The sequence below is a fragment of the Diadema setosum genome, chromosome 20 (assembly GCF_964275005.1).
Source record: "Diadema setosum chromosome 20, eeDiaSeto1, whole genome shotgun sequence".
In the NCBI taxonomy this organism is placed as follows: Eukaryota; Metazoa; Echinodermata; class Echinoidea; order Diadematoida; family Diadematidae; genus Diadema; species Diadema setosum.
The window spans coordinates 17,521,738-17,627,416 of NC_092704.1; the positions used below are offsets into that span (position 1 = coordinate 17,521,738).

General features: G+C 38.6%; 1 protein-coding gene across 1 annotated transcript; it reads left to right on the forward strand.

Annotated features, from left to right (window-relative positions):
- Positions 1-24,525: 24,525 nt before the first annotated feature.
- On the forward strand, positions 24,526-95,466 carry LOC140243316 (protein FAM117B-like). The gene is made up of 8 exons (XM_072322989.1): positions 24,526-24,989; positions 43,513-43,679; positions 57,822-57,875; positions 71,918-72,160; positions 73,345-73,521; positions 78,713-78,923; positions 81,940-82,069; positions 92,155-95,466. The coding sequence occupies exons 1-8, from the start codon at positions 24,725-24,727 to the stop codon at positions 92,414-92,416; spliced, it is 1,509 nt and encodes a 502-aa protein (XP_072179090.1). The 5' UTR covers positions 24,526-24,724; the 3' UTR covers positions 92,417-95,466.
- The last annotated feature ends 10,213 nt before the right edge of the window (positions 95,467-105,679 follow it).

Genomic DNA, 105,679 nt, shown 5'->3' on the forward strand with positions numbered 1-105,679 from the left:
GCTCAAACTGGATGATCACCAAAATTTGACTAACATGCAGCTTGCCAGTCATAAGTTCAGCTAGGAATATCCAATTGTAGAAAGAATTTGGGAGGAGAAGATGCAATGCATCCATGAAATGACAGGAGTATCAGGGTTAAAAGGTTGTGTACCTTGGAAATTGGCCTAAGAAAGAGAAATGCTGGATTTTGGTTGTGGATATATGAGTGAATGGGTCAGTAAAAAATAAGGTTTAAGTATTTTGTTATTATTTTGTTTGCATGTGTGTTGTGTCTAACAAAGCTAAAATCTATTTGTGGCTATTTCGTAATTCCAAACAAATCTCATTTCAGTCAAGTGCATTCATGATTGTTAACTAAATGAAGTAAAAGTAGAGCCACTTTACATTAGAAGATAGAAGACAGCTCCCTCTCTACTGTTCGTTCTTCCTGCCCACTGTATATATCAAGAAAGATGACATAATTGATATTTGTGACCGCTCCTCAATACCCACAAAAAGTTGCATATCGAAATTCTCTGTGATGGGCCAAAATATGACATCTGGATCTTTCTTTTTTTTTGTGGAAAGGCCTTGCTTTCACTGGGAAATAGAACATAGTTTTGTTTTTAGCTCACCTGAGCCAAAGGCTCAAGTGAGCCATTGCGATCGCCCTTCGTCCGGCGTCCGGCGTGCGTCGTCCGTCGTGCGTAAACTTTTTACATTTTCATCTTCTTCTTGAAAACCCCAAGACCGATTTTCATCAAACTTGGCAGGTAGCATCCCTAGGGGGTTAGGAACTCAATTTGTTAAAATGGGCACCATGCCCCACCCAGGGGGCCCCCAGGGGGGCCCAAACCCCCCAAAATTAAGGAATCTGTAAAAATCTTCTTCTCTAGAACCAGAAGTGATAGAGCTAAGTTAATACTATGAGTTAGTATATTGATGACTGTAGTTTCAAGTTTGTTCATGGCAGAATCAGGGGTGCCCCCCTTGGGACCCAGGGGAGGGGTCCTAATAGGGCCTAAATTGTACATTTTCATCTTCTTCTTGAGAACCCCATGACCCATTTTCACCAAACTTGGCAGGTAGCATCCCTAGGGGGTTAGGATCTCATTTTGTTAAAATGGGCACCATGCTCCACCCAGAGGGGCCGGGGGGGGGGGGGGGGCCAAACCCCCCAAAATGAAGGAATCTTTAAAAATCTTCTCTAGAATCAGAAGTTATGGAGTTAAGATAATACTATGAGTGAGTACATTAATGACTGTAGTTTCAAGTTTGTTCATAGCAGATCCAGGGGTGCCCCTCTTGGGGACCGGGGGGGGGGGGGGGGGGGGGGGTTGGGAAGGTCCAAATGGGGGCCTGAATTGTACATTTTCATCTTCTTCCTGAAAACCTCATGATGGATTTTCGTCAAACTTGGCAGGTATCATCCCTAGGGGATCAGGATCTCAATTTATCAAAGTGGGCACCATGCCCCACGCAGTGGGCCCCAGGGGGCCCCAATCCCCCCACATTAAGGAATCTTTAACAATTTGGGCCCTTATTGTACATTTTCATCTTCTACTTGAGAATGCCTGGTCAAATTTTAGTAGAGCTATGAATAATTTACATTAGCGACTGCGTGAAAGGTGAACTTGCGATACTCAGGTGAGCGCTAGACCCGCGGGTCTCTTGTTTGTTTTTTCACTTATGCACAGCATGCCTATTGACCCTCGTCTTTACATCCTCTTTTCTCCCTTTTCAATAAAACTGTGCCTCCCAACATGCATCTTATTTCAATCATTTTTTTAAAGGGGTTAGGATGGTCCAATTTTGACAAGTTATATACAATTTTAAAGCTTAGAGCTCAAAGGAAATTTATTTTGGCCTACTTTCTGTGGGTTTTGAGCTGGGCGATCACTTTCGTGGTTTGTGAAGGATGAGATAGGGAGGTGAGGGGAGGGTTGCATGGTAAATATATATCTTGAGCGATCCTGAACCAACGTTTCATGCAAGTTTTCACAAATGCTTTTAGTTTATTGTGCATCATGCATATTTCATCATCCATCATGTTTTTTTTGTGTGTGTTTTTTTTTTTAGATTCTCACCCAAAGTCAAATTGTTACCAAACTTGGTTGGAATTGTTTAAACCAGAGATACAAAGTTGTTCAAACTTTGCAAGTGGACCTTGCATGTGTCCAGGTACAGAGCCTCCAAGTGCCTAAATTGCAAATTTCAAATATATTCTTCTCCAGATCCAGAAGTAGCACAGCCAGGTGTATTGTGTAAACACATTCACAGAGGAGGTAAAGATTGTAAGTCTTTGTAATACAGTAGCAGTTGTGGCCCAAAAGGGGAACATGTTTAGACTTGACTGGGCCCAGTGGTTTAACATTTTCGTCTTCTTTAATGTCTTTGAACGTGCATGATGAGATTATGAACTAATTTGGTAGAAGTTATTCGTAGGTTCCCTACCTGATAGGGTAAGGCTCCAGGACCAAAACTGAAATTTGGACATCATCTCTCCAGATCCAGAGATACACAGCCATGTTGTGCTGTATTGAATATGAATATGAGTTGTTCTTAACTGTATCAGTAGCAGGTATCACATCAGGGAGGAAGCAACATGTTACCCAGAATTGAAAACTGTGTCACTTTAGATATTAAATGGCATGATCAGAGTTTATATCAATGCTGTGAAAGGATTATTTGCAAATGCAGGAAGAAACAAATTAACATTCAAGCTCTACATTTATACCCCAAATATGCAAAACACTGATACTGTAATAAAAGCTGAAGCATAAGTTGAAATAGTATACTCTGTATATGTAGTACCCAGTGTTTCTGTGTTTACATTATCATTACAAGGGACAGGTAGCATGGTTCATGGCTGTTCAAGGGATGACCCAATTGGGCATCTTAGCAGAAAACATCCTTGTCATAATTTGTCTAAATGAATCACCAAAGTTAGCAGAAAATATGAAGGGGCTCCATACCAGGGCCCCGTTTCATAAAAGATGTTAGGATGGCAACTCTTGCTGGAATGGCAACTTCCAATAGCAACAGCCAATCAGGAAGCTTGATTCTCATTGTTACCATGATGATTGCTATTCTAGCAAGAGTTGCTATCATATCAACTTTTTTATGAAACGGGGGCCCAGGTTTTACGAATATCAAATACAGTACATGGTATTTCAGCATGCACAGGATTAGAGAAAATCTGTCAACTTATACAAATGTTGACTTACAAAATAGTTAACAAAATAACAAAAGCAAAATTCAGGACTTTTTCATAACATCATTTACAATGGAGAGAGTGCTCAAGTCTGCAAGTGTGTATGTGATTATTGAAGAAGATATTATGATATACTTTTTGGAAAGTCTGTGAGCCAACAAACATTGTATGCAGCATCTTTTGGATAACTATTGGCCTCTACAGATATGTGTCATGTTAGTTCATGACAGAAGATATATTGGTGACACCATGAAATGAGTTATAAACTGGGCAACACTTTCTCCAGAGCTTGATAATAGAATGGTTTATCTTATACACGTGTATTTCTAGATGTTTTGATACTGGATATCTTGTACAGACAGACTTGATGATAGCGTGTACATTACATTTACTACTCAAATGATGATGGAGGGGTGAATGTTTCATCCAGTAGTGATTTTCCGCAACCAAATCTGTTATCCCCCTTTGGAAGCTGGAATCTAAATATCTTTTACGAGCTCATCATGAAGCATTTCTGTTGTGTAATTGAATCAAACCCAAAATTCCAAGTTTGTGAAATATCGTCAGGACAAGTGGATAGTTTTTGTCAAGCCCAGCGGAGGTGTGGGGAGACTAAGGGATCACCAGGGCCCTGTTTCATAAAGCTGTTTGTAAAGTTACAAACAACTTACGAGCGACTGGTGATCAGTTCTGATGTGCTATACTTATCAGAATTTCCATAATTCAGCACAAGAACTGATCACCAGTCGCTCGTAAGTCATTCGTAACTTTACGAACAGCTTTATGAAACACCTCCCAGGTCCTGTGATGTCCGTCCGTCCGTCGTCCATCCGTAACGCTACAAAAATTTGAATAACTCTCTACTGAGGACTTCAATTTCAATCAAACTTGGAGGGAAGAGTGGTTATGCAAAGTTACACATTTAACCAAACATGAAGGTCACCTCAAGGTCAAAGGTCACAGGCAGGGGTCAATGGGGGCCCAATGTTAAGTTTTTACAGCACGTTTCGATTATGGCTCATAACTTTTGATGTATATGTCCATTTGCGATTAAACTTGGATGGTAGATGTCCCTTGGGAAGTTGAAGGTCACCACAAGGTCAAAGGTCACAGTTAGGGGTTGACGAACTTTTAGTGCTCAATGTTATGTTTTTACGGCGCATTTTGATTATGACTCCAGACATGATCCATAAGTCTGTTTGTGACCAAACTTGGATGGTAGATGTCCCTTGGGGATTTGAAGGTCACCACAAGGTCAAAGGTCACAGACAGGGTTCAATGAACTTTGAGGGCCCGATGTTAAGTTTTTACGGCGCGTTTCGATTATGGCTCATAACTTGTAATCCCTCAGTCCGTTTGTGACCAAACTTGTATGGTAGATGTCCCTTGGGGAGTTAGAGTGCATCACTAGGTCAAAGGTCACGGACAGGGGTCAACAAACTTTTAGGGCCCAATGTTACTTTTTACGGCGCATTTCTATTATGGTTCATAACTTTTGATCCATATGTCCGTTTGTGACAAAACCTGGCTGGTAAATGTCCCTTGGGGAGTTGAAGGTCACCACAAGGTCAAAGCTCAGAAGCGGGGTCAATGAACTTCCGGGAGCTAGAAAAATATTAATTTCTTCTACGCGAATGGGCGAGACACAGTTTGGCACTTGCCTTTTTTTTCTTCTTCTTCTTTTGAGATTGAAATTCATGTCCACATCCCACAAGAGCCAAATCTGAATATCACAGAGATATTATGCGAATTAAGATGTGACAACTAAAAGAGAGTTTTGTAACAAAAAGAGAGAGGGTTGAATGGTTTACAAATATGGACATATGGTATTTTAGTGGACAGTCAAAATTTGAAATGAAGAACTCAGCAAGATTTACAGATTAGTCAACAACTGTTAATCTTTTATGGTATATACACCAATTTAAACACCAAGTCCAGCATCATTTTCATAACACTTGCATAGCAACAAAAATCTTACTCTTCTGAGTTTTATTATTATTTTTTGTTTGTTCATGCAAGACAAATATTCAATTATGTTATTGAAAGTTTGTCCTATTTGTAATAGAACTCTAAAAACATGACAGTCTTTGTCCATAATATGTGTCTTGTTTGTGAGCTAAAGCATGCATAGCAAAGTACTTATTAAAGATAGGAAATCAAGGTCATTGTCATGTAGCACAATGAATATAGAATGTACTTTTATTGTCATCTCCATGACTATGTGAGGAAAAAATTTGGTGCCTTTCACTTGACAAAATATAATTAATGTACATATGAATAAAACATATAGAAGCATTAAGGCTAGTGTGTGTTGTTGATATGTAAATGTCTGTAAGCTTTGATCCTGCATTAATTGAGTACTAGTAGTTGATGCATTTGACATACAGCACAAAAGATTGGGGTGATTTGAACTAGAAATATCAACCACAGTGTTGAGAGGTTGCAGTAGATGTGCAAAATGTGAAAGTTCTTAATTTCAGGTGGCAGTATGATTTGATACAATGAAGAAAAGTACTATACATGAATGAAATAGATGGGAAAAGTATATATATATATATATATAAACATGTTGCAAATTCACGTTTTGGCTCCAATCAGGGAGGTGACCACCTCCCTGCTCCAATATAGAGAAGAATCAAGAAATAAACTAGTAATGCATTATTTCGCCAATAAGAATGAGTTTATTGAACAACTCAAATTTTCGGTGGCCTCCACCTTCTTCAGGAGTCTCGACGGGGAATGTCAATACCAAAACATAAATTGAACATGAAGAGCGCGCACTCATACACAGAATTGGTTGCTATGAGAGTGCGTACCCTTTACAGTGATGTTGCCATGTAGACGCAATGTAGTATATATATATATATATATATATATATATATATATATATATATATAAAAATATACATACATATATATATATATATATATATATATATATATATATATATATATATATACTAGTATATGTAAAATACACATATAAATACAAATACATATATATGTACATGATATCAAGAGTAAAATCAGTTGTATAAACACCGCAGGAGCCAAAATATTGGATTGACGTTTCGGTCAAAGACCTTTATCAAAGTAAGTCTGAACATAAACAATAATAGTTTATGTTCAGGCTTACTTTGATAAAGGTCTTTGACCGAAACATCAGTCCAATTTTTTGGCTCCTGCAGTGTTTATAGGACTGATTGTACTCTTGATATGTATTTACTACACACCAACACAGAACTTTCATATTTTGAGATATATATATATATATATATATATACATATATGTATATAAGTACTAGTATATGTAAAATACACATATAAATACAAATATATATATATATATATATATATATATATATATATATATATATATATATATATATATATATATATATATATACATATACATATTCTGACATCAAGTAAAAGAGGGAGAGAGAGATTTAGTGGAATTCATTGCACAGGGCAAGTAAAAGGTGAGTTCACACACTTCATCACAGATTGCCAATTTGTGTTTGATCACAACTTCGGAAAAAAATAAATCATAGCTTTATCTATCTTGATCAACTTGCCATATTGTTTGTATGGGCATATGAACTTGACTGAAGCAAAACACACGCATGCACACACACACACACACACTCACACAAGATGAATGTATTATGCATATAGCTTGATGCATGCATGAGTGTATGAATCAAAGATAACTTTATCTACTCTTATAGTTCACTGGATTTGATTGATGATATCCCTCACAAATCATTTCTTGCCCTATGATTGGTCATGAGTACTGAAAGCAACAACGTATTCCTACCATGTAAATCCTTGTCCCGTCAGTCTTACTATTTTCTCTAGGGAAGTAGTAAAAACAAAAACAAAACTAGCAATGTATTTCCCCATGGCGACCGGTATATGAACCATACCTCTGCCATAATGCATGGTTCTCCCAATAAGTCTATAATACGTCTTGACAATGTGTGACGAAAGTTTCACTGTATGGAAAAAAAAATTAGGATGACATGTTTCTCACAAATATGTTCATTGTTCACTTTCCTTGAAGTAGGTTTAATTGCATCAATGGCAAAAACAATTGAAATCATATGTAGAATAAGACAACTTGTGCCTTTAGACAAATCTTACAATAACACCCTTATCCAAATTTATGAAGTTCTTCCGTCGAGATGTTTTCATTGCAACTGATTGACAAATTGCCCTACATCGACGTAAATAAGCACTGAATTGATCAGTGTTTTAGTAGTAGCCATGATAAAAAATCATGGGCGTACATACTCGAGCAGGATTCGAACCCACGACCTCCTGATCACCGGACAGGCGTCATCTCCACTAGACCACCGAGCTTTCGCCCGACAGCAAGTGTTGGTTCTAATCCTTATAGCATGCAGCGGGTACTGCTTTGTTATTCAAATTTATGAAGTTCTTCCGTCGAGATGTTTTCATTGCAACTGATTGACAAATTGCCCTACATCGACGTAAATAAGCACTGAATTGGTCAGTGTTTTAGTAGTAGCCATGATAAAAAATCATGGGCGTACATACTCGAGCAGGATTCGAACCCACGACCTCCTGATCACCGGACAGGCGTCATCTCCACTAGACCACCGAGCTTTCGCCCGACAGCAAGTGTTGGTTCTAATCCTTATAGCATGCAGCGGGTACTGCTTTGTTATTCAAATTTATGAAGTTCTTCCGTCGAGATGTTTTCATTGCAACTGATTGACAAATTGCCCTACATCGACGGTGATTTCCCGTCGGTGATTTCCCGTCGGTCGGTGATTTCCCGTCGGTCGCCTCTCAATTTTAAGTCAAAACTTTCCAAGCAGTCTCTGAGTGATGACCTGCCGGCAACTGGACGATCTCCCACCGGCCACCGACCGATTTTTAAGAAATCGCCCGGCGGCCTTCAGATCGCTGGGACACTTTTCGGTGTCCCGTAGACATACCGGCAGCGGCCCCCTGGTCTCTGCTGGAAATTTCTCACCAGCTATCTCGTTATAATATGCGTGACTGGGTCATCAACAACGACGTGGTCTACGATGCTCCCAATCAAGTTGTGCCTCAACGACCACGACAGCGAGGTTCACAAGCCTGGTACTTTTGTGACAGGACACGAATACATGAAAGTTTGTATGCAAATACATTGACAAATAGCTTCCCTTCAATCTTATTTTTTTCCAAGAATAGAAAGATAAAACTCGAAGTAATTAAATTTCAAACTATCAACCCCAAGGCTTTGTGACCAAATATAATTAACAGGTAGCAAATTAGGGAATCAAATAGAAAGGGAGGAGAACCCTAGATGGAAAAACAAAAACAAAACTGTTATTACTCCTAGATTAACCTGTTCCAAAATATCCATTCAAAATAGCAAAATCTAATATTAAGGCCTACTATGTCGACACAATAACCCCAACTTTTAGCTTTCATTTCATCTTCCCTGTCCCCCATGTTGCTAGCCGAGTCCCCTTCTGCATGGGCTACCTGAAGCTGCAGCTACCTGTTTCCTCTTTCAATGGGAGAAGTTGATGGGTTTCATTTCTTTTGTCCTTCCTAGCCTCCTTTGCCTCTTCCAGTGATAGCCCTGGCTCTTCTTCCCCCTCTAGTCCCTTGGTTTTCTTCTGTGCTTTTGTCATTTTTATTTTTACTATTTTTTTTTTCCTAAACCGCTCGACGGCGACAGCTCGATTAGGTCGTGCCCGATGGGCGGTTGCCGCTTGGACACAGAGTATATTTGGGACGGGTGCTGTTCGTTATTCCGAAGGTTCGTTAATCCGAAACACACAAATTCCCTATACTTAGAGGTTCGTAAATCCGAAAATGAAAAAGGGTTCGTTAATCCGAACATAATGTGGCGTTATTCCGAGGTTTTGTTAATCCGAAAATGAAATAGAGTTCGCAATTCCAAAGGCTCGTTTATCCGAAAATGAAATAGGGTTCGTTATTCCGAAGGTTCGTTGATCCGAAATGAAATAGGGTCCGTACCGAACCTTCGTAATAGCGAGCTTTGTTTCGATTTCGGATTAACGAACCTTCGGAATAACGAACCTTATTTCACTTTCAGATTAATGAACCTTCGGAATAACAAACCTTATCGCATTTTCGGAATAAAGAACCTTCGGAACAACGAACTGTAACCATTTGGGACACCGAAATTTTAACTGCGAGTTAAAACTTCAGCGGCGACGAGTGGCGAATGCTTACCAACGTTGCGAATTTTGGATTCACCAACTATTCTGAGGAATGTTGGTGAAAATCAGGGTTCGCCTCTGCTATTAGCGACATTTAGTGACTTTTAGCGATGTTTAGCAACAACAAGCAACATTTTAGCTAATGTTTCCGAAAGTGTTACGAAAGGTAGTTGGCGAATATTATCGACCGTAAGCAAAATGTTAGTTTTTGCGAAGATTAGCAACTATTTTGCCAATCCTTACTATTTGTGAATGTCTGGGAACTTTTGCTAACTCTTAGAGAAGTACCAGGCGAATATTTGGACCCAACTCTATAAAAAGGGAGCAAACCTTCCAGCATTCCGATTTCTTCTGACCGCAATCGAAGTATATGGATATTTTCAAGATTGATTTCCAGAATGGAAATGAATTTCGACCATACAGCAAGAGGAGCAACGTGGTGCTTTGACCAAGCTGCTTCTGCTACAATTATGATGCAAATTAAGAGAAAGAAGGAAGATGCAGAGAAGAAGAAAGGACAAAAAAAAACAAATAAAACGAGACATGAAACTCGTCACTTTAAAGACGAGTTAGGTGATACGCTTTGGGTCATCAGATATCGGTCACCAGTGATTGACAACGAAACAATTGAATATAGCGACTTTAAGTTATATTTCTGCAATAATATTTTAGCAAAGTCGATTTTTTTGGACCTTCATTATTCAGATCATATTGTTAGTAACAATGCAAACCACATGGAAAGTCCTGTACGTGTGTCTGCGTGTGCAAGTAGGCCCAAGTAGATTAACAGGTTTTCTTAGTACAGTGTATCTCTACGATGACGAACAAATATAAACACGAACAAATTGAAACACGTCAATACAGTGTTCTAAAGATCGTCTTGACTTTAATAGTGGTCTTTTAAAAATATGAACTCTAGCCCTTATTTCCATAACCAAAACTGCTATATCGAATCTTGTCATTAATATGATCAGTTTGGAGAGCTCTTAAAGCTACAAGCCTGTAAAATTTTCCAGCAATTAAGCAATGAATCATCCAATCCAAAACAAAGGAAAATACAGCGAGTGCGTGTCTTTACAGAATGGGATTTATACCCGGACGAAATATGGTGCTATATTGTACTAGTAACTACTTGCTGACTTATTTTAAGGGCTCTGCTGGTTGAGTATCCATGTTTAGCTAAATGAATTGTAATTTGGCGATAAACAAAAATTCCCACGAGCAACAGAAACACTCTAACCTCCGATATAAAATAAGGGAAATTGCGTGTTTGTGTTCGTGGGGATGTGTATACTTGAGGAAATAGTGAAACAAATGACATAGGAGTGAAGCTGAACTGCCTAAGAAAAAAAGGAAAAATAAAGAAAGCCCTTGCAGCTACAAGCCTGTGAAATTTTCCGGCAGAAAAAGCAATGAAACGTCCAAAAACAAAACAGAGGCAAATAGAGAGAGTGTGTGTTTGTTTACATGACAATATGATTTGTACCTAGACGAAAGCGGCATTACCTCAACTAAAATAAAGAAAGAGACATAGCTTCTAACCACGTAACTAAATGGTAAGTCTTTTCGAACCAAGAGTGTGGAACGTAAGATGAATCATGACGATCACCCGTGACCGACACATCTTCAAAGGGAACAGTTAGAAGTGGAAGGAGTGTCAAGCATATTGTCTCAACAAAGCAATGAGACAATGACATTTAGGCATTCCATAATTTCGCTCTAAAATCAATGGTATTAATCATGTAGGCCTACCATTGCTTGCATAGTCCATAAACTTTGCTTTACAAACTTTCAGTGAAACGTGTCATAACATAACTATGTAACTCCATTAGCAGTGACTACTAGATAAACAAAGATATATCAAAATGAACGCTTAGCACATATAACTCAGGGGATTATAACCTGATACTCTGCTCTTCACTGCTCAGATGGCAACAACACTCATCACCTACGGCTGCGTATAGAGAAACAGCCATTACTTAAATAACAGTTTTGCCTTTTATTTGGCAGATCGACACACAACCCCTTTAAACACACTGTAATTGGCACGGAGGGACATGAAAGAACTCTTCATTAATACTAAACAGCATATGCATTCCACTCATGTGGCGCAAGATACCTCTAAAGCAACATAAAGCCTGTCTACAACTCCGTTATTGGGTCAAACAATACAGTACGAAATATCACAGAGATGAGCGAGACGGTATACACCTGGCTTAGAGTAAATCAATTCAGTTCTTTTTCCCACTCAAGTTGAAGTATTTATATAAATGCATAAATCCCCACCTTCAGTATAACAAAACAAACGTAGCGAAAAGGGAAGAGAAGACGAGAGCAGGCAAAAATATACTGCACAACTGCAATTTATAACCTTTTGTGTGACAAGTGAAGCAAAATGTATTAGATGTTATAGCAGTTGTTTTTTTAGCATAAACAGACAAATAGAGGACATGAGACACATTCGTGAAGTCCTATTCTTTATACAGTCCCACATAATTCAGATGAAATTGTTTCTGTCATGCAACCATGTGAACATTTCATGCGTGTGTCGGCATGGGCAAGTAAGTCGATCAGACAGGATATGTAAATGAATATTTACCAATAGGTCTTTATACTGTTAAAAAACAGAAATCAAACATGGCGATAAGGTCTTTTAAGGGTCACCTTCACATTTACATGTGTATTTTCAAGTCGAAATTTCCAGTCGAAGCGCTTTGGTCTCCAACACAAAACAAAGGGATATTGTGTGTGTGTGCGTATAGGTGCGGTTACATGCGAACGTGATTTCTGCATAGGTGAAGGTGTAGTACTCCATTGAAGAAAAAAGTAAAAAAAAAAGTAAGTATTTTGTTTCGTGCTCTTGTGGGGTTCGAACCCGCAACCTCACGTCTCTGAAACGTCGCCTTTAACCACTCGGCCATACGTCTCGACGAGAAAACATGAGGAACGTAAAGTTATGTATGTCAAAGATGATTCAGTAATCGTCTGGTCGACATTCCATTCTCATTTTCAGTTTTAAACTGCAAAATTATCAACCTGATGAGATTTGCAAAAATAAAATGCGTGATTTCTGCAGCTTATTGTCTCAGCTACAACATACTATAGATTCAGAGGAAATAAAGCAAAATCAGCTGAGATAAAGGTGCTTAAACGTTGTCAAGGCAATGCATGGTTTAAAAAAAATCACCTCCCATTGACATAACACGTAAACTTGTCCGATTTTGCGTCTTTACCTTTAATCGCAATTTGAAGTGTGATGGTAAGTCTTCTCGAACTAAGAGTGTGGAACGTAAGCTTCTACGTGAAAGATGAATCATGACGATCACCCGTGACCGACAAATCTTCAAAGGGATCAGCTATTAGAAGTGGAAGCCCTCGTGCCAAGCATATTGTCTCACCAATTCCAAAGCAGTGATACTCTTACATTTAGGTATAACATAATTTCCCTCTGAAATCAATGGTATTATTTATGTACAATTGCTTGCCTTGTCCATAAACTTTGCTTTACAAACTTTCAGTGAAACGTGTCATAACATAATTCTGTAACTCCATTAGCAGTGATTGACTACATAAATAAAGATATATGGCATTGACCGCTTAGCGCGTATAACTAAGGGGGATTTTAGCCTGACGCTCTGTTCTTCACTGCTCAGATACCAACAACACTCACCACATACGGCTACGTATAGAGAAACAGCTATGGCGAAAATAAGGTTTTCCTTTTCTTTGGCAGATAGACGCACAACCCCTTTAAACACACTATAATTGACATGGAGGGACATGAAAAAGTTCATTACTACTACTGAGCAGTGATGCCTTGTACTCATGTGGCACAAGATACCTCTATAGCAACATAAAACCTGTCTACAATTCCGTTATTGGGTCAAACAATAACAACCTGGAATTTCAAAGAGATGAGCGAGACGCCGTTATACACCTGGCCTAGAGTTAATTCATTCAGTTGCCATTCCTGCTCCAGTTGAGTTATGTAAATTATTTTCCGACCTGTCTTGTGCAGTGTAACAGGAACAAACGTAGAGAAAAGGAAAGAGAAACGAAAGGTGGCAAGCGGGGCACTGTATACCAAGGGCAATTTACAACATTACGTATGATAAATAAAGCAAATACAACCTCCAGCCTCCGACAAAAAAAAAATGGAACTTGAGTGACTGTGTCTCGTGGGGTAGTTATATACTTGATAAGATAATACGATAAATGACATCGGAATAAAGCAGAACTGCCAAAAGAAAAACAAAGAAAGAGAGAGAAAAAAAAATAATAGCGTCCTGCGGGTCTCGAACATCTCGTCCTAAGGTAGTGCATAATGACAATGCAGCGGGCTAAGCGACTATAAAGCCACACGGCTGTCCCGAAGATTGGATGTGAAATTCATAACTTAATATCATTTACAACATGAAAAAGTTCATTACTACTACTAAACAGTGATGCCTTCCACTCATGTGGCATAAGATACCTCTATAGAAACATAAAACCTGTCTACAATTCCGTAATTGGGTCAAACAATAACAACCTGGAATTTCAAAGATATGAGCGAGGCGCCATACACCTGGACTAGAATTAATCAATTCAGCTCCCATTCCTGCCAGTTATCTAAACGTACATGTTCCTACCTATCCTGTTACAATATAACAATAACCAATGAAGAGAAAAGGAAAGAGCAAACGAAAGGTGGCAAGCGGGACACTGTAACAAGGGGCAATTTACAACATTAAGTGTGACAAAATTAATGAAGCAAACCCAATCTCCAAACTCCAATACAAAACAATTAAGGGAAATAGAGCAGCCGTGTTCACGGCTTACGTATACTTGATAAAATAATACGATAAATGACATCGAGTAAAGCTGAACAGCCGAAAAAAAAAAAGAAAAAAAAGGGAAAAGTCCTGCGGGAGTCGAACTTCTCGCCTTCCCGTATGGCGTTATGAACACCCAGCGCGCTAAGCGATTACGCCAAATGGCTGTCCTGAAGATCGTTTGCGAAACTTAAATTTTTAATTATACAATCGTGACTGTTGACGGAGATGGCGCTATTCAACTTCCCACAAGTGGCCGCGTGGATTCGACCAATATACAGTTGCAAACAACGATCGCCAATCGTTCCGTACAGATTGCATTCTCATTTTCAGTTTTTAACTACAAAATTGTCGACCTCATGAGGAGATTTTAAAATATAAAATGCATGATGACTGCAGCTTATTGTCTGAGCTACAACATACATAAGTTTCAGAGGAAATGGAGCAAAATCAGCTGAGATAAAGGTGCTTAAACGTTGTCAAGTCAATGCATGGTCTAAAAAAAAATCACCTCCCATAGACAATACACGTAAATTTGTCCGATTTTGAGTCTTTACCTTTAATCACAATTTAAGGTATGATGATGTCATCAAATTTCAAAACCATGACATGGACTTGAAAGGCAAATGTTCAAAGTAAAACATATCTGAATTTGGGATAATATTGAGCTTAAACAAGAGAGATACGAGCAAATGAATGTCAGAAACAGTACCTCAAAAAAATTAATTCCACTTTTTTGATTTCAGATGATGATATGATGACGTCATAATGTATTTCGGGAAATATTGATGCTTGAAATGTTATTTCCAATTCATATGCTTTTGTAATATGCAATAAAAACATAGGGTCACCCTGCGTTTTAAAGAGCTATGGCGAAATAAACAAAGACATGTTTTTCGCTATATTTGCACATAGACGCGCACACGAAATTTCAACTTTGACGCCAGCGCATTCCTTTGTTATAAGTCAAAATTGATCGGAAATCATTGGATATTGTTACTTAATGTATCAGGAATCCAAATCTGTCAAAACAATTGCATTTTCATGTTGCTTACGCGCACTGCGCGCGAAAATGCGCGGACGGACGCCTACGCGCGGAACGCTTAAAATTGTCTGAAACTTCGAGATTTCCCATTGGAAAGTTGTTTTGAGCCTTTTAAAAGTTTGATGCGCGCTTACGCGCGCGTAATGATGTCCTAGGTAATTAGCATTAACATGTAAGATAGAGCGTGACCTAAACTTAATGTCCACAGAAAATGATACAGAAATGACCTTTAGTTATGAAGTTATGATCGATCATGTAACATGGTCCGAAAATCACAAAATGGCGCCTAGATGACGTCATAGATATGTTACTGTCATGAAAACCTTATTGTGGCTAGATTTTGTCATGAGACATGTTCCCTGAAAATGTCATGTTATTCCGTAATGTCATTCTTGAGATATTGATGACACAAAATTGTCCAGAAAGAAAGAAGAATAAAAAGAAACTAGACTTGGAATTTGTCAACACTGACAAATTAGGTGATCCGATCTTTTCGAAAATCAATGATTTGAGTCCTGATCCCAATATAGGCATGACCATACAGGTTTCATCTGTGTTAAGGGACATTGGCCGTGTGATGTTTGGATTCTCATTTAGAAAAGGGAGTCAAGTCTGCCATCCTTGGTACTAAATTCTGTAGTATACACTAGATAACGAAGATACAGCAAGAAATACATATGACCTTTGACCCACCTTTACACTCCCAAGATGGCACCTGAGGAAAAAGTGGTTAATTTGTGAAATGATTCTTGCGACATCGTCTATAAGTGTGCAAAATATGGGAAAGTTAGGACAGGTTTTCACCAAGATACAAGATGAAACAGTTATGACCTTTGACCCTTATTTACATACCCAAGATGGCTTCTGATCAAGAAGTCGTTATTTTATGAAATAATGTAGGTGACATGAACTAAACATGTGCAAAATATGGTGGTGATAGAGCATGTTTTTCTTGAGTTTTTGCTAAGAAAATTGCGCAAAGAAAGAAATATTTCAATACATCGTTGATGAGCTTTAATTTCAACCAAATATTTTGACGTGATACCGACATCGTGTGGAAAAACAAGGGCACTTATATGATAGCACAAAGTTTCAGCTACAACATATTAAAATCTAGGAGAAATTCTCTCAATCATAAGTGAGATAGTGCCTGATAAAGATAGTCATGTCAATTTTCACATCTAGAAAAACTCCCTCCCATAGAGATAACACGTAATAGCGAAGATTGAGAAAGAAGTACATATGACCTTTGACCCCACTTTGCACACCCAAGATGGCATCTGAGCAAAAAGTGGTTATTTTGTGAAATGATCCTTGTAACATGGTCTTTACGTGTGCAAAATATGAGAAAGATAGAACATATATTTACCAAGATACAGGATGAAACATTTATGACCTTTGACCCTAATTTACATACCCAAGATGGCGTCTGATCAAGTAGTTGTTATTTTGTGAAATAATGTTCGTGACATGAACTAAACATATGCAAAATATGGTGGTGATAGGGTATGTTTTTCTTGAGTTATTACACAGAAAGTTGCAGAAAGAAAGAAATATTTCAATGCATCGAAGATAAGCTTTAATTTCAACCAAGTTTTTTCACGTGATCCCGACAACGTATGAAAAAATGAATGGCACACTTAAGATAGCCCTACGTCTCAGCTACAACATACTAAAATCTTAGAGAAATTCACTGAAGCATAAGTGAGCTAGTGCTCGATAAAGATAGTCATGTCAATTTTCATTTCCAGAAAAACTACACTCCCATAGAGATAACACGTAAACTGGTTAAATTTGACAAGATTACTTTCAATCCATTTTTACGAGGTGATACCGTCATCTAATCAAAATGTTGTTGTTACATTAATGAAAGAACATTTAATAAGCTACAACATACTGAAATCTGGGTAAAAATTGACAAAGGATAAGTGAGATACGCTCGAGTGAACTTGAAATTTGATGACGTAATTTTGAAAATTTACTTCTTTTATTTTATTAAGAAATTTGATATCTTTTAATCACTTTTCCAGCATCGCCAACCCATGAAATGATATGTACAACTCACCAGCTTTCAGAATATGTAACGAAAATGGTGGGTAACCGTCCATCCTGACGAGTAAAATCGGATTTAAAATTGGCGGTTTTTTGGCATAGTTGCACTGTATATCGCCATTGACGCGCGCGCGGAATTTCAACTTTGACGGGCCCGTATGACGTCATATTGAATCGGAGTGACTTGAAACTTGGTAGAAATATTCCTTGACATTTCAGGCATCCGATAAGAGTAAAAAAACGGGAAATTTCCATTGCATAAGAGCTGTGCGTGCGTATATGTGCGCGCGCGTACGCGCCCGTCCATTTTTTTCAATTTTTCAAAAAATGCTCCAAATTGTCTGAAACGTATGCAAAAAAAATTTCAGCTCGATTTGAGCATACAAATATTTCCACGCGCGCGTACGCGCACGCTTTAAGGATAAATATGAATTTTGAGAATATGAGTAGAATGCGCTTAACTTGAAATATATATGACGTAAATTTCATTGAAAAATTCCATTCCATTGATGAGATATGATTGAGAATGTGTTTTCATATAATGACGTCATAGTGACGTCACGGTCGACTGATCACTATGATTTTATTAGACCCGTCGTCCTTGGGACATGATACATATATGGTATAAGTTTGAAATTGATAGGAAGAAAACTTTCTGAGCTAACCGATACACAACTTTTGCGGAGAAAGAAGAAGAAAAAGAAGAAGAAGAACAAAGAATCAGTACAGATACAGAAGGTGATCCGAGAGGATACTCGGATCACCTAATAAAGAGAGATTTTGACAATCACAATAGGTGATACGCTGATAGCGTATCACCTAACAAGATTGTTTGGGTCAGAGAGTGATTGCTGCAGAGAACAGACTTCGGTCAAGAAAAGCCTCCATGGCCACCACAAGACAAATTTCCCTCTCAGAGTCGATTCTGTACAGTAACCATAATGGTCACGTGTCGGTAGCACCGGCGAAATAGAACTTCAGCGACCACCTTACAACCATTTTGCAAAGACTTACGATTGTTTTGCAAACGCTTGCAACTTGGTGTTTGGGGAAAAATAAATTCGCAGAGAAATCTTGAACATATTCAAAATTTATCTGCGATAAGAAAAAAAAAACTCTTTGCGACTAGGAAACTGTTTGCGAATTTTCTTGCAACCTTTAACGAACCTTTTGCAACCTTTTACGAACCCTGGCAAAATCCCAAATTCGCTATGTTCGTAAACATTCGCCGCTAAGTGAGATACCCCCCCCCCCCCCGCCCTCTACAAAGAAAAAAAAAAAAATCAGCGGTGCTCGGTAATCCGCGGTGCCCGGTCGGTCACCGGTCAATGAATCAACCGAAACTGGCTAAACACTCGCCGACCGAGCAGGTTGATTTTTTTTTTTTTTTTTTTGGGGGGGGGGGGAGGGGGGGGGGGTAGCTTACAAGCCCAAATCTTCTACGACTCGTCGAATGAAATTCTGTACCGGACAAGGGAGTATATATGTAAATCTTGAAGCATTGTCTCTTTCCCAGGCCCTCTTTCACTTTATAATAAAAGTCCGCAAAGAAATTCGTGAAGTTATGAAGTAACCTGCTGTAACATCATAAACCACACTGAGATTCGTTTTAAGTGACATAAGGAGTACTTGCATACTGTTTTTCATATCACACTCAAAGTTATGCTAATTGTGTACAATGTCACTGTACTGCGGGAAGGGCATTGAGTCTTTTCCCTCGTCAAACAAGCTATTACATTTTGATGGTATATAATCATATTAGTGTGCTGTAAATAGAATTATTCAATGTTAGAAGCAATAAAATTAAGTCCCAAATAACGCAATGCTAAATTATTTATAATCTCGTGAACCGTTGAATCAATGTGATTTCTAGGAAAATATTTTCCCCAGATATCCCTATTGACAATTTTATTTTTAAAGAGTGATTACGTCACCACAAACACACACATACACACACACACACACAAACAAACAACACCACCAGCTTTATTTTTTTTTTTCCCTTTCCGATGGGTTCACCTTCGATATCAAACGTCTCGATTAGAGTTGGATTCGTACATTTTCTCTCAGCATAACTGTGTGTGTGTGTTGTTTTTTTTTATTAAACAAGGTTGTTACACATTCATGTTCGATAGTTATAAGAGAGCTATAATCATCATCGTTGCGTGATGTTCATGGGAAATTTCTCTCCCAAATTCTCTCCCATTTGTGTTTGAGTCCATGTTCACTAAAAATAGATCTGTTCATCTTTATCCTACCCGGCAATCCAACTCATTTTATTTGCCATTGACTAGGATTATGTTTGCTAAATCTATATTTTCTTTTACTGGCCCTAAATTTTGGGATTCTCTCGATAATAGTATGAAACAAAGTTTAAACAAGGAGGTACTTTGCCTGGTACCTCCTTGGTTTAAACACATTTACATTCAAACTGAAAAAGTTGTTCATAAATTCCTATATAGCGGAATGAGTTACATTTTAATTTTGAGCTTTTTTCGTATTTGTCATACTCATTGTCTTCTTTTATCTATTCCTTTCCTACATTTATCTCGGTGGTCCATCGCATCTTATGCCTCGCGTGTGCTTGTATAGACCCTTCATCTCTTCTCCCTTCTCGCCTTTTTCCTGTCCTCATGTCTCCTTCTGTTTCTTCTTTCAAAATAATTTCCTCTATTTCCTCTTTTTCCTTCACTGTGTTCTTTTTTTTCTGTCTCTATCTTTCTCTTTACAAGAGAGGTTACTTGTGTTTGTTTGTCCGTCTGTTTGTTTGTATAGATCTGTATGTGTTGTGCACCTTGATTATTATATCTAATAGTCCAAGAGTATTAGTTTTAACCTGGACATTTTTGGTAACAAGCTGATTTTTTTCAGGATAAGTCCAGAAAAATGTCTAGAATAACATACTAAAAGTCCTCATAAATCCTCCTTGAGCGTTTTCCGCAATCCAAGATGGCGTCCAAAATGGCCGACATTTCCAGAAATTCTTGTAAGTTTTCAACCAGAGAACCCAAATACAAAATTTAAATGTCTAAATATATGTTTTAAATCATGAAGAACTCAATAAAATACAGATCAAGAGATTTTGATGCATGCAAGTACCGAAATCCAAGATGGCGTCCAAAATGGCCGCCATTTTCTGAAATTCTTATAGCTTTTCAGTCAGGTAACCCAAATACGAAATTTAAATGTCTAAATATATGTTTTGAAGCATGAAGAACTCATTGAAACACATATCAAGAGATTTTGATGCACGCAAGTACCGTAATCCAAGATGGCGTCCAAAATGGCTGCCATTTTCTGAAATTCTTATAACTTTTCAGCCAGGTAGCCTAAATACAAAATTTAAATGTCTAGATATATGTTCTGAAGGATGAAGAAATCAATAAAGAACGAATTAAGAGTTGTTGAAGCTCACAAGTACCGTAATCCAAGATGGCGTCCAAAATGGCCGCCATTTTCTGATTTTTTTTTTTCATAATTTTGCAAGTAGATGTCAACTATACACACTTGGAATGTCGAAATATACGTTTTGAGTCTCAAGGAACCAAATTCAGAGATTTTGAAACACAAATAAAGCACTTGAGCACTTCCAGAAATCCAAAGTGGTGTCCAAAATGGCTGCCATTTCCTGTTTTTCTCATAACCCTGCAACTACGTAATTGCGATACGCACTTAAATGTATAAATATATATTTTAAGACATAAGGAACCCAACGAAATACTTATTTAGAGATCATGAAGCACATGAGTACAAATGAAACCACGTGAGTTCTTCCCGAAAACCAAATGTTGCCCAAAATGGCCGCCGTTTGTTCATCAAAATTTGCTGTTTTTAGCCTGTTTCAAGAGACAAAGAAATTCAACATAATGTTCGAGATTCAACAACTCAGAAGGTCCAATGGAATCTTTCCCTTAAATGTGCACAAAACGGGTATAGGTTGGGTTGGATGCATCCCCCCCCCCCCCCTTCTCCGTGGGGAAGGTGGTGGCCTGTACAATTATTATTTTCCAAATATTCAACCTGAAGTATTTGCACTTTGTCATTCAGTTGCAATCATAAAGATGCTAAACGTCCCTCGCTCGGCCCCTTTTTATAGACTTTGTACACTTTTGAGATTAACAAATTTCCGAATCTGTCATCAAAAAGTGTGCACTAGATCTTCCACTTACAAAATGCAAAAGTTAGTTCCCTCATATTGAAGGGTAATTTGCCCTAACTCTTCAACTGCTCACTTCCCCCAATATATATTAAATTCCCCTTTTGATTAACAATTCCAAAATATTCCATCAAATGTGTGTAAATGATATAATTAATTCATTTCTATTCAAGTGTAAAAGCTCCCTCTTTTCGATGGGGGATGGCGATAATGAGACTATTATTATCTACTCTTCGAGAATGGATAATTTTCTCCATATAACACCAAGGGTGCATTAGGCCGTTTAATGACGATCATCGAAACGCAAAACTCCCTCCAGTCGAAAGTGACCCCCCCCCCCCCCCCATCATCTACTAGTTCATTGCCTTGAATATACTAGTCTTTATTCTACTTACACTTTTTAATAGAAACAAAAATCTAGTATTTCATCAACAGAGCGCACCATAAAACTCGTAACCTGAAAAAAAAAAAACAAATCTCCATTTTGTGGGAAGGTGCATCACCTCATACGCCTCCCCCGCATATTTCCATAAGTATTATTTTCTTACTTTTAGGACAAAAACAAATCTCAGATATTTCACCAAAGAGTGCGCTAAATCTCTGAATTTCAAATTGGAAAATACAAAAATTTCTGAGGTATGGAAAGGAGTATTCTCCTTTCACACTTCTCCCTCCCCGACACTTTCCTGAATATATATTTTTCCTCACGTTTTCAAATAGAAAACAAATATCGGGTATTTCACCAAATGGATGCAACAGCTCTGTGAAAATACGAAAATTTCCCTCGTGTGGGAGCAGGCAACCCTATAACCGCGCACTTCCATGATTGTATATCTTTTTGTTCCTTTTTTGATGGAAACAAAAATCTAATATTTCACCAATAGGGTGCATCAGGATGTCTGAATATCAGGTCTGAAAATGCAAAATCTCCCTCATTTTTTTTTTTTTGGGGGGGGGGAGGGGGAGGGGACCCCCCCCCCCCACACCCTTCCCTAATCATATTGCCCATTTCCCTGAATACTACTTTATATCCAATTTCCTACTCTTTGATGGAAATAATTCAATATCTTACCAAACGCTTGCACTATGTATTTCACTTTCGAGTAAAAAAAAAAAAGAAAGAAAAAAAGTCCCTCGTGTGGTGGAGAAGTATCCCCCTCCATGCTCAAATAACTTTACTTTTCAAAGAATTGTTTTTACTTCTCAAGTGATAACTGACAGTTTCAACTGGAACTCACCTCATGATAGACATCAAATGCATTGGTAATAAAAAGGGGCTAGCACTAAATTTTCATCTCATGTGCTTAAGTGACGAAAATAGACCATGTGGTAAACGGATATTGCCTTCTAGTAGGCTTTCTGTTTAGCAACAAATCTGTTGGTGAAACATTTCTCTCGTAACAAGGACACACTCCTTGACGTTAACATGCAAATGCTTTTATTTGTATACTTTACACATAAGAACTATATTTTAAATAAAATTTTTCTTATAAAATATATTGACATTTATTTACATAATTGTGAGATAAAATTGGGACATTTTGCACCCCATTTTCCATATAAGGAAGAGCTCGAGCGTTAAAATCAGCACATTCGTGCGTCTAAATCTCTTAATATGTATTTTATTGAGTTATTCATGTTTCGAAACGTGTAAAGACGCTTAAATTTTGTATTGGGTTCTCTAGTTGAAAGGTTATGAAAATTTCAGGAAATGGCGGCCATTTTGGTTGCCATATTGGATTACGGTACTTGTGTGCGTCAACATCTCTTAATATGTATTTCATTGAGTTCTTCATCCTTCAAAACATATATCTAGACACTTAAATTTTGTATTTAGGCTACCTGGCTGAAAAGCTATAACAATTTCAGAAAATGGCAGCCATTTTGGACGCCATCTTGGATTTCGGTACTTGCGTGCAACAGAGTCTCTTGATATGTATTTCAATGAGTTCTTCATGCTTCAAAACATATATTTAGACATATAAATTTCGTATTTGGGTTACCTGACTGAAAAGCTATAAGAATTTCAGAAAATGGCGGCCATTTTGGACGCCATCTTGGATTTTGGTACTTGCGTGCATCAACATCTCTTGATATGTGTTTTGTTGAGTTCTTCATGCTTCAAAACATATATTTAGACATTTAAATTTTGTATTTGGGTTCTCTGGTTGAAAAGTAACAAGAATTTCTGGAAATGGCGGCCATTTTGGACGCCATCTTGGATTGCGGAAAACGCTCAAGGAGGATTCATGAGGACTTTTAGTATGTTATTCTAGACATTTTTCTGGACCTATCCTGAAAAAATCAGCTTGTTACCAAAAATGTCCAGGTTTAGGCCTTTTTGACGTAATGCTCTTGGACTATAATGTTAGTAACTTGCTTCCTTGATGTTATTTAGTCTTTTTGTCCACGAGGAGACTGCAAAATACAAGCTAAGCTTTTTAGCATGTCTCCTCCATTTCCTGCAACTTTGATTTTATTTCAATATTCATTTGCTTTTGTGATGCGCAGTATTGTTAACTTCACGTATTTTTCTGTTACTGCATTGTATTGATATGTCCTTATTTTGTGTATGAAAATGTTTTGCATTGTTGGAAATGAAATAAACGAAATGAAATGAAATGAAATGAAATGAAGGTCAATGATGACAACTGACAACCAACCAATCAGAACCCGACTTTTTCCCCAGTCTCGTATGTAGAGTTTTTTTATCATCCTCGTTCACCGATGTTATGGATATAATTTCATTCATTCGTTTCCGCGGTGTGTAAAAAGGCTACTACGAAAATAGCGCATCACACGCTTCAAAAGAGTCTACGACCGACCAAGCTAGAGCTGCGTGGGAGCACTCACTAGGGGTCGGGGGTGATCAAGGTTTGATGTAGACATCTCTATGATGTTGATGGCACGAACGTACACTGCCGCACTGGTTGCGATGCGATATCCGATGCATATCCCGCATGCATGCATGAGACTCGCTACTTACACAGCTTGCTAGCTAGTATTACAACTTGCGGCAGCCTGCGCCTAGCTAGCCTACACACATTTGGAGTCCAAACAATCAATCGTGTAGATGTCTCTTTGCAGGAAGGTACTAGGGAGTACCTATGACTGTCTTCGGAATAAGGTGTGGATCATGTTTTGATTCTAGTTCTCTAGAATCGTCTAGTCCACTTCTCGGGGTTGTGGTTCTTTTTGAACAGGACGCTGTCTGTTTGCAGATTCTGCAGAATACTCGTAGCTGGTGAAGAATGTCCACGCAGGCCCATTCGAGGCTGCGTCGAAATGCTTCTCCAAGAGGTGGCCCGCAGCCGATCAGGGCAACGCATCCATTTACGTTACGACAAGGAAGCCCAACGCGTAGTAGCAACGGTCGTCGATCAAGCCCGGGGCCAGCTTCGTCACCTACAGCCACGCAACCATGGCCATCGTCGTCCGACACTCACAAAACCAAGCACAGGTCATCCGATCACAGAACATCACCTGAGAGAAGTCCTAGTTCTCCGGGCTTCAAGGGTAACTTTGTTTAAACTTTAACAGTTAGACACGTTTTTTATGTAACGTTAATGTTTAACGATAGAGTCTCTATAACGTTAGAATCTAAACAGGTTAAAACTTAACCATAAAAGTGGATATTTTCGTGCAACTGATTTTTCGCGCTTGGCAATGTATAAGAAGAATTCCGCGTGTTTTTAGTCCCGCGGAATCAAGACATCACTCACAGGAACATATACATTCTATGGCAAGCAAAAATATTCGCGTGCTTTTATTTTTGCACTAACGGTTGGGGTCTAGAAAGTTTCTGGTTGCGTGAAATGCGCGCAAATTTCAACAATGCAAAAATTTCCACTTTTACAGTAGATTCTAGTCTTCTGTAAAACTAACTTTAAACTAACGTTAGGCCCTAGATGTCTAACGTTACTCTTTAGAATCTTAGTTTGTTAATGCTATAAACTGCAAACACGCTAACGTTAGATTTGTTACAATGTAGGTGTTTTGCTAGTAGTACAACAAGTAATTGATTACGTCAATTAAGTTTCCAAATTGTTGATTAAATGCCTAAATTTTAATGTTAATTTTAGCAATTCTTGGGTGGGAACAGTCAGAGAACAAGAAAGGACAAAGTGACACTAATTCTAACTGTGAGAATATTTCATTGATTTTTGTAAGCGCACTGAACAAAAAATTATGCCCGGGACTGTGTTCAGTATCCCTTAAAAAACTTAAAACTTGGCAGGGTTACCACAAACAAGCAAAGTGTGGTGAAGAACAAGCAGTTTTTCGCGAAAATTTGAAAATTTGAAAATTTGGAATACGTGTTATAAGTATCATCACAGTCACCCGCACGCATCTTTTACGTGCTTGTCTATGGGAGCATCACGGTCACCCGCACACGTCTTTTACGTGCTTTGTCTATGGGAGTGCGCGCAACTTTTTCGCATCGTTCGCGTTTGAGGACGATAGCTGCAAATTTCCGGTATCAAACAGTGAATTTGTGGTTCCATTGGAATCTTCAGCATTTTTCCAGTGTGTACAGCTGTAAATGGGATTTCATAGAATTTCAGTGACGAAATGTGATTCAAATATGCATAAACATGAACTATGGCGAGGTGCGGGTCACCCAGGTGTACATCAAAAGGGTCTTTCAAGAATCTTGTTTGGCTGTAGCCCGACCAGACGCTGTGCTTCGCATGGCGTCTCCGTGCACCAGCTTGTGTACAGCGACAGGGCTGTATAAATCAAATTATATAGATCTATTGAGTTTGGCTGATGCAATTTGCTAGGATGATAATAGACGTAATGAGTTGTTATGGAGTATTTTCAGATCAAAAGTTTCAAAAAATTTCAAGTTGGGTATCTAGAATCTCTAACGTTACAACCTTTTTTTGCTGAAGCGCCCCCCCCCCCCCCCCCCCCCAGTCCAGGAAACCCACTCATGAGGAGGGGGAGCTCCTGCTCATTAAGGATCCCTCGTCCTTATGAGCATGGCCAGGGTGCTTATGAGGCTCATTGTTCACTTATACAGTGTCTGATAATAATCATAATAGTGGCTATTGTATAGCGCACAGATCCACCTTTCAGTGCTCATGGTGCTTCAAAAAAATGAAAAGATAGATATACCCGCGGTACATGTTCAATTATCGTTCATATTTTTGATGCTTTTTTGTGCGGCTCGCACCTCTCCATGCACAGATCAGTCCCATGAAAGTGAAGTCTGACATCATTTTACAAATATTTGTAAAGAGAAAAATAAAATCAGAACTCACCTGGTCATGTGCATATAGATTCCAAATTACTACGAGTATTCCATACTGATCATGAGGGGGGCTCCTGCTCATAAGCTGCGTGGGATTTTCAGAGCCAACTTGTGCATGCACAGGAGGAGATTTCTGTAAATAATAGCGTTTTATTGCATGGCTTGCACGCTGTCTGCGGTGGATGCAGCGGGACGCAAGCACGAAAAGCGCCCAAAGGATAGTAGACAGCGAAATTAGTGAAGAAAGTGAACAAGTAATACCTACAAAGTGATTAGTTTGCTGACTAATTCAAGTACCCGCCTACTCTATCAGTATGGAATACTACACTGCAACCTGTAGTACAGTAATTTGGAATGTATGCACAAGATCAGATTAGTTCTGGGAGGTGTTTCATCAACGTTTGTCAGCGCTGACAAGTTGTCATCGCTGACAATCACCATAGTAACAGTCAGTGACCAGACATCTCAGCCAATCAAAACCAAGGATTTTGCTGAAATTGTCAGCGATGACACTTGTCAGCGCTGACAAACGTTGATGAAACACCCCCCTGATTTTATTTTTCTCTTTAACCTGATATGAAGCTAGACTCTACTTTCATCGGGCTGATTCATGCATGGAGAGGTGAGAACCACAGAAAAAAAAGCACCAAAAATTTTGAGTCCGATCGGGGGCCCATTTCATAAAACTTGTCATCAGTGACAACTGCCACATATGACAAATTTGCTCTCAGCCAATCAGATGCAAGGATTTCAGTAGCTTGTCACATCTATGACAACTTGTCACTAAGTTGTCACTGATGACAAGTTTTATGAAATGGGCCCCAGGCTGATAGGTGCGGCAATCCTGCATTGAGTGAACTCGCTGGAACTCGTGTTTTGGTGGGTCGCTACACATCGGTTGATTAAAATTCAATTTTTATCGAAAAGGGCAGACAGAATTTTTTCTTCTTTTTCATCATGGAGAGTGGACATGTATGTGAATAGCAAAAAATCACTGTGCAAACTTGCAACAATTTATATGTCCTTTATGAGATGGATGATAAGTGAACATGGGGCCTCTTGAGCATCTCACCCCGAGGGCCTCATGACCACCCGGACATGCTCATGAGGAGGATGGATCCTTATAAGCAGGAGTGCCCCCCCCCCCCCCATGAGCAGGGTTTCCTAGACTGAATCAGTAGTGGATACTCCGGTAGGTATAATGGTGATCAATTGTGCCCTAGCAATCCTATTTACCAACAAGCTGCATGCGATTCACTCTATTAGCTGAAGATCTGTGTATACTGATGTGACCCACTTTGTCGATTATAGATACGGTAATGGATTATGACAAAAATAACAACCGCAATTGGGTATGCTCGTGCAGCTAGACCTTTATAGAACCAGCACAGCTGCACTCCGACTCGGGAGGCAATAGCTACCAGTATCGTAAAGGCACATCATACATGTGCATAGGGTGTCTGGAGTATTTTTCTAACTTTGGAAATTCCTTGAAAAACCAGTTTTATTATATCGTTAAGACATATTTCAAATTTCATGGTGAGATGATGTTTCTATGTTGAGAAATTAAGCTTTCAAATCACGGCAATATTACAACTTTTTCTCACCGAGAACAAGCAAAAGGTGTCCAAATCATGTTTGCGAATGATGCTGAAAAGCTACATGAGCTTTGCGGATCTCCAGTGACTGTTAATGGGCATACAGTGGTAAGCTAAATCGAGTAACCAGAGCGGTATGCTAAAACGAGTAACCAGCAGAGAAGCCACTCCCCCAATTGTTGTGTCAACATACTGTGTGCGCTGTGAGCGTACATATGTGCTCACTATTTGTTTACATTCAATTCGTAGACCTATGAGCGCCATTCCATGCCTCGTTCGACTGCAAGTTTCACCTCCACTACCATAACACCATATCGTAATCCTCGGTAAAATGTGGGGAGCGGAGAGCATGCATCGCATTTGTCAGCCAGGGCAGCAAGCATAGCGAGCATGCTCCACAGAAAATACAGTCGATTGTCGAGAGCAGTTGTCCGCAGCGTGCGTGCACTGTACAGGCTACAATCTTGGAATTGATGCCACATTACCACCGTTCCTACATTCATAAATGGCAAAGGGGTCGTCCGAAATAAGTATTCGTAACACTCATACCACTTTCAGTAATCCTATTTACAATCGACTTCTCAGTGGTGTTATGCTATGCAGTGACTCATGCTTTGCGAGTGCACATTTTAAATGATAAGTAGTTTCATGGTCATTACCAATCCGCATGTAAACTATTAGTAGTTCTCCATTTTCAAACCGATTAGCCAAGCACATGGTTTGCGAGCGTGACTGTATCCACATAGTGAATGAGATGGGAATCTTACATGTGTTGTAGAGCTATCACAAGCGACAACTCGGTTTTCTGTCATGAGTGCAGTGGCACAGATACGCATGTGTGTACACACACACACAGAGCTAGCTAGCTATGTTGCTCGCTGCATGCTCATGTGATCCTGCCTCTTGCCGCATATGCTATGTGACAGCGATAATGTTAAATTATATGCATGAGCCCCTTTGCTCGCACATTTCTATGGATTCTTTCTTACGAGCCATGCCTAAAACATTCGCTGTGACAAAAAAAAATTACTGCAGGGGGTGTCTTTCATGTCAATATCCTCATTGCAATTCAAGTAGCGAAGCAGATGCTGAGATGTCTTTCATAGGATACCAAATTTGTTAGGATTCAGTATTACTATTAGCGGCATGGACTGGGGATTTTGCAATAAAGGCGAAATTTGGCACAAATTGAGGGGTCATGAGACTCCATTGTGTCATGGCACTTGCATGTTACGTAGTACGAGATTGGGGCACATTTTCGTCCAAAGGTTGGCAGTGTACGATCAGACACCCTAGTATTAAAGGAAAAGTTCACCTTCATATACATCATTGAGAGAATGTGCGGCAAAATTATTAGAACACATCAGTGAAAGTTATTGGGCAATCCCTTCAAATGTTATGAATATTTGAAGTTTCAGTGTCACCATTGCTGGATGAGAAGACTACTGTAGCTTGTGATGTCATATGTAGAACAATATAAAGAAAATAAAAATAAAATTAAACATAGTTTCACTTCTCTTGCATGATAAAAGAGCACTTGGCATGCCTCTTTCAGAAGGCAGGGAGAATGATATTACCCTTGACATGAGATACGTCAGTGTGAAGTTGATGGATTTTTTTTTTTTTTTTTTTTTTTTTTTTACGAAAGTTTGTGAAATTCTCTTTGTATTTTCCTTCTGAGCATATGACATCATAAGCTGTACTTCTTCACATCCAGCAGTGACTGTGCAGACATTTCCAGAATTCATAACTTTTGAATGGATTGTCTGATTTTCTTCAAATTCTCACTAATGTGTTCTATTAATATTGCTGCATTCACTCAATCCACCGTGTAGATGTATATAATGAAGGTGAACTTGTCCGTTAACTTTAGATATCATCTCTTTGGTCTATGTTTAGTGTGACTAGGGGCATGGGCCATGTTCAAGTGCTTAAAAATTAACCAAACCAAATTGTATCCTACTGTGCCGGATTTGGAACATTCGAGTGCTCGGTTTCCACTGAATTACTGTCCAAAATTATAGTAACATTACATAGATGATGACTGGCGTGGGAGGGAATATACCGAATGTTCCACCCGAAGGGTTTGAAATGCTAATTGCTATTGAGGGAGGTTGTAAGTCCCAAGACGAAGTCGAGGGACTTATAGCCTCCCGAAATAGCATTTCAAACCCTGAGGGTGGAACGTTTGGTACATGTTCCCGACAACAAAAGTAATTATCTGTTATATTATATGGGTTAGTCAAATACGTCAAATACGTCAACGTCAACCACCAGCACAACACACTCGATCGCTCGCTCGCGCAGAGCCAAATTCACTGTGCGCGCGCGGTCCTAGGCCTTCTGTCATTTGTTACGTGAAAATGTTTTCCCATGGGAGAACATTACAAAAATGTTCGCCCATGGGCGAACATAACGAATGTTCCTCCATCACGTGACTATGTTTAGCCAATCACTAACCGGTATTTGACTAACCCATAAATTTAATATTTTTAGATGTCATAATATGAATGAATTAGCACTGGGATCATTGCTGCTTGCTAAGATTTGGCTGTGAGTAGCTAGTGTCCAACGTTGTACACATGGTGCTGCAAAATGTACACAAAGCTTTATCTGGGGTAAGGCGATACCCCAGGTTTAATATGCAGTAATACTACGTGCTGATTCAACACCATGTAGAATGTTGTATACATTGAGTGATTTTGTGTGTGATCTGCTTCCTTGTAGTGTAGACTCCTACTGACTACCCAGTACAGTCTACATGTATATCACTCTTCAGATGTTGGAACTTTGAGGCAGCAAGCAATTCCAGCAGATCTCATTTGAGTTTGAGTAGAAAGTGTGATGACAGTGATGAGCATGTTAGATTGTGCTCACTTACTGTATACTGTAAAAGTGGAAATTTTCATGGTGTTGAAATATGCATTTCACGCGACCAGAAGCCAGTGCAGAAATAAAAACACACAAATAATTTTGCATGTCATATGTTCCAATAATACATGTCGTGATTCCGCAGAATTAAAAACAAGAGAAACTCATCTTACCCAGCAGATCACGAAAAATTACTCACGCGAAAATAACCACTTTTACAGTATCATGTTTGATGAGATCACTAATTTTATTTTATCTATGTTGTATTTTGAAATTTCTGGACAGGGTGACCCTATTGCAGACAATTGCACTATACATGTAGTGCATGTCAATGTTGTTACAGACTGCACAATATCTGTAGTCTGTATGTAAATGTACCCGTACATACAATGTATGTATGTCTGTTCTTCATGTTTGTTATTCTGCCTCTGACAAAGATTCTGCCATGATCGAAAGCCAGGAACCCAAGGTTTTCATGCAAGAAAATTTTAATGTACTATGGCAAAGAGAATGAGAATCCATGTGTATCTCATACATGGATTTAAAAAAAAAAAAAAAATCAAGCGCTCTATGACGAAAGAGCTAAACACACTACGTGTATATTGTATGAAATCAATTCGATTTGTTTCTTCATTAAAGAAACAAAAATCCCTTATTGCATTTATTACAATGCCTTGCCATGCTACTTGAAGTGTAGTTGCATTGTTAAACCATCGACCATGAACATGATTTTGGTGATTCCTATTTCTTCATGGAAAAAAAAAAAATCCCAGATTGCATTCTTACTAAGCCTAGCCATGCTACTTGAAGTGATGTGGCACTGCTAAACCATCAACCATGAACATGATTTTGATGATATCGTTGTGTACAAACCAAATGAAGTCGTGACATGATGGCATTGTTGCCTTGTCCAGTTTGCATGTTACACAGTCCCATAACTTCTTCATGTTAATATATGGGATTTTGACGTAATTGCTATCATTCTGTTAATCTTATTTTGCTCTCGAAGTCAAGGTGAATGGAACATAGTGTGGAATTTCACTTTGATAGTGCAGCACAGACTTGTGTACTTAAAGGTGCAGTGCCATCAATCATATCATGCAATATATTTATTTTACAAATTAGAACTTGTAAGACAATTTTGTAAGTGGTCAAATTCATAATCAAAAACTAAATGTATGTCAGGGACAGATGATCCACATGCATTATGATCATTGACCATCTGGCATTGGGCTGTCGTGCATTTAAACATAAATTTTCAGCTTTTTCTTGAAAACCTGACGAATTTTCACCAAAGTTGTGGCAGGTAGTACCCCTATGGTGACAGCGCTGTCTTTTATTCGAATGGGGGGGGGGGGGGTGCAGTAGCCCCAGATAAAGGAATTTTAAATAATATTCTTTTTTAGAAGTGATAGAGCTTTAATAGTGCTACATTGTAGACTAAGAACACTAGTGGTGGATTGGGGTTACTCTCTTTAAATGGGGTGGGGGGGGGGACCAAATATGGGGCCCAATTTTCACATATTGTATGTGCTGTTTTAAATGTACCCTGGAGTACTGAATAGAAGTCTGCCATGTTATTGAATTATATAGATTTTTATTGTCAGCACTTTACTGTGGTTATCAAAAAATGAATGAAAGTCCTTAGTGCTGTATGGAAGAAAAGTTTTGTTGCAACAGTGAGCTCAGCAGTCCAGCAGCATCAAAACATCAATGCTCTTCATATGCACTACACCAGTAATCTCAGTGTTACAAACAGACAGAGCACTCTACTATGCATTACCAGTCCACGAAAGATGTACAAGTAATCACAGGACAAGTTCCTGGCTTGAAAGGATCTCATTCTGGATTTCTTTTCAAAATTGTAATAACATGTTAAAAAAATATATATTTAAACATACTATTATTATCATTATTGTAATTTTGAAGAAAAAAATGTCATAACATAGCTGAATTAGCATTGGTATCATTTGCGATTGCTGACTGCTAAAATTTTGGCTCTGTGATGGCAGCATGTAACTGTACATCTTATGACCATGAGATGGCGCTATAACCCAGGTATGATGTTACCCTAGGGTATGACGCATCATTTTCAGGTTCTTCCTGAAAACCTCATGACAGATTTTCACCAACTTGGCAGGTAGCATCCCTAGGGTGATAGGATTTAAATTTGTTTGAATCGGTTCATGTCCCCTCCACTCCCCTGAGGACCTCTAGGTGACCCAAAAGACCCCAAATGAAGGAACCTAAAAAATAATGAGAAGTAATAGAACTTTGTGCTGTGAGCTAGTTCATTAGTAGCTGCAGTTTCAAGTTTGCTCACAGTGGATCTGGAGGTGCCTTCCCGGGGGGGGGGGGGGGGGGGGGGGGGGGGGGGTACAAAATTCAGCCTAATTTACACATTTTCAGCAGCTTCTTGAAAACTTAATGACATATTTTCACCAAGCTTGTCAGGTAACATCCCTAGGGAGATAGGATCTCAATCTGTTCAAAAGGATGCCATGTCCCACTTTTGGGCCCCAGGGGGCCCAGAACCCTCGTAATAGAGAATCTTTCAAAAATATTCTGATGAAAAAATAGAAATACTTTGAGTAAATGCAATGTTCATCAGTGAATACTTTCAGGTTTGTGTAGATGACAGGTCCAGGAGTGGCCCCTTTGGGGCTGGGACCAAATTAGAAGCAAGTGTTCAATTAACCTTATTTTTGAAGACACATGGTCAAATTCTCTACAAACATGGCAGGTATTATGCCAATGTGCTGAATGCAAATTATGGATACCTTGCCTTCCAGAATGTCTCTCAAAGCTCCTCATGTTTTCAATTTCTTCTTGGGTAAAGTCTGCAGGAATGTGGCAAAGGCAAACTTCATTTTTATCAAGCCCATCGGAGGTGCGGGAAGACTAGGGATCGCCTGTGGCGTCTGTCTGTCCGTCGTCCGTCCGTCCATAACACTATAGAAACTTGAATAACTCTCTATTGGGGACTTCAATTTCCATCAAACTTACGGGGAAGAGTGATTATACAAAGTTACACATTTTACCAAACATGAAGGTCTACTCAAGGTCAAAGGTCACAGGTAGGGGTCAATGAACTTTAGGGCCCAATGTTAAGTTTTTATGGCGTGTTTTGATTATAGCTCATAACTTTTGATGTATATGTCCATTTGTTCAAACTTGGGTGGTAGATGTCCCTTGGGGAGTTGAAGGTCACCACAAGATCAGAGGTCACAGACAGGGGTCAACGAACTTTTAGGGCCCAATGTTAAAGGTGCATGGTCCCGGTGTTTTAGTCAAATGCGTACGCGGGCGCACGGGGCAAGTTTCCTATAGAGACCTACGCTATCGACTTCTCTTTGGCGCTTACGCTTTGGCCCACTTTCCCGAGTCCGAAGAAGTCCGATTCAGTGTAGTCAGTGGTCCGATCACAGTTCGGCTCATGAATCGGCTAAGGGGGATGACAGCTTTAGCAAACTTCTTTTGTGATGTCACAATAACAAGCACATATGCATGCACCCTGGCATTACTACAGACTGCGCGATGCGCAAAGAAGACAACAAAGGCAACATTACTTAGCAACACCTACGCACTTTACTCTTGATGACAGCTCAACTTCGGTAATCTTCGTATCAATGCTAACGATGATCGGCAGTATCATCAACAGCGCCATCTACACTACCGGGACTATGCCCCTTTAAGTTTTTACGGCGCGTTTCAATTATGGCTCATAACTTTTGGTCCGTATGTCCGTTTGTGAGCAAACTTGGCTGGTAGATGCCCCTTGGGGAGTTGAAGGTCACCACAAGGTCAAAGGTCGTAGGCGGGTTCAATGAACTTCGGGATTTACAAAAACATTGATTTCTTCCACGCGAATGGGTGAGACACATTTTGGCACTTGCCTTGTTCTTGAAAAGTACACACTTCATCAACTTGTTAGCTCACCCGAGCCAAAGGCTCAAGTGAGCTATTGCGATTACTCAGCATCCAGTGTGTGTAAACTTTTTTTGTTGAAAACCACAAGACTGATTTTCACCAAACTTGGCAGGTAGCATCCCTAGGGGGATAGGATCTTGATTTTTTTTTTCAAATGGGCACCTTGCCCCACAATGGGGGTCCAAACCCCACAAAATTGAGGAATCATTAAAAAAAAAAAAAAAAAAATCTTCTCTAGAACCAGAAGTGACAGAGCTATGTTAATACTATGAGTTAGTACATCGATGACTGTAGTTTCAAGTTTGTTCATGGTGGAATCAGGGGTGCCACCCTTTGGACCCAGGGGAGGGGGGGTTGGAGGGATCCTAATGGGGGCCTAAATTGTACATTTTCATTTTTAAGTCACCTGAGCTGAAGGCTCAAGTGAGCTATTGCGATTGCTCTTCATCCGGCGTCCGTCATGCGTTGTGCATAAACTTTTTACGTTTAGCTTTATTTCACTTCAAAATTTTTAATGAAATACTCAAATTGATTTAGAATAGTTTAGGAAAGAATTCAACATTATTAACATGTAGTTTCTAGTTTCTTCGTAATTCGCAAATCGAAAGGAAATGAAAATTAGGCCCTCTTCAAAACCTAATTTTTTTTCTATAATGCGCACATTTCCGCATGTTAATTTTCTATCTTTTAATAAGGGATATTTTGATCTTTCAAATAAAGTACTCCGTTAAAGCGTGTTTTTAAACTATTTGCTGTTAAAATTGTGAGTTTTACACTGCATTTTGATTCGCTGCTCCAATTCAAGGTACACAAATTCATTGTTGCCATCACATTGAAAGAGAGAGCGAATTGCAGTAGGAGCAAACATTTCTAGATGTGAGAGCGCTAGTTCCGATTATTGATGTTCTCTTTTGTCAAAGCACATGGGTAACACCTGTAGTTGAACGCATAACTTCTCGGCGGTGCCGCGCATGACTTCAAAGGAGAGCTTTAGTTGCCTCTCCTTCTGTAGCACGTCCCTGATCCAAAAATGCCCCAAACATGTTGAGGTTCATGATTCTGCCTCAGAAAAATTTTCGATAAACACACCCAAAAATATACATGTTATCATCATGGGGGGTTTTAAAGCAAGGTTGTTGTGGACTGAAACTCTGTGAATTTCAATTGTTGTCTTTCTGTCTGGTAGACCATGTAAATAGCATTGTAGTGTATGTGTACACTGTAGATACCATTATAGGTGAAGATATATTGCTCATAATGTTTTTGAGGCCCCTGGAAGAGATATAAAAAGAATTAGAATGCAGTGAACGATGCACCCTTACGGGCCACCGAAGGGAAGTTGTATGCATCAAGGTCAGATTTGTGTTGGTGCTCAGGTGAGCGTCAAGCCCTTAGGGGCATTCATATACTGGTAGTAGCTCCATGGTATATCATTGTCCATGCCTAAGTACACATGAATGGCATTTAATAATAAATACTGTTTCAAGCTGCACATAATATTGAAAAATAAATCATAAGCTTTCCTCAGCAAACTGTTATAGCAAAAATAACATCGGTAACATCCTTTTCTTCCAGTCTAATACAACTTCTTAGTATCCATTGTCCCAAAATGCCTCAAATGCATGTAGGATTTTGTTAGAAGTTGAACTCAACTTCTCCATGCAGTGTTGGAATCATTGTAGAGATCATTTTCAAGTCATTGCTCAAATCAACAATCAAGTTATTGTACATAAAGAGTGCAAATTGAATGACAACATTGCATACAGTTAAACCTAATTCTATGCCAATATGATGTGGTTATTGAAACTGACATTATGAAATAGAAATGACTTGGTTTCTGCTGTCCTCTCATTTTATGGGAAATTTTGCCAATATAGAGAATCTTTGTATTGTGAAATTTACAAAGTCATGTAGTGCCCATAAGTACATGCATGTAGTTTTGAACAGTCTGAACACATGATCCTATGAGAAAAGAAAGATGTCACATGTCTACATTTTTACATACAAAGTGTTATGAAGCATGCATGGCATGAGTTGGACCACAGTAAGGCAAAAAAAAAAAAAATTGTTGCATTGGCGTAACATGAGATTTTCAAATAGGGTCGGTCGGGCGGATTTTTTTTTTTTTTTTTTTTGCTACCTGCATTTTACGTGTGAAACTCGTGCTCAGCTCAGTAAACAGTTACAACTGCTGCACCGAATGTGCTGTGTTCATCTATTCTACAAATCATTTATGAGGCTGATATTACTGGAATTATACCCCTTCACAGAATTCAAAGATGTTGAAATCCCTATCCTGAATGTTTTCACTTCATATTTTACTATTTTGACTTAGATAAGATAGATGCAAATTGACCCATATGTACGATCTTTTCATCGCACACGGCGATCTCTATTACAGTCCCACATATACAGATTCGTGTAAGTTCTCCACACAAGAAACCTATGGCAAAACTGTGCACAATACATCGCAGTCTGAATGCTACGTATACACTGAATAAATCTTGTTAGAGTACATGTCCGTGTTGGAAACAGATGACGTACTGATCAAGGAAGGCTTATGCGAGGCGCTAGATCTCTCCCTCATACATCCGATATCCCCAGGGTTCCGGGTTTGTGCGATCGCGATCGCAATCAACAAGATATTTGATATCGATAGCAAAAAAAAATAATAAAAAAACATGGGGTCGGCGGAATTTTTAGGGTCGGGCGGGTTACGCCAATGCAACAATTTTTTTTTTTTTGGCCTAATCTAAATTCATGATTGAAACTAGAGAAGCACTCTGAGAACACAGACCTCTGCCAAACAGCTCATTTCCACCAATGATCTTGTTCTTCCATAGAGATCATTGATTTCCACCCGTATGTATGCATGCTGAAAATCAACCGATTTCCCAATATATAGAAGCTTTTTGTTTCGTCATCAAATTCCAGCTGCGCGGCGTGCTTCGCCCTAGCAGAAACTAGAGCATGCACTTTGGTTTGCATATATAACAACCTCAAAAATGCGTAGCTTGAACTCCCACGTTCATTGACCCTACCTGCCAAAATATTGAAATTCCTCCATAAAATCCATAAAATTTCTGGATCACTACCAAAATTTAATCATCTGTTGCTAGCGTCATTCTCAACCTTCATGCAAGTTTCATCCAAATCTGTTCACAACTTTTTGAGTTATTTTGCACACGGACAAACAAACCAACGGTAATGAAAACATAACCTTCTCCATGGCGGAGGTAAAAATCTTGACCCCACCCCTGTTAAAGACATTGTTTATCATGTGCAGATTAAACATTTACAGATATGTATGCTTCAAAATAGTTCTACAATATGTTGGGATAAAAGCAACCAATGTAAAAATTTGAATCAGCATGATGAATGATAAGTATTGTAAAATATACAAAATGTGAACCATAGTTAGAATAGAAATGTTTCTAGACTATAAAACCATCTACAGTTAACGTTTTTGAGGAATAGCAATGATATCTCATTATATTGTAGGCTTTGTTGCCAAATTTTTGTATCAATGGTAGGATGCTTGTGATACAACTGACCTATACATATCTCGAACATAGCCCCAAGTATCTCCATTTCTTCCCAATATCATTCAATTAGATAGCACTGCTGTGATCCTGTAGTGGCAGTCTGTCCTATGATATCTCTTGCACTGTTGAGGTTGGTTTACCACACACAACTTGTACATGTACAATGTATGTGACACTGACAGTGTGTACTGCCTCTCAGCCAGACAGATTGCAGCAAGCCATGGTCAGAGAGAGCTGGTACATGAAACATGGCTCCTGCTGCTCCAGTGTTTTTTTTCCAGCACAGAAATCAGTGACAATTAGGTGATTTTGATTTGATTTTTCATTGATTGATTAATATGCTTTTCAGAAAAAAAAAAGAAGAAGATGGACAATTGTAACCTGACTCTATAAAGTAATTTTAGAGTGCATATAATGTTTCCTCACAAATAAAGCTACACTCACTCTGGTTCATGCATTTGTCACCAGCCGGATAGACTCCTGCAACAGCTTGTTGTATGGCCTTCCTTCTACCAACATTCACCACATTCAGATGCTGCAGAACATCGCAGCCAGGCTTGTCACACAAACTCCTCGTCAACAAAATATAACCCATACCCTCAAAAAATTACACTGGCTACCTGTTGACAAACCCATAATGTTCAAACTCATATTGCTGACCTACAAGGCACAACATACATGTGTAGTTCTTCCCCAACATATCTGGCAGATTTGCTCAAGCAGTATCCAGTCGCAGCGGACGGGTGCAATTAACTCGCTGTTTTCATTTTGACGTGACCTCGCCTTCCTCTTGAATGAACACATTTCGCACGAAAACTGCTAGGAAAGTGTCACAACAAAACTGCTGTAACTTTACTATTAATTCATATTTTTTGATAATTTCAAATGTTTATGAAAAGTAAGAACTTCATTTTAACCTGCCATTTTGTTACCTTGTTTAAATAACGACGATAAAATATTTCAAAATGGAGCAGAACTTCACTTTCAAAATGGAAAATAATTGTCAGAAATCATTGCTAAAATTTCACATTTTGACTTCATGAACAACAAAAAACTTACAAGTATGTAACTATAAAGTATGTATTTCTTTATGGAACTCTGAAATATCACAATCGAGAAGTCATGTATCCGGATATGTCTGGAAATAATCGAAAGAGTTGCACTTTCTACCGTGCTCCAAGCACGAAATTTCATAGTCTTTCCCACACGGGAAGACGGGTAAAGTCCTATGTACCCACATCTTTGTGGCGCTCACATCACCTGTACTCTGATCGTAACTCGTACCGAGAACTCGTAGTTGTATTGTTAGCGCAGTAAAATCTGCGTAAAGTCCGAATGATCCAATGTCGTGAATTTACAAGTGGTATGATCATAGCTGGTAGATATTCACATTTTTGTTTCTTTCTTTAGGCCAATTCTGATAAAGTTAGTGCTTGATTATGAGGTGGCGAAGTCCTCAGCAGTGCTTCTTGTCGACACTCCGCGGCCCACTCTCATGTATACAGTGTTACTACATTGTAGGCATCTGCAGCAGCCACTGGCATCGCACAATAACAGTACGCATCGACCAGTCAGCCCGCTGGATCGGTGCAGTGTGGGAAAGTCCATTCATTGTGCAAGCGCAAAATCAGTTTTTCTTAGAATATGACGTCATTATTCTCGTTTGCTGCTCCCAAACAATTTGAGATTTCTGACAAAACACCTCATTTATTTGCACTTGTAACTTCAAAAAATAGGTCTTCAGCAAAGCGAACAGCACTCCGCTAACGTCCGTACATGTCTTATGAATATGTATGTTAAGTTTCATGAATATTTAGTGGTGCGACCAGATGTGTCTGGAAATGATCGGAGGGTAGTTTTCCGAGACAACGAAACATGAAATGTTGAATAACTTAAAAAATATTTTAATCGTTTCTCGTGATTTTTCGTATGTGGATAGAAATCATCATTTTACATTAATTCTGAAAGTTTGAGCGATTTTGTTCAGTGTATAGCGGAGATATGAGAAGGTGAAATTTTGGTGAAAGTGAGAATGCCCGATTCAGATTGCCTCGTTGATGGTTGAAAATTCAAAATGTTTCGTGGGTTTCGGGAGAGTTAATTATAGTCGTCCACTGTGACTATATCACCCTCCTTGCAACCTTCGCTAAAGCACCCAAGCGCTTCTTCACACACCCAGAACCAACACGTCATATTACGGGGCCAGATCTTTTGCAGTTGCTGGGCCTAATCTTTGGAACGATCTTCCACAAAACATTCAACGTGCACCCAATTTTGCAAATTTCATATCCAGTCTTAAAACTCATCTGTTCCACTCACTTTCTTGATTAAGATAAACATTCATTACCCCTTTTGTTAATTATTGTATTTATTATGTTGATTGTTATATTTGTTAGTCATTTGTTTGTATGTTGTATCTATAGCTTTGTCTTTATTGTACAGCACATAGAGAAGCATGTGCTTATTATGCGCTTTGTAAATGTATTATTATTGTTGTTATTATTATTATGTACTGTGGGAAAAGACCCAACTGTAATTTAATGTGGCCAGCTTCGAAGCGCCCACTCAATACCTATTGCATAGGAATGCCTATTGTATAACAGAATTTTAATGCGTGCTTTTGCAGTGTTATGGGGAAAGAGAGAGTTTTTAGCTCACCTGAGCCGAAGTGAGCTATTGCGATCGCTCTTCATCATGAGTCCAGCACGTGTCGTGCGTAAACTTTTTACATTTTCATCTTCTTCTTGAAAACCCCATGACAGATTTTCACCAAACTTGGTAGGTGTAGCATTGGGGGGTAGAATCTCAAAATTTAAAATGGGCACCATGCCCCCCTCCCCTTAAGGAATCTTTAAAAATTTTCTGTAGAACCAGGAGTAATAGAACTAAGTTGATACTATGAGCTAGTGTATTGATGACTGTTCTTTCAAGTTTGATCATGGCGGAATCAGGGGTCCCCCCTCCACCACCCAACAAAAGAGGGGTGGGGGAAGGTCCAAATGGGGACTTAAATTGTACATGTTCATCTTCTTCTTGAAAACCCCATGATGAATTTTCACCAAACATGGCAGGTAGCATGCTTGGGGGGGGGGGGGGAAGGGGGTAGTAGGACCTCAATTTGTTCAACTGGGCACCATGCTCCCCTTGGGGACCCCCAGAGGGCCCAAACCCCCCAAATTAAGGAATATAACAAATTTTCTTGTCCAGAGCCAGAAGTGATTATGCAAAGATAATACAGTATTCATCGCATAATCGGGCATCTGATAATTGGGAACCTCGCTTAAATGACATACGCTTGCCAGAACATTTCCAATGCACGTTATTTTCACTGGATAATCGGGCGGGGACCTCTGATAAACGGGACAATTTTTCTTTAAGCGACCTTTGATTTTGTTGATATTTTACACAAAAAATCTACCAAAATACCACAACAATATTTCAAAGATTCCCTGTCAGTTGTCGTTTACGTCAAACTTACAAAGCAAGGTTCGGACTGGTGTGTTTTGACCTCCGTCCATCCAGTACACGTACATTTCAGCTCGCTGCCTGCCTTCGCTTTTCTGTACATGTGTATATATGGCGAGCTAGATCGCTACAACACATGTACAGTGCGTGATCGCGGCAAGTAAACAATCAAGCCGTGATGATTGAATGATTGTAGGACTTTTCATTGACGTTCCCACATCAGTTCTGGGTAATCATTTCCCATGGTTGTGGATATGTATTTATACAGAACGCCCTACGTGTCCAAGAATTCTACGAATGTTTAAGAAAGTGTTAGCTTTTAATCCACATATTTTGTGTTCGAAGAGAGGTGACAGAAGAAGAACCCGGTTGCAATGACTACGTCATTGCGAGAATACAGGGACAGCTAGAGGGTCGCGCCGAGGGGTAGCGTGGTTGTGTATTCATGTACATGTACAGTACGTCAGTATGCATGTGTGTGCACTACATAATGTACATGTCGTATGCCGTTAGTGTATGGTGAGTGCTCATCGCGAAATCGGGCACCCCGCTTAAAGGGGCCGTGTTTGCTACTCCCAACCTGTCCCGATTATGCGATGAATACTATACTACGAATTAGAACAGAGAAGACTGTAATTTCAAGTTTGTTCATTGCAGATGCAGTGGTGAGGGAACTTCAAGTTTAATTCTTTTTTTTTTTAACTGCAAAGTCAAACTTTCTGCCTTTGTAAGTACAGTGTACTTGGTAGGTATCTTTACCGGTGTGATGGAAAAAGCAAATGGGACAGCATGCCAAAAACCCCCCCCCAAGTTTGCAATGTTCTGAGGTAAGAGTCTGCAAGACTGCGTGGAAGGTGAACTTGTGATACTCAGATCACTGCGAGACCCCCAGGTCTCTTGCTGTTATGAGAATCATTCAAATACCATAAGATTTACATGTAGCTAATTTCCTCAGTTTTTGAGCTTTGACTTGAGATTTGGCACATGTGACCAATATAAATTTTAGATGTTCAAATCTCTAGTCATTGTTAAACAATATGCTGTCATGGTAACATACATTTTTCAATATAAAACACTAATGAAAAATATTGTTGATTGAGATACTCAAGTTAGCTAATGCCAGAGTCTCTTTATAGTTTCATTGTTCGAAACAGCTTTCTGTGCTGGACAAAGTCCCTCTTTTACGCATATTCTTCTTGTTGAGGAGTACAATTGAATTATTCTTGTTGATATTGAAAAGTACGCAATCAATTTTTTTTTTTTTTTTTAAGACAGGGCAGGATGCACATGCCTTGTGCATTCATCTCTTACCATTTGTTTCTTATTCAAATAAGAAAACAAACTCTCTTTCCTTCTTGGTGTTTTGTCTCCAGTTGAGAAGCCAAAGGCAGTTAGAGCAAGCCCAGCACCACAGATTCGCAGGACCAGCTCACTGGACACCATAGCGGTACCCTACCTCGCTGGCCATTGGCCACGTTCTGAAACATTTACCTCCTATACTGGACTGTACGGACCCAATCAGAAACACCAGTCCACACAGGTAAGGCACATTATCATTACATATAAAATTGAGTGTAATAAGCTTAAGACATCATTTCCATGTAAAAAAGACTTCACAACTGTTCAGAAAAGTAAGAGGGATGAAGAAACGATTCAGTTTTCATATGAAAAATTGATAGCAATGCAGGCCATCAGTCAGGCTGAGGCTTAGTCATGGAGACTAGAACTTATGGTGTAACTGCTGTATCTGCCATAGTAGACACCTATCTTTGTGTGTGAGTGTGGGGCGGAAGGAGAGTGCATAGCTCTGTGTGCCCACCCCAGAATCAATACTTGCGTTCTGCACTATACTCAATTACCACATTGATTGATGTATTATATCAGTGTGGATTTTACATACAATTTATACTTTGCAAATTGAGACGTGTATTAAAGACAATTTAGGGCTCAGTGCGTGGAATGACTTGATTTAGAAAAACCATCAATTAGGTAAGTTGCTAGCACAGTAGGACAGGTGGTGGCTGCTTTCCCTGCCACTCAGTATGGGCCTTTGTGGTATACATAGATCACTGAAAAGGGACAAATCTTTGATCCTTTGTTTGAGTCATGGGCATTAAGTGTAGAGCGATGAGAGTTTCAATTGCTGCCTTAGAAGAATTGAGATGGCACGTGGCCAATATCCAGTCATGTTTAAAGAAAGTCTTTGTTGTAAATACTGAGTTCAGTTTGCACAGTGATGTGAGCAGCAACGGCTTACGTGCAACAAACTTCAAGGCACATCCTGTGGAGGAAGGTGGAACACTTGTGAAGGCAGTTTATGTGAGAAATTTTGGATCAATCATATGAACTGCTTGTAGCTTTCTCTGCTCTCAAATCATATTGCAATACATGCAGAGACACATGTGAGAATGCAAATTGATGATAGGACAGAAGTGGCATATATTCTAAAAATGTTGAAGGATCCAGATCAAGCCATGTAATCAGTCAGTAAAAAGTATTTACATCTGGTGTGTGCAATGCAATATCTGGTTATCAAATATCAGCCTCAGATACACCAAAACAGCTCAATTATGAAGCAGACTAGTACAGTTGCCATGCAAGTTCAGTTATAGAATTGGAAAAAAAAAAAGTACAAAGACACTTGGAAAGTGTGGATATTGATCTATTTGCATCCAGATTATATAGACAAGCACCATGATATATGTGTTTAGATACAGCACCCAGATCCAGGGACTAAAGCTACTGATGCATTCAGTGAATTTTAGTCTTGATTGGGGAAAGGAGAGATTGTGATCATTCCCTCCATTATGTTTGATTGGAAAGGTGCTTACAGAATATTATCCATGATAAGGCTCATGGCATTCTAGTAGCACCAAATTGGAGTACATATGGCACGTAGCTCTTGTATGCCTTTCCTACATGTACATAATACTAGTAGCACCCCTGAGTATGTGAAGGAGAATGCTGAATAGCTGTTGCAACCAGTATCCAGTGAAGAGCACCCACTTAATGACAAAATCAATTCATAAATTTGCTGGGTCAGTGGAGACCATTTGCAGACAAGGGATTCCCAAGCCGGATAGACATGCGTGCTGCATGGAGAGCGGGTACAAAAAGACAATGCATTATGTTCTTGACATAATGGGTGAATAAAGTTTTGCAGAAAAGGAAACTGTGAAGAACACTCTCCAGGAATTTAGAAAGTTTGGGGATATCTTCCATTTAGCCTTCTTTCTGTTTTTGTTCTATAACAAATAGAATACTGCAGTTAGGTATCAGTAGGTAAGTATCGAGACTGCAAGAACTGCATTATCAGTGTGTGTGTTTTTTGCGGATAGAAAGCTCACACCATGGTCACACCCAGGTCACACAGGTATCTCAGAAAATTGTCACCAGCTCAGGGCTTTAGTTTGAAACAACTGACTTGTAAAGTTTGCTCTGCCGATTGCACTGACATCAGGACAAGTTCAAACACACACTCAGAATGGATTGGTCACATGTTGATAAATAGGCTACTAGCAAGTGAAGTGGTTTGTTGTTTATTGCAGTGTTGTTGTTGTTTTTTCCATCATTCATGGGATTGGGGCCAGGGTGGGGAAATATCAGAGGGGCCAGGGAGAGGGGAATCGAAAGAAGGAATCATCTGCTCAGGCAAGTTGTCTTTTACACCAGTAAATTATCACTATCGCTATTAAAGCAAATCATTTGATTTGGTCATTTGTCTGACATTCATAGACACAAGCACAACTACCATCAAAAACACCACAGCAAACAAACAACAAACACAAAGTAGTGTTCTACCAACCCTCTCTTGTAGCTATGGTTGCAAGTCAACACGTTACTACATATAATTGATTGCGCAGCAGTGGGACTAGACAATCTTTCCCCAAAATATTGCTGCAAAACAGACAAATTGCCAATATCAAAATAGCATACTTTGAAGAACTACTTTCCTTCAAAATGTAAAGGGAGTGGATAAATTTACATAAAAAGAAAAAATTTGTAGCAAAAGAGATGTAACAAATGACTGAAGTGAAAGTTTGGAGCATTATACAGCCCTGTAATGAATACATGGGACCATACCTTGAACACTTCTCACCCGCCAAATCACGACACAAATCGTGGAACATAATGAACAGAAACTCGCTTCTTAAATGCAGCAAAATTACACAATGATGCTAAAAAAAAATAAAAAAAAATGACACTCTCAGAAGTATGTTCGTACTTAAAAAGCAGAGGATTGAAAGGAAAGGAGAGAAAAAGGGCAGAAAATAAACAACAGGACTATTCATGTGCTGACTCAAAATTGTATTTTTGTTACACACACAGCTGGTCAGTGCATACAGTATGAGCAATTCACGGGTGCACACACACACGAACTCACAGCAACGCAAGTACACATGAACTAGTAGTATCGCAATCAGTGCACAATACATCTAAAGCGTTCATCAGTCTGACAACCAAGACCCTGTTTACAGTGAGGGGCTGGGCCGAGCCGCGGCCAAGCCTGGCCTCAATTGCGGGGCTGAGCCCCGCAATTCTGTCTGTTTACAGTGCCGGGCTCAGCCCGGGCGTTTAATTCAAACCTTTCAATTTTTTGTCATAGTGACACTCTGCTTGTAAACAAACACAATTTGGTATAGTCTGGTTTCCAGACCCTTTACCAACTGGATTCCGTGGCGACAAAGTTGCCGTTCGGCAAAGGCCTTTGCAAAGAATCCTTTGCAGGACAAAACCAACTTAAACTATACTAGTTTTCGACGTTGGGGGGTTAATATCCTGAATAGCAAAATAGTACGGGCAGAGGCTCTGGAAGCCAGACTAAATTTGGTACCACATTTGGCCCAGTTTGCGTTTACACTGAGAAAAAGCCGGGCTGGGCCACGGCCAAGCCGCGGCCGAGACCACCTCCAGAGCATGGCCAAATGCACAGCCAATTTTGGCTCCGCATTTGGCCTTTTCGCTCACTGTAAACGGGGTCAGAGATGCTGCGCGATTTTTATATGAATACTTATTAGTTTAGCAATAAACTTGTACCCCTGGAAGGTAGAATAACCAATTAGAAGCATTCTGAAATACTGTACGAGCTGAAATTTTCACGTACAGATATTTTTGCGAATTGCTACTAGGAGAACATTTTCACGTGTTGTTAATTTCGCGGTTGCGAGGTCTAACTGTGCTTATCTGTTCGCACGTTGTTTTTTTTTCGCGTGTTGTTATTTTCGCGGTTCAAAGGCGATTCGCGAAATTCACGAAAATAAAACCACCACGAAAATTTCAGCTCGTACAGTAGGTAATGTGGAAAAAAAAAATCTGAAACCCAATAAAGGACTCTTTGATTGGCTAGATGATTTCTCCAGGTGCAAGTGGAGTCTAGAGTCATGGGGTGTCCGAGTTTTCATGTAAATTATGCATCCCACAAAATGTGGGATTGGGATGCCAATGGGTTTTAATAACTTCACCTGTGTAGAATTTATGCATGCTTTCTTCTTCTGTTCTGTGTCCATGAGCGCCTGATCCTGCATTCTTATGTGAAGCTGCAATGTCATCATCCTTGTTCACTGTGATTTGTTATGAATTTTGTAAATTTTTTATCCCAATCACTCTAAAATCTATAACTCTGTACCCAGCATAACCAATCTATAGATGTTCAAATGCCAAAGTCTGAAAATTATTTGGAGTTTTCCTTTAAAGGGGTATTCCAGACGATTTTCATAATTTCACATCATGTAGTACTTACATAAATCAACAGCTCCATGTATAGACTTGTGGAATTTATTCTGGCCCTTGCTCCTGAAGAGAAACCAATAATCTGAAAATCTTAAACAAATTACACTGAAAAGTGTTGATGACATTAGCTGCGTTCAGACGGAGGCAGTTTTGGTCGGAGTAACTTCAGAGGAAGGGTCGGAGGAAGCTTGGTTGGAGGAAGGTCGGAGTAGTGCCCGTCTGAATAAGGTTGTGGTAATTTCCTCCGGTCGGGGAACTTCCCATGACCTCTTCCTCTGACCAAGATACTCATGAGTTTTTTCAGGAGTATCTCGCTACCACGACTAGCCGGTCGGAGTAAATTGCCCATGCGGACAAGCCCTCGGAGTATCTGTGACCTTACAAACCTTATACGACCTAGGTAAAACTTCTGGAGTCAAATGTGAGTACACATGCACATGCAGTACAATTCTAACCTAGTTGATCGCGACGGAGAAGCTAGCGCTTAGAAATTCTCATCAACAAGAATGGAGAAGATAAATGCCACTGGTAAAAAACAAATGGTATGGTCGACGTGTGCAGCGCTACCATTTCCAGAAGTTACACCGACCCTCCACGGTGATCCCCATGAAGGCCGTGGTAAATTGGTCAGAGTTTCTTCCCACGACCGTTGTGTGGACACAGGGTCGTGGTAAAATAAACATAAATTTGAATTCCAATTGCTGCGCCATAAAATTTTTCTTCCAACTAGAAATACGTTTGAACATGGCTATAGAGCCTCATATATTACCAAATGTAGCAGTGTATTACAGTACCGCTTGCTTAACAAGTTCACTTGTGTAGCATGCCTTCTTCTTTTGTTCTTCTTCCTTGAGCCCCAACTCATGCATTCTTATGGTGTGGCTGCCATGTCATCATCCTTGTTCTTTGCAATATGTACTAAATTTTGAAAACATTCTGAAACTCTGTACTCAGTATACAGTTGTTCAAATGTAAAAGTCTGAAAATCTGCCGGAGGTCCCCTGTAATGGATGAAAATCACTTTGAAGATGTATACTTTGTGCAGAGAGGGTGAACTAAGGTCAGTTCTTGAGGCTAGTGGTCAAGATCAGTGAACATCAAAATGTGATTGAAATGTCATGTACTTAAAGGGGATGGCTACTTATTGGCTAGTAACTGATCAGTGGGAATCAGTGGGAATGCTGGGGGATGATTTTTCCAATTCTTGTGGTATTCATTTAAGAGTACATTATATACAATGTATCTATTGTTGTGTGAAAATTATTTGCTTCAGAACGGTCTCATATTCAAGTAATGTGCAGTTTAATGCCCCGTCACTGTACAGGCATGCTAACCTGGAAAAATTAAACTGCACATTGAATATGAGACCATTCTGAAGTAAGCAGTTTTCACACAACAATAGATATGTAATGTACTCTTAAATGAATCCCACAAGGATTGGAATAATCATCCCCCAGCATTCCCACTGATTCCCACTAATCAGTTACTAGCCATCCTCTTTAATGGCAGAGTGAGATGATCATGTATAAAAGCAGAGACATCCCAGTTGACTGTGCACTGGCATCAAATTGCTCTAGTTCAAGCATAATACCACCAGGAAGCATGCAGTGGAAATATCAGATTGAAAGTAAACAAAGAAATAAAAAGCTACTAATGAAATGATAAAGTTTAAAGTTAAACCCTTGTTCCTTACTTGAAATTTGTACCTCCTGGGATAATTTCTCCTAGTCCTAGGATGTGTTTATGCACTTTTTAAAGTTGGAATTACACTCTGAATCACAATTTTAAACGTGTTTCAAAACTGTGCATGCAATTTTATGGTTATCATGCTAATTTATATTGCTCAAATCAAGCTCCACCAGCTTTTCAATTTTTTCTTTTTATTTCCCCCTTTTTCTTAATGTTATCTTAAAGGGATGGTATAGTATTGGTTGAGGTGAGGATTCAGCTTCTAACTTTTTGCAAGATATAGACCACTTTATGAAATGCAAAAAGAGCACACAATTCTAAGAGGAATTAAATCAGTTTTGAAATGGCTAAGATATCCAGAAACAAAGTAAAACAAAGCGATCGTGATAAAAGGTGGATCCCACCTTTATATTAGGATCACTTTGTTTTGGCTATCTCAGCCATTTCAAAACCAATTTTCATCAAATAATCTTTAAATTCCTCTTAGAATTATATGATCTCTCATATTCAATAAGAGGTTTCTCATCATCTAAAAAAATGATCATCAAAAAAAGTTGGAAACCTGAAGCCCCATCTCACCTGAAACTGTACTATCCCTTTAATTTTCTATCATTCCATGTTCAATCATCTATTTTTTGTCTTCTTATATCTCTCCATATGTAATTCTTTGTTTTATTTCTTCTTTGTAACTTTCCCCATGTTATTCGTTATTATCCCATCATTTCCTCACTATTTTCCTTTACATTTTTCCTTCATCTTTACTTCTGACATTTCCTGTGCACCTCTTTATTCTCATTTTCCATGGGTGGTTTTCCTAGAAGCCATGGCAGAATATGGTGGCAGGCATCACTATTGCATGTATACGTGTCCAATGGGTCGAGATAAAATATATGAGAAGAAATAGTTTCCATTTTTCTTTAATTTTCTGTGTGAGTGGAGTTGAATGGAGATTAAAGTGAATTCATGGATGCCAAGTTGAGGGTGTCATATAATCCTATCTTGTGAATCAAGAAAAGAGAGTAGGATAGTGATATCAAGATATGTATATACAGAGAATTGATATGTGTTATTTTTGGCATATGAGGAGGTTATGTCATTTTGTGTGTGAATATGTCACCTGGCACGAAGTCATTGTCAAATTGGCAGATGCCCCATATTTCAGGATAGACAATCACGAAAGAGACGCAACCGTGTACGAGGATATAAAGTTGTTAGCATGACAGGAAACATGCATTCAAAAAGAATCCAAATGTTAAAGCCTCAGTGTATGGCATCTGTCAAAATGTCTTACAAGAAACACAAACTGAATATCTCTAAGTAGACTATATTATAGATCCTGATCTCATGTAATGCAGTTGACAGCTGAACACAAAGCAATACCAGAGAAATTGCAGCAGACAGTATATTTTGAAGTATTTTTGTCACTTTTCAAGTTGCTGTCTGTTTGGTCTACTTCAGGGTGAATTGGTTATTGCAGTTGCATTAGAAATCATGAATAGCTGGGACATGATTTCTTTTGAAGTTCATGAAAACGCAACGTTCTGGGTGATATTAGCTGTATTTTTTTTTTCTAAGGAAACCACCAGAAAAATACCCGCGCTACTGAGTACTGGTTTTGGTTTCTACTCACATGGGAAAAAAGCTAGATATCCTTTGACATTTATGAAGTTGTGATATAGACTACTAAGATGATATTTATTACCAAAGTTTGCATGAGAAAATCATTTGCATTTTAGAAATTTATTTAGTCAGTTTTGCAGGCCAAAATGACCCTGAAATATAAGTTTGTTTTAGAATTTCATGAAGTTACCAGTCTGGCTAAAATGATAGTTTGTGTATCAAAATATACAGTACTGTGACAATGCTGAAACTCTGCGTGGACTTTAACCTCAGATGCAGCTTTACGTTTGTGTTGTTTTTCTTTGTTCTCAAATGAGCTATTACCTCTCATAACAGCACAGCGTACTAGAAAAACAGTACTGTTACAGAGATAAGTGCCATATACGCTATTTAACATAATTGTCAAAAAGGACATAAAGTTGTGAACCCTCTAATGTCAAGTGATGTTATTTCACTCGGTGTGAAACATCAACAATGCTGGGTAATTCTTTGACATGTTCATTTCTTTTCTTACATGTAGTTTATGTGACTGAATTTGATGTGATCAATGCCCATCAATGTATAAATTCATTTGGTTCACAAAGTGCTAGCCATTCATCACAAGTGATGTAGTAAGGATCTAATCTAAAATTCACAAGACATTTTGTTTTGATTCTAAGCAGTCTAAGTATAATGACTAAGGTGAGTCCTTCAAGCATCAATTGTTGCAGAAAGTGAACAATTCAATTTGTTGTCTCCATGGGTGCCCCATATGAATGACGTTTGTGAAAAACAGCATGCTTTTATTGTTGATGAATATTCTATTCATTTTTACCAAAGCTGCCATATAATGTATTTGTGTGTGTGTGTGTGACGCTATCTTTTTTCTTTTTTTTTTTTATTAACAGAGCTGTCCTTTCTCATGAAAATCTGAATACGTTCTGAATGAAGCTTGGTTTTTGCGTGAAGAAATAGTATCGTAGATTGTAGATGGTTTGTGATACCATTTACAAGATGTATACAAGTAGTTCTCATAAGGACTGAGGGTGATTTTTCTTGGCTAATTAAAAAAAAAAGAAGATTATTTATATAGCAGATGCTTATAGGATAAATATTTCAGACAGGTTGACTATACTCTTGTCAGTGAGAGTGGGTCTCAACTTCCAGAGTATACCGGTACAATATGTTATATTTGTGGTATTTCCTCCACCAAGGAGGTTATGTTTTTGCCAGCATTGGTTTGTTTGTTCAGCTGTTTGTTTGCAAAATAACTCCAAGAGTTGCTAACAGATTTAGATGAAATTTTCAGGAAAAGTTATAATGATGAGAGAAACAGGTGATTAATTTTGGTGTGATCCAGATCACCATCTGGATGCAGGTTTTTTGGTTTGTTTGTTTGTTTGTTTGTTTGTTTGTTTTGTAAAAGATTCTTTATCACTGGCAGGGTCCATCATAATGTTGGATGGCACACTCGTGACCCTCAGAGCCATGTGCTGTTGCAGGTGATGAACTTAAAGGGAACGCAAACCCAGAGAGCAATGTGGATTGAGTGACAGCAGCAACATTAGTAGAGCACATCAGTGAAGGTTTGGGGAAAATCTGACAATCGATGCAAAAGTTATGATTTTTTAAAGTTTTGGTGTTAGAACCGCTGGATGAGGAGACTACTGTACTAGAGGTTATGACATATGAGTGGACAACGATACAAAGAAAATATAAAGGAAATTCAACAAAAATTCACTTTTCTGGCATTATGAAAGTGCACTTGACTAACTGCTTTCAGAAAGCGGGGGGAATGATTGCTACCTTTTTACATATGTCAGTATCAAGTTGATGGAATTTGTAATTTTCATGATTTTTTTTTTTGGTGGAATTTCATAACATTTTCAATATCTTTCATCCAAAAAAGTCTCTTGCAACAGAATAATGTCAGCTTTTTGATTAATCATCCAAAGAAATATTTCTTTTCTCTTCTCTCTATTTCTTAATCCTCTTACATTAAGAGATATAGTGTGAATCAGATCCTCACCAGTGAACATTAAACATTGATATTTCATGTGTTTTTTGTTCCTTTGACAAAAGATAAATCAGTCAGATGAGCAAGATTTCAAGATTTCTAAAAAAACTGAGGGAGTTAGCCCAATTGTAATTTGGCACATGTATGTGGCCACTATATGCAGATGTGCAGATTTTATCGTTTGTCAGCTATGAACAATGTGTTGACACATTAACATATTTCTGATTGAAAATCATACAAAATTTTATTGATATTGTATCCATGCATTAATAGCTCCCTCAGTTTTTGGGCATTTGACTTGAGATTAAGCAAGTGTGACCAAATTGAGATTTAAATGTGTAAAACAAGTTTCTTTCATCAATATTAATGTACACGTGTATTGCCATGGTAGAAGCATTCTTTTAAATAAAAAGCTTAAAAAATAGTGTGAATTTAGCGTAAAACCCCTTCAATTTTAGGTTGGGGTATAAATCACATTCCGTAATAGTTCTAGTTTATCTGCCCTACTTAGCTGGGCAAAGAACCAAAATGTATTGATCACACAAAAATGAGATGAAATAAGGACATAATTACACAAGTTAAATGTAATGAATATTGCATCAAAGCATGCATGTATATAACCATATGTATCATGAGGTAGAAAATAAAAGGGGCACATTTCGAATTTGCACTACAAGAAGTTAAAAAAAAAATCATTATTAAATGGAATGTAAAAAAGAATGTCCACAGTAGTACTCTTGGAAGGAGACAGTCGAGATATCATACAGTCAAGGCATATAGAATTTGATGGAGGTGCAGCGGTAGGAAGCAGGAGAGAATGAGTGAACATTGTAGATGGGGAAAGAATAGTAGTTGAGACAAAACTGAAGAAATTATCTGGAGCAGAAGTAATGACTGGAGCCAATAATGTATGCTGAAGAATGAATCAAACCAGACACACACTCTAGTGAAAGCTGTGTACATTGCAGTGGACCTACGTGTAAGTCGCTGGCAGAAAGGAATGATGGCATTCAGTGTGAATACAGTTGTGTGAGCACTATTCAAAGCCACAAATATAGTCACCATCTCTTCATTGCTATTTTTCTGTAAGTCAAGTTTAGTGGTGTTTAACATTTATAGGCTTCATAGCAAGCAGGTGCACTGTGCAGAAAAATGCTTTTCTTGCCTGGCTGAGTAAATGACAAACAACAAAATATAAATTTTATAACAGTCATTTTTTATCCTCTCCAAGTATACTCTCCTTCAACATACTCTTTAGAGAGGGAATTTTGATATTAATGCAATACTATCTGTTAGAAATGTCAGTGTTTTTGTCCTTTTTCTTAGCGACAGTATCCATCTATGCATGTTCTTAATTACAAAAATGGATGAAGTCAGACAGGTACTGTATTAAGTGTGTACATTTTAAATGTCATCAAAAACTTGCCAACTTGGTTTAACAGTGGCTGCAGTTTGCCGCATTTGTTCTGTGAGATATACCAGTTTTAGAATGTGATTGCCTTCATTAGAATTTACTAGACATAGTATCATAGCAGACCCTTGTGATGATCACCAAATTCTGTTTCGTATGATTGCATCATAGCTCAAGGAAAGCTTGTGTTGTATTTTGGATCAAGCAACTAGTGCATTATATTACAGCAGTGCCCAGTGAAATAATATATTCTCTGGATGGCCATTTACTTTCTTTTAGTGCTTTAGCCATTCAATGAACAAGGACAAACCATTCATTCACAATGCAAATTTTAAATTCTGTTGTGACTGATGTGTTGTACCTTATGTTGAAAGAGGCAGTATGAGCTGTTTTGGCCCATTTCTGTTTAAGACCCTCAGTCATACTGTGCAAGATTAGGCAACTTTTTGAAAAGTTGTGTTGCACTTGCATGCTTGTAATGATATTATTCTCTGATTATCATGACTTCCCCCTCACGGTGCCAGAGGCATTATACTGTACTTGGGGTTGTCCATCTGTCTACAGGCCCTGTGATACTGTGCAATTAACTCACCAAAAGCTTTTGCCTTTGCTGCCTAATTTGCATAAAGTAAACAACTTGTTTACTCAAAACTGCTGGAGAAGTGTTGCAGGACAATCGCAATATCTCACCTCAGGAACCATCAAATTATACAATCTATACAGCAAATTGAAGGAGAAACTCTTCTCTGACTCATAATGTTAGTTATTTTGGGTTTTATTTGGGATAAGCTTGTGAAAATAACATTTAATTTTAGCTTTAAAAAAAATGGTCTGTCAAAAAAGGGTTATTTTGTCACATTTTTCTTCATTGCCCAAAAATGAAACTCCAGTAAATGACTTGTTGTAATACATCTATACTCTGTTTAAAATATCTTTTCTGTAATATTTGTCGCATGGTAGGTTATGTTGGGAAAAAATTGAGACCACGGTCATTCTTAACCCATCGAATCTTCACGCCAAGCACAGGCAAAAATCCATAGCGAGAGTGCTATGTAGTCCGAGGTATTGATTTCTGTGCTGCTTGCAACAGTTGAAGCACATTGAAGGGTTTGTCTGACCAACGCGCCGCCTTATGGTCTGAAGCTGAATCACCAAACTCAACAAACGCTGTCGTCGTGCACTGACCAATTTTTTGTCCTTTGCTTCATGCAGTGCTTCAATGACCGTTACGAATTCAAAAGCTGTGGAATCTTATTGCGGAGCTAATTACACCATATTGCCGGGCCTGTCTAGAGCTGCGTTTATCATCATTCCATGTTTAGAACATGTTTCAATACCCATGATCAAAATGCATCAAAGGCTGCCACCATGTTTTATTTCTTGTGTGTGCTCTACTATTCACATTTCTTGATAGATATTTTTTTCAAAAATTCATATGGTGAAATTTAGACCCCTAGGCCGGAATTCATGAAGATGGTACAATTGAAACCATGGTTTAAACCATGGACAAAGACCGTAGTTTTGTATGGGGCGCCAAGTGTCACATGGCCTATATCGTTATGAAATCAGTCATTTTTCATTTCTCAACGAACTTAGCGAAATTGTCATTTCGTCAACGAAATGACTGATTTCGTAATGAAATAGGCCATTCGACACTTGGCACCCCATACAGAACTACAGTCTTTGTCCATGGTTTAAACCATGGTTTCAGTTGTACCACCTTCATGAATTCGGGCCCTTTTGTTTCTGGTAATACTGCTCCCTGTGTTCTACATTTTATATAATGATACTAGCAGTACCCATGGAAATCCATGGGTCTGAGGCCTCACATTTTTTCTTTCATGTTTTTCCCACTTTTTTATTGATGAAATAAAATAAACGTTTTCTCATTCCTTCTTTGGTGCTCTCTTCCTATGACCACCCCCTCCCAGAAATTTGATAGTAATATGTGCCAATCCGGTCCACGGTTGGGATCTTCCCGCCACTTGCTTTAATTACAGAACTTGAGTTTCGAGGGGTTAGCAGCACCCGATGCAATCCAAGGGTTATCTTGTTTCTCCCCTGTCCGTTCATCTGTCCGTCCTTCCGTCCATCTGTATTTAATTTTGTGGACAGCGTAACTAAAAAACTTTTTGAGGCATCCTCATGAAACTTGGCATGTATGTGTATTAGGGGCCAAAGTTGTGCCTATCATCTTTTGGGTGCACATGCTCAAGGTCAAAGGTCAAGGTCAAATGCTCAAAATTTCACTATTTCCCCCATATCTATGCAATGCCTGAAGATATTTTCTTGAAACTTAATGTTTACATGTATTACCCAATTAAGATTCTCTGGTGAAAATGTGGGGTCATGAGGTTAAGGTCAAAAGGTCAAGTAAAAAAATGTTAAAATTTCACTTTTATCTCCATATCTTGGAAATGGTTCAAGGTATCTTTATGGAACATAGTATACAGTGTATATGCATGTACTAACTGGCAGTGATTATCTAGGGAATTTTGGGTTCATGAGTCAAAGGTCAGGGTTAAAGGTCAAGTGTAACACTTCAAAACTTTACTATATCCCTCATATTTATGCAATGCCTGCAGGATTATTTTCTTTTTAAACTTGGTGTATGCATGTTTAACCCAATAGAGATTCTCTGGGAAGTTTTTTTGTTTTGTTTTGTTGTTGTTGTTTTTTGCCAAAAAGGTCAAAGATCAAATGAAAGTGGCTTGTGCTGAACTTTACTTCTTCCTCCATATCTCGGAAGTGGCTCTATCTTGAAACTTAGTACATATTTATTATGCATGTTCTGCCTGACAATGATTCTCTTATGAATTTTACGGGCAAAAGTCAAGGGTGAAAGGCCAGATGAAATGGTAACAATTTTCTGTTCAATACAGAAATTGCACTTTTCTCCGTATCTTGAAAATTACTCAATGCATAAACTTATGAAGGGGTCAAAGTCAAGTAAAAGTCCTAAAATCCCCAAATACATGCTCTCACATTCATCCAATTAAACCTAGGTCAAGGAAGGTGAACATTCAACACATTTGTGACAAAAGTGTCATTTTGATATTTTGCCAATTTTGTGAAAATATAATCAAGACATTGTCTGCATGTACTATAGACCTACATGTATTAGGAGAATCATGCATTATGGCGGAGACATACCAGTCGCCATAGCGACATTTCTAGTTGTTTCTATGTATACCATATGTAAACCTATTTTTTATTCTCATTTCATATTCTTCCAGACGGATGACAGCAAGCGGTCTTCTTCATGGGGAAGCGCAGACAATCTCAAGGAGGTGGGTCATTTCATACAATCACTATAGGTAGCCTAGTGTATTTTGAAGAACATATTTTTAAAATGGAAAATTGGGCCCAGGTGTAATTTACCTCATTAAAATGGAGAGAATGTTGAAGTTCATGACTGGTACAAATGGCCCAATTAACTCTTTATGTGCCATGTTCGCACGCCCGACTCAGTCGACGGCGTGTCAACTTCGCATATTCTGCTCAAACGCACAAAGCCGCCCAAACCGAACAACAAATAGCCAAATGCCACATTACAATGAAAGCGTTTCTCGCTATTCCATTCCTGACACATGTAGCTTGCATTTTATGTGGTGATTGGCTATCTAGTGGTGTTCCCAACTGGATTTGCGAGTAAATTCTAAGTTTCAGGCACTGTTTTGTGTGCAAAAGTCATGCCTCTACAGTACTTTAGCTACTGGTCATTTAAAAAAAAAAAAAATGATCAAAGATCTGTCATTCAATTTACATTAAAGGAAAACTTGGCATTTTCTCTACAACTTTGCTTATTACATGATCAGGGTAATGAAAATCTATTGAACTTACATAGATATTAAAAGCAGAATGTTTCCCCAAAGCAAGACTACCTTGCTGTCTCAGAATAATGTGGCACACAGGGGGTTTACACCATGGCACATAAAGAGTTAAAGCCACGAGTATCAAGCAGGATGGGGCTGCCTGGTGAAGACTAAAATTTGTTCTTGTCTTGTGAAAATACATATGGTCAAATTTTTACCAAACTTTCCAGGACAGAAAAGTACAAAGCTCCTCAAATTGTACATTGTAGATGTGGCCCTATAATGTGGGCTAAGGGACAGGGCCTTAAAGGTGCATAGTCCCAGTAGTGTAGAGGGCGCTGTTGATGATACTGCCGATATCACCGTTAGCATTGATACGAATATTGCCGAAGTTGAGCTGTCATCAAGAGTAAAGCGCGGAGGTGTTGGTGCGTGCATATGTGCTTCTTATTATGACATCACAAAAGAAGTTTGCTAAAGCTGTCATCCCCCTCAGCCGAATCATGAGCCGAACTGTGATCGAACCACTGACTACAGTGGATCGGACTTAAGCACCAAAGAGGAGTCGATAGCATAGGTCTCTATAGGAAACTTGCGCCGTGCGCCCACGTACGCATTTGACTAAAACACCGGGACCATGCACCTTTAAGGCCAAAAATATGTGAAAATCAAATTTGATACTTTCAAATAAGAAGTTCAGTGAAACCATTTTAGATTTGGGCACTGCCACAGATCTGACAAGCAATAAGAACTTCAAAACACCACTGTGAAAGGTTTGGGAAAAACTAATTATACCCCCATCCACACATAGTGTGTAGGGGGGTATATGTAGGAATCACTCTGAGGTCGGGTGGCCGGTCGGTCAGGCGGGCGGTCGCTCCGTTGCAAAATCTTGTGGATCGAACTCCTCTCTCATTTTTTGAGCAATTGACCCAAATTTGGCATGTGTGACCGGTATCAAAGGTAGATGTGCAAGACACCGTTTTTGTTAGTATTGCATAATGCGTTGCCATGGCAACGGCATATTTTCATAAAAACTTGTGGATCGAACTACTCTTTTATTTTTTGAGCAATTAACCCAAAATTTAGCATGTTTGACCGCTATCAAAGGAAGATGTGCAAGACACCTTTTTCGTTAGTATTGCATAATGAGTTTCCATGGCAACAGCAAATTTAAAAAAAAAATCTTGCAGAATGTTGTGGATTGAACTCCTCTCTCATTTTTTGAGCAGTTGACCAAAAATTTGGCATGTGTGACCGCTATCAAAGGTAGATGTGTAAGACACCTTTTTCGTTAGTATCACATGTGTTGCCATGGCAACAGCATATTTTCATAAAATCTTGTGGATCGAACTACTTTCTCATTTTTTGAGCAATTAACTTCAAATTTGGCATGTGTGACCGCTATCACAGGCAGATGTGCAAGACACCTTTTTCATGAGTATTTCATAATGCGTTGCCATGGCAACGGCAGATTTTCATAAAAATCCCACAAAATGTTGTGGATCAAACTACTCTCTCAGTTTTGTAGCAATTCAGTTTGAATTTGGGATATGCGATCAATGTAATGTATAGTTGTGCAAAATATATTTGATATGTGTGTTTATAAATCTGTTGCCATGGCAACAGCATTTTTTTTTTCTTAACAATCATACAAAAATGTGTGGATTAACCTAACTCCTTCAGTTTTTAAGCATTTGGCTTGAAAATTGGCACATGTGACTACTATGGTACATAGATGTGCATTCTTACTCTTTCGTCATTGTTGATCAATGCGTTGCCATGGTAACAGCATAGTTTGAATGAAAATCATACGGAAATATTGCGGATTCAGTTAACTCCCTCAGTCTGAGAGCATTTGACTTGAAATTTGGCACACGTGACCACTATAGTATAGAGATGTGCAAACTTAATCTTTCGTCAGTGGTGAACAATGCGTTGCCATGGCAACAGCAGTTTTTTTTACCAATCATACAAAAATGTGTGGATTAACCTAACTCCTTCAGTTTTTAAGCATTTGGCTTGAAAATTGGCACATGTGACCACTATGGTACATAGATGTGCATTCTTACTCTTTCGTCATTGTTGATCAATGCGTTGCCATGGTAACAGCATAGTTTGAATGAAAATCATACAAAAATATTTTGGATTCAGTTAACTCCCTCGATCTTTGAGCATTTGGCTTGAAATTTGGCACATGTGACCACTATAGCGTATAGATGTGCAAACTTGATCTTTCAACAGTGGTGAACTATGCATTGCCATGGTAACAGCATCTTTTCACTAAAATGCATATAAAGATATTGTGGATTCAGGTAACTACCTCAGTCTTTGAGCATTTAGCTTGAAATTTGGCACATATGACCACTATAGTACGTAGATGTGCATATATCTTTTGTCATTGTTGATCAATGTGTTGCCATGGTAACAGCATATTTTGAATGAAAATCATGCAAAAATATTGTGGATTCCGTTAACTCCCTGAGTCTTTGAGCATTTGGCTTGAAATGTGGCACATGTGACCACTATATAGATGTGCAAACTTAATCTGTTATTAGTGTTGAACAATGCATTGCCATGGTAACAGCATTTTTTCACCAAAAAGCTTTTAAAGATATTGTGAATTCAACTAGCTCCCTCAGTCTTTGGGCATTTAGCTTGAAATTTGGCACACCTGACCACTATGGTACGTAGATGTGCAAACTTAACCTTTTGTTTTTGTTGATCAATGCGTTTCAATGGTAACAGCTGTTTTGAATGAAAATCATATACAAATATTGTGGATTCAATTAACTCCCTCAGTCTTTGAGTATTTAGCTTGAAATTTGGCACATGCAACCACTATAGTACAGAGGTATGCAAACTTCATATTTCATCATTGTTGAACAATGTGTTGCCATGGTAACAGTGCATTTCTAATGAAAATCATACAAATGGTGGCGGTGAGTTGGCTCAGTCGGTAGCACGTCTGCCTCACGATCACGCGGCCCGGGTTCGAACCCGAGTCTGGACTGAGCAATGTTGTGTGTAAGCATACCGTCCCCTCTAGCAAGAGGTAAAACACTCTGTCCCTCGGATAGGACATAAAATGGAGGTCCCGTGTATGAGAGAGTAAACAACTCATGCACGTAAAAGATCCCGCTTCATTCATTCATTCATCGCAAAGAGCAGGGTGTTTAACCCGGTGAAGTGGTCCCAACCTCACATCCAACTGGACCCCATGGAAGACCAGCTTAACGTAGCTGAATATGGGCTATCCAGCCATCTTCTCAGATGGAAAATGAACAAACATTTCGGTTCTCTTAACTCTCTCTGTTTTAGAGCATTTTGGCTTCAAATTTGGCACATGTTGCCTCTACATTACCTAGATGTGCAAAAAGTCTTTTGTCAGTGTTGAAAATGTGTTGCCATGGTAACAGTATATTTTGAATGAAAATGATACACTTGTATTGTGAATTCAACTAAGCCCCTCAGCCTTTTAGCATTTGGCTTGAAATTATGTGATGGCTATATATATATAGTTGTGCAAACTTTATTTTTTCTTAATGTCCAACATTGTGTTGCCATGGTAACACAATTTTTATTGAAAGCCATAGAAATCATCAGTTTATTTATCTTGCTCTCTCAGTTTTTGAGCACTTGACTTGAGATGCGGGACATTTGACTAACAGTGAGCAATACATTTATTCACTGTTGAACAATGCATTGCCATGGTAACATTTTTTTCCATTAAAAAGTGAAAAAAAAAATAATCCTGGTTGAGCTAATTCCCTCAGTTGTGGGTGGGGGGGATATTAATCACAATGAGTGATAGTTCTAGTTTTCCATTTGTGTCACAGACACAGTTTATTGCCACTTGGTCTACAATCAGATGGTTTATTTCCCAGTTCATCTAACACCACAATGGCTTAACTCATTTGGTCTACTATCAATTTCGTCTAATGACCAAATGGTCTAATTGTCACTTCGTCTACGTGGATTTTTCCCCACTTCGTCTAATACCATTTGGTCTATTGTCAGTTCGTCTAAATTCCATTTAGTCTATTTATCATTTGGTCTGTGGACATTTCGGCTATCACTTGGTCCACTGCCCACTTGATCTATATTTCACTAGGTCTAATAGACAGTTAGTCTCCTTCCATTTCGTCTAATTTCCGGTTAGTCCACTAGCCATTTCGTCCAATTAGCATTTCGTCTAATCACCATTTAGTCCAATTTCCAATAGGGCTACTCTCGTTTCGTCTACAGACAAGATACAGATAGGGCCTATCACAAACAATATTACCAACTTTGATGTGATTTAAGTACAGTTCGTGTGATGTATATGTAACCAAATTGTGATTTCTTCTGTTTATTCCTCATGTGCCTATGTAGTTTGTGCCACCATGTCTGAATTGTGGAAAGTTTCAGCACAATTAAATAATCATGGAATTTATGGATTCATACATAATCACCGAGTTTCAAACAAAAGAGTTAAGAGATGATAATTTCTCCCTGTGACTTGCACTCCGCATGTAACAGATCTCAAGAAGATGTCCATACTAACCGTTAGTATTCAATTTGAAAAACACAACCGCTCAATAGTAGTTAGCCCATGTGAACATCGGACGTAGTGTAAATGGTAGTAGACCAGTTGGGTATAGACTAATTGGTCCGTAGACTACTGTATATGCCGAATAATTCTCGAGGTTTTTATTTTCACGAATTTTGTGAGTCAGGTGCTATTCGCGAAATTAAAGACACGCGAAAATATTGACTCTGATCCCGATGTGAATGTGACGTACGCATGTACATTTCTCTGTTCAGTACAGGACTCCACAATCGCGAATTTAACCACTCGTGAAATTGTTGGTAATTCCCGATTCGCGAAAATTTAGACTCGCGAAATATATGGCGTATACAGTAATTCAAAAGTAGCCCAACTTGTTATTAGACTAATCGATAAATTGCCGAAATGGGTGGAGCCCAAGTGCAAATTAGACAAAATGGGTATTAGACGAAATGAAAATAAGCTATTCGAGTATTAGATTAATAGATGATGAGACCATGTGGTGTATAGACCAAATGGATAGTAGACGAAATGGGCATAGCCCATCTGGTAAGTAGACGGACTAGTTATTAGACTGAGTGGCAGTTGGATTAAATAGTAACTAGATGAACTGGTTGTAGACGAACTAGGATTTGACCATATGGGTTGAGACAAAGCGGGTATTGAACGAAGTGGGAGTAGACCAAATGATAGATTCCCACAGACACAGGGTCAGCAGATTTCTCCTCGAAAAATGTCAATTGCTTTACAATGAATACATGCAATCCTGCAAAATCAATATTTTATGGCGCCATGCACTAATATCCAATATAGAACAAGTTACTAAAGTCACCCCCCCCCCACTTCCCTTTCTGTTTTAAGCTCACCTGAGCTGAGCAAGTGAGCTATTGCGGTCATTCCTCATCCAGTGGGCTTGAAGTTTTTACATTTTCAGCTTCTTGAAAACCCCATGATGGATTTTTGCCTGACTTGGCAGGTAGCATCCCTAGGTTGATAGGATCTCAATTTGTTCATATAGGTGCCATGCCCCCTCCTCTTGGGGCTCCTGCAGGGACCCCAAAGCCCCCAAATTGTCTAATTTTTGAATGTCTTCCTCTCTAGAACCAGAAGTGATAGAGCTAAGATAGAGATATGAGTAAGTACATTGATGACTGTAGTTTCAAGTTTATTCATGGCAGATCTGTGGGTGCCTCCCATACCTGAAAGCACTTTAAAGGACTGTGAAATGCCAAAGAATGCACATGTGCTTCTCCCATTTCGGATAGCCTACCAGTTTTGTTGTTGCCTATATTATATAACTCACTGTCACGTTTTTTGTTGCATTCATCCCATTTTACTACAGCCTCCTTGGTTTATCACTGCTATGGCATACGATATAATTTAGATGCAATAGGACCATCTCAAAACCACGTTTTAAAACCAAAATTGGCAAATATATACGATGTTGTGTGTTGTACTTACTTTGCGTTTATCAACTTCCAAAAGGCTTTTACAAACAGGTTTCTGAAAACCTGTTTAGGAAAGCTGTTTGGATCGCCACAAATTTTGGGCTTTCGAAAAGGCTTTCCTAAAGGGCTTTCAAAAGAGCTTTGCGTTTATCAACTCGTTAAAATTCCTTGAAAGCTGTTTGGATAACCTGTTTCTGCCGAGAAAGGAGAGTTGATAAACGCACCCTTAGACAGGCAAGGGAACTTCTTGTCAAGTCAAGTCAATCAAGTCAAATCAAGTCAAGTCAAGGGAACTTCTTGTCAAGTCAAGTCAATCATGGAAAAAAAAAAAAAAAAAAAAAACGCTGAAGATATAACCAGAGACATATGGTTTATGATGAATTTCAGGCTAGCTCTGGTTGGCTGTCAAGATGTAAGGCATAGCATGACTCCAAGCTGCTGCCATTTTGAGGAGAAAGTGTTCACAGTGAATTGAATGGCAAAATGATGCATCTTCTGATTTGCTTCCTGAGTTCAAAATGTGAGATAAATACAATGCAAACAAGAGGGACGTTGTTTTATACAGATGTCATGATATGCACTAACATAGATTGAAATGAAAAATTGAAGCATGGCATATCATCAGGAAGGGAATATTCCCCACGTCTGTAAGTGCTAGGCCAGCAACAGTTGATTATAAGACAAACCAAAGGCATAGATGACTTATGTCAAGCGTGCTAGAAGAAAGATACATTCTCTAGGTCAACATTATTGTGGTGGCCCTATGCTTTGAACTTTGAACTTCCAAGCTTCATTTCTTTCAGCCCATGAGAGGATGCCACAAGATGCATTAAGAGGGAAAAACACATTCAGAATGAAGAAAAAGCTTTCAGAATAAGTAAAGATGATAAATATAAAATGCACACATGAAAACACTTGAAATGAGTCAGATTACATGTGAAGATGAATGAGTGAAAACTCGTAGTAAGCACATTGGTACATCAAAATGTTTTAGAGCAACTTTCATTTTCTTATTCATTTGTAGAAAGGATATACAGGTATCATTTGGCTGTCGCTCCATAACACCTAACATTATGTAGATAAGTTTGTATGATCATAGACCAAGTAACACAAAAGAACTATCAGGGAATTTGAGGGAGTCACCTACTCTTCATACGAAGTCCCAGTCCACAACTTAAGGACTGCTATGAGGTCTTCACAAATATGGTATATGATCTGTTTTCAAAGATTCAAAGATTCAAATTAATGTTTCATGGCACCTGGTCAATATGTTAGGTGGTTGAATCAAAGGTTTGAAACCATAGCTTCACATTTGTAGAAAGAATTCATTAATATTTCATGGAATCCAGTGAGACTAAATCATTACAGTACATTGGTAGTTTACTCTTCAGATGTAACATAATTTTGATCTAACATGTGTTGAAGATACATGTATAACAATTCACATTGTGCTTAACTATATTTATAGCTATGTATTGTGCTTAAATATATATCAGGGATCTCACCAGCGTATATCACCCTTGTCGGCGCCGACAAGCGTGCGGTTTGAAGAAACAATTGCCGACAAGGGTAAAACTTGCCGACAAGGGTAACACCATGCATGAACTTGCTTGACGAGCGAAGTTCGGACCAATTTCTCGCCTTTTTCAGTCTTTATTATCTGGCTAGAAAAGAAGCTAGATGTTGAAAGGAGCAGCAGTTTACAAGCGCAAAAAGTTATCCACTCAGTCACCGCACCGATCACAACAACGCGGCTCAACATAGCGACGTACTAGCTGCACATACACACCACATCACACACTTGCTCACTCACATGCGCTCTGATTCGGGATCCACACACACATGCACCAGGGAGGTCCACCTCCCTGGTTGCACGTCCACCCAGCCGGCCACAGACAGCCGCCTGTGTGTACGACGGTATTGTGAGAGGGAGAAAGAGGACGGAAAGAGAGGGTCGGAGGCCGAGGGAGGCTGAGGAAGGCTGACACGTGCTCGCTTGTTGTCACGCTTGTTGTCGGGTTACGCAAAAACAAACGATATGTGTAGGTGTAGTTATGCAAGATATATATATATATATATATATATATATATATATATTTTTTTTTTTTTTTTTTTTTTTTTTTTTTTTATATAGTTTTGAAGTAACTGAAATTCAATTTGGTAGGTATCATGGTTTTGGGGCATAATATATGTGAAAAAAAAAATTGATTAGAAGTGAAAGATTTGTTGAAAGTTGAATTTTTGATAATAAGTATAATGATTATAGAATTTATTTAAATGAATGAATTGAATGAGATATATGTAATATGTATTATGAATATAATGGTTATTATTTTATTTTTCTGCAACAAGTAATGCAAAACATTTATGTTTCATCTTATTTGTAATCTGTGACGTATATGTTCAATGAACAATTGTTATCTGTTGTACCTCTTGTGTGTAACGCTGGTGGAAGGCGCATTTCCACTTTCGCATTGTGGACAATAAAGCAATCAATTCAATATGAAATGCATGCCCCCCTCCGCGAAAGGTTGTATTTTATTTATTAATTTTTTTTGCTGCTTTGGTTTGTTTGTTCGTTTGTCTGCCTGTCTGTCTCTCTATTCGCAAAATAAGTCAAAATTTGGGAACAGATGAGGATGAAATTTTCAGGAACAGTTGGTTGGTAAAATGGCGCAAGGAACAGATGATTAAATTTTGATAGTGAGCAGGATTTATAATACCACCGGAATTCACCGCCAGGATCCAGGATTTTTAGACTTTGTTTCGTACATTTGAAAGGATTCGTATCAATTCTTTAGGAAGCTGGCCATCGGCATTGACGCAAAATTAGATGCGTTCAAAGCATTGCCGCAGAGAGAAAATTAACTCCATCTTTCGTTTAAAAAAGAGAAAAAAGAACGTGCGATGGAGTACGCAAATGCAAATTGTTATTTTGGTTTTGGTAGTTTCAGCGGGTTATTTTTTTTTTTTTATTTAAAAAGCCATGCGTTCCATTTGAGCCTTTTCACTTTCCATGGATTTGTAAACGTCATTCGTGAATGTTCCATTTTCCTTCTCCGGGCCGAAATTTATAGTAATTCTGTCATGATGGTCTTTCAAGTTCAACGTACGTAATGCTCCATGTGCTTCTGGCTTGGTTTGTTAACAGGTGGGTTAGGGGGCCTTCATGGGCAGAAAATAAATGGATAATCATTCATCAATGTTCCCAGTTGGTTTACTTGCTATGTACACGCTGTTTACGACCACTGAAGCAAGGTGGCAGTACGTGCGGCATTCCTTTATCTGACACCTGGCTTTCGTGGAAATTTCATGGAAATTTCCACAAGCCATGATATCAAGTTTCCCCACTGCTTGTGGTCGTGTTTTTTTTTTTTATTCTTCATTATGAACATCAATTTGTTCAACTTGAAAAGTGTATTTGCTTTGAGCACGTGTTTCTTTTTTTTTTTTATGGCAGCGTCGGTAACATTTTGTTTTGTTCATCGTCCGTACATGGCTGGGGAGAAAATAAACTGAAAGAAGGAAGCATCTTTTGAGCAAGCTGTCTTTGTTTTTCTCTACACCAGCATCAGTTAATGTCACCACCAAGCTTCATTTTTTTTTTCGTTACTCCGACAGATTGATGATAAAATAATGCTAGAATCTTTATTCTGAAGGTTCGTTAATCCAAAAATGATTAAGAAAAAATGTCCGTTCATTTCACAATGAAATCAGTTTTGTTATTTCGAACGTTCTGCCAGTGAAATTTCGGAATAAAACGATGGCACAAAACAGCGTGTTTTCGTACTCAAAGGGTATGTTACTCCGACAGAAATAGTAATGATAAAATAATAAATTGTAGATTCTTTATTCTGAAGGTTTGTTAACCGAAAATTAAATAAAGAAAAATGTCCGTAAATTTCAAAACGAAATCAGTGCGTCATTTCGAACGTTTTGCCAGTGAAATTTCGGAATAAAACAACTGCCCAAAAACAGTTGCGGTTTTCTTTCTCTGAGGGTTCGTTACTCCGACAGATTAATGATAAAATAATGCTAGATTCTTTATTCTGAAGGTTCGTTAATCCAAAAATGATTAAGAAAAAATGTCCGCTCATTTCACAACGAAATCAGTTTTGTTATTTCGAACGTTTCTGCCAGTGAAATTTCGGAATAAAACGACGGCCCCAAAACGGTTACAGTTTTCTTTTACTCTGAAGGTTCGTTACTCCGAAGAATAATGATGATAAAATACTTTAGATTCTTAATTCTGAACGATCGTTAATCGGAAAACGATAAAGAAGATATGTTCGTTTATTTCCAAAGGAAATCAGTTTTGTTATTTCGAACTTGGGCGTTCTGCCAGTATAATTTCGGAATAAAATGACGGCCCCAAAACGGTTACAGTTTTCGTACTCTGAGGGTTCATTACTCCGAAAGGATAATGGTAAAATAACACTCTACATTCTCAATTCTGAATGATCGTTAATCGAAAAATGATAAAGGTGAAATATATTCGTTTATATCCAAACGAAATCAGTTTTGTTATTTCGAACGTTCTGCCAGTATAATTTCGGAATACAACAACGGCCCCAAAACGGTGTTTTCTTACTCTGAAGGTTTGCTATTCCGAAACAATAACAATGATAGATGATAGATTCCTTTCTGAAGGTTCATTGATCGGAAAATAATAAAGAAAAAAAAATGTTTGTTAATCTTCGAACAAAATCATTTTTGTTTATTTTGAACATTCATCTGTAGTACTGACCTTTGGTGTTGTTGTTGTTTTCGATTACAAACCTTCGAAGTACTCAGTAATGAATCGTTTCATTTTATGATTAAACAAACCTTCGGAATAATGACCATCATTACATTTTTGTATGATACAATGTATCTCTTTGATGTCACGGCCAAACTACCGCAGTATACCCAGAAAGGAAAGTGCAACGATAACCCGAAAGTTCTCGATCGCTTCTCGCGTATCTGCATGCAGTAGGCCTACCACGTGGTCGAGCAGACGGCGAGAAAGCAAAAACACTACGGGTATAGTTAGTACACGGCACGCGTTGTTGCGATGCAGAGACAGCTAATTATTGCAACAGTGAAACAGGAAAGGCCTAAAAGAAATCGGAACCTTTCATTACATCTCCGTGAAAATGTCGCATTTAGTGGCATTTTAGCGGCGATTTATCTGTGTTGTATTGAGCATTAGCGAAGGCTTCCGCGCGTATAACTGCCGACAAGCGTGAAGAAATTCCTGGCGAGAACCCTGTATATATATATATATATATGTATATAACGAAGAATCAAGAAATAAAGTAGTAATGCATTATTTCGCCAATAAGAATGAGTTTATGGAACAACTCAAATTTTCGGTGGCCTCCACCTTCTTCAGGAGTCTCGATGGGGAATGTCAATACCAAAACATGAATTGAACATGAAGAGCGCGCACTCATATACACAGAAATGGTTGCTATGAGAGTGCATACCCTTTACAATGATGTTGCCATGTAGACGCAATGTAGTCAAGGTACCCCACGCATAAGGAGGAGGACATTGACATGTTTTTTACGTAACAATGGTGTTCAATTACTTTGTATTATCACATGTTATGATATCGACATAAAATCAGGGGTCACACATAACTTTTTTTTAAACTAGCCAGGCGGACTGCTTAGAATCAATTTTGACACTGAAGCAATATTTTGGCTAGCCAGACGGACTAGTAACTTCAGAATTTTACGATTTTTAGCTAGTCCGACGTGATTTTGGGTGGCCAATGGCCAGCGGACCATCGCCAATTTCGAACCCTGAAAATGTACTCATCAACATACCATAAGTTACAAAATTAGGTTAAAGAGCGCTCCAACAATTAAATTGTTTCATGACTTACAATTCAAAAATCATCGGTAGGAAGAAGTCGGTATAATAATTCCTGTTAAGAAACAGATGAAATCATCAATTACAAAAGCCACAGTTCGGTGTCTCACTGAAATCTAAACAGATTTGAACATGCAAGTGTGAAATTGATTGTCTCATACAAATGAGTAATAGGATGACAGTGTGAATCCATCTATAGAAAATAATACAAAATAAGAGTAAATTGATTATTAAGATGGAGACATGAAATCATAATATTCGCTATAATTTGTCATAATCTCAGACAGAATAACCAACTGATTTCTCTATCACAACACCAGTGGTAGTGAAACAGTTATCAATTAGAAAGATATTTTGAAAAAAAAAATATACTCTTATAATCCTCGTCATGACTTATTCCTCTCCTTAACGGAAGAATGAGTAATCGTTTAGAATGGATAAATCCCTGTTCAACCCTTCACCTTGAAAGCTCTTACTCTTCACGATTACTCGTAACTCGGCAAGTTTTCTTTCCTCTGCTGATGTGTAACCTCCCCCGAAAATGCACACTCTGACATCCGTCAGTGAGTGGCCGGGGAGGTTGAAGTGTTTGGCAACGGGAAGGTCGTTCCGATTTTTCAGGATGGACGATTTATGATTATTAAAGCGCATGCGGAATTTGGTGCTGGTCTCACCGATATAGACAGCGTGAGGGCATTGTGCACACATCAGACAATACAGTACATTACTGGAATCGCAGGTAAGTCTCTGTGGACGGAGGGTGACATTGTTGGAGATTTTCACCCTGGTGTCAGTAATAAGGTGTTTACAGATTTGGCACCTATGCTTAGCACATGGGCCGTGTGTTACCACCCGTTGGTAAAAGTGCTGGGAGTTTGGTACTTACAAGCAATTTTCTGAGATTTTGGGGCTGACGCTGGGCGTGCAGAGGTTGATCTCCAACAAGTTTCCCTAACTCGGGGTCGAGAGCCAGTGTAGGCCATTCTTGTCTGGCTTGTTTCACGAAAGATGTGGTAGCAGGGTGGTAAGTGGTCACGAATGGAAGGCGTGCCTTGTTTTCCTCCAAATTAGTTTTGTTGAGGAGAACTCTTCGGGATTTCCCTTTTACTCTACGAATTGCATTCCTGATTATTTTAGGAGGATATCCTCATTTGAGGAATTGTCTACCTAGTGTAAGGACCTCTCTGTCAAACATATCCTCGTCCGAGATGATTCGGCGGAAGCGAAGCATCTGACTATAAACAATCGATTGTTTAATGTGGTGTGGGTGAAATGAGTCAAATATATATATATAAATATATATATACGTACACTTGATGATTCTATCCTTCTATGAAGAGTGCTCGATATCCTCAGAGGAAGAGCTTTAGACAGAAGTATTGGAACAAGTTCACTCGGTTGACAGCAGGTTCATCCGTATTTATTGCTACTCGGAGTTTCATGCAACCTCCATGAGGCGCAATCATCAGGCAATGATGATGATTGCGCCTCATGGAGGTTGCATGAAACTCTGAGTAGCAATAAATACGGATGAACCTGCTGTCAACCAAGTGAACTTTTTCCAATACTTCTGTCTAAATATATATATATATATAGCTATATTATCATGTCCTTGTTGTGTTGAATTGTGGTGTATCTTTTCTCTCTTTCCTTCTTTCCAGAAATACAAACAGCAGCTGAGGAAGCAGGGTAGCAGGCAGTCCTCCTCCAGTGCCCAACGGGCGTCACCAGTACATGCCAATCACTCCACTGTGGCGAACCTTCCCTCTCCAGTCAGCACAAGCGCATCATCATCTCTGACGTCCACTTCAAACTCCTCTTCTACTGCTTCATCGCAAACTTCCATCCCCACCCCACCTCCCGTAACATCATCATCCTCATCCTCAACCTCATCATCTTTCCAGGTGAGGCACTAGAGTTTACATTCCAGCTATGATATTCTTGTATTTTGTGAAGATAAACTATTAAGACAGGGAATTACTGATTCAGTCTCCAAGGTGAGGGACTAATTGTCCAAAATTTCACCATACAAACTTGTGACATTTTTTTTTCAATAATCTTTATTTAATTTCTATATATCTAAACATCCATCTTGAATGTATGCAAATAATGTACAATCAACAATAATAAATCAAACCAAAACATAATTGGCAATTTGACCCAGAAATCATAACATACATCTTAAATCTATACACATACTTACACATACATGCACAAAAATACCCTCCATACCTACTCCCTTACCCCCCCCCCCCCCCCCCCAATGCAGTTCTAGGGTTCCTGCTTACATCCTAATCCTACACTTCAACAAATTGTATTTGATTTTAAAAAATCTGGGATGTGTTCGTTTGGCATTAGCAGTATGCAACAGAAAAACTCCAGAAATTTGAACCATTTGACAACTAGTCTATCTCCTTAAAAGTCTCTGCTGCCCTCTATCAATCAAATGAATAAACTTTCAATTCACTGCACTATTAAAAAAGTTCAATTAATTAACACATTCCCTTTTCATTAACTGCAAACCTAATTTCCCTCTCATAATTGTCAGTTTCTTCTTCTTCAATGCTTTCTGCTATTCTTTTTTGAATTGTGTTAAAGGATGTTAAAGTATGTGTACTTCTTGACTTAAATATAACATATCTTAGCAAAATGATCAGAAAATTGACAGACTTCATCCTTGCTGAACTACCGAACGTTCCTGTGAAGGAAAAAAAAAAAAAGGTCTGCCCAGTGCATATATCTCGAAGACACACAAATTAACCCCCCCCCCCAAAAAAAAAAAAAAAAAAGAAATTCAAGAAATCTTTGTGAAGTTCGGTGGTCTAGTGGATATGACGCCTGTCTAGTGATCAGGAGGTTGTAGGTTCGAATCCTGCCCGAGTACACTAGGCCCATGATTTGCTTATTCATGGCTACTACTAAACACTGATTAATTCAGTGCTTATCTAAACCGATGTAGGGCAATTTGTCAGTCAGTTGCAGTACATCTTGTACTCTTTAGTTTTGAAGAAAAGACATTCTATTTTGCATAAGTGATACTTAAATGCTATTGTTCTGTATCCTCTTGTCTCTTCTTGAAACCATGTAGCAAGTTTCAGTGTCAACTAGTCTGATAGGGCAGGCCCACACCCTGCCCCGCTCCACGGCCATTCCTGTTCCAAACACCCTCAGGGCTCCACCAGTTCCCAGAATACGTGGTAGCGTGGAAGGACTCAACCAGGAGGTAGAAAAGCTGGTGCTGAGTGGCAATGACAGGGAAGAGAGGGTAAGCAGCTGAATTCTTCTCTTGGTTTTTCATAGCATTGGTAGAAATCTCATACAGAAATCAGGTCAGTGTGGGGTAATAGAGCTAGACATGGATCCATATACACTTGAAAACATGTGTTGCCAAAGTGCACCATGTAATTTAAACTAGGATTTTAAAGTGAAAACAAAGTTCTGGTAAGGGCTTGAGAACCCGTCTGGCACCATTTCGTATTTGCTTGCAATATATCGAAAGAGTCTACAAAGAAACTTACCTGGCTGACGCGGTTTGGCGGAATGATGAGTCGTTTTGGAGTATTTTGAGAAAAATAATAAAAGTCGGAAAACCGACTTTCATTCCAGAAGGCTCCAGACTAACTCGGTCTCAGGGAGAACTCGACCCTATTTCAGACAATTTACACGCAGTTTGTGATCGCCTTATTCTACTGTATAATACCAAATGAGGCCTAACTGAACAGACAGGAAAGTGCGTGCTAATCCTGTACAAAACAAATTGACAGCGCGCAGTCCTCAAGCCTATACGCACATCACCTCAGTTGCTGAGATGCGCGGTCTTTGAAGTTTTTGTTGTTGTTTATCAAGCGTCTTTGATTGTTTTTAGAGGTGCTTGATAGGCGCACACTAATTTTGCATTCGCGCCAAAGAGGTTTTTGATGCACGCGTTGTAACAACTCGGACCATTACTGCGATTAGCCAGAACGCGAAGCGGTACAACGTAGTTTATACAGGCCGCTCCCATAGTACAACACTGTACAATCCAGAGGGACAACCAATACAAATCAGCCCGCCGTAAAAGCGAGGCCAAGTTATCCCCGAGTCCGAGTTTAGCCTGACCCCGTTCGGGTAAGTTCTGAGACTGAACCTTTTTGGTTTATATTTCGCATTTTCGTCATTACCCATCGAATATCTTGTTATTACAGCTTTATTCTGCACATTTCCTAGGCATACGTTCGCATTTGGGAGCGAAATTTGACAACTTTTGCAGGCGTACCAGAACTTTGTTTTGGCTTTAATGAAAATCTGAAAATAGGCAAAGTATACCTCTAGTGTGTATCCATTAAGATATCTCAATTCCATTCAACCAAATTGCACCAAAATCACATGCATATCGTATTTCCAATCACTCATACAAATTTGAAGTAAATTGATTATCACAAATTGTGATATGATGCATCACGCGTTACCCCGGGGTACCATAGTACCCCCGATTACGGCGTTGTGTAGTGCCATCTCGCGTCCACTCGAGGACAGCCAGAGAAAAATGCATGCACTGTGTGTGCGTGTACATAGTCATTCCCATGCCACTGCATGTTATACTATGCGTGCATGGCATGCTGTGATACCACTTGCATTGCAGTGCAGTGGCTAGCGCGCGCTAGCTCCAGTACCAAAATAATTTCCTATTTTTGGCATAGGGTACAACCTTTTTAAAAAAATAAATAATTCAACAAAATGGCTGATTTTTACTTAGTACCCCGGGATACCATTTATGTCATCATATCTATGATGAATGGTGTGTCGTTGCTCAAAACAACTCACTCTTTGCTAGCTTTGCAGCATACGCCGCCTGCACAATCTGAAATCAGAAAAAAAAAAATCTGAATCAGAAATTGATATTTTCCTCAACGTGTTCATATTCATTACTTAATAAAAAGCAAGGACGGTCGACGATGATTGCAGATTAAGCCATTGCTCAAATTACAGCTGTATGACGGCAGTCTGATATATCTATTTGTGTATTCAACATACGCAAGTGCGTGTACTGGTCATCAGGCCAGTCTGACAGTCATGGCTGTTCAAGGAGCCAACAAAGGAAGTGAGCGGCATCAATGCATGTACATTTTACACAAAATGGTTTGCAGTCAGTACACACACTATATGCATTTCATTGTGATGGGTGTTACAACAACATTGGAAAAAATATAAAAATGACAACTAACGGTAATGTCAATGCCATACGTACCGATTCCAAATGATAGGGTAAAGTAGCAACACGTCTTCATTACTCCTTTGCAAACTATTCATCATTGTCATCGCAATTATTCAGCTGTCATGGCCTTGGTTTATGCATGGAGCTACTAGCTCTATGGTTCATGTTCAAGTTCAAGTATGCAGCCACCACTCTTGCTGCAGCAAAGGCATCTGCAGGGGCGTCTTGGTTATGCCTTCAGTTTCAGGGTCAAAATCCCCCAAATCCACACCATCGTCATCACTGCTTAAATTTGATGACTTGCTATTGTCTGCTCCTTCTTCCTCTTCATTGGTTTCCACTTCGAAATTAGATCAAGAATGTTGTCTTCCTCCAAGTTATGACACAAGCTACAGGTTGGCATAATTTGGGATCAAAGTGTGTAGGGATCAAGGTGCATGCTGGTCTTTGGAGTGCATGGCTGGTTGGCAGAGAGCATGATTAACATTTGATGTCATTGAAATCAGGCCTGTATCCTTAGCAAAAGTCAGTCATGCTGAATGAGACACATTTTTGCTAAAGCCCTATTCACAATTTCACACTCTGGATTGCAATGTGGAACAGAAAGTCAAGATAAAGGTTGGCATTTTAAGGTATGAAATTTCCAATGTAAACATACCAATTTGACAAAATTGATAATCATCAAGGTTCCAGTTTCAAAATGGTATGAGACATTTTTCACCAGACATTCAATTAGTAAAGTCCCTTGGAGGAATCTTGACCTTTGAATGTGTTCTTAATCAGATATGTGGCTCCATATCAATGCTGTGAATCATCTAAGCTCACCTGAGCCAAGGGTCAGCTTTTGGGCCCACATGCTCACGGTCAAGTCAAATGCTGAAATTCCACTGGTTTCCCCTGTATATCTGGAATGCCTGAATGTATTTTCATGAAACTTTGTGTAAACATGCATTCATAACCAGATTGAGATTCTGTAGGGAAAGTTTTGGTTCATAAGGTCAAACGTCAAGTAAAAATCCTAAAATTCCACCTTTTTCCACCACATCTCAGAAATAGCTCAAGGTATCTTTGTGAAACCTACTATGTTGTACATATTTACATGTATTGCATGATATTAATTCTCTGTGAAAGTTTTGGGTCATGTTGTTGGGTCAATAGTCAAAAGTCATATTAAAATGCGTATTATACTTTTTATGTTGAAATTATACTATTTTTCCATACCCTGGAAATGAGCGTATGCATGCACTTGGTGTAATAAAACTTGGTATATAATTACATGCATTACCACATAGTATAAGTGAAGGAAAGTTTTGGGCCATGGGGTCAGAGGTCAAGTGAAAATATTAAGATGTCACAATTTTTAATTATTCTGAAAATAGCTCAAAGCATTGCAAAAATTGGATATTACCTGTTAGTGCTTATTCAAAGAATGGGGTCAAAGAACAAAGGTCAAAGAGCATGTGAAAATAATCAAATTCCCAAACACTGCTCTCTGAAACAATTTAGACATCCAAATGAAACTTGGTTCGAGGAATGTTTTTAATGCTCAATACATTTGGGTTTGTGCCATCAGCCTTTCAAACATGTCGTTGCAGTATTTTGCCAGTTATGTGAAACTGTTGTCTCACATTGTCAAGATGTACTATAGACCTACTGGGAGAATAAGACCCTGTTTAGAGTGTAGGGCCAGGCTGAGCCGCAGCCAAGCCGCAGCCAAGCCCAGCCTCAATTTTGGTACTCAGCCCTGCAATTTTGTCCGTTTACAGTGCAGGACTCGGCCCGGGCTTTTAATTCAAACCTTTCAATATTTTGTCGAAGTGGCATTCTGCTTGTAAACAAGTACTATTATTGGGAGGGCGCCGGTCGCAATGTGGTATAGTCTGGTTTCCAGAACTTTTGCCAACTGGACTCCGCGGCGACAAAGTCGCTGCCTTTGCCAAAGGCAAAAACGTCTGCTGGACAAAGCCACCTTAAACTATACTAGTTTTCGACGTTGAGGGCGTTAATATCCTAAATAATGAAATAATACGGGAAGAGGATCTGGAAGCCAGACTAAATTTGGTACTGCATTTGGCCCAGTTTGCGTTTACAGTGAGAAAAGGCCAAGACTACCTCCAGAGCTTGGCCAAATGCGCGGCCGATTTTAGACGCGTTTACAATGAAATGAAAGCCGGGACCAAGCCCGGCTTTTCACTTTTCACTCACTGTGAACGGGGTCTAATGTGATATTTTGGGGGCATACCAGTTGCCTTATTTGTACTTGCCGTACATAAAATTTTACTTACCCCGGGCAAAACAGGCTAGCTCTCGTGTCAGCCCTGGCATAGGTAATGCCATGTGATCTGAACAATGCTGACTGATATGTTGTATGCCAAAGGCAAGGTCCTTTCTTTTTTTCTTTAAGAAGAGTTATAACTGAATTCCCTCTTGTTTTCTTTAAGAAGAGTTGTAACTGAATTCCCTCTTGAAAGTAGCAGAGAGAAATTCTGAGGGAAAATCAAGCATTTCATCTCAGTTGTATGTGGTTGTGGTATCAAACTCTCTTGCCATACAGAAATAGCAGATTTGAATAAGTTCAGCACTGGCTGAAATAATTTTTTGATGGAGATAGAGTACTTTACTTGTAATCAGGCAGTGTTGGGCAGAGAATTTCTTACCCGATCAAGCGGAGCACCCATTTAGCCAGAGAGCATGTTTCTTTCATGTCACAGCTACCACACACTATGTACCTATTGCATCTGCACTACATACACAGGATGCATGGTATGTCACTTCAGCCGCAGCTCTTTTATAGTTTTATAGTTTATAGTCATATAGCCTTTGCAGAAACCCCCATTCTCTTGTAATGGTTTCAAGGAAATTACCAACATACAAACCCAACAGAATTATTACGTTTTATTGTATCTTGTTGATGACCAACCGCAAAGGATACTGATAATTGGTAATCCATGCCAAGGCACTGCTTGCATGAGTGCACACTTGCCATTCATGAAAGTGTAATGTACATAAGGCAAGTCATTTTTAACATGACATAGGTAAAGTTTGCAACCTAGATTGTTCCAAAATACAAATAGACATTTTATTGAAATTACATTTGTGCTAATTTGAGGGAAATTCTTGTGCAGTCTGAATAGAAAATTTCTATTTTTCTTCAGCAGGAATAGTATCATTGAATCATAGATGTGTTATGCTATTTAACATTCTCTTGATTTTTTCTTTCTCCCTGGGATGCTTACACCACCCCTCTCCCCCCTCCCCACAGCCACAGGTTGAACCGTTGCGCGATGGTCATCGAGCCCCCATCCCAGGAACAGCAAATATGCAGACCCAAACACCTGCTGAGACAAGGGAAGATGAGGGCAGTGATCCTGGGAGCCGTAACCAATCCATCTCACCAACCTTTGTCATGGACAGCTCCCGCCCCTCTAGTCGCTCCAGCTCAACTGGCAATGGGGACACCAAAGTAGACAAAGGTGTGCAACATTGCTGCTGGGACTACACTTTATGCCATTTTCTTTGTTTTTGCTAAGTAGTCATAGCACTTCAGTTACATTCAGATTTGTTTAACTTTGAGAGTAATAAACATTAAATCCTTTTTTATTTTCAGAAAACAAAATACTGTTGGATATTACTTTTGGTAATGTAAGTCAACCAGGTACATTACTGTCTGTGTTCAAACTGCATCTTCCTATATTGTCGACAAGGTGTTGCCATGGTAATGGCATTTTTAAAGTGAAAATACTACTAGTTACCCCCTGCTTGTTCTTACGAAATACAGGAAATATCTACTGTCTGGTGCTACATTCCATGAGGCCGGAGGCCGAATGGAATATGGCACCAGACCGTAGATATTTCCCGTATTTCATAAGAACAAGCAGGGGGTAACAATTTTAACTTTTTAAGTGTAAGTGCTAACCTTCTTCTCACTGGTTTCCTCTCGTGAATGATGTTGAAATCGCCGGCTGTCAGCCATGTTGACTTACGTCTCACGAGCTGATTATTGTATGCGCACATACATACACGCTCAGCTAGCTGTAAGACAGCACGTCTCAGGCAAAGACGCACATCACCTGAGACGCACTGTCTTTGAAGTTGTTGTTGTTGTTTATCAAGCGTCTTTGAGTGGTCTCGAGTGATGTGCATAATACACTTGAGGACCGCGCGCTGTCCATTTGTTTTGTACAGGATTAGTGCGCACTTTCCTGTCTTTTCAGTTAAGCGTCTTTGCTGTGTAACCTGGAATATAATGACGTCATGTCACGGAATACGGAAAATATTCAGTGGTTGGTCTGAATGTGATTGACCAATGAGATTACAGAATTTACGATCACTAAAAGATAATACAAATTTCCACTAGATTTAGCTAATTCCCTTAGTTTTTGAGCATTTGACATGAAATTTGGCTCATGTGATGGCTGTAATATGTAGATGGGCAAACTGCATATCTTGTCAATGTTGAATAATGCATTGCAGGGTTTTCGCCAGGGATTTTCCTCACGCTTTTTGGGGATTAATCTTTATATCGGCACATATACACGCTGGTCTGGGGAGTGGGTACGGGGGCTTGGGGGCGCAAGACTTTGCTAATGCTCAATACAACACGGATAAATCGCTGCTAAAATGCCACACTCAATACATTAATACGTTGAAAACTTGTCACTAAATCCGAATGGATCCATTTTTCGCAAAACAGTTGACAATGATTGGGACAGAGAAGAGATGGGAGTACGAAGTGAAAAGGAGAGCAGATATATCTGTGATAGAGAACAAATATCATTTCAATAATGAACTGGAAAAGAAAGGGAGAGATAGAAAGGGAGAGGGCTCAGAACTCCGCCAATCTAGATAATTTAAGACGGCCTTACATATCATGACCTAAATTCAATAATTTTTTGCTTGTATTATTAAAATTTCCTAAAAATTTAACCCTATTTTAACTGGGCTATTTGAGACCAAGTTTATACGGGGGGTCAATTTGACCCCCCCACCCTTCAGATCTCGGCGGCCGATCACGCGCTTCGGGAATCGGCGCTTCGGGTTCGCCGCAAAATTTTGCCTGAATATAGAGCCGAACGTCATCTATAAGATTACATGGTCATACAACAGAAAAATATTGACTTTCTATTTTTTGTAAATTAATTATGCAAATTTATGCATGAAATCATAGTTCCACCTGTAACTCCATTAAAAAGGCAAAAGGATTGCTAAAGTTTTGTGTTAGAATTCCTCAAGACACATCAAACAATTTTCTTGTAAAAAAATAGCACAATCAAAATCAATTACTTTTGTTTTTTATTGTTTTTTTTTTATTTCTTATGTATTCTATCGTTTTTTTCGACCTTTTGTTTTCTATTGTAATGTGCAGTTTAATGTTTCCAAGTTCGCATGCCTGTACAGTGACGGGGCATTAAACTGCACATTACTTGAATATGAGACCATTCTGAAGCAAATAATTTTCACACAACAATAGATATATAATGTACTCTTAAATGAATACCACAAGAATTTGAACAATCATCCCCCAGCATTCCAACTGATTCCCACTGATCAGTTACTAGCCATCCCCTTTAAGTTGTGCAGAACACATCTTCTGTAAATGTTGAACAATGCACTGCCATGGTAACAACATTTTGTCAATATTAACATACAGAAATATTGTAGATTGAGCTGACTTCCTCAGTTTTTGAGCATGTAAGATTTCGCACATGTAACCACTACAGTTTAAGATTTGCAAAACACGTCTTTTGTTATCCCGTTGAGGACGGGCTGATTTTGCTATAACCCACATTTCCCATGGACACCTGCCCGAGTATTCTCGGAACTTGTGTTCAACCGGTTAATAATGAACAATGCATTGCCAGTTGCTCAGTTATAGGTGGGGGGTATCAATCACATTCAATGATAGTAGATAGTTCTAGTTGCAACAGGTTGACAAATTGCCCTTCCACAATGTAAACGAGCACAGATTATCAAAGTGTTTCGTGGTCGCCATGATGAAAATTTTGAGCGTACATACTCAGGTTGAACTCAAACCAATGATGTACTGATTTACTAGACAGGCATCATATCAACGAGACCACTGAGCTACTGCTGGACAGCCAGTGGTGGTTCTGATCCCTCATAGCAGTAGGTACTGCATATTTATTTAAATCAATGAATTTCTGCTTTTGTGTGTTATTGTAACTTATTGTGACTATATTATATTCATGTCTAACAGAGCCTTTTTCCAAATGTCCTCGGAACCTTCTCTCCAATTCTCTGTTCATTTCAAATAAAAGATTAACGTCAGTTTGTTAAAAGATATGATGAGGTATTGTATACGCATTCTTATATTTTTTTTTTATTTGAAATGAAAATATATAAATGAATAAAGTTAAACATACATGTAATTACTCCTTTATGTAAAAGAAGTTCACTCCATTAATCAAATCTGTGGGTTCACACTGCAATGAAAAATTCTTTTTCTCACTGTTGTAATCATAAATACAGGTGAATGTTCTCCAGAATACCACTTTGGGGCCAAATATTCATCCTCCCCAAGCCACAATAAGTCATGGCAGCTGACCCGAGACCCACCAGATGGCTGTGAGAGGCCACAGAAAACTAGAGATGAAGCCAGGTGAGGAAATGTAGAGCGAAAGCCATTATGATGTCATTAAACTTTATTGTGCATTGTCTGCCGATTGACACTCATACCAGAGTACTAATCTCTTGAATAGCACAGATGTCTGGGAAGTAAATGTATCCCCTATAAAACAGTGTTTGGAGGATACTATGGATTTGGCCTCATCGCGCCACCACTGCTTCCACCATAGAGATTTTCATGTGAGCGCTCTACTGGCTGCAGTTCTTCTTGGATCATCTTCAAATTTGGCATGAAGGTGCATTATATTATGGTAAAACAAAGATGCCTATCATTTTTTGGTGGTGGCGCCCCTTGCTTGTTCCTCTTTATGCACAAAAACATAAATTTTTCAGGTTCTGCTTCTTTACGCGATACAGGCCCTGTTTCTTGACCCATTTTTTACATTTTTTTTTTCTTCAAAAATTTAGATTTATTACAGTCAAATCTAGACTCCTGTCCCTACTGGTAATACTGCCCCACTGTTCCACCTTTTACAGGATCAAAGGTCACCTTGGTCAGGTCAAAATTTGTAAAAATGCGTATTTATGTAATAACTTGATTGCTACTCGACAGATTTTATTCAGATTTGCCAGGGAGGTGTATGGGTGGTCATTCTACATGTAGGACACAACAGTTTATGGTGAAGGCACCCTCAGTGTTCCGACTTGAATGCCATGTCAGATTTCTTGTACGTGCTCTATCGACTGCATTTCTTGTTGGAGGATTTTATTCAAACTTAACATGGCGGTTTATGGGGGTTATTCTAGGTAACAAAAGTTTTCATTGACAGTGCTCTCATTGTTCTAACTTTTATACAGTGCCATGTCATATTTCTTTGGATGTGCTATACCAGCCTCATTTCTTGTCAGATTTCATTGTATCCAGCGACAGTTGCCATATTATACATTTTGGCTTAAAAAGTCATCCACATGGGGTATGGGGGATGGGTTCTGGGGATACATGTGCTCCAATCGGTTCCCTGGCCAATACTTACGCTTAATACTTACAGAATCACCTTTGCCTTCCTGATGGACAGAAGCACATTGCTAAACCTGAGTGGGCTTGCTACGAACTTTACACCCAGCTTAAGTTTGGAAGGATTACTGAATGCTAATGAAAAGTTACTGAATGCTAATGAAAAGTTTGGCAAGTTAAGCTAAGCGCCTGGGCAGGAAGTAAATTTTAGCTCGCCTGAGCCAAAGGATAAAGTGGGCTATTGCAGTCATTCATTGTCATATGTCTGTAGTGTGAAAATTTTTTACGTTTTCAGCTTCTTCCACTTGAAAACCACACGACAGAATTTCACCAAATTTGGCAGGTAGCATCGCTAGGTGTGATAGGAACTCAGTTTGTTTGAATAGGCACCAGTGAAACCGTCAAAACTTCTAGACAAGTGCTAGCCAAAGAAAACTCGTGGGCGTGAATGAGAATGTAGCAATGCCACCTGGATGATAATGTCAGTGTTGCACAAAAATATTTCAAGATTAGGAGGATCTGTCACTATATGTGACCGTGCACCTCAAAACGAACATAAAGTCGCACACACTGATTTTGCGTGAGGACTGAAAATAAGTGAAATGGGTCAACCTAGCCGAACTTGACTTTTTCATATTTTCTGAAAGAGCGGGTCTTCTTTTACATTATGCTAAAATTTGGTATCATAAAACGGGCAGGAAAGTGTGTTTTTTAGCAGTTTATCTCGAACATTTTTGGTAGAATAGTGTGGTTATGTGTGTCTTTAGAATCCTTTTTTCATTTCTGAAAAACCTTGTCCACACTCTTCACTTTCAACTCTAGTAACTTTTGAAAGGATAGTGCTACTGCTTTGAAAGTTGGCATTGATTATGGACAGAATGTGTTAATGAGGCATGCTCAATTTCAGTTCAATCTGATAATCCCTTCATTGTTGTTACTGTGGTGGTTCACTTCCTGTTTTTTGCACGGTTTAGTAAAGATTAAGCGCTTGAATAGACACTGTACTTCAGAGCCTCTTTTCTCAGTTCACACTTTTCCTGAGTTTGTGCTTTCTTTCCAATATTTAGATAGGTTAGGAGAGTCCATTTGATTTGAGTTATACATCATTTTAAAGCTTAAAGTCTGCTCTTTCAGAATATGGACTTAACTAAAAATTCATGTTTGGCGACTTTTTGTTTGTTTTGAGGTGCACTGTCACATATACCAAACACAGTGTACAATGAAAGGATCAAAGCATGACACACTCATAACAGATTTCACCCTAAAGGGGATGGCTAGTAAGTGATCAGTGGGAATCAGTGGGAATGCTGGGGGATGATTGTTCCAATTCTTGTGGGATTCATTTAAGAGTACATTATACATGTATATCTATTGTTGTGTGAAAATTATTTGCTTCAGAACGGTCTCATGTGCAGTTTAATGCCCCGTCACTGTACAGGCATGCTAACCTGGAATCATTAAACTGCACCTTACTTGAATATGATACCATTCTGAAGCAAATAGTTTTCACACAACAATATGTATATTATACAGATATTGACTGGTACGGGGTGGAATATAACATTCTTTGGACCGCCAGGGAGTTATATTTTCCCAAGGGATTATATTTTCCCGAAGTGGGCAGCGCTGAGGGAAAATATGATCACGAGGGAAAATATAACTCCCTAGCGTTCCAAAGAATGTTACATTCCACCCCCTACCAGTCGATATCTGTTATATTAGATGGCCTTGCCCTTGATTACGGTTTACAGAAGAGCCTACACACTAACGATGCATAACCGTTTTTACGCTCATGTTAACCCAACCTGACGCTGTGTGTGCACGCTGTCGCGATTTTGTACAGCGACTGGGCTGTGTAGTAAGGCTCATGTCCTCTAGCTCTAACGACAGTAGGCCCTTGACCCTACTAATGTTAGGCTCAAGTCCAGTAACGACGCTTTATAGTTAAATTAGGCTCAGGTCCAAAAGATCAGCAGATGTTCTAGGGTCTACTCACAAAACAATTCTAACTTTACTCTTACTTAGGCCTAACGTTATGGCCTACTGGGCAATTTTCATCATTTGACATTTGTTTCGTAAAGTACTCAGTAGGCCAAGGACTAGACCCAGATTCTAATGTTAGGCCTAACTAGATCTAGTTTCTAGAATCTACACGGTCTAACGTTACGTAAGTCTAGTGTCTAGGTCTAGTGTTAGTACAGTGTCTACATCACATGCGTCCAAAATTGGCTCCCCAGTGCATCATACTTTTTCTACCCTGTGATATTTATGCCTCCGCCAACGAAGTGGCCAGATTATATCGATCCAGACTGCAGTTATCGATAGTAATCGTTTGCTCGTCCCAGTTACCGACGTGGTCCCACACCCTTATATTGGTGTAATTGTTCGTGTTTCAACTGTAAGAGGGCAACACACATGGGAAAAATATATTCATTTGACCAGTTGGTGAAATATAACGAGCTGGGAAAATATAACATTTGCAATCCTCGCAAACAGTATCATGTGATGAGCTCTCGACCAATCACATACCAGAAACTGTCTAAGCCATCTAATATAATGTACTCTTAAATAAATCCCAAAAGGATTGGAGCAATCATCCCCCAGCATTCCCACTGATTCCCACTGATCAGTTACTAGCCATCCCCTTTAAAGCAGACATGAAAGAGAATCCTCAAATATGGCAATTTAGACATCAATGGAAAGCTCACAAGTCACAGAATGTTATTGGGTGTTGTTCTATCACTTTGGTGTTCTAGAAGATGCAAAACAGTCCCAAAAGGCAGCTTCTTTAGAAAGGAGCCTGAATACGCCCAATGCATCAGGAAAGATTCACTTTTTGTATGACATCATGCACTGGATGTGCGAACTCTGCTCGGTGAACTTGTGTGCATGTTCATGGAAGTACTGCATTTTCTTATTGAAAGTTCGAATGGAGTCGTCTTTAACTTGTGGCCATCAGGACAGCTATGCCCTCTATGCTGTAATTTAAAATGCCAGTAGCATACAGTAGATGAGAGGGCTATAAATGAAATTCTACTTTGAAATAGTAGGTAAGGGCAATGGCAATCAAGCATACAGACGACAATGAAATTCATATTTTCTGTAGAGTTTGGGAAAATCTTGTCCAAAATAGTGAAATTAACACTTCATTGCACAGTTTAGTAATTAATATATTTGCCAATTTCCGTACTTATAGTTTCTACTTTTTATTTGCATCCACAGAATTATAGACATCCGTGAGTCGAGCTATTCTCTTTAAATCAAAAAGCTTATTCAAAACATTAATAGATCTTTCTAGTAAGTGGCCAACTGAGCTTATGATGTATCAAGACCATTGTTCATCTTTCTTGCTATAACTAAATGGTTTGCAAATTTAAGTTTATATGTGTGTGACTGCTTGATAAGTTGCCCTGTGTGAGTGATAAAATTCAGTAATAATAATAATAATAATAAACTGTGCTTGTATAGCGCATATCACATTCAGGGAGAAGTCTCTATGCACTTTAAGAATGAAACAATACAAGTAAAGGAAGTAAGGTGAAAATGGGACAGGTATAGTAAACAATAGAAAATTAAGATTAAGCTGACACTGAGAAACACTGATGGTCATGAGCCTTATCATTGCAGAAATAAATATGTTTTCAACATTCTTCTAAATGAATCAATTGTTTCAGCATCTTTGATTTTATCAGGTAGACTATTCCATAATTCTGCTGACGCCACAGCAAATGTTCGTGCTCCATAAAATTTGGTGACAGTCTGGGGACAAACTAAAAGAGACTTGGATTTTGAGCGAAGATTTCTAGTCGGATGATACCTTTGGATGAGGTCTTGGAGATATGTGGGACCCAGACCCTGTAAGCATAGGAAAGTCAGCGACAGTATTTTGTATTGCACACGGACCTTTATTGGTAGCCAGTGCAATTCATGTAAAATAGGAGTGATGTGGTCATGCTTTTGAGCATGTGTCACCAATCTCGCAGCAGAGTTTTGTATCCTCTGAAGCTTGTTTATTTGCATGTCAGGAAGACCATACAGAATACTATTACAAAAATCAATACGTGACATCACATGAGCGTGAACAAGTCTCTCTACTGATTTCCGGTTTAAGTACTGTCGTATTGTCCCAATTTTATGGAGTGCGAAGGATGCAGCTTTACAAGTATCATTTATGTAAGAATTCAGCGTAAGATGTTTGTCGAGTCTGACACCTAGATTTCTAGCAGAGTCGGCAATTGTATTAACAACTCCTTCATCCAGTGTAACAGATTCAAGTTGATTACGTTGTCTAAATCTACTGGTAAAATGAAGAACCTCAGTTTTATCTGCATTAAGTTTGAGACAATTGTGGATAGACCAATGCCTGATATCTGAAATGCAAGCCTGTAGCTTCTGAATGGCATCATTTTGCCTACCACCTTCAATAAATACATAAACTTGAGTATCGTCAGCATACATCATACAGTTCAAATTGTGATGTGAAATGATGTCCTGTAATGGAGCAGAGTACAATGTAAATGCTAAAGGGCCAATTACCGACCCTTGTGGGACACCATGGGTAGACGAATAAACCTGGGATTTTGAGTCCCCAATAACTACACAATGACTTCTGCCTTCAAGATAAGATGTGATTAGCTTCAGTGCATTTCCAGTAAATCCATATCTTTCTTCTAGGCGCGATACTAACATTTGTTGGCTAATGGTATCAAATGCACCTGTGTAGTCAAGAAGGAGTAAGATTGCCTCATGTCCCCTATCAAGAGCTAACAAAATATCATTTACAACTCTAACAATAGCAGTTTCACAGCTATGGTAAGGTCTGTATGCAGATTGAGCACTAGCAAACAAATTGTTATTCATCAAATAATTCTGCATTTGGGAGACCATTAACCGTTCAAGCAGCTTCCCAAGGAACTTCAAGTGAGCAATGGGACGGTAACTGATTTCAACAGAGGAGTGACGTGAGCAAACTTTAACGTGTCCGGAAAATAGCCATTAGTCAGGGATATGTTGACAATCTTGGTGAAAAATGGAATCAGTTCCATGGAGCACTTTTTCAGAAGATCACTTGGAATAGGATCGAGCCCGCAGGTTGTTGACTTTGAAGCAGACAGTACCCTGAGAACTTGATCGTCCGTGACAGCACGGAACTCCTCAAATCTTTGTTCAGTCATCTGAAACGCGATATCAGCTATCTCTCGATAGGAGGTTTCTCGAAGGGAAGTTACTATTTTCTCAGATTTATTTGCAAAGAATATGCAAAAACGGTCAGCTAAGGATGGACTTGAATTATCATCCTTAGGTAAAATTCTAGTAGATTTGGCCTGACACAATCTATCAACTTTCCGGAAAAACTCCCGAGGACCACAGTCCTCGAGTTCCAACGAATAGTATTTCCTCCTGGCCTGAAGTAGAGTTTTATTATATTTTGCAGCTGCATGGACAAAGATTTCATGATCGATTACCAGCCCAGTACTACGCCAGCGTCTCTCCAACTTCCTAAGGTGTTTTTTAGCCTCACGACAGTCAGTGTTGAACCATGGTGACTGCGGTCGAGATGTAATTGTTCTATCAATCACAGGAGCATGCTCATCAAGAAGGTTCTCAAGTACCGACTCATATTGATTGATAAGTTCATCTACATCATCTGGGGGGCAAGTATACAGTTTGGACTGCAGAATGTCTTCACGAAATGAAACAATATCTATGTCCTTCAATTTCCGAAACCGAATTCTGGTTTTTATAGGTTCGGGTTTGCCCACTGAAAGAGAGCAAATGATGGCTGAATGGTCAGACGGTAGATAATTAGTGCATGATGTCTGACAGACTATGTCTTCGGAAGTTCGGGTCAAGACCAAGTCAAGTGTGTGCCCTTTCACATGGGTTGGAAAATCAATGAGCTGTTTAAGATTTGCTCCGGCAGTTATGTCCAAGAACGTAGATGCCTCCGGATCATTCTCATCTTCAAAATGAAAATTGAAATCACCTGCTATGACAAGAAAATTTGGTTCAGTCATCAATCTTTCAAGAAGGGTGGAAAACTCTTGAAAAAATATTGGAGCAGTGATCCTTCCATCTCTTTTCCTCTGCGGACGGTAAACAACAACCAGACGAAGTGGCTTCAGCAGTTTCTTCCCAGTGAGGAAAAGATTCATGTATTCAAATGATTCTGGAGTTTCACACTTTTCTTCCCGTACGTTAAAGCTCCTATTCAGGCAGACACCAATACCACCACCATGTCTGTCAGTTCGTGGGGAATGAAGAAATTGATAAGAAGGGAGAGTTGCCCCTATATCTGCCAAAGACCGGTCATCACGGGCGTCACCAGTTAGCCAAGTCTCTGTTATAGCCAGTATGTCAATATTGTGGGAAATCACCAAGTCCGAAATCATATGGGACTTGTTCTTAATGGATCTCGCATTCCATAATGCAAACTGAGAAAGATGAGATACTTCATGCCGTTTCTCTCCATGTTGTACACTTTGAGATGACGGAACCCGGTTGTTTCTGATTTGCTTTTGAATTCGACGTCCTCCCTTAACTCCTCTATGAGTGGGGCGCTTAGAAGATATTCCAAGTGACTTTAGTGTAGACCATAACGTTGCATCCACTAAAGTGGCGGAAAGGGGTCTAAGGTTCAATAATTCTTCCCTATCATATTTGATGTGTTCTTTAGACGAACACTGCCAAGACAAAACAGCTGGTGATGAATCATTGTGTTCATGACTGAGTGTGGAATTGCTTCGCTGTAGAGGGCCTGGATTTGGATGGATGTCGCCATGTTTTATTAGTTCAATACGAAAACTGCTTGTACCATTGGTATGATACAAGACTCTTCCTCCAACAAAAGACCTCCAAGAGTCTTCTGTATACCCTTTTTTAACTTGAATGGGTTCAGTCAAGCAGCCCTCATTGAAGTTGAAAGTGCAGCATAGAAGAATCAGAGCAAGGGGTGTAATCCTCCAAGACACCTTTGTTCACTTCCAAGGGTGTCACTCAGTAGTATGGTTGAGCGAATATCAATAGGCCATGTTGTCACTGTACAAGAAATATGGCCACTGGTCTCTAATTTCTGAATTGAAAACAGAAAATCTTTATGCTCATAGACCATAAAGAGTAAACAAGTATATAAGTCCACAATTGGCCAGTAGGATCAGGAAGGTATCCCAAACAGACTGATGTAAAATTAATCCAGTAGATCAAACGGTGTCAGAAGAAAAAAGTCAAGACTGAGGAGAGGGGTGCAGGCTGCTGCTAGGCGCACACACACACATCTTCTATATATATGATATATATATATATATATAGGAGTGGACAGTGGTGTGGAAGGTGAAGAAGAATGAGATACGGGTTAAGGAATATATTCAGTCATCATGGTGTGGTTATCTTTAATATGGAGGTAGATAAAATACCCCTATTGTCAAGTTCAAGTTCAAGTTCATATTTATTTGTTTATTCCACAATATACAAACATAAATCTCACTTTCTTAAGTGACAAAAACAATGCATACAATTGTACAGAGAAGACAACAATAATAGGAAAAAAAAACTAACAGTAGCGATACATTGCAGTAGTTGCTAAGATAACAAAAGTGAAATAGTTTTCAATATATGCACTGTGTGAAAAAAAAAAAAACGGAGGGACCCACTAAAAAGACGGAGCTTGTAGAGTGTGGGCCCCTCTTATATTAAAAGCCCGATGCAAAAATTGAATTGAAAACAACAACAAATCGGCACAAAAAGTTCGTCACAAAAAGTTTGGCAGCCCACTAAGAGACAGACGAACAATCAAATATACATAAAACAACAACAAACAGAGTAATGAACATGAAACAGGACTGGGACAGCAACAAGACTACTTGTAAGAGGAAAAAAAAAGAAAACAAATTGACTAGACGACACAAGAGGAGACAAGACTATAGCGTGTGATAAAGAGGTAACAGAATAGACAGGAATATGCAACACAGACAACGATCCTCGGAGGTTTGAGGAAGAAAGAGAAGAAGAAAAAAGAATATAGAACAAACCCTTCAACTGCGAAGTATAGGTTAAAGAAAATCTTGTAATCAAGGCTTAAGCAATAGTTACAATAATAAAGAGAACGGCAATGCAGATATTGCAGATGAGTAACAAAGTAAGCCTATAAACTAATCTGTTTCTGGGAGTCGTCATTATAAGATTGTAAAAGAAAAGACTTTAATCTCCTTTTAAATGAGTAAATAGATGGAGCAGATTTTGAATCGTGATTCAGGGAATTCCAATAATTTGGTCCAGTGTAAATAAGTGTATTCTTTGCAAAAATCGTTCTAAGAAATGGTAAATGAAACTCGTTAGAACATCGGGTTGGGGTAATTTTGGAATGACTGATTTTTTTGAAACATAGAACCAAAGATAGGTGGGAGTAAATTGTTATCATACATATACATATATTGACCTAAGTTAAATAAAAATAATTCGTTGATTTTTGATAGCTTATAACAGTCAAACAATGCATTTGTATGTGAACGTGTAGGAGAATTAGAAATGATACGGAGGGCTTTCTTTTGCAATAATAACACTCTATTCAGCAGTGTCTGATGAGTATTGCCCCAAGCTAAAAGTAGGATGGTAATTCAGATGGTAGTTCAGATGATTGGTTTTGTGTTTCTCCATGAGAGAGAATGTCTGTCTCTTTCTTGAGGAGGACATCAAAATTACAGGTAAACTTCTGTTGGAGAGGTACTGTATGACAGCAGTTTTAAGGGATGAAAGTGAAGACAGGAAGAGTGGAAGATAGGTAATGACTGGTGCTGAGTCAGATATACAATTCATACATCAAGGTTTGCACATTTCAACCACACATTTTGTGCATGGGGTCTCAGTGCCGTGAGTGTATGCGGGGAAGATGCCCCTCACTTACCATAAAAGTAGTCATATAATTAAAAAATGGTATTTCCTAGCTCATTATTTTCACTTTGATGTGTGTCTGTGCAGTCACATGTCAAGCTTCAGAATGACTATAACTTCCTGTGATTTATTTTGTGTCTCTTCATATTACACCACACAAGGCCATTTTATGTCACTTTCACAAGACAAAACTGCCTTTTTTTTTTCTTCTTTTACAGTGGCATCAAAATCCTGGATGACTACAGTGCACTGTCATATTGTCCAGATGGTAAGCAATCCTTGAAGCTGAAGCAGAGTGACAATTCAGCCTTTTGTGCCATCCTACCAAACTTCCCACAAGGAGAGTTCACCAAGGCTCACACACTGACCTCTTCCTCAGCTCAGACCCAAACAGTGCCCCCAACACAAGTCCAACAGACCCAAACTACCATCCAGGTAGCCGACACCAATGGCACAGAAATCAATGGCAGTCTGGAATAGCTAACATTGGCTATACGAACATTCAAATTATGTTATCCTCCATATTTACCCACCACCTCTACCAAGTCAAGTTGGCATACATCATGTGACTGATATCCTTTCCTGGTACAAAGCATTGCTCTTCTTTTTCTTTTTTTTTCTTCCTTTTTTTTTCCACCTGTTGGAGATGCCTCTTGTTTTGTTCTGCCGATTCTGTAGCCAACAGGGCTAACCAGCATTACCAATTCCCTCTGCAGGTTTTGTGTGTACAGGTAGTAGGAATCCTACCAGGGAGTTGTAGGTAATGGTTGATTAAGTGAACCACAGTTTTTCTCCTGTGCTGTGCACTATATCCTTAGAAGGCTGCCTTTTTTGCTGTGACAACATTTAAGCTTGAAGAGTCATCTCAATGACATCTTATTCAAACTGAGCACATGGTGCTTTTAATGATAGGAGTATGATATGTCCTGTCCCTTTGTTCTCTCATCCTTCTTTTCTTTTCTTGATTTCATATTGAACTTAATTTGCATGAATGTACTTACCTTTTCCCTTTATCACTGTAAAGGTGTACTTGTATGTAGTGATTTTCTCTAAGCTCACCTGAGCCAAAAGCTCAAATGAGTGTTATGATCATTCAACGTCCGTTTTCTTTAGTCTATCTTCCAATGTGTGTTAACTTTTTTACATTTTCATCTTCTCAAAAACCCCACGACACAGTTTCACTGAACTTGGCAGGTAGCATTCCTAGGGTAATAGGACCACAAGTTTTTTTCAAATATGCACAATGCCCCCTCCCCCAGGGAAGCCCCCAAACTTAAGAATCTTTAAAAATCTTCTTCTCTGGAATCAGCATTAATGTAGTTAATACAATGGGCATTTGTGAATGTACTTTCAAATTTGTTTATGGCAAATCCAGGGGTGGGGTGGCCCCTTTGGGGGCTAGTTTTCACATTTTGTTCTTTTTGAAAATGCATGGTCAATTTTTTTTTTCAATTTATTTTTTTAAACAAACTTGGCAAGTATTATTGCCAGTGTGATAATATTTACAAATGCCCATGCCCTCACCGAGGTCCCCCAAAGCTACCCAAGTTTGCTAGTATCTTCTTGGGTAATTGTCTTCAAGAATGTGTGAAAGGTGAACTTGCAATACTCAAGTGAGGGCGAGACTCTCAGGTCTCTTCGTAATTTTTGCTTCCTTGTTGATGACAGGAAAGTAATAGAGTACTGCATTTGTCAAACTGTTAAAGCAACTTGACTTGTATCATGTAGTGCAGTAATCTCAGTCAAATGAGGTATTTTTCTGTAGGCAGCATTGTCCTCAGTATTTCCTGATATTTCTGGAGGGTGCTACATATGATATTGCTTGCTTGATGGTGACTTGGTGGGTAGAAAAAGGACAGTTGTGTAGGTGGGTAATGATTGAGTGTATTTTCACGCATTTCATCAGATCATCGCATATGACAGTGTTTATATTCAGTTTTTGACATTGAAAACTCTGTCCTTTTTGCTCTGGGTCTCAGCACCATATCTCACTACATCTGCCCACTGTCAAATAGAACATTGACCATCCATGATGTGTTTCAAAAGTGACATTTCAGGTTATGAAGATTATTTATTTGAATGGATGCATTGACAAGGCGATCACATTTTATCTACAAGGAAAAAGAAAATAATATGAGCACAGATTTCTATCTGTGGTCTGATACTCCGTTTCTCTTGCTTTTAAGCTGTACAAATATTGCTGGATATGTATGATAACATTTGTCTTGAATTAATTCTTAGAGTCAGTTCAAACATTCTGTAGTTCACCAGTAAAGGTAGCTATTTGTGCTGTATTTCATGTGTAAGAATGAGAAAAAAGGCCACTTCAAACTTATTCTGTTGTATTTGCCACCTGCGGGGACCAAGTTAAGATCCATGTCCATCTTTACATTGAAGTAAGATATCGTACACTGTAGCTTGTGTAGAATGCAGAATTGATAATTCATATCTGTGCAGTAATTGCACATATATCTGTGCTGAATCCTTAGGAATAGTTTGAAAGGTAGTGACCCTCAAGTGCTCAGTCATGATCTCATTACATTGTATTGTCTGTAATTGGGACACTAGTTGCAATGTGCAGGAATGTGGCGGAGTATGCATTTTGACACAGAGCAATAATCCAAGAATTAGCTGTATGCATTGGAAGTACAAGGCTTGATGATGAGACATCTTTCTCATCATGTGTGTATGTGTGTAGTACACATGCATACATTTTGTAGTGTTGGAAGTAAATCATTAAAGATTTTACTTGTAGCTTTTGGTAATGACCTACAATGTAACTGTACCTAATTGAACATTGTCTTGTTTGCAGTGACATGAGCTCTTCTTTTCTCTTGTGAAGTTTGTTTTCATCAAGATGTGCATGCAATGTCTATGTGTGTTTGTAGATTTCTGCAACAAGCCATGTGCTTCTGAAAAATATATTGAACTACACAGGTCAGAAAGAATTAGAATGACCCAATATCTAATGCCCAGTTAAGGTGTAACTTCTGTACTGTATCTTGATGTAATCTTGTGTTGAAATATGTCTTGCCATATTAAAATAACTTTGCTGTTATCTTTAAAGATTGAAAAAGATAAAGGAATATCTGTAACTAGTATTTGTGTAAAATCTTTTAAGATGTCACATATGTGTTTTAAGGATAGATTTGCCTGAGGCTGCTTTTTCAATTATTTCAAGTTTTTAATGTGTGGAGGGTGGCACCTTCACTATATTCAGTATAATATATTTCACCACTCTTGGGTTTTCGTACTTGATCATCCAATTTGCATGGGATTTTTTGTGAATCTTCATATATGGAAAGAGACAAGATGAATATAGGTGTAGCTATTGAATCATCAACAGAAAAAACATAGCAAACATGAAATACAGCATCAAGCCCCTTGAACTTGTTAACTCTCCTGAGCTGAAGGCTCAAGTGAGCTATTGTGATCACTCATAGTCCAGCGTCCCATCATGTATCGTGTACGACTTTTTACATTTTCATCTCCTTTTTGAAAACCCCAAGACAGATTTTCACCAGACTTGGCAGGTAGCATCCCAAGGGGGATATAATTTCAATTTGTTCAAATGGGCACCATGCCCCCTCCCCCCCCCCCCCCCAAAAAAAGAAAAGAAAAAAGAATTTAAAGGCACATAGTCCTGGTAGTGTAGAGGACGCTGTTGATGATACTGCCGATCACCGTTAACGTTGATACGAAGATTGCCGAAGTTGAGCTGTCATCAAGAGTAAAGCGCGTAGGTGTTGCTAAGTAACGTTGCCTTTGTTGTCTTCTCTGCCAATCACGCAGTCTGTAGTAGTGCCAGGGTGCGTGCATATGTAATTCTTGTTATGACATCACAAAAGAAGTTTGCTAAAGCTGTCATCCCCTCAGCCGAATCATGAGCCGAACTGTGATCGGACCACTGGCTACAGTGGATCGGACTTCTTTGGACTCAGGGAAGTGGGCCACAGCGTAAGCGCTAAAGAGGAGTCGTTAGCGTAGGTTTCTATAGAAAACTTGCACCGCGTGCCCGCGTACCATGTGCCTTTAAATCTTTAAAAATCTTCTTCTCCAGAACCAGAAATGATAGAGCCATAGGTTAATACTAGTACATTGATGACTCTAGTTTAAAGTTTTTTCATGGTGGAATCAGTTGTGCGCCCCTGGAGGCCTATGGAGAAGGGGGGGGGGGGGGTCCATGTTGGGGCCTAAATTGTACATTTTCAGTTTCTTCTAAAAAATGCATGGTCAAATTTTCACCAAACTTGGCAGATACATGTATTTGAACAAATGGGCACCATTCCCCCACCTGGGGGTGCCCTGAAGCACAATGTCCCAGTGTGGAGACACCCCCAGAAATCTTTGTGATAATCTTTGTGATCTTTAAGTAGTAATCGAAGGTAGTGCTGTTCACTATGAGTAAGTTAGTTAGATTTATGTATGTAGTTTGTTTGTGGCAGATCAGGGGATAAGCAGGGGGGGGGAACCAAATTGAGTCCAGTTTTTACATTTTCATCTCCTTGAAAATACATAGCCAGATTTCACCAAACTTGGCAGGGATTATCACTCGGATGATTATTGGGGGTTATCGCTCCACTGTGTAATTAGACACCATTCCGCACTTGGGGCTCCAAGAAGCACAATGCCCCCAGGGTGGAGGAACCAACACATTTTCTTTTTTCATGATAACACATGGTCAAATTAATCACCAAACTTGGCAGGCATTATTACTAGGGTGACAATATATACCTAACACAAGGACCCCCTGCACCCCCATTTTTGAATCTTGGAAAAAAGAAAAATTGTTTAAAACCAGAAATACATTAGTGAATGTACTTTCAAAGGTTATTTATGGAACATCCAGGGGTTTGGCGGGGATCGAATTGGGGACCAGTTTTTACATTTTGATTTTTTTTGGGTAATTTTTTTAAAATTGCAGTCAAAATTTCTAAATGCAGTCTACTTGGCAGGTATTTTTTTACCAATGTCATAAGATATGCAATAATAGACACCATGCCCCCATGGGAGCCCTCAAAGCTGCCCACCTCCCAGTTTGCTTTGTTCTCAAGTAATAGCCTGCAAGAATACTTGGAAGGTGAACTTGCGATACTGGGGTGAGCGCGAAACCCTCGAGTCTCATGTCAGAATGTATGATTTATATTGATAAGTTCCTTATTGAAGATAACATCCCTTACAAAATCGAAATAGATTTTTCCATTTATGGAGCATTCATTGCTCATCAACTCAGATGGCTGGATGACACAATATGAGTAGTATCTCTGGAAACTTCTTAGATGTAGTGTTACTGTCTCGTAAAATAGAGATTTTTACGCCTCCGCCACAAAGTGTCGCAGGAGGTGTTATGTTTTTGGGTTGTTCGTCAGTCTGTCCGTTTTTCTGTCCTTTGCTCCGTCGTCCTGTTTGTCCGTCTTCCCATCCGTAATCAGTTTTGTGGACAGAGTACCTTAAAAACCGTTTGAGGTATCCTGATGAAACTTGGCATTTGCATGTATGAGTGGACAAAGTTGTCCAGATCAACTTTTGGGCGCACAAAGTCAAAGGTCAAGATCAAATTCTTTTAAATTTGCTGTTTCCTTCATATCTATGCAAAGCGTGAAGGTTTTCTTTTCTTGAAACATAGTTTATTCATGGTTACTAGATAAAGATTCTCTAGGTTACTTTTTGGCCATTGGGTCAAAGGTCAAAAGTCCAGTAAAAGTGCTTAAATTTCACTTTTTTGTCCATGCCTTGGAAATTGCTCAAGATATCTTCATGAAACTGTGTACATATGCATTTCTGCCTTATTCTCTTCAAAATTTTTGGGTCATGGGGTCAGGGGTTCAAAGGTGAGGTTGAAGTGCAAAAATTATATTATTTAATGCTGAAATTACACTTTTTCCTCATCCTTTGGAGATTACTCAATGCATAAACTTAATCAAACTAGGTATACATGCTTTACTGCACAATGATTCTGTAGGGAAAGATTTTGCTTAACGGGTGAAAGGTCAAGTGAAAAGACAAAAATGTCACAATTTTTCCCATATTTTGAAAATTGCTCAAAGTATTGTCATGAGAATGGATGTAACAAGTTTTTATTTGACAAATTGTGGGCCATGGGGTCAAAGAGCAAGGGTCAAAGATCATGTGAAAATCCTCGAATTCCTGAATACTTGCTCCCTCTAACAATGTACCCTCCATCCAAATAAAACCTAGTTCAAGGAAAAGTACACACTCAACACATTCGTGACAAACATAACATTTCAATTTTTTTGCCACTTTTGTGAAACTGTCATCTCGCATTGTCAAGACATACTTTAAACCTATTGAGAGAACCCTGCGATATGGCAGAGGCATAACAGTCACCATACCGACATTTCTAGCTGGTGCTTAAAATACATCCACAGAATTCTGCTTTGTGAGGGTGTGTTGTTCTGTTTTTTTATTTAGCTGCATTTCAAAATATATTTTGTGTTTGTGCCAGAGTTTTTGTTGAAATCTATCACTTCTAATGTAATATAGGTGTGACAGTTAATGATCATGTATATAAATTTTAAGGTTAAGTGAATTTTGATTAGAGCTGGTATGACATTTTAGCACTCTTAAGAGTCAATTAGCATGAGTGCTGCTCATTTAAATATTTGTTTTTCGAGTAGTTACACTGTATAGGCAGGATGTCAAGTGCGAAATGAATTTACTATTTGCACTGCAGAAATATGTATATGTTTTTGATCATTATGTTTTGTTTCTGATATTTTGGTGCCATTTGCTGACAGATTGGACATTCTCTTAAGTGCTGATTTAATGATTCTGTTTGTGTATTCCAATTTTAAGAGCAGAGATGTTGCTCAATTTTCAAATGATTTAGCTGTTATAAATTCATCTTCAAAACTTGAGTGTAAGAGTTACATTGTCAAGTACCATGGTTCTCTGTTATTTCAAAGTTTGGTTGCATGTTGGTGACATTTGACTGACTGTGTGATGAAAAGGGGATGTTTTTGTAAAAACTAAAAAGTATGTTTTATTTTGTGATACTGTAGCATGAACAGTTTAGATGTCACGCACAGTGATATTGTAGTGCCTTAGAATCAACTTTTTGCCAGATAAAGTAGAATGCACTGGCAGTGTAGATTAGTCAGATCTCCTGTTTTCTCTCTTGACTGTGAAAATGTTTGAAGAGTTAGCAGACAAAAGGTGAAATTTCTTTCTTAATTCTTGCTATTGAACATAGTGTAAATCAGATTCTTCTCGTTTGAAAGAAAATTGATTCCTGTGTAAGGCATGATGCTCTTATGTAATTAAACGTTGAAAATGAAATGCATAAATAACAGTTCATGTAAATATTTCAAAGAAAGCTGTGAGGATGCACACCCTTCATGGCATGCATTCATTTGTCATGATGGGAAGTATGTTGTATATTTAAAGCTGTATATGTTGTGATGGAAGGAGAAACACAATTTTGTCATATTCCCATATTCAAGTGGATAGTGTTGTGTGCAGTGTTAGTTTATTATCACTATGGGTATTACCTGTGTGAAGAATGCAGTGAGTTTCACAGTTTTCATATGACAATCTTAGTATTATTATCTCCTTTACTGGAATTTTGTAAATGATGTCAAAAAGTGAACAGAAGATACTTTAAATGATCTGTCATTTCATGCAAGATAGCATCAGACAAGGTTGAAAGTTTGAATGATCCAGTTTCAGATAAGAGAAGCAGAGGATGTCTTTATCATTGTCTTGAGTCCAGTCTTACTTCCTGTCCTGTCATTTTTCATTTTTTCTACTTTTCTTTTTTTCATATGATCTGTACAGTTGATTCATAGTACCAATTTAGTATCATTTGACATAGGCTTGTGTACATGTGTTCATTCATCTATCAGTATTTTAGTGTGTAGACTTTGAATTCAGATGGTAATTGTGATTGCTTGTTTTTTATGCATTGAAATCAATCGTTTTCGGATTAAATGAAAATTTGTTTATGTTGCTCTGAGTCATAGTTAGATTGCCAATGTTTGTAGTATTCACAGTCAACTTAAACATTAAGTGTAAAAACATTTCACTGAGATTATCCTGTACCAGCTTTTAGTCTTAACTTCTTTTCCAGCACTAACCAGCATTCTGTGTTTTTAATGAACCATGATACAGTAAATCCAATGTACTTTGTCCTTCAAAATGTTTTACAGCTTGATAAATGCCAGTGCAAGGTTTCATGGCAGTATGATATATTATAAGGCATATTGAATCTACATAATCATTCGATTGACTGCACTCCAAGTAGTCATCAATACTTATTCTTATTTCCATTCTCCCTTTTATTTCTCATACTGCAAATTCTAAAATTTTTGTAAGCCATGTGTATCTATGTGCTGTCCTTGGCTTGCAAAATAGATTAGTAATCCCTGTCTTTTTCATTCACAGATATTCGACAAAAAGATATCAAGGAGATATCAAATTGTAACTTCACTTTCAGGACTGTGAAACATCTGGCTTTCCAGAGAGTCTGAACAGATTAGACTGCACATAACAGCACTAGGGCTGATGTAGCTACTCTGTATTGTGCAAAAGGGATTTCAGTGGAGTAACCCAACATATGAATATTTGGGTTGAGCTTCAAGTATAAACAGTGTAATATGTGACAAACACAAATTCTGTTATCTTTGATTTTTAGCAAAGTGGTAAACAAGCAAATTTTAGATTGCCAGATGCAAAACTAACCAAGTTATCAAATTCGTAAAATATTTCTGAAAGATCTTTGAAAGAGATCAAACATATTTTGTACTGATTAAATTTGTCTTTGCTGCTCTGTTTTTTAATATAATATATGCCACAAGCTCAAGTCATTACTTTTTTTGTTATTGGATTTGTTGTACAAGAGATTGATGCTGACTTATTTTTTTACAGCATTTTGGGCAATTTCTCAGTTGATGTGCTGTTAGTGGGACTAAGTTTAAAAGGGGTTGAACTCTTTTTTTCATCATTTGAATGACACTCACATATTTTTAGTGGATTTACCAGTCTTCATTCATTCATTATCATTTCCCACAATAATGCAAATACAATGAAACATTTGCATTTATAGTTATATAAAGTTTATACAACAGTGTAATAAAGGGGGGAAAAAAATCCCCTGGAAGGTAAAAAAGTCATGTTTTTGTTTATGGAGCGAAAAACAAATGTGAGGAAGCGGCATAATGAACGCTTCAAACAAGCCGCAGGGTATTCATCTAAAGTAAATCTTGGATATTTATGTGTCAGATCTGCATATTGCAACAGAGGGGATGAAATGCAAATACCTTTGTTCGCAAGAAAAAAAAAAACTATTCCAATTATTGCATGGATAAAGAAGTGAACTGTAATTCATTATCTCAGAGGTATTATCCTTGTATTTATGGAAAAGATTTACACATTTCCTGGTTGTCCAGAAGGTATGATTAATTTCATTCTCTGTTTTTATGGTTTGAGAATGTTGCAGTTCAAAGATGCTCATCCTTTCATGATGTCACATGAAAATTGCATGCATTTCTTGGCTGTATGGTATTCAGAAGGAGGAAACATTGACAATGTTATTTGATAAATGATTTTGTTTTCACAATCAAGTTGTTCACATGTTTATCTGTGTCATTCAAAGTGGCACAGACTTCACAAATATCTTTCTCAAAGTGGAAATTACAAATGCAGTGTTTTAAGTTGTGTGTGTTATCGTGTTATTTGTATTGGTGTAAAACCTGAGCATTTTCTTTTTTTTATTGAACACAAACAGAAATTAAATCCAGTTTTTCTCAATGTATGATTTTCATATTTGCAATCAATCAGCATATACCTTTTTGACAAGTGGACATGTTGCCATTTTTTTCATGCAACAGAGCTCTTACTTTGATGTAGCATTGATGTTGAATGTATGAGTTATGATAGCAGTAAAACATTGGATTACCAACAACACACACTACGACGCTACTTTACCGACACCCACTACTTCACTATGCAAACCTTCAAACAACACATAACACACACTACCTTACATACACACACTACTACACACACTATCTTTGCTGAAACAGCATTGAATTCTGAGATGGACATACAGGATATTCACAAGTCTTATAAATATACAATAGTGGTTTTGTTCAAAGACCTAGCATTCATAAGCCAGAGACTTGCAACCAAAGCAAGGATTAGATTATCCATGATCCAAGGAAGTAGTTGTCTTCTGCAAATCTTCATTTGCATCCAATCTCTAGAGCCACGTGTTGTTGTGGTTTGTTTTGGCAGAAATGAAATATTTCTGGATTTTTTTTTTTTTTTTGACTTGGTGTTGCATGGAAACCCAGGAAGGACATTGCCATGGTAACAGTGGCCCCCAAATCAGGTAAAGGCTTCACAGATCAAACTACTTCTCTAGTTTTCAAGCAATTCAAATTAACTTTTGCACACATGTTGAGCTCAATGTTAATTTGGGCAAAAATCTTTTTTAAGAGTACTAGAAAGTGCATTACCATGGTAACAGTAGTAAATGGCCTTTAAGATTAGGAAAAAAAACCATGCATAGTGAAATCCAGTAGTTGCAAGCAATACAGGAGAAATTTTGCACAAGTGATATTGATGTAAAGTTGTGCAAGACATATTTTGTAAGAGTAGCAGAAAGTATGTTAGGCAGGGTATTTATCACCTTCAGTGATATTTCAAGTGTGAAAGAAAGTGTTGCCATCGCAACAGTATGGTTTACTGGAATAAAAGTCATACAAAAATATATGGATCGAACAACTCTCAAAGCGTACTCCAGTTTTCAAGCTTTTCAAGAGATTCAAATAAAATTTGGCGCACTTGCTCAGGTCAATGTAAAGTTGTACCAGACAGAAGCAAAAAATGCATTGCCATGGTAACAGCATGGTAACATGGCCTCAAAATCAGGTAAAGAACTTGAGAATTGTACTTGTACTTTTCCAGCTTTCAATAGCAGTGGAAAACACACTGCCATGGTAACTACATATTGTAGCCCCCGAATCAGGTAAAATCAGGTAACTACTTTTTTCTCCAGTTAACAAGAGATTCAAACAAAATTTGGCACACATGTTGAGCTCAGTGTGAAGTTGTGCAAAACACATTTTTCAACAGTTACGATTTAAAGTTTATTGTAACTCCAGTTTAACAGCACCATGAGCATCAGTAGTTGATGGAATACCGCTTTACAAGTAGCCACTGTTATTAGGAGTAGTTTAAGTGAATGGATTCAGTTGATCGCGACATGCTATAAAATGACAAATATTCGTGGGAGATTGTGTAACATTTTCAGTGCAAAATCGACAACATCAAAACATACAATGAGTGTTTTAAATATTTCATTTATTTGCCAAGAACTGTCCATAAAGACAGGCACTGTTACAAGGACAAGGGTCTTTCTCTAGTTTGCCGCTACAGCTAGTGAGGCAGCTTAAGTGGAATCTCGGGAGAATTTTTATGCCTCTGCCACACAGTGTTGCCAGAGGCATATATGTTTTCAAGTTGTCCGTCAGTCCATATGTCTGTCCTTCCATCCGTCATCCATTTTGTGGACAGCATAACTGAACTGTTGCAGATATTGGGTGCACATGCTCAAGGTCGTATATATATAAATATATACTGTATGTACTACCAGGTAAAGAGTCAGTAGGGAAGTTTTAGGCCATGGGGTCAATGGTCAAAATTCAAGTGAAAATGCTGGAATTTCACCATTTTTTTATGCCTCCATAACAAAGTGGTGCCGGAGGTATTATGTTTTCGGGTTGTCCGTCCGTCCGTCCTTCGGTTTGTAATCAATTTTGTGGACAGCGTAACCAAAACATGGTTTGAGGTATCCTACTGAAACTTGGCATGTATATGTATGAGTGGGCAGAGTTGCGCCTATCAACTTTTAGGTGCACATGCTGAAGGTCAAAGGTCAAATGGTCAATGTCAAATGCTCAAATTTTCACTATTTCCCCCATATCCATGCAATGCCTGAAGGTATTTTCTTGATACTTAGTGTATACACGTACTACCAAATAAAGATTCTCCAGAGAGAGTTTTGGGTCATGAGGTCAAGGATCAAAGGTCAAGTAAAAAAGTTGAAATTTTTTTTTCTCCATATCTCGCCAATGGTGCAAGGTATTGTCATGGAACTTAGTATAATCATATGCATGTACTGACTGGCAGTGATTATCTAGGGAATTTGGGGGTCATGGGTCAAATGTCATATCTACCCTCATATCTATGCAATGCCCGCAGGATTTTTCTTGCAACTTGATATATGTATGTATTACCCAAAAGAGATTCTGTGGGAAGTTTCTTGCCAAAAGGTCAAAGGTCAAGTGAAAGAGCTAAATTTCACTTCTTCCTCCATATCCTGTAAGTGACTCAATGTATCATCATGAAATGTAATACATATTTATGCATGTTCTACCTGAGAGTGATTCTCTTGGGAACTTTGGGGTCATAAGGTCAAAGGTCAAAGCCAGGTTTAAATGCTAATATTTTACCATTTAATACTGAAATTACACTTTTTCTCCATACATTGAAAATTACTCAATACATAGAAACTTATAGAAGGGTCAAAAGTCAAGTAAAAATCCTCAAATCCCCAAATATCTGCACTCGTAGACAATTTTGCCATTCATCCAATTAAACCTAGTTCAAGGAAAGTGAACATTCAGCACATTTGTAACAAATCTGTCATTTTGATATTTTGCCAATTATGTAAAACTATCATTACACATTGTCAAGACATTGTACGATAGACCTATTAGGAGAACCCTGCATTATGGCGGAGGCATACCAGTCGCCGTATAGAGTCTAGTGACATTTATAGTTCATTTTTCATTTTCTTCTTTTTTTTTCATATATTTGGGGAATAAAAAAACCTCTTTAAATTCGATTGTGAAATTTGTATATTACCAGTTAGTGATATATTTGAAGAAAGATGTAGGCTGTGGGGTCAAAGGGCAAGGTTCAACCGTCAAGTGAAAATCCTTGATTTCCAAAATTCAAGTGAAAATGCTCAAATTCCCATAGAAACAATTTAGTCATCCAAACGAAATCTGGTTCAAGGAATGTAATAAACACTCAACACATTTTGGGTTGTGCCACAAAATTTCTAACATGTCATTTCAATTTTTTACCAGTCATGTGAAATTGTCCTCACACACTGTCAAGGTGTACTATACAGTAACTGACCTATTAAGAGAATAATGTGATATGGCACAGGCATACCAGCTGCCATAGCAACATTTCTAGAAATGTGTACATACACTCCCTCAAACCATGGACCTACACACGCACACATCCATGTACAAGCACCCTCCATGCATCTAGTTTCGGTTCATTTGCACATCAAAAGAAAAAAACAATTCCAATATAAAAATCCATCAGTTTGTTCCCATTTTGGTAAACGTACCCACCCCCAATGTTCCCTTTTTGTTAGGCGATTTTAAATTATTCGTCTCTGTAATCTTTCATATTATCCACTACTTTTTGCACAGACGTCAGAATAGCTTTGTTTCTAGCATTATTTCCCTAAAAGATACTCAATTCAGTACATTTATTTATTGAAATTCATGAAATTCTTTACCAATTAGTTGAAATCTTAATATTTATTGTGTTTTGCCGGATACCCCTATAAAATAGATGTCCAATCATCAATATCAATTTCTCTTGAACATAACATTTTGATAACCTCCTGCCATAAATCGCTATCAAGAAATAAATATCTAGACCTATATAAATATAATAATTATACAGTATTACCCA

Excerpts from the sequence above, each read along its gene's own strand:
- LOC140243316 (XM_072322989.1), top strand. The coding sequence starts at position 24,725 with ATGTCCACGCAGGCCCATTCGAGGCTGCGTCGAAATGCTTCTCCAAGA. Across the intron at positions 24,990-43,512 it reads TAGTTCTCCGGGCTTCAAGG|TTGAGAAGCCAAAGGCAGTT; the intron begins GTAACTTTGTTT and ends TTTTGTCTCCAG. Across the intron at positions 82,070-92,154 it reads AAAACTAGAGATGAAGCCAG|TGGCATCAAAATCCTGGATG; the intron begins GTGAGGAAATGT and ends CTTCTTTTACAG.